The sequence below is a fragment of the Empidonax traillii genome, unplaced genomic scaffold, assembly GCF_003031625.1.
Source record: "Empidonax traillii isolate 1590-97213 ecotype Southwest subspecies unplaced genomic scaffold, ASM303162v1 scaffold31:size1920502, whole genome shotgun sequence".
NCBI classification, from domain to species: domain Eukaryota; kingdom Metazoa; phylum Chordata; class Aves; order Passeriformes; family Tyrannidae; genus Empidonax; species Empidonax traillii.
The window spans coordinates 853,479-996,556 of NW_020955224.1; the positions used below are offsets into that span (position 1 = coordinate 853,479).

Consider the following 143,078-nt stretch of genomic DNA (forward strand, 5'->3'; position numbering starts at 1 on the left):
CTAAGGGAAAGAAAAGGGTATTTGTTATGGGGTGGCTCTGTAGATCCTGAGATGTGTCTGTTGTTAGTGATGCCCATGGAGTGCTCAAAGGAGAGAAGTTGTTTGAGTTCCCCAGCTACTCTGTGTAACTCAAGGACAGCACTCGTTCCCATCCATTCTCCCTTGTCTCTTTCCACAGTTTACAACTTCCTGGTCATATTTGAGCTGCCTCCCTGTTCAGAAACAGGATACATTGCCAGTTTTTCCCTATTCTTCCCCTCATCATCCCTTGGCTCTCATCTGGCAAAGATGGACCATTTCTCTGCTGCCCATACCTCCAGGTCAGCTATAATATGTGACAAGGGAGGATAGAGCCAACTGCCCGCACAGTATTTCCATCAGGAACATTCCCCAGAGCAGGTTCCCCAGGGACCTCTGCACAGGCCTGCTGATCGCCCCAAGGCTGGAAGACTGAAGATGGGAATCTCATCTGCCTGTGAAATTAGTCCGGGGAAAAGCATCCTTGTGTTTATGAGCAGACCTCCCAGAACAGAGTTTTCGTGCAAAGCCTCAGATTGCATAAGGACTGTGCTGAAGGTCTGAGCCGGCTTGATTCAGGACACTACATCCAGCAAGATTAGAGGCAATCAAAACCTCGTAGGTGAGACAGGCAAAAGCCCAGTCAAATATGAAGTAACTCATCTGGAAGGTATATCCTGTTGTGTAGTTTAAAATTAACAGCCTTATTTTCTATTTCCATAGAAACAATAAGGTGACTTAACAATGATTTCCAGCAGAGGGGTGACATTATGAATGCAGATCCCTATATGAGCTAAGATTTGCAGGTGCAATGTTGTTTGACTTCCTAAAGTGAAACTGAAAAGTTTGAAAAGTTGATACAGCTTACAGATGGAGCAAAGGAGGACATACCTGGAAGTGAGAGCATGCATCCAGCAGAAGAATTCTCATCTGTGGTGTTAATAGGTTGTTAGAATGGGAATAATTTATTATGGAGCTTACCCTGTTAGCAACTTGTCATGGGCATAATTACAGGGGTGTAATACATATCAGTGGGGATCCTTGAACAATCTGCTGTGTGCCTTGTGTTTCACCCAAAATTCTGTAATGCTCTTCATTGCGTCGTCAAGACATGGGGATACAGGCAATTTGAAAATTAATTTCCCACTCTAAGGAGGGATTTAAATGTACACATGCAGAACCAATGTGTAGGCAGTCCTAGAGCTGAATTTTGCCTTCTCCACACAGCTGAGTGCACACAAGTGAGTACACCCTCGATGGGTATGGATGGTGTCAATAGACATCTGCTAGGAACTGGACTGAGATCCTCCAACCTTTTCATATCAATTGCTGAACAGATGGTGAGCCATCATCCTTGTTGTTTCACATACCAGACTCATGGGGGGGTGTGAGCTGGCAATTTCCTCTCCTCAGCTTGGGACCAACAGATCTGTAGAAGTCAAAACATTATCATTATTCTATTAATTTCTACTGAACCATTAAGATTGGGTTATCTCATACTAAGTACATAGACAAGACAGAGGCTAGTAAGAGTTCTTTGTCCGAAACAGTGTAGGTAAGTATAGACCCAATTTTGACATAAACCTGTAAGCTATACCTAAACAATCCTGACTTCCAGCAGGACTTCACTTTGTGCCGGTCCAAAGGCCCCATTTTGCTGAAAGGGGCATTGTTTCAGTGTGATCAGGTGGATGGGAAGTTACTGTCCCTGCTCCCAACTTCTTCTAGAAATAACTGTTCATCACACACTTCTGATCTCTTTTTAGTGACCTGCTGAAAGTGACCTACCTGTACTCATTTTGTGTCATGTTGGAACAGAGTAGGTGTGTTCAGGCAGGTGATTACTGTGTTTGTTGCAGTGCAACAGGGATCTCTGGTTCAGGCTCGGTAACTATTTAAGCTGTTTGATATCAAGTATTCATCTGATGATACCATTCAAGTCAGATGAGTACAAAAGTATATAAAAAAAATCTTGATGAACAATTTATAGCGCCAAGCTGAGCTCAGAAGTTAAAACCACAAGCATTGTCTCTGTTACACAGCAAGGCAACAGAAGCTGCAACAAACCATTCTTATATAACGAAGCAATTATGTTTTCTCAGTCTCACAAGTTTTTGAAAACACAGCTTTCTCAGGGTTTTCACTGATAACACTTTGAGGCTCTTTATGATAAATAAGCAGTCACTATTCCAAGCGTGTTTTTGATCACCAATTTTTACTGAAGAAAAATCTTATCTATGCTGATACACTCTCACATCTGAAATAGACCGAAGTAGTTGTCACTGAGGGAAGTAGCAAGTCATTAAGGGAAGATCCCTGATAGAATCAAAAACAAACAAACAAACAAAAAAACACAAAACAAAAACCCAAACCAAAACAAACAAAAAAACACACAAAGCAAAAAAATCCATTATATCTATGGAGGGAAGCAAGAAGCCTGGGTTAACTAACTTTCATGGTTAGAAGGAGAACTAAGTAATGAAGTTGTCATTGAGTTTCTACAAACCATTTTTTATCCCAATCTTAGTGAAATATTAAATTACATGAGCTCCAGCAGCAGGCTCCCCAGACAAAGCTGTACCATACATACAAATTAAAAATAAATTATAAATGGGTCTGTACAGGAAAATGTAATTCTTCCCATCAGAGCATTAAATGGACTGGGGAGGACATGTCTCTTAGGGCTTATAGACACACTTGGAGAAGGCTGCCATTTGTCTTTCTAAAGTAATAACACGTAATATTTGCAGCCAAATTATACATTAATCTTTCCAAGGCAAGAAAGGCAACTAGAACTGTTTAAACTAATGATGTGCAAAAATAAAGATGATACTTAAATCCAGATTCCAGGTACAAATGGGTATTGCGTGGGGGTTTTGATATTTGCACGTATTGTAATTTGGCAGCTCAAGCACACCTTCTGTGATATGAGCAGGGGTCCCAAAGACTGAGCCCCCTTTTGGAATGCACCAGGTCCTCAAATCCAGGGAATGCCAGGAGTGAGTGCAGAGTGCCCAAAGACTGCATGCACCAGCACCTGTTCAGGTATACAAGGGTATATTTCTGAAGGCACATTTTCCTGATCCTAATTGCTCTTTGAGGAGGAGAAGGAGCTCAGAATGTTATATAGTGCTCAGCTGTGTCCAAAACTCACAGTCCTTTGGGGCCAGATTCAGAGTCCCTGCAGCTGCTCCCTTACACATTCCCTAGAAACTCCAGGAGGCTGCTGGATGGTCAGCAATTGGTTCTTTCGTAATAGCGATTATTCACAAATGCCTGGGAGAAATAAAACCTGTGGCAGTTTCCCTGTTGCAAGCAGACAAAAGGACAAAATCATTGAATCCAAATGAAATTGCTGGCAGGATTTTCTAAGATGAATTACAGCCTTCTGCCTGTGCAAAACACCTATATATGTAGTTTCGTTCTTTGTGGGGTAATAGTTCTGAGCTCTTTAATGACCACAGATGGTAAGGACTCTCTCTGAACGTATTTTGAGTTGTAGTAACCATAATAACTGTCAGCAAAAACCCCTAAACATCTAGCTGAACTCCTGTTATAGAAATGACTCAGGAGCAAGAGCGGTGATTCAGGAGGTGAAATATTACTTCATATAGCATGTGGGTGTTCTTTCAAGGTTTCCATCCAAGGATCGCCCTTGTTTAGTTTATGACATCTGACAACATCACAGCTGTTGCTAGTTAACTGTAATACAAAGCACTGCACTAACTCAAAGGTGTAAAATCTGCCAATTCAGATGAAATACACTGGCAACACTCAAATTTCTAATTGAACCCTCAGCCTTCTCGGTGGGTACAATTTAAGTAGGCAAAGTGAGAAAAAAATTCAAGTTACATACTGAAAATAGCCTAGGTAAAATAATGTTAGTAAATATCAATGTTAGTACTATATCTATTAAAATAATCAGACTTCCACACATATCATATGTAGTCACAAAGCACCGTGTAAACATTAGTTAATCTCAATAACGAGCATTCCTGTGATATAGAAGCATAGCATCTATTCCTCTGTTTTACAGAGCTACGTAAGACTTCCAAAAAAGAGAACATACATTTAGAAGGCAGCAGCAAACAAGATGGGACCCTGGAGTCTTGGTGACCTTTGTGCATCTGGAAGAGTTTAGGACTCCTTTGTTACTCAATTTCCTCAAATAGGGAAAGCAGGTAGAAAAGTCCCTATAAGAGCAGCTCTGCAGCAAGGTGGGCTGCACTGAAGCAGCTGAAGTGTGGTTCTTACCCCAGCCATATCCCATAAACACCACAGAGTCTGTGCCTGAACAGGCATTGCTGGGAAAATCCTCTTTCCCAAGAAAAGAAGGAGCCAGGCAGTTCTGGGCTCCTGTTTGGACGTTGCTGCAGACTCCAGCTACGTGCCCCTTACAGTGTCACCTTGCAGTGTAACCCCCTGGCAGGCCACGGTTTGTCCCTGCCTGTGAACATGTCCCTGAAATAAGTGACAAATCTCTGATGTCTGGATGAGAAATCTGGCAGGTAGCTGGGGTAGAGTGGCTTGCTCCTGCTGATGAGCCACCATGTTATTTCTTTCAGACGCTAGAACATGGCCATCATTATGTTAGGGAATATCCATGAAAAAGTAGCCTCTTAATCTTACCCAAGAAAAAGGAGGTCAGGTACAAGGGCATAATTTCATGATTAGGGCTGAGCAAATAAGGCACTCAAGAAGATGGACTTAAAGAGTACTGTTACAGACCTGTACAAGGAACTGGCTTTTTCAGCTGGGAATATGCATGGAGTTAGCTGAGCCCAGTTCCTGGCTAAAGTGTTTGAGTAGGGTCTGGGAGAGAGGGAAAGGGTCGGAACTTATGGATGGCACTTCAGGGTGCAGTTTGCCATCAGACATTGATCTAACAGCTGCCAGCTAAGGAAGGGAATGTTCTTCCCTCAACCCCTGCATAGTCCCGTGGCTTTCCTTATACCAGCTCAGGCATTTATTTGGCCACATAAAAGTCAAATTCAGCTAGAAAAGCTGTCAGAGACTCCAGCTCTACAGAAGAGAAGGAGCAGAGTTTCATGGGCTCAACTTTGGGATCTGGTTCACAATGGCAACAGACTGGGAAAAGGAATGGAGCAAGACCAGCTCTGAGCTGAGATCAGTTGTGAGATAGGCTGTGATTTCAGGTCCCCTTGGGACTCTTTTCGGTTTTACTTTATTTTGCATTTGGAGGTTTTTCCCTTAATTTTTTTCTTTAATCAAAAATGCTTTATGTGACTCAAATTGTCAATTTGCTTTAATAGAAGTAAATGTCAGGTCCTGTGAGTAACTATTGACTTACCTGCAAAGGCCTTTTACATCCCCTAGCAACTGTGGTTAAAGAGAGCTATGATGGAAATATGCTTTGAAAATTCATTTTCAGGACACTGAATTCTTCGATGGAAACATGCAGCTCTTAAATGAATGTCCCTTTGTTATGCTGAGATTGCCTACAGAAATGCTAGCAGAAAATCTTCAACTACCACTGTGTTTGGAGGGTAAGGACAATTCAATTGTAATAATAACAAGGTGATTCTGAAAGAATAAATTCTCTCTGTGCAAGCTATGCCTTAAGTATAGATAATTGTTGCAGTGACATCTCCAAACAATTATTCATCACAGGAGAAATCAGTTGCCATGGACTATGGAGCTCAGTGACCCAGCAGTGGGAACATGCCAGGCATAGTTTTCTTGTTATATTTCCTACCCTGACATTTTCCTAGGAGTGAGGGATAAATGGTGCTACAGCTGAGGCTATTTGCATGTGGCTATAACAAGCAAAATGGCCTTTTGTGAATGAGCTGGATAATTCTTGGGGAAAGGGGAGAACCTAATTAAATAACTGTTACGTGTGACTGGGAACAAGACTTGAGTTATCTTGCTGCCAGGCTGCCAGCTTGAAGCAGCAGTCACTGCAACCCTTTACCTTCTGAGACCTAAGGTGTGGTTTTGGCAAAGTGAGTCTGAGCCTCGAATCAGTATAGTGACAAGCTGGGAAAAGAAAATGGAGACCTTACAGTGTGGGAAAGTGCATGAGGCAGGCATTCATTTAATTTTTTAATTGGATATATAAGTAAAAAGAAAAATACGAACTGCACCTGAATGCCAAGGTAACATGTTTCTGGAAAGAGCTTTAACTTCTGGAAAGTATAGGTGAAAGCTCTACAAATAAGGAAAGATTTCATTATGCAGTTTGGTGTAGTTATATAGTTAGTTTCTTATGAAAGCAAATCTCACCTTCTACATAAGCCTACCATTTTCTTCTTGTCTTTGGTTTTCTTATTTATTATTTTTGTACGTGTGTATGAATATTCTCCTAGTATGATTCTTGATCTCCAGGTGGTTTGTCAGCTCTCTGAATTTCAGAGGGCGGACAGAGTTGACAGGACATGGAGGTCCAAGGATAGGATCGTAGAATTGTAAAGGCTGGACAAGGCCTCTAAGATCATCAAGTCCAGCTGTTAACCTAGCACTACCACCTCTGTTCACCACGAAATCATTTCTTCAAGCACCATATCCACATGTTTCTTGTACACTACCAGGGATGGTGACTCCACCACTTCCCTGGGTAGCCTGTTCTAATGCTTGAAACCCTTCCTGTAAAGAATTTTTTCTTAGTATCCAATCTAAACCTTCTCTGGCACAATTAAGGCCATTTCCTCTCATCCTGTCACTTGTTACCCGGCAGAAGAGGTCACCCCCCACCTTGCTACAACCTCCTGTCAGGTTTTTATAGAGAGCAAAGTCTCCCCTGTGTCTCCTTTTCTCCAAGCAAAACATCCCCACCTCCCCCAGACACTCCTCTTAAGAATTGCGCTCCAGACCCTTCACCAGCCTTGTTGCCGTTCTCTGGACTCGCTCCAGCACCTCAATGTCTTTCTTGTAATGGATAGTCTAAAACTGAACATAATACTCTAGATGTGGCCTCACCGGTGCTGAGTATAGAGGAAATTCTGTTCCATTTTTGTTGATCATGGAATTCAGATATTTATCCTGGGTCTGGATTCTCTTAGATGAGTTAATTTAAAATGTATTGTGTCTGTGCAAGTATATACCAAAAATTTCATTTTCTTCAAACACCAAGAAGTGAAGGAAGAATGAATAATTGAATGAAAGAATGAGGAGCCAAACTAACTCACATCTTCATTCAAGCAAATACCCAGGTAATATAATTGAGCAAATGACTAAACTAAGCATATATCTGGGGACTAATAATCATAGATTCTCCTTTGAGTCTGCCAGGTGCATATAGCACTATATATACTTTGAATAACCAAGAGACTTGTATGACATGTACTGAAATAAAATCCAGTTGCAATCATGCTGCTTCCATCAGCTGCTGCAGCTGCAGCTTATTTACATAAAGAGAGGAAATGTTTTGAAGCTATTTCCTTTCCTACTGGAACTGAGAGGACCAGCTCTTTCTAAAACACTGAAATAGATCAGCCAGTTCAAATAAAATGAAGCAGGCCTGAAATTCTGTATTTGGACTCACACCTGACCCTGACCTTGGACCTGTCTTGATTAAGCAAGCCATTGTAAAGTCATTGACTTACACATACTTGGAGAGGAGCAGAGTTCAACACTGAGCTATTACAGTAGAATGCAGAATTGATCTTGCTATTTTCTTTATTTACAGTGATGAGCAGATTTATTTTTTTTTTCTGTAGTTCAGAGTACTACTTTGCCATGACTTTAACCTGGTGGGGATCAGAAGGCAAAATGTGAAGAGAGGATTGACCAGGCATTCACATGGGCGCTTGCCTGACCTTTGGGAGACCAGTGTTCAAGTCCCTGCCATGCCACTGATTCACTGTGTTACCCTGAGCCAAGCTGCTCAGACCCATAGCCTCAGAAGTACTTAGGCTGTTGTCTCCCAAGAACTCAGGAGTGATGGGCAGAGCCTGCTAGGTCAGTGAATGATGGGAACTGGAACTTCTTAAGGCAGTCTTCTCCAGTCTCACTCCTGCAAATGCCAGTCTTGGTGGCCTAGTTGGCAGTAGGAACCACAGGTATCTCCCTCAGCAGCTTTTGGCCCCATGCTGCAAGGCACCACACACAGAGGGTGTGCTAAGGCTGCCAGGCCAAACACAGCCACTGGCATAGACCCTGTCAGACAGGAAGGACCTCCCTGCAGAGGGAAGGACACACAGCTTGGCTGCTGCAGTGCAGCACCCCTTGACTCTCTGCACCATGGTTCCTTGTGTTATAAGTTAGTATAAGAATTTAGACAACTCAATTCTAATTAAACATTGATAAATTTACTAAGCAAGCGATAATAAAGCAAACAGCGCTGGGTGGCCTGGGGGGCAGTTGCCCCGTCCAAGACACACACTGAAAATGTAGTAAATGTTCCTTTTTACGCATTTCCAAGTCCCGAGTTTTGAATGCGGCTGCGTTGAGGCTTGAGTTCGTGGTTCATTGCTAAGTGGTCATCTGGGATTTGTCAAAGATAAAAGCTGCAGTTCTTATCAGCTGTAAATTCTACCAATACTGATACTTGTTTGTTTAGCAAGATGTCTGCAATTATTTTTACTGCTTAATTAACTTTTACTTGCTTAATTAACAGGATGTCCATGAAAGTTATCTTGTTGAATTATAACAAAAGTTCCTTATTCCCTCATACACATAATATTTTATGAACAAAGTTAACCCTTCCATTACACTTGGGGGCCTTTGGAATGGGTATAGCAATACAGAGAAGTTCTCTGTCCCCACATAGAAGTTGTAAGGTGAAGGGAATTAAAAGTCACAGGAATTAAGTCACAAGAATTAGGAGATGAAGTTAGTTGGTGACAGACAATTGCCTGAGACAGAGATCAAAATACAGCTTCCTTCTCGCTCGTCTCTCCTAATTACACAAAGGATTTTAAAGACCTTTATTATCCTCTGTATTACACTGGAATGTAATCCATAATGTTTGTCAGTAAAAAGTGACATAAAAGCCACCACAGTAACAGGCTGCTGAAGGAAAGATTGATTGATTTTATTTGTGTGTGTGTGTGTGTGTGTTAATGTTTTCATCATTTTGCAAGAAAGACAAAGACTTTCTCACATTTATTCCTGCTGATTTCCTTCTGTGTTGAATCCAGTGCTTTCCCACTCAGATATTAGTTAGACATGCTTCAGCTAAACTGGTGTCCAGAAAGAGATCAGGTTAATTTACTGCCCTGAAGATATTCATCCTCATGAACCATGATGCTGATACACGTGTTAGGCAAAGATGGACTCTGTCACTGTACAGCAGGGGCTTCTGTGTGCCCAGTCTTTTGAAAAATGAGACATCTAAAACCACCTCAAAAGTTAAGGAAATCAGGAATGGTTACCTCCTAACAAAAAGATGAACTACAAACCCTGTAAACAAAGATGTGCAGTCAATCAGCTGCTTCACACATGCACAGTACAACTGTAGGGCCACAACTAAATCTGTCTTCTCAGGGTTTTGCTGAAAAAAGCCTTCAGAGTAATAGCTACCATTATTTTTAAGCATTTATTTGTGATAGCACTCTGAAGTCAAGCAGGTCAAGCCCCATTGTCTGAGGCTTTGCTCAAACGCTCAGTAGGGAGCTGACAGTCTGAGAGGTGAGACTTTTAAGGTGGCTGAGGCAGAGAGGCAGGTCAGAGAGATACAATGATATAGCAGGAGCAACGATTGATGTTGTGGTTGTTTTCAAAGGGATGCTCTTTGCTCTTTCAGCCCATAAGAAATCCTGGAGCCAAGTGACGTCTCACGTGGCTGGCTTCTTCCTCCTCAGGCTCTTCTTTATGTGGTTATTTTCTGTGCAGCTCATTTAGGTGAGTTTATGCCCACAGCATAATCCAACTCATTTATTCAGGTAGCTTCTTATTTCATGGTCTAAACTCTAAGTAGACCCAGAGATAGGCATTTGACATGGAAATCTTAAATCTGATCCATGGAAATTTTTTCCAAGTTGGAGGCCACTGAACATATGGCTTTACAAAGAAGAAAAGCATTTTGAACAATGCTCGTTTCCTCAGCAATAAGACACTGTGTGCACAGTGCCTTCTAGTCTTTTCTGGTGATTTTTCCTCTGTGTGTGTTACTGATCACCTCTGACAATGCATATGGAAATGAAATAATTCTTCTGTTACACTTAGAAGATAAAAGAAAAAAGAAAATTTGAAGCAAAGCTTGTGCTTTCTTTTTCTCATACTTTGTAAAGACCCTGTTTTATAATAAAACAAGATGTTCTGCCCTGGCAAGTCTTCCACTTGCAGCATTTGGCTAAGCACTGTTACTGTGAGCTGGGGTATTGTGACTTGGCCAGCTGTTAGCATTGCCTCTCAATCACCCTGGGTTAATCTTCCGTCTCATTTCATTTTGTGATTATTTCTCGCTGCTCTGTACTTTGTATCATGTTTCGATAATTTGATAAATCAAAAGGATGTATTTTCATCAAATGTCCAAAGGGTTACCAAAGGGTGTGTTTTGCTTTTTTTTTTTTTTTAATTATTGTTTGGATATTTAATATTTGTTTTCCCAATTCAAACTTCTTTCTTCTTCTCTTTTACAAGATCATAGGTCTGGATATGCAAAGACTCAGATTCTTTCCCAGTTAGTTCACTGGGAGTGTGCCTGCTTATTGAATGTGGGTCTTTCTTTACCTATTACATTTTCTTCTTCTTTTTTTTTTTTTTTTTTTTTTTTTTCCCCTCCAGCCACCCCCATCCTCTCAATTTCTCTGCATCTCTATTCACTCTGATTCATTTCTCTGGTTCATGGCTACTCTTGGTGTAGCCCCTGGGAGTCAAGAGCAGTTACAGGATTTGGGACCAATGAAGCCTGGATGAAAGCACTTCACCCAACACAGCTGTATTTTGTCACACCTGCGGCAGTGACATGAGAGGTCACTATAAAAACACTAAATTGGATCCAGACTGAAAGACCTGACAGTTTTGTGGTTTTCAAAGCTCAGGTGCCTGGGAATACTTTAGTAGTTACTGTCAAGTTTGCAGAAAGATTTGAGTCCTCAAGGAGGGGTGTGTCAGCCCTTTGCAGAGCTCTGAGGCCTCTTCTGTCCCTCAGAGTGGCACAAATGTGCCACCCGGTCCCTTCCACAGAGACAAGGCAGTTGGTGAATGAGCTCTCAGGATTAATCTGGGCCAACAGCTTTAATGGAAATCGGTGTTAATTAACAAAAACTCATTCCCGTTTAGGATGAAGCAAATGCTGGTTAACTTGCAGGATTAATCACTCCAGGGGCAGACTGGCATTTTTCATTCTCTCTTGGCATGGGTAGAAACCACCTACATGTTTGTAACTTCCAGCTCACTCCAGCTGTCTGATGGCACAAAGGGGCAGATCTGTCAGTCTCTGGGGACCAACCATATGAAACTGTTTTCTTCCCTCAGTCATTTGCAGAGAGTGTGGGGAGCAGAGCTGCGTGGCTGATTTGTGCCTGGGAAAGCCAGCTGGTACTGCGATGGCTGCTTTAACAATTAGGAGAGAGTGCTATCACTGCTGTCTCTGGGGGAGTAATCCATCAAAGACCGTAAACATCTTCTCACCCAGCGCAAATGACCATCCCCACATGCACAGAGCCAAGACAACCTTCTCAGCTCACTGCAGAAGAAGCCAGGACCAGTGCAAGGAGCTACAACAAACCATAAATACCAATTCTCCTGGAAGTGCAAGGGTGGAGAGGAGAGAAATTAAAGCCTCAAACAGCTTTTCCTTTCCCTCCTGATACATTAGGGTATGCTAACCTTTACAGCATTAGTGTAAAATCCCTGTGTCCAGAAATCCTTCGGTTAGCAGTTCTCTAGCTTTTCCAGTGATGCTGTCTTTGAGATTCAGGCCCCAGCAAAGGAAGTTCTGACCCTCTTTTCCTCTTGTTCACCTCATCCCCTTTGATTGAGGTTAAATGTTATAGCTCTCCATGTCACTGCCAAGGAGAGCTGGTCTCAGTAGGTATAAGAGGGAGGGAAGATATGGGGGCAGAAGCTGAATTACCTGAGGTTGCTTCAGCCCTGATGCAACTCAATAAAAACCCCTCTCACATCTGTGAGCAGCAATGCCCAAGTGGGCAAGTTTGATGTCCATCCAGGAAAAAGAGCAGCTGGCAGCTGCGAGGGGTTGAGGGGAGCCCTGTGGGGAAGGAAGATTTGTCATTATCTGCTGACAGGTGGTAGAAAATAACTTACTTTTCAGGTATAGGGAAGTCTGGGGCATTATGTCAGCTAGTGAAGGGAACCAGCCACGCTGACAAGTCACATGGACTTCTCCTTCTAAGATTCAGGTGGATATCTGGGTGGATCTGAGGCAGTAGACAGGCACTTGGACCACAGCAAGTGTCTGTGGTGGCTTTGAGGAGGTACCACAGCTTCTGGGCAACAAGCATTGGAGGTGCCTGAGGGATGGGGACGGGGCTAGGATAGCTGGGGCTGGCAGATAGCCCTCAGTGGAGGTGTCCTGTTTTAAGACACCTGCTTCTCTAGTGAGGGTAAAGGGAGGTGTTCTGGGGTAAAACAAAAGTCAGGACTTTTCAGGTGGAAACTAAAGGAAAAGGCAAGTGAGGCACAGAGTGGCTGTTAATGCAAAAACTCATAGGAGCACCTCCACAGCAGGAGGACTAGGATTAAGGAGCTGTTTGCTGTCTTCTGTCCCTCTTTTCCACTGACTCACCCAGTACAGCCACCTGTTTTAGACCCTGAGCCTCAGCTTCCTGATCTGAGGGACTCATTATCTGGGCAGCAAGCTGAAATGACACTGCTCTCCTGTAGGGAGTGAAGGTTAATGCTGTTTAAATTTTCCCCTGCAGTGCTTGAACCCTGATCCCATCAGAGTCTTCTGGGAGGGCTTCAGGTGCAAGTTCAGCTGTATTCACTGAACAAACTATTTCCCTCCCTGCAGAGATTGTGGCTTAATCAATACAGCCTTAACAGCGACCAGCCTACAGCTGCTTTCCATGCTGCTGGCTTTGTCCAGGAGCAGAACAGATCTCTAGTATAAACTCTGTGGCCCCACTACCCGGAGAGGGGGAAAGGAAATAAAAGCCAAGCACAGACGTGGTAGTGAAGCAAGGCCTGTTGCAAAACTGAACACTGAGTGCCAGCAATGCAATCGAAAGTAGTCTGGGGCTTACTTCTGATGCAGTGGATGGTTTGGAAGAGAGTATGTAATGCCCTGTGGCCTAACCTTGGCTTCTTATCAAGGAGAGATTGATTACTGTCATAGTGGTGGTGAGCCACGGGCATCTGAGAGTCCCCACGTTAGGCTTCATGTCAGCTCTTAGCCAGTTCTAATCAGAATCTGATTTAAGGTACAAGAGTTTTTTAGGCTATTCCTAGTATCTCTCCAGTTTTATTCAACCTTTAAGTGTCCTTTTCCAAGTTACGTGTTCTTTTTAACATTTTTCTATCAGCCCAAACACAAAAGGTCTCTCAAGATGGACAGAACTATTAGGATATTTTCTAGATGTCTGAATTGCAGCCTCCTCTGTTTCATAGTAAGGGCAAGTTTCCCTCTCCTGCTCCCTACAATAGAGGGATAAATTAGACTTGCTTTTGCCCATTTGCTGGCAACTGTACTGCAAGATCTCAAGCACTTGATGTTAACTGAATTATCAAACTAGCTCTCTGTGAAGTGTAAACTGATACACTAAGGGTGTGCCTCATAATCAAGCATTTTCTAGACTACTCTTCCATTTACTGAAAGCAAGCAATTGCTAAAAAAAAAAAAAAAGCCAGACTTTGTCTTGCTGTGCAAGATGTGCATTTCAACAGCTGCAGATTTTGGAGTTAATCGGTAAAAGGGCAGACAAACTATGGGCCAGGAGATTTCTTGGCAGATTTTCAAAGTCCAATAATAACAGCTCAATCACTTGCAGGGTGGGGGAGCAGACGAGATGCAGGGGGTAAAGCCAGAAGCACTGAGCTGCTGGAAGGACTGCTGAGCTTTGCTGCACTGTGATGGCTGAGAGCAGAGAGGAGTCCAGTTTCCAGACTAGCAAGACCACAGCATCAATACATGGCGCAAAGCACTGATCAGCCACTGGAGAGGGACAGTGTTTTGTTGTATGTGTTTCTGTGCCAGTGGCAGTGTCTGAGTGGGATCAGAGCCTGTGGCGTGTGTCCAGCCCCCAGGAGGACAGAAGGTAGCTGCCCCTTTTGCCGAGGATTGCTGCCTCCTTATTGCCCTAGCTTCTCATTCCATCTTAGCATGGGCTGTGAGGCATTATCTGCATTGCTTTTATGTTCACTTTTCTGACTCTGAGAGAAATGGGGCACTTGGACTTTTGCTTCTCTCACCACCTCCAGCTGAGAGGGTGAATAGGTACCTGTGCAGGAACCAGCAGTGTGTTGCTAGCGGGGAGAGTTACTGAGTGATCCTTGGGAGAGGTTTCCTGACCCACGAACAACAGATATATCTGGAAATAGCATGGAGATGTAATAAGTAGTAGTAGTTAAATTTACTCATCAAATTAGTAGTAATAGTAATTTACTCATTCAATTGTAGTGCATGTTATATTCTTATGTATATATATGTTATTATAATCACTGTTCTGTTACGGTTAGAAGACTGTAAGTTGTAGAATGGTTCATTAATCTATCAGCATTGTAAGCTGATAAGCATGTAGCTTGCAGTTCTTAAACTAGAAAGACAAACTATTGTGCCTTGTTAAGTAAATATTTTTGTATCTTATTTTTCTAAAAAGCTTATTGTCTCACAACACGCATAAAGTAACGAAAGGAAGGACAAGGATCGAAGGGTCAGGAACTGAAATGATACAGAGTATCCAAGGTGGACATCTGGAGATGCCTGCACACTAGGCCTCAAGAACTAGGGACTGATTGGAACTATGGAGGAGAAAGCACCTGGCAACTGAGGCGAGCCTGTAGAGAAGCCAACCAGATCCAGACCTGCAAGCTTGGATCCAATAGGAGGACAGCGAGTGACAATGGGAGGGGAACTGATAAGAGAATAAAAATTACTGGTTTTGCCTACTGCGCTTGCATGCCGTGAGTGGAGCAGGGGACTCCCCGGCCGCCCAGCATGCTGTTTTGCTTATTTGCCTTTTCTACAAATCTTCAATAAATTTTTATTACTATATTTCAACTCAGTTTCATTTTACTTAGAGAGAAGCTCCTCTGCATCCCTGTGTCCTGGCACAACAGGCATGTGCTGGGCCCAGCTCAGTGGCTTGCAGCACCCACTCCCTTCAGCTGGCTCCTCTGGCTCACCAGCTGCTCTCATGCCAGGAACCCTGTCACACAGAGTCCTGAAGTCTGTGCTTCACTCTTGCACTGCTGTTTGTGTTGTCAGAAGAATCTGGGAAGACTTTTTGATGCCAAAGAGCATGTGTGCAACTCTGGATGACACTCCAGACCCTCCTTAGCTGACTCCTGTTCTCTTCCAGTGGGTCAGGAAGACTACTCTCTGTTCCTGTGTTTGATCCCTCGCTATCTCCTCTTTGCTATGTGCTGTTGGCAGGGGCTGGGAGGATGTTTTCCTAATTTTACAGCAGCAAAGCTCTAGGAGCAGATGGTTTAAGCCTATTGCCGAGTCTGCTTCCTCCCCTTGCAGCATATTTGGCACAGGGGTGGGGTATTGGAAGTTTAGTCCCTTGCTGGACTTATGTTGGGGCCAGCAACTGACATAAGGTTGGTGCTCGCTGCAGTTCCACAGCTGAGTTTGCAGGATGGGTTCAGTCCCATGGCTCGCACTGAGGGGCAGTGTGAGAGCAGGCAAAGTTACACAAATCAGGTTCTGGCTCCTGGGGACATGTTTTGTAGGGTTAGATCCCTCCTCTCTCACCCACATCACTGTCCACAGAGGATAGAGGCATAAACCAACCATTCTACAGCAGCTCAGGTGAGTGAGCAGAATTTTGAGGCACCCTGAGGTGGTCCCACTATGACAAAATTGCTCTCCAGGGTAAGCTGAGCCGTTCAACTGACAAGATGAGGAGCCTAGTTATATTAGTCTTCACTATGAACACTTCTGTTGGATGTCTTCGATGAGAAGAATCCACATGGAGAACCTTAGACTAAGCACATGTTCTCTGAAGCATCTTTCCCCAGTAGTCTTTTCCTTGTGGGTCCTCAACCACACTGCAAGCCCTTAGTTTGCCCTGCCCACAGCATCCCTGTTCACAACATTTATCTGTCCCTTCACTTCAGAGTGTTCACTCTGGCTGCTGTTTAGGGAGTGTGTCCTCCAGTTTGTACAAGCCCTCCTTGGGCACCATATCGGCATTCCTGGTGGGCCAGCGTGGAGATGGGGTAAAATGAGCACCAGACTGCACAGTACTGTAGCTCAGGTGCACTTCACAAGGCTTACAGGGGATGCATTTCAAAGAGAAATAATGTGTACATCTCTATTCAGTGAGGAGTAAGCTTCTGCAGATTTACAACCTGCAGCAACCCTAAACAACAGCTGTGCATCCTGATGGACTAAGCAGGCAGTAGAGTAGGCTGCAGAGACTTGGCCAGGCTGAGGTGATATGAGACAGGATGGAGGATCTGGATGCCAATAAAGTATTTATTTTATTCTTATTGTTGCCCAGTGAACAAGAGAAATAAGACACTTTTTTTTCTGGTTCCACAGCTAGTCTAGATGATAATGTATTTCATGACTGTCAGATTCAGGCAGTTTGTTAAAATTAGAGATGATAGATTTATGGCCCAGAAGGGATTGCTACAGCATGCAGCGGAACAGACTTCCCTCTCATTTCAGTGTTTCCTAGTCCTCTTCTACTTCTTGGTATTCTCTTCTCTAGGGAACAGGCTTTCAGGCACAACTCTAACATAAACATAGATGAACATTAGCCCAAAGGCTACTGTTTTACGCCAGACTTGACTATAGCCACTGTGACAACAGTAGTCCCCAGGTGCTGTTCCCTTCTGGCCCAGAAAGCTGCCTCAGCACCTTTCCATGTCTGTGGCCCAGGACAGAAAAACAAGTATTTGAAGGTTTGAGAGGAAAATAAGGACAGGGACAAAGATCTTCACTGTTTCTTTCAAGGAAGATAATGTCTCACAACTCTGACCTCTACAACCAAGGATTTTTCTAGAATGTCAAACTAGGATTGGAGCATCACTCCTCTAGTCTACTTCTAGCACACTTTCTTCCTTCTTGAACACAATTTGGCCTTCCTCACTTCCCCTGGCAAAATGTGTGACTCAGTATCTCATCTTCCATTGCCACAGCCCTGTTCCAGGCATTTCTGCTGTACTTGGCACTCAAATTGCTGTCTCTTTTTAATTGCAGTTCTAGTACTTGACACAGTTATTGTCCAGTGGTGTGAAATGAGGTCTCAGGCAGTAGCTATGGTGTCTGAAGTGGACATGCTGTCACATACATGTAGATCCTTTGCAGGTTACACAGCCCCAAATTGCTGTGTGTCTACTTTTTTTAAAGCAACGTTTCTACCATAATTCCATGGGCTAAGAAACTGATTAAAATGTACCGAACGGTATCATCTTTAGTGATTTGAAAAATCCCTGCAGTTGGTGGGTGGCTGTGGGGGAGGGAGTGATTGATGCAAAATGTCCCCTCTCCCCAGGAGATCTTTCTCCCCCACACCCATAATCCTACTACTTCGTACTTATATAACATTGTCATCTCCTATAGCACAAATACAATTGATTTGTCACCAGAAGGAAGCTCAGCCAGAAGTTGGACCAAGGGACAGAGGGTTAGGGGGTCCTGACTTCTGGCCCTGGCATGCAGTGGGCTCTTGGCTTTGGTTTTCCTCTCTGCAAAGGAGATCCTACTGATTTTTGCCTTGCCCACTCAGCTGACGTGAGACGACGTATATGTTGACAGAAATGTTTTGAGAATGATGGAACATACTAATTTATTAACGGAATCTTCTCCGATCCTCACATTTCTCTCAATTAACCAAAAAAATCCCTTGTGAAGGTGTAGTGTGTTGTTCAGCAAGCAAAACAAAAACCCCTGACCTTCAGACAGCTCTCCTGGGTATGCAGAGAGAGGCAGTGCTGCAGTCTTAAAGGGTGTCAGGACCAGAGCTCTGCTGGTGCTGTGCACTGCCAGGCTGTGCTGGGGCTCAGTAGCCTCCAGCACGTGGGATGGGCTTGTAAAGGATGGGTATTTTTAGGGAGAAGGAATTAGGCAATATGGACAAAATGCGTCCCAGCTGAGGGGGAACACTGAGTGATGCTTAACATGTATGTGCACGATGCATATGTGTTATTTTGGGAGAAAGCTGATCCGCCTGTCCCCTAAAACACATGGCAGCAGTGGGACATTGCTCTTGATATTCGTCAGCCCCAAATGCAATGGGGGAGAGTTTTATTCAGTCCCAAACAGCATAGATGTGCCTATACTCTTGGCTCAAGGGGGCTAAGGGAGCTGGTCAGCTCAAAGACGTTTATAAAAGGTTTTGAGTCTATGTAGCAGCAATGGGAGTGTTAAATTCCTGGCACCAGTGCCCTGCGTCTGGGATATGACCAGATAAGGAGAGGCTGCTACCCTGCCAGAGCCTGCAAGGGGCAGTAGGGGAGGGAGAGTGTGTGTAGTCACTGTGCAACAAGTCAGGAATGGGAAGGCAGAGTTAATTTTTGTCTGCTGTGCAGTTTCAGTGTAACACCACTGAATTAATCCACTGAGCTTTAATATTTAGCTCTCTGTATTTCTGTATATTAAATCTGGAAAGCAGTCCTCGAGGCAGGGTTTTTTTCTGCTCCTGCAGTGCCCAGGTTGGGCACCTGTTGTATTCAGCTAACAGACACAAGAATCATTGGGTTTAACTGGTGATCAATATGTCATTTCAAATATTGTGAGAAAGCTTACCAGGTAAGAGTATATTGGGTTTGCTGGGAACAACACAAGGAATGGAAATATTTCAAGAATCATTAAAATAAGCAGATGCTGCTGCTATGCCAGGCTTAACTTCATGGCATGAAAGAGGGACGTGCCTATGACACCAGAGCTCAGCCTTAGCAAGGGGTCAGAGGGAAGCCTTTGGTTTGTGCCTCCCAAACTCCTTCTACTACTGTTCAGCAAACTCACTTCTCAACTTGCTGACTTCCCTCTTGAATTGTTAGGGTTTCTGACTTTTAAGTACATGCTGTTTGTCTGCCCTAGTAAGGTTAGCCCATCACTGTTAGAAACACAATGTCTCTGCAACTTTAACCAGCTTTTTGGCAGAAAATGCTCTCCAGCAAGGCTCCCTGCTTCATCAGAGCCATTCCTCCTCCCAGTCCTGCACACAAGGCATGCAGTGTACATGGGCCTCGTGGTCGGACCTCTGGAAAGGCAGCAGGAGCTGCCAGTTGGCCACAGTCACGGCACTGTGAGCGTATCCTTTTCTCCGGAAGTTCTGACATGCAATTTCAGTGAGTGGCTGTGCAGCACTGTGTCACATCATCACATCCACTATGAGCTCTAGTGAGTCTGGTTTATTCCTGGCTTTAGATTCAGCAGCAGCAACCTCTTTTCTTCCTTTCCCTCCATCTCTAACGGAACCTTGGATCTGGTCTTTTTTTAATAAGACAGTATCTTCTCAAATGGCTTTTTTTGTCACATAAAAAGTGTGTGCTCAGCTGGAACTTTCACTGGATAGAAGATAAGCCATTCCTTTCTTGGTTAATGTAGCATAGATGTTTTGTAAATAGTTTCTTTCTTTTCCCCTAAAGCTTTACTCTCTAGTTAGATGTTGGATTGCCAGGATACCAAATTTACAGATACACCTGGCAGAATCAGTGAAGACAAGAAAACACCATATTGGGAGATAAAAATGAAAATGTAGAATGAAAAAAAAAAAAAGGATTAAAAATAGAAAGACATATAATTTTATTTTGAAGGCCACACTGTTTCTTTGAGCCACTGAGTTATATTAGTCTGTCTGGGGTTTTTGCTCTTTGTAAAGTCCCACTAAGCACTTTTCATGTACCTTTGGGAACTAGCACAAGCTGGGGGAAACAACTCCCAGCCCTTGCTTCACATGGAGAATCAAAAACTGGTTGCACCTTTCTGCCTACTATCCTGTAGTAGAGACAGCAAAACAAAATTCGATCGTATAAACAGGACAGAGGATAGCCTCTGGGCCTGGTACATTTTGATTAGTGTATCTCTTTGGCCAGCAAATTGGAGCAGCCAAGGTTAACAGATGTGCTTCCACGTACTGCTCCTTGGGCCAAAGGTTTGCAGGACTCACTCTCCAGGGACATGCTGGCATCTGGGTCCCCTGTGGTGCTGGGCCCAACCTGCTGCTCTTCAAAGCACAGCAAGAGCTTGTATTCCATCCCAGCATTAATTGATTCGAAGAGAAAGAAAAGAATATTGAGATACAGTTGTAGGTTTGCAAGAGGGCTGTCAGTACATCTACCCTCTTGTGCAGTGGGTGTATTGTTCGGACACATTCACACCTCTTATATCTCCAGTGCTGTTCCAGCTGAACTGTCTTAAATACTCTGTGAGCTATGCTTCCTCCACTTTCCAGATCCATACACGCTAAGTACAGCTGGGCTAACATGAAATGCTTGAACTAAGAGTAATTTCAGAAACAGGATTCGGTACTGAAACACAGCTACTTAATGCGCTTGAATTTAAAAACACAGCACTTGGGCTTTTGGCATGAGTTCAATCACCCTGAGTAACAGAAACCAGCTTTTTTCAAAGGTTTCCTGCTAATGTTGATTGAAAACTGCATCCTCCTAACACTTCAAATATTTCTACCCAAAAATATAGTAATATTTTGATTTTAATATAGAAATGGGGTTACTGTTTAGAAAATTGCGCTTGTAACAGTCTGCCCTCTAAAATCCAAAGACCTTCCACATACTTATTAAACTTTATCATAACCAAAACGTCCCAAAATGTCACACACAAAAATGTCAGCCACTGGTTTGTCACAGTCATTTTCCCTTACCAGTGGAGAACACCCAGTCCAGAGAAATCACTGGCTGGTTGTACTTCCCCAGCATTTGTGACTTGCTGTTCTTCTTCATTAGCAGATGTCAGCAAGCCATCAAACTGTCATTTTTGTGGCTTCAGATCACCAGGTTTGTACACCAAAAGAACCAGAAAGTTCCCACCTAATAAGAAATAATGTTTTGTTCACTTCAACCTAATCATTGAATGGTTTGGGTTGGAAGGGACCTTAGAGACCATCTAGTTACAACCCCTCTGACAAGGGCAGGGACACTTTCAGTACACCAGGTTGCTTAATGCCCTATCCAACGTGGCCTCATAGTCAGAGATTTGTCCTGAAATGGGCCTCAAAATATGCAGACCTGAAAAGAAGAAACGGGTGCAGTTGCTACTGCAGTCACGTTTTTAGACCTTGTAGCCTACCTGCTTCTGAATTGTGGGACCCATGAGTCGTGTCACATGCTGGAGGAAATCCTGATCAGGGACAAGGCAGTCCCACTCACTCTCGCAGCATGCACAGGCAGCAGCATCTCTGCTAAAGTCATACTCAAGCAGTATTTTTAACATGACTCAAAAGAACTGCCAGCTCCTCTGCTGCTGAAAATGGGGCTATTTTAGGCAATTAGCTGTATCCAAACGTTCCTTTCACAATTTGCACAGGCAGTAAACGGTTTAGTAGATTACCAGAAAGGATCAGATATTCCCCTAGATAAAAGCAGTGCTTACTGTGTTGGAAATGTTAACACAGATGGAAATCTTCACATTTCACAGTACCAACTGACCCCGAGGCAGAGTTGGGAGGGGTTATAACCTTGGGGCTTCCTGTTAACATTTGTTTGCCCCCATTCTGAGAAAAACTTGATTTTTCTTCTGTCTTGCCTGTTCGTGATAGTGCTTTGCATTACTATAGCTTCTTTCAGCTCTCAATCTCAGATCTTTCCCTGAAATAACATGGAGGTGGACAAGATAATCAGTAGGTGAGTGTGATCTGTTCCCATCCCAAACTCTTACTGTTGAATGTAGTTCTCGATAAAATCCATTTGACCTTCCTGGCATGTGCCTTCCTGTAAGCTATATTGTGTTGTTAACAATAACCAGTTAATATTCCCAGGATTCACAAAAATACACTTGAGGGGAGTTCCCAGGGCTGCAGTGGTGGCTCTAATACTTTGACCTAGGGCTTGGTGCTGCCATGCAGGGGGGTGCAGTGGCAGCCAGCGTCAGCTTTTTACTTGCTGTAGTCGAAGTTTTCTCTTGTTCCTGTTGGCAAAGGCCAGAGAAAGGGGCTGATGATGAGTATCTGGCATTTTTCAGGACAGGCTATTATTTAATTGGTTTTTCTAGAAGGCACAAGTGTCTGTCCATCTGCAACAGCAGCAGCAGAGCTGTCACAGCCTGTGCCGTGGGTTAGTGTATGTTTTGGGGTTTGGGAGAGCATGACTGCTGAGAGTGTGATGGCAGAGAGCAGGCCTAGGATGGCTGGCAGGCAGTTCCTGATCACATGGGCATCACATGGGCATCACATGTAATTATCATACGTGGCACTTCACTACAATGAATAACTGGTCTCTTAAACAGGTCTGGCATCAGCCATCAGGCTGCCATGGGGTGGCAGGAGATGTCTCTGATCTAGAGATTACATAGACTTTCATGTAATAAGAACAGTGCCTCAGATGGCCCTGATTCTGCAAATATTGGAGTTGCTATTGCACAAAGCATATGCTTTCACTTTAAGTCTGCAGTCAAGGAGTTTGAGCAGAGACACAGAATTAAACAAGAGTTCAACAGATTTGTTACAATTTTTAAGTCCTCTGTTTGCTTCAGAGGGCCTGGCATTCAGTATTGCAAAGCAATCTTAATGCCTCTTGCTTGATCTGTAAAGCCGGGGAATTATTCAGCTGGGGAAAAATGCAAAACATTGATTGTGTGCAATTGGCAGTTTTCCTTGACTTCTGGACAGGAGCAAGCCACAGGCCTGCCAGATTCAGTGTTTGTGTGGAGCCTGAGGGTGCTGGAGGTCATGGGTGCTGGAGGCAGCTCTCCCATCACTCAGAGCCCTTCAGGAAGGACAGGGTGGAAAAAGCTCCTTTCAGTCATAAAATCACCTTTGCAATTGGATAGCAGAGCTACACCAAGAAAAATCCTTTCTTCTGCATGGCAGGGAAGGGAGGCATAGTCTGCCTTTTATTTCTCTTGAGCATCTCTGTGAGTCAAGTTTTCCTTCTCAAGCCAATATGGAAACTTTAATGCCTGACATTAAATATTCTTTTTAAAGCTGTACTGAACTGAAAAAAAAAAAAAGTCAATTAGGGCTTCTTGCAAAGGAAATAAAAAAGTATATCTGTTAAAGTAGTGACATTTCCTTTTGATAGAAAGCTGGTGTTTCCAAGAGTCTGAGATAAAGGCTAATAGGCAGGCTAATCAAAGAACACAGGAACAAGTCCTTATGCAATACCTCTCCTGTCTGTTCAGCACAAATTCATTTGATCTTTACCATTAAGCAATGGAACTTAGCATCATGACACACACACAAAAAAAAATGACTTGGAGTACATGAGAAGAATTGTGTCCAGGTCATAAGCTTTCTGTCTAGGCTCACAGGCAGTTTTCTCCACAGTCAGGATGCATTCAGACATGGAACTTGTTTTGACCTACTGCAAAACTAGTCACTAGCCATAAATGTAGACCTCAGATCTTGAAGAGATCTCAGAACAAAAGGAGGTAGTAGTGTCTGCATCCCAAGCTCAAATTTGTCTCTAAGATGTGGGGAAGGTACTATTCTGCAGCCCAGCTCCTGATCTTACACTGTCCTTCATAGTTCTCCTTCTCTTTTTCTTTGTTTCTATTCTGTTCCTCTTTACCCTCCTCCTAGTCATCCTCTTTCTTATCTGCTGATATGCTTTTCTGTAGCATCTTACTCTTTCACTATTTCATATTGCCAATACTAAAACACTTATTTCTAAAAGTCAGAGGCGATGATTTCTTCAAAAAGCATCTGACATAGGAGGAATGCTGTGTTAGAACTCAGTTTTGTAGACAAGATTCACTAGAGGGAGAAGTGGAATCTCTTGTTTTGGTGCCAGCAGTGGTGCTTTGATTACACTCAGAGCGGGGCATCCATAGGCAGTGCATCTCGGGGAGGGGTCACGCTCAAAAGGGCAGAAAAACACTTTTTTTTTTGTAACTTCTTAAAAGCTTAGAGTTCTGCTACTTGTAAAGCAAGTTGAAAAAGCTGACTTCAGTGGGCTTTCCTCCTCAACCATGAATGAGATCTCCAAACAAGCATTTGGAAACCTCTGGAGGAGAATCAGGCAGACAAAATTCCTTCACGCAACACTGCTGTTTTCCTGAGTCCAGACAATTTCTGTTTCAGATACACAGTGGATTTTTTTTTCTAGTCGTCTTAGAGGAAACACTAATTAGCTTCAATCAAGAGTAAAGAATCCTCTGGTACTGCACGTTTCTAGACTGAAAAGACACAAGCTGGTGTTTGTGTCTTTCCCCCATGAAGAAGAAAATCTTGAGCAGGATTTGAAGCCTGGTGTGAAAAGAGGTTTTGTGACAAAGTCACTGGAAGTCGGAAAGCCATCCAGAACAGCTGAAGCCACCATGGATGGAAATGAAGGGAAATGATTGCGATTTTAGCCTCCTTTCAGAAAGCCACAACGACACCTTTCTCCCTGTGCTTTCTGGTTTTAGTTATAAAGAGGGATGGGGTGAAGCACTTCGCACAGACATCAGACTCCACCACAATGCATATCCTGAGCTTGAAAACTGAGGCATCCATCACTGAGCTTGCTGGACATTTTGCCATGTACATTAGAGTGAAGAGGATCTCACACCAGCTTGCTTTCTTTAAAACTGATATTACAAAATGATGAACAGCCTCAAATTCCATTAAGTTCAATGCCTCTGCTCAGCTACTGGCAGGATTTGGTCTCTAGGCTTATAGGTAGTTAATGTCTCTTCCTCCTTGATGGCATATCAAATGCCACATTACCCCAGGAACACAAGAATTGCTCCATTAAACAAAATGTGGAAATTATTACTTTTTTCCATGTGCTGTTAACAGGCTTCATAACAGAGTCACAGACTAGGGTGAATGGAAAGGGACAACTGCTGACCTCTGCTCAAATCTAGTCTAGCAATAGCAGGATGCTCAGGGCCTCATTCAGCTGAATTTTGAATTATCTCCAACAATAGAGATGTCACAGCCTCCCTGGACACCTGTTCCATGGCTTCATCACACTGATGACAATCCTTTTTTCCTCTAACAAAATCACAACCCCCTTACGTTCTAAATTGTCTCTATTGCCTTTCATCCTTCTGCTTTGTACACTCTCCAAAAGGTCTGGCTCCGTCTTCTCTAAACAGTCCCAATAAACAGAATGTGTGTCATGTAAGAAAAAAAGACGGGTAGAGTTGCAGAATGCATATCCAGACTGAGAATTCAGATGTTACAACTCCAGGGGAGTTAGTCTGAGCTACTGGTTCAGATGATTGGTTTACTGAGAAACAAAAACTTACAAAAATCATGTTTTATCTGAGATGCAAACATCACTCAGAGCCTTGCACAGACCAAAGAATTCAGACCAGATTTGTCACTAGGAAGAATCAGAAACTCTTCTCCAAACAAGTTTCCAAATCAGTTGTCCGATTTTCTTTTGAAAAACCCTCTAAGTACCGCAAGGCTTCGTGGTGATGGCCCTTTGTCCTTCCAGGTGGATTTGATAAGTGATGTTAAGTGCTGATGCCCTCAGGAATGCAGGTCCCCTTTAAAACTAGCTGGTGTGATGAATCAAAGCTAAAGACAGAGTAAGAGGCTGCGATTCTGTCACTTTGCTCTGACTTCATGGGCAGCTCTGGATTTGTCTCACTGCACTGCAATGGCAGCATTGTGGGATCTTGAGAGTAACATCTGTGAAACAGGAAACCCTAAAGAACTGTAAGTAGGAGGTCTCTTGGGAAATGTACTCCCAAGTATCTGAAGAGCTGTAGTAAGTCTCCACTCCTGCTGAAACTCACACTTCTGGGTGCTAGTGTCACCTTGATAGGTAACTGTGTAATACAAAATTATGAGAAAAATACATGTGCTGGGTGTTAGGCTTAAGAATCCAACAGACATGTTAAGTGTATGTTCAACTCTAGTCGGGCACACAAGACGCATGCACTTGAGTGAGTCCAGAAACACTGCAGCATCAGAACTAAGGAGGGCAGATAACTCCATAACTCCTCTTTTTTTTTTTTTTTTTTTTTTTTTTTTTTTTTTTTTTTTTTTTTTTTTTTTTTTTTTTTTTTTTTTTTTTTTTTTAGATCAGTAGCATTTGAAAACTAGAGGATGCATCAGTCTAAAGGTTTTAATTTTCCTTATAGCAGCTAAAAAGGAGCATGCCACCAACCACATAGGCACTGAAGAAAAAAATCACTGCCTATTTCAGCAGCAGGGCTAGGAAGCTTTGACCTCTGAGGTGTCAGGCGGCCAAAACAGAGATGCAGTTTGAAAGCTATGCCATATAAAAGCTGGTGGAAACCAAAGTGTTGCTATACATTTATTTGAATTTTTTATTTTTTAGCTTTGTCCTGAGAAGCATACGCTGCCATATACTGGCCTATATTAATTCCTGGGGAAGTGAATAGAAATGTGACTCATTATAACTAAGACCAGTTGCAGAGTGATTAAGCTAAACAGTATTTTCCTTTGGGAGGACCATGAGTGTTTCATGACCTAGATAATTGATTTTCAGTATGCCTTCCCTTGGCTAGGAAGTGCAAGTTCCTTGCTACCCATTCCCTGCTGGTTTTGGTCACTGAATTCTTGATGTTAGAGAAGGAGATAATGAAAGTTATCATATTCCATTTACTGCTACAGACTCTTGGTTCAGTGGGGGGCCTGAACATTTCTTCCCATCATCAGTAACGATAATGGTTCTCACAATGAGCAGCCACTGAGATAGGCATGCATAGGACAACAAATTAGCAACTACACAGTGCAGCCTGGAAAAAAGGAAGACCATAGGACTCCAGGATCTCTCCCAGAGGTCATTACTGGTCTCTGCAACTTGCTGATTCTGTTAAAGGCCCATTGTAAAGGAGGACCACAGTTTCCAAAAGCAGTTTGTGAAATGTAACTGTAAACCATGGGATCAGGCTGACTCAGCAGAGGAGACATGACCAGAAGAGACTAAGAATAGCAATTAAGGCCTCTGCCAAAGCTGACCCTGGGGCAGGTGGGCATAACTCCCTTATTCAGATAGAGCAAAAGCAGGGATGAGGCAAAATACCTGTAAACAAGAGCTGGTGGGGAAACTTGGAGCCTTCTGCTTTGAGAAATGCCAAAGCCCATTTCTCTGCAGCAACAGCAGCCACTGAAAGCAGGTCAAGGCAGGCAAGAGCTGCTTGTCCTCAGCATCACCCTCCACAGCACTGGACCATAGCCAGTAGCGTTACAGGAAGTCAGGGACACGTCCCTGTAGGTAATTGAAAGTTGATTGTATCTAAAATCGGCTGCCAGCAGCTGAACATGTGCTTAACTGTCTGCAAGTTGGCACCCGATCTCAACTCACTCCCAGGCAGGATGTGTCCACTTCTCAGCACCGATGGCATGGCCAGCTCTGGCTGCCTGCAGCCTCAACAAAGAGGTGTATCCCTGCCTACCTCTACCAAGAGGTTGCTGTGTCCAGAAACAAGATGTATTAGTGGCCTTGTACTGCCCTCGAACAGTTCTTCTCTGGGTGAAGAGAGGACTTCAGCTTTCAGCACTGCTAATCTCCTGTAAAGTTCACTTAATAGCTGGAGAGATTGCTTGAGCTTTATTGAGAGCAAACATCTTCCTCTGAAATGTGTTGCCTTTGGATGGGCTGTTGTGTTTATCAAGCAGTCACTTTCGTCATTGCTGGCCTTATTTTATGCCATATATTGTCAGTGCCCTGTATGCTTTAGCTCTGTGGTGTGCTTTATGTAGAGTTTATCTACAAACACAGTGCAAACAAAGTCAGTAGCTGGTTTGCTCTAATTAGAGCAATGCTGAAGTGTGAGTTCTTAGTGTTGACATTGTTCTCCAGGACAGGAGGAGCAGATATCAGGACTCCTGGGTTCTGCTGTCAGCTTTTCCTCTCTTTGCAATTACTTCCGAGTAAATTGTGTAAATGGGATCTTTATAATTAGAAACCTGAATAAATGCTACTGACTGAATATTTTGCATATCTGTGAATACATCAGATGCCTTTAAAAAGTGTATCTTTATTAGGACAAAGAAACCAATTATCCTTTTATTAGGATATCCTCTAACAGCCACTAGTCACAAAGGAAGACTAAAATTCCCTAACAGGAATTTACAATTTAAAAGAAGACTGTTAAGATAAAATCCATACTTAAGAGATATTTATTTTCATGAACTTGTGTGACTTTTATAGTCAGATCTGAGAAATGCTTCAGAAAGCAAACTTTATTAGATAAATGGTCAGTGCTCCTCATTATAGCATTGATAAGCAGTTCAGAGTTTTCTGAACCAGCTGATTACAGAGGAGCTGGACTGACTTTTTAGCAAGTTATGACCCGGGCAGAAATATTTAGCTCTTCCAAAGAGTGTTGAGCTCCTAGTGAAACGCAGGGCCCTATAGGCAAGAAGCATCTTGCAGATTTTTGGCAACTAAAGAAAAAGGCCAAAGCTTCTGGGACCAGATACATTTGTGTCTGAAGGCAACTGAGAATGAAAGTGAGCCTGTAAAAAGAGCAATGAGGACATGTCTGTCCAGTGTAACTGGAAACCTCCTCATCAGAGAGGCATGGGAGATGAATTACGGGGTAGTGTAGCCTCCACTGTCACCACTCATTTGTTGCACTTAATGAATAACTGGAATCAGTCACATAATGGATGCTCAAGGACCAGAAGAAACATCCTGCTGCCCACCTGGGCAGAACAGCAGAGCACCTGAACAAATATGTGGGGCCCTTGCCTGGCAAAAAGAGCCAGTGTGGGTACAAGCAAAGCAAAGTCTGTCTTCAGCTGGGCTGGGAAAGCAAGGTCTCAGTTTTCTGTGTCTATCAAAATCACATGGGATTTAGATTTTGGAGAAATTATAGGGACTAACTGAGTCAGTTAATTGACATGGTTCAATACCCAGTGCAGTTTATTGTTTTTTTAAGAGAATGCAGCATGCATCACCATTTCAAAGATGGAATTGTTTCAGAGGCTGGTGGTATCTGTATCCTATAGGAAAGGCCTATAGACCTTTGCTGCATGAATCTACTGTATGGGATAGTGGAAATGCAACTTTATTCTGTAGCTCATTAGCACAGTGCTACTGAAAGTGTCACTGCCTACTCTGACCCTTTTAGCCCTCTGGTCCTTCTTTTTTTAACCTTTAGTTATTAATTTTCAAGAACTCAAACAGGGAACCATAATGCAGACTCTCTAGTTGGCTTCCTATGCTGCCCAATATGCATTTTGGCAGCTGTGCTGGGCCAGAGGGTACCCAAACTGCTGGCACAGGTAGAGCAGGTATCCACCACCCCAGGGGTGCAGTGATCTGCCCTGGGGCCAGCACAGTGTGGTGCCCTAGTCAGGAGTCACAGCTTGGCTTCAAGCCTATGTGATGTATTTGAGATTAGAGCTTCAAATGGGGAAACTTCCATCCTTAATTAAACTCCTCCATAACACTGCAGGTTGGGACTGGCATATACAGATCTCAGAGCGTGAACCTCCCAGCTCTCTCTCCTGGTTCCTGCTCTTGAACATTTGTTTTTAGTGTTGCAGCTGGTGCTTCATTCCTTTGGCAACAAAGGTTTTTATGAGTGGTATCTGCACAGGTGGGATCCTTAACAGCCCCACTGCACCACAAGGGGGAAAGATGGTGCTTGGGACATCAGGTAGGGGAAAAAGTTTGTGGGCAGCATCCACGCAGAAAAAGTAGTGAGGTAGCTCAAGAAGTTTGCTGTAATTTTTCATGCCCAAGGCTGACCAAATGGCTGTGGGATTAGCCCAGGATTAGGGAGGCGTGCAATCTGCTTTTTCCCTGGGTGTGATTTCTTATTCTTGTTGGCAGGTAACAGAAATCAAGAATGGACCACAGCTGCTCATTCAGCAAGTGCTCATCCATCTCCAACTCACTGGGCTGAGCATTTAAAAGGAAGGACCCACAGAGAAACTGAGGTTCATCTCTTCCCCATGCTATGTCTCCTCATGGCCATCATGAATTAGGTATGGGCTTAATCTCCCATACTCAATGTTTTATGTTCCTTTTAACATTTGCAGTTAAGAGAACTCTAAACAATTCCTTTCAGCATTACGTTGCCACAACATCTGCCTGTGCTGTAGGCTCTGCTTTAATTAACCTGCCATGTGAACAAATTTCCTTCTACCCTTTTTTAATTTCCCACTCTATAATTTCATCACATAGTCATTTGTGTCTTGGTCGCCTCATAGGGACAGTAAAACAAGGATAATGGCACAGTCCTTCCTATACAAGGATAATGTCAGAGGGAATAACCTCAGAGCCTGGCAAGCACCCAGATACTAACTATGGCAAGCACTGTGGCTGCACTCAGCTCTCTGCCGCTGACTTGAGGTATGATCTTCCCCAGACTCAGGATGTGTAAAGTCATACCACTGTTTTGTTACTGCTGGATTTACGGAGAGAAGGCTAATCAGTCAAGCCTCTTGGGCACTCTGAAATGATGCTTCTCCTCCTTCAATCTCTTCTTACTTGCCTCTTCCAACATCTATTTTCCTTGGCATCTGGAAACCTGAAAAAGACAGGCTTACTTAAGGAAGCTTTCTAAAGAATGGAGGAACAAACAGAGCTGCTTCCCAGAGAACTCTGGTCTGTAATGCAAAAGAGAGTGCTGGTCTGTAATGCAAAATTGCTCAGGAGGACTGAGGAGACCAGCTCTGGGCACCGAAACTCACCTCCGTGCTCTAGGAACACTCTAAATTAATCTGAAGTGGTTGCTCGTGTCCAGTAGAGAGGTGCCATGGGAAGTTATTAAGCTACTCAAAACATTTTTTAAAACCCCCAGACAGGAAGGTAAGCCCTCTGATTTATTCCGTGGAAAGAAAAGACAATATGATGCTCAGTTCCATGTGGGGTGCATGTTCTCCCATCCCTCTCCCATTGGTGTAGTCTCACAGATGTCAGTGGGATGGTCACCTGCATAAGTGAGAGGGCACAGCTGAGCCAGAGCACTTGCTGCCCATAGCCTATTGCCTGTATGCAAACAGGGTCACACCAGCCACGTTGATTATATGCAGTGGTATGAAAAATGTGGATCATCAAAACAGACAGGATAACCTAGCACTGAACGGGTTTTTGTTACAGAACTTTCAAGCTGTCTGATATCAAAAGCCAGATAATATAAAGTCTCCCTCAGCAACAAATCCAGACTTGAGCAAGAATAGTTCTGACTCCGCTACAGACTACAAGAGATCCTGTTCCCCATATTTGTCCAACATGTTCTCACCCTTTGTGAGACACATAGCAGGGTGGAAATCTTGTAGGAAGACATCTCAAGCACATGTCAGAAATGGAGCCCAAAGCAACACAGTCTGGAAAATTTAGTGCTCAGTGTACTGTCAGCATAATCTGAGGGGAAGCATTTGGTCCTGTGACACTATCTTCCTTAGTACCAGGATTTTGACCCACTTCCCTCTGCTTTCCAGAGGAATTGAATGCAAAATGGCCCAGAAAAGAAAATATAATTCTTTGTGGTGCCCTGAAGTCACAAGCCAGGCACCTGAATGCAAGGCGTTGAGTTTCACATCCTGAGACACTCAAAACTGTCAGAGCTGGCATTTCTTGGGTCATTCTTTTCTTCTTTACTGTTTTTTCTGGGGTTTGCCTCTGGAGGTCAGAAATTGCTGGGGACACCCTTAAAGGTAAGTGAGATTGCAGGAACAGAGGCTTTAAGAAAAATACCAAATATCCTGACATTTATGATGAAGCCTGCAAGTCAAAAAATTGATTATATCCCCTTCCTCACCTATGCTCCTGTCTGCAGTGCAGTGAGCCATGGGACTTCATGGTGTCACATGTGTGATATGGTTTGGTTTTTCCTGGCAAGCGCCGCATTGTAAGCACCAGCAGCCAGTTTGGCATCTCAGCATCAGTATATGGAGATAAGCAAAACTTATGTCTAAAATAACCATGAGTTCTGCTCTGACAACAGAGAGGAAAAACAAACCATTGGTCTCACACGTCAGTGCAGCACTTGTCATCCAACAGTATGCCAAAAGTCACCAGTCTACTGAGATGGGAATAATGTTAGAAAGGGATGTAGACAGCCTGCATGGGATCACAAAAATCTTTCCCTCTTTAACTGCCCTTGCTCCTGCTGCATGCGGGCTCTGGTAAAACCCAGCAGCCAAATACTGGAGCTCTTGAAGAAACACTGGACTTACTTAAAGGGATAGTCCCCCAGGAAATTGGCCTTGCAGATGTCACTTTCTATCGGCTGCTGCCAAAGCATTCCCTGTTTTGTAACAGAACTTGGTATCCTTGGTGCTGTTTGTGTTATTGAGTGCCCCTCGCGAGCACTAACTCAGTGGTTCCCCACTGCCCTGGGACAGGTGAAGGGATGTGCTCTGGTCCTTATGTCACACTTGGGAAAACACAGAGCGAGGCAGGCCTGTGGAGATAACAGATTTGGAAAGGGATTAACATAATTTGGCAACTCTTAGCACCACAAATCAGGACGATACTTTGCCTACAGAGAAAGTTATACTGCAATAAGAAGCATCGTAACAATGTAATTCCTTCTGTGTAGACATTCCTGTTTCAAAGCAAGACACTGGTTATAGCCATACAAACTCCTGTGGACATTCTCAGAGTAAGGTTGAAAAGGTAAAGTGCCCAGAGCCTTGTGCCTGATCCTTTCAACCAGTGTTTGAGCTCATTCATGCAGAAGAGCCACCTATTCCTTTTAAAAGAGAAAGCCCACTAACCACTAAACCCCTTTTGAATAGTATTAATGTAGTATGCAGTCACAACTAAAAAAAAGAAAAAAAAAAGGTTAAACTTTGAACAGCCATTTGTTACTGTCACTTTCTTTGCTTGTTTTCATGCTAGCATGCCTGTGAACTTCTGTGTATGGTTCCTTTGACTCTCTCATGATATCTTACAGATCCCCTGCCAGTTTCTAGGCTGCAGGTTGTGGAGCAGCACTTCGGTGTTTGAACAAGCCTGCCTTTCCTTAGAAGTGAAAACAGGCCCAGCAGGAGCAAGCACTGACAAGCAGCCATTTCTCTTTTGCTCAAACCCTATAAATAAATAACATATAAACAAAAGAGTATTTTCAGAGAAACTGGACAATTTCTGGGAAGAAAAATTCCCCCCAGGATGATGGCATGCAGGAAATCCCTGAGCCACAAATCTCGTGAGGATGGGAAATATTTGGGAGATCAAGTAGTGCTTGTTTGGCCTTTCTTATGTCAGTTCCTGGCAAAGGCAGGATTAGGGTTAACCAGGCCATTGACTTGACTCAGGATGACTCTTTCCAGTCAACCCTTATTTGTGCATAATTTGTTTCCCTCTTGGAAGTCCCTGGACGGAACAGGGTGGTAGCAGGTTTGTTAAAATGGGTGAACGCCACTCCACGCTGCTCTGCTGCTCACCTGCAAAGTGGGCAAAGCCCCTGGCAGCTGTTCTGGCAGTGTGGAGTGTAACCACCCCTGGCTGCTCGTCAGATCATCCAGATGAGCTCTCCTGGGTCTGTCCCTTTTCCCCAGTGTGGGACTAAATGTGCTGATGTGCCTCTGAACCACTGGTGTTTGTGTAAAGAACTGCAAGAAGTAACCAGCAATAACAAAGGCTCCGCTGTATTTGAGCACCTGTGTATCTGACTGTGTGTTCGCAGCACCATCTAGTGCTTCACAGAGATTTTTTCTTATTCCTTCCCCAAATCCGCAGTGATGTATAGAGGGTCCATCCTTCCTCCTTGGCACCTCGCTAGTCCGGAGACTATCAGGGGGCTCACTGTGAGGGCAGTGCTGCGTTCGTACACAGCAGACGTGTCACAGCCTGGGAGATGGGCAGCACACGATCAGAGGTGTGTCAGCATCACAGGGCAGGTTTAACTGAAATGCCAGTGTGCAACTCTGAGTGACACCTGCGAGGTGCCTGAAGCCCAGCCGGGGCTGCACATCCAGCCTTAGTTGAACCTTATTTCCAGAATCTCTATAAAAATCACGACAAATACTTAGCAAGGGTTTGGAGTAACTTTAGTGCTCTCCTCTTCCTTTTTCCAAAGAAGCTGCAGAACCAATGCCCTCTGCTAGGGGATAATTACCTACCATGAGCGAGAAAAAAATCCAGCTTTAACTTCTCGAGTCGCTCTTCTTTGCTTTGGTCAGAAGCCTCATTGTTATCCCCAGAGACTGGAGAAAACAGAATCACAAGATTGTTAGGGTTGGAAGCGGCCTCTGGAGATCATCCAGTCCAACCCACCTGCTCAGGCAGAGTCACCTCCATCAGGTAACACAGGAGCGCATCCTGGTGGGTTTTGAATGTCTCCAGAGAGGCAGACTTCACGACCTCCCTGGGCAGCCTTTTCCAGTTCTCTGCCACCCTCAACATAAAGAAGTTCTTCCTCATGTTGAGGCGGAACTTCTTGTGTTTCAGTGTGCGGCCACCGCTCCTCATCCTGTTGCTGGGCACCACCGAGACGCCCGCCTGGGAGCAGCATCATGCGGCCAGTGCTCAGCTCCGGGAGAGCAGCTGAGCACAGGTTCTCCCAAGAGGCGGGGGAGCCTGCTCTGTGCGGCTGCGGGCGGAGAGGCGGAGGGAGGCGGAAGGATGCGGAGGGTCGCGGCAGGGGCCGAGATGGGGATAAGAAAGGTCTCGAACCCCGGTCCTCCCGGGGTCCGCGCGGCCCCGCGCCACGTGACGCGCCGCCGCGCCCGCCCCCCATTGATACACCGCAGGAGCCTACCAGGCAGGCCCAATCGATGCCCGAGCGGCCGATCCGCCCGACGGCCGAGGCAGGGCGGGGCGCTCGGCGCTCGGCTGTTGCTGCCGCGGGCGGGGGGCGCGGCGGGCACGCGGCGCGGGGCGGCTCCGCGGCGGCGGGAGCGGCGGTGATGGCGGAACCGGCCGAGAAGCTGTACCGGGCCGAGTATGCCAAGAGCGGCCGCGCCTCCTGCAAGAAATGCGGCGAGAGCATCGCCAAGGACTCGCTGCGCCTGGCGCTCATGGTGCAGGTACCGCGTGGCTGGGCCCGGCTGGGCTGGGCTGGGCTGGCCGCTCCAGGCGGCGGGGCCAGCCTGGGGCTCCGCATCCTCCGCTCACCGCGGCGCTCCGGAGCCGCCCGGCCACGCCGCTCGCTGGCGCGGGGGCGAGCGCAGCCTATTTTTAGCGGAGGCGCCTTTGCGCGGTGCCGTGCCCGGGGCGGGCCTGCCCGCAGCTCTCCGGCGCGGTGGGACCCGCTGCCCCCGCGCTGCAGGGGCGGCCGGAGGCGAAGCGGTGCAAAGTTCACTGTTCGGTGCCGTGGCACGACCGAGGGGGCGGCCCGGGGGCCCGCACAGAGGCGCCTTGTTGCCGCCCGGGGGCGAGGTGGGAGGCGAGCTAGCTCCGTGGCTCGGCTTTTCCGTACCACTGGAAGCGCCATCACTCGGGGCACCCGGCGTCGAGGCCGGGGAATCTCCGTTGGGTGGGCGCTTTGCGTAAGAGACAGAGGAGCTGCGACCCGAAAGGGGTGGCAGGTCTGGGGCAGCCCCATGCGAGCTCCCTTTGCAGCCCCGGTAGCACCGCAGGGTGGGCGGGCGGGCGGGCGGGCGGACCGGGTGGTCCTGCAGAGCTACTGGCACGGGGCGGGCGTGGAGCAGCCGAACGGCAATCAGCGAACTGGCTGCGAAGGCACGTCGTGCTGTCAGCCGCCCTCGCGTTGTTATTTGCCTTTTGGGGAAGAAACCGCTCGGCTTCCCTTCGGAATGAAGGGAAGGGCCCCGTCCTGCTTTATAGAGCTGGGCGCTGTGCACGGCGCCTACATCCCACCTTGCTGTGCCAGGATGGGCAGGGAATCGCCTCTCTGCTGGGGAGGCATGCGCCTCTCTCCCGTGAGGAGAGTACTTGATATCCCGTATTTCCAGCAGGGGAGATGGAGGGGGGCACCTGCAGCGTTCTGGGGATGCGGGGGGACAGTGGGCTGAGGTTGGGGGTTGTTGCTGTGAAAGATAAGCAAAGGCACGTATTTGTATCTGTGGAAGGCGAGCAAGGACATGGAGTGCGAACGCCAGAGCAAAGCCCTGCGGGTGGATGGTTCCTGTGGCTCCCTGAGGAGCAGGTTCTGGAGGACGTACCTCTTTATGCCCTGGGGAGAGGCAGTGCTTGGAAGCAGGAGAGGGGAAGGGTCCGGTCCTTTCTTGCTCGGGCTGCCGGGGCCTGGCCCCCCACCGGGGCTGCGGAATGCCGGGCAGGGCTAGGGCTGGCAGGTCTGCCGTGCTTGGAGGCCCAGCTGGCTCCCCGCAGGGGAAATACCTGCCTCTGCCTTTGTTCCCCAGAGCCTCTCTCCCCTGGGAAAAATGTGGGAACATGCGGTGCCAGGCTGCGGTGTTTGCTCGCACGTGTTCCTGCTGCTGCCTCTTCCTTTTGTCTCTCCGGCTGCCCTGAGCCGCTCGCTGGAGCTGCTCCTCCTCCCCTGCTCCAGCTGCTGCTCCTCGGTTTCCTCGTGTTTATTCCTTCCTGCCTTCCCTGGCAGCTTAAGGTGATGCGAAGTGGGCTGCCCTTCCTCAGCACAGAGGCCTGGGCATCCGCGGCGTGCCTGTGTTCTGGTTCTGTAGGGTTTGGTTTATGGAGCGATCTCCTGGGGGCAGGTGGAAGGGGACAGCAGGGACCGTGGCATTCCTCACGGAGCCGCTGCCTTTTATTAACAGCTATATCCCCAAAACTGCCAGTGTTGTACCAAACACTTGTATTTATTTCCCCCACAACCTCTTGAATTTGTTTGATCTTTTTTGCAAAGGGCTCTCTCCCCCCACTGCCAGTTTTTGTACCAGCAAAGCACTTCTCACAGCCTGCCGCTGAGCATCTACCTCTCCCGAATTTCAGCAGAGCAGGCAGGCCCCTTGCTTCCTTTCTGGGAAATCCCCTGCAGAGCAGTCTCTGTGCCGCCATCAATGCACGGAGCTCTTTTGCAAATTGTGCAGAAGAAATCAAAGGGAAGCCCAGACCGAGTCCTTAGTTGGGTCAGCTGTGACCCCTCTTTTGTTTTGGTTCCTCAAGAGCTCTGAATGGCAGTGGGATGCTCCGTGTTTGGCACAGGCCAGGCACCCAGGCACTGCAGGACCAGCACAGCTTCACCTTTTGCTTCCAGCTTTCCTTAGTTTGTTTTGGAAACTATGGTCTAAAGACAGGTGAGCTGAGAAAACTGTGTAAACAAGGCCTAGCTTGCCTGAAGGTTTCATTTTCCACATACAGGACTCATGAAATCTACAGCTCCATGTAGAGGAGATCTACTCACTGCATGCATGGTTATCTTGTACACTGAGCCAGCTCTGCCCCCTTTCATGCACCACAATGCCTTGTGCCCCCAGCACCTTTCTGTTGGGGGCAGAGCCCTGAGGAGTCCTTCAGGAAAACTCTAGACACAAGCCCAGGTGTGTCCAACTTTCAGTGCCAAAAGTGCATGTGACTTTCAGAGATGTTGAGAGCAACTGCAGGGAGGCAAATCCTGGCTTGTGGGAAGAGTCCACCTGGAAATAAAAATGTCTTCTTACAGTTTTGGTTGACGGGTAGTTGTATTTTGGGCTCCCAGCCGTCCTGGTTCTATGCTGTGGTCTTTGGAGCCCTTTCCTTTCTGCTCATGCGTGAAACTCTACTGTTGTTTTTTGGCTTGGGAATCTCCCTCCTGTTTGTGAGTGATACAGTGAAGACTTTCCTAGGTTGTTGATTTTATATCATCAGTACTAGTAATTACACAGCACTGAGTTGTTTTGTGTGTGTTATTTGGAGCCAAACCACTGTACAGTTATTTTGTCTGATGGGTAACTGGAGCGATGCCAGGCTGGTACTTAATGTGTCTGAGTCATAAGCAAGTGGAGCACTTGCATGATAAGGCTGGTGCAGGGCAGGGCTCTCTGGAGCTGCACTTCAGGGAGGATTTGGGTGATGCCTCTGTCCTGATTGCAGAATCACAGAATGGTTTGGTCTGCATGGGACCCTAAGAGCCATCTAGTTCCAATTGACCTGCCATGGGCAGGAATGCCACCCGTTAGACCAGGTTAAACCACCCTCACATAAGGAATTTCTTCCTTATATCCAATCTAAATCTACGCTTTCCATTTAAAAGCAGTTCCCCCTTGTCCTATCACTACACCCTCTGCAGCTCTCTTTAGGCCCCCCTCAGGTACTGGAAGGTGCTATAAAGTCTCCCTGGAGTCTTCTCTTCTCCAGGTTGAACAACCCAAACTCAGACTGTCTTCACAGGAGAGGTGCTCCAGCCTCCTGATCATCTCTGTGGCCTCCTATGGACCCCTTGATGCAGGATTTAGTTGGGCTTTGGTGTTTCCCCTAAATTTTGCTTCTGCCTCTTGCAGCCCACTTAGGAATTTCTTCAGGCCTCAGTCCTTGGAGCTGCCCCTCTTGTCTTGTGCCTGATGTGGGTTCTCCAGGACATGGGCAGTTTGCTTGAGAAGTAGCTCTCAAAGGGATTGTGGTGTTGCGCTGAGTGGAGTGAAATCAGCAGCGTCTTGTGCTGCAGCAGTCTCAAAGGGGCTGGTGCAGCCATGCTGAGGCCATGACCTTTGGTTTTTTTCTAGTTAAACAGATGGGCTAAGCAGCAGGAAGATGAACTGGTTAAGCTAGCTAAATGCTCCCTCCATGTCTATCCCCTTTGGGACATCTTTCCAGCAGCTTGTCTGTCTTAGTAGATTTTCTTCTTAGACTTTGTCCTAAATAGTATCCATCTCCTAATTTAAAGAAAAATAAAATTAAAAAAAAAAAGTCACTTGTGTTTGCCCAGATACTCCTTTTTATCTTGGGGTTTTGGTTTGATTTGTTTTTGTTTTTGTTTTTTTTTTTCCCCTTGATTCTAGCTGAATTGCTTCATCTTGGCCTAATCTGCTTTCTTCTTAGTCTCCCATGTTTGATGGCAAAGTCCCTCATTGGCACCACTACAGCTGCTTCTGGAAGCGGGCTCGAATCGTGTCCCACACAGACATCGATGGTTTCACTGAGCTTCGGTGGGAAGATCAGGAGAAAATCAAGAAAGCCATTGAAACTGGAGGCCCTGGAGGAGGTAAGCAGAGGCCTCGTGCTGTTTGGAGGTTCAGCTGGAACTGTGCTCCTTCTTCTCATGCTGTTATCATGGTGCTTTGATTTCTGTGTCCCTTCAGCAAGTGATGTCAGAGGAGCAGTTGAAGTGTCTCCACACTCCAGGGCTAGGACACTGGCAGTATCATCCAGCATGTTAAATCACTGAGGGGGGAAAAGGCCAAGTCAGTTGGCAGATATATTGAAAAGTATTTTTTGTAATCGTGATCGGTGTATTTTAAGTTCTCTAATATTAACAAATGCTGCTGTAGTATGTTGTTTTAATGATACCTTCACTGCAGTGTGGTTGTTATGGTGGCTCTTTGTTAACCCCATGAACTGGTGAGCCGGGGGAGCCAGTAAGAAGGATGTAAGTCCAGACTAGGCTGGACTCACTGACTCTTGGTGTAAACCAAGGATGGTGGGCAGCTTCAGGTTGAGCTTTGCTTGTGGAAATGTAGTAATAAAAAAAAATGAAAGACAGTTTGTGGTTGGGAAGAGGCGTTCTGCTTTGAAGCAGAGCTGTTTGTGACTCCTGTTCCAGTCAGTTCTTCAGTAAGATCTCATGTTACACTGCTCTCAGGAAAGAAACAGAAAGGGTCAGCTCTGTGCACCTTTGCTAGTGTTTTAAAATAATTAAATAAGCAATTCTGTGCAATTGCTACTTGGCTGTTTAAAGAACTTGGTTTTTATTTTCAAAGTGCTTTTGGGCACGGACTGCTTATCTTGCTCTGTTTTCAAGTTCTTGACAAATGAGTGGCTGGAACACAAGAGGTTTATTAATCCAGACTGCTAACAATCTGGGACAGAGAATAAGAAAATAAGGGAATGCGCATTAAAGCCGAACTCTGTATTTGCTTTGTTCTCCAGGAAAAGGAGGGGAACAGGAAGGAGGTGGCAAGGCTGAGAAGAGCCTAAATGACTTTGCTGCAGAATATGCCAAGTCTAACAGAAGTACTTGCAAAGGCTGTGAGCAGAAAATAGAAAAGGTAAAAAGCTTTTCTTAGTTCTCCATCTCTTGTCTTTTATCCCACCAGTTTTGATTCAAACGGTGGCTTTTATAATTGCTTCCTATCTGTCCTGCATATGGAAAGCACTTCCAGAGATGCATTTCTGTGTCTGAGGAGCAGCTGCGTCCTGGACAGCTGACAGTAAAGGCATTCCTCAGGCAATGGTAGCCTGGGCTTCAAACTTGCTGATCCTTCCTTTCACTTGGGTCTTAGAACAGGCTGGAAACTGTATGAGAGCAGACAAAACCAGCAATGAAGTTACTTAACGATGCAGTCTTGTAGTTGAACATGTCTTGGTGCTCTGCTTCTAAGGGTAGTTGGCAAAATGAAGTTGTGAACCTCTGATGGGTATGAATTGACCTGCCAATTGGCTAAAGCTGGCAAGGGCCAGACAGCAGTGCAGGTATGCTTTTATCTGCAGAAACACTGGTGACTGTTGTGTAGATGTTTCCTTGTTGGAGCACAAAGTACTGCAATCTAAATGCAGTTAAACCAACTACTTGTTAGACTTCTGAAAAGTAATTTGCAGTAAGATAGGGTAAGATCATATTATCATGGATGTTTGAGTGGTAGAGACATAAAGTTAATTTTTAGAATTGCCTTTATGGGCTTTGTTCGTGAGAGTTTTACTTGTTCAAGCTTACTGGGGGTTGGAGTAAATGCAACAGGATTACCCGGTTTGAGTGTGTTTTGAACAGAAAACTACCTGAAAAGGTGACTTTTTCAGCCTAAAAAGAGTATTGATGAAAGCAGAGGAAGTGTAGTGAAAGAGCTTGAACAAAAATTGCAGACTTTGATAGAAGCACTGTTGCTGTTTTACAGGTGTTTGGGAAGTGTCATGTTGCTACCATTCTGCTCTTTCCAGAATGGCCTAACAATTGCTCTTGTGTTACCTTCATCTACCTCAGGGCCAGATCCGGATTTCCAAGAAGATGGTGCATCCTGAAAAGCCGCAGCTGGGAATGATAGATAACTGGTACCACCCAGACTGCTTTGTGAGCCGCCGAGCAGAGCTGGGCTTCCTCCCGTCCTACGGGGCCACTCAGCTCCTGGGCTTCAGCATCTTGAAAGCTGAAGATAAAGAATCTCTGAAGAAGCAGCTCCCAGCTACCAAGAGTGAAGGGTATGTGGGCAGTGTAAGAAATTGCGTTGTCTAGAGGAGCCATTGCCTTCAAATACATCCATGATAATGTTGTGTGATGTTGTTAAAACAACATTGGTTGTAGGAGGTTTTGGTCCTTCCTGTGACCTTAGGCAGATGACAGCAGGCATTCCCTGTCTGTGGGAGCGTTGTTCCCCCGCCCCCCGTGTCTGCCTTGAGGAAATACAGAGACCTGCCAGCTGTGACTTGAAGGGCTGAAGTAGGGCTTTCAACCATAGAACAATGCAAGCTTAATACAAATGGGTACTGGGCTCTGCATCTCCTTGTGTGATACTGTTATCAGTGATGGTTTCTCCACTCGAACCACTTGTTAGAGAATTTATTTGACATTTCTTATCTATGAGCTGCTGATCTGTGACAGGTACTAAATCTGATAATGGTGTTTATTGGCCATGTAGTGCTCACACTTGGATGCTTTTGTTTGCAGAATCTTTTATGGTATGTGTGAAATTTCATTGCCTTGGATTGAAACTTTTAGTGGAGGCTCTTGACAGAACTTAGTGCTGGTGGATCTTTCTTTGATAATGAAGGCTTTCGTTACTTGCTCTTGAAATGACTTTGCCTAGAGTCATGCTTCATAACACAAGCCAACGTTGCATTGTCTCTGTGGAGGAAGGAACCTAAAGAGGAAGGAACTTGAGGTGTTTCTGAATCCTACATAAAAGAAAGATCATGTAGTTGGAAAACATTGGGCTTCTCTGTGCATTTTAGACTGAATTCGGCTTTGCTTTTGCAAGGACTCACCATGAAAATGTCCAGTGAGACTGATTTTGGTTCTGAGAGGCTGTGGTCATGTCAGACCTGTGCAGTGGTCATCAGTACTGGTCCTTCAGACATGCAGCGGATGGTAGTGGTGCCGGTTCAGAGCCTCGTGTGTACGTGAATGCCGTCCTTGGGCATAGGTGACAGAGGAGCCTGCATCAACTGAGCTGTGTGGTGGTAAGAGGCTGCAGCCCCCGTGCTTTATTCCTGGTTGGAAAGCAGTTGCTCCAGAAGCGTTGGGCAGTGGTGCTGGTGCTGTGGGGAGGGTCCTGCAGTGCTGCTGGAGCCCTGTCAGGTTCTGTGCTTTTGGCACCACTCGGCTAAACTAGTGGAGACCAAGAGGAGCTCCATGCATGTGTTGGGCAGTCTGCTGCCTTTCCATGCATTCCACGGGATTTTAACTCTGTGTGTGTTGCAGGGTGTAAGCAGAAGTGCAGTATTTTAATGCATCTGCAGCTTTTCAAGTAGTCCTTTGCTTTTTGTGCCAAGCTACATGTCCCACTTTGTCCTAGAACAGTGTGTGAGTTTAATGGGGTTATTTGTAGTTTTCTCCTACGTCCTCAGCAAAGCTCTAGAGATTTGACTGTGTAAGTGCTCCTCTTGTTTGCCCTGACTCTGCTTTTCTGGGCCACTTCTGGCTTGCTATGCAAAATAGGAAGGCTTTGTAAAGACTGGCCACAGAGTAGTTTGCCAAGTCACTGTGTAAATAAAAGCCTAGAATTGCAGTGGAAAAAGCTTCCACTGGTGGTGTAGGATAATGTGAACCAGGACCTTATACCAGAAAAGCAGCAGGACGTCTCATCTTTCCTGTTGTCTAAGCACTGCCTGAAACAGCCCCTCAACCCTGAAGGTGCTGGCTGGCTCTGATGCTCCACTACCTTCTGCTCTTTGGGCTATGTGCTTGAGCCAAGGGTAGTAGGGGACAATTGGAAAATCAGTTCTCAAACAAACTGAATGAGTGAGAGTGTAGATAAACAGAATGAGGTGGAGAGGTGTGGTTTGCTAACTACCTGATGATTTTTCTGATAAGAAAGCACTGAAGTTCTGGAGAAGACAAAAGAAAAACACCCCAGAGGCTTGAATGAGATGCATTTACCTCCAGTCATTCACCTTGTGCATTCAATCAGATAACAGGAATTAACAACAGAAATTACAGCATCTTGCTGAAATGATGTCACAGCATCTGTTGTAAGTGAGATTCTCAAAATGATCTTTAAAGATACTCCTAATTGTCCTGTGTCCAAATTATATCTTGACGCAGAAGTCTCTACAATTCATATATGACCCATTCAAGTTTAGGTGCTGCTTCTGCACATCCAGCCCATACTCTGAGGAGAATCTTTGGGACTGCCCTGTCAGCCCTTTCAGTAAGGCTGGCATTGTGATATGCCTATTGCAGATGAGAGAGATGAGGTGTCAAGTTAGGGCTACCAGGAATAGGTTGGAAAAATCTTTCCTTCTGAAGGGCAGAAATGGGAAGGTTTCCCGCAAGGATTTTCCCCTGGCCTAGGGCCTGTCCTGCCTAAGCACCAGCACTTTGCAGGCCTGGGGGAGGACGATCTTGTGTCCTTGCCTGCAGCTTCTCTGTGGCAGGAGTGCTCACATACTGATGTAGCAAATGCCATAGCAGGTTGTGAACTCCCTTGAACAGCTTTTCTTTGGTAGCATGTGTTTCACCCTCCTGCTCCAAGCTGTAAGACTTCCCTGTATTTTCTGCCTCTCTTGTTTGGGTGGAATTGCTGCCCAGGACAGCAGGAAGGTGTCCTTCTGGAGATGTCATGCAGCACTGGATTAACTGCAGAGGTTGCCTGAGGCAGATGGTAAATACTCAGGTCACTGACAGTCTGGCAGTGCTTTACTGTGAGGAGGTGAAAAGGGGAGTTCTTATTCCTCCCTGCGTGGGCTGCTTGCCTTACCCAGGGTTGCTGTGACTGTCCTTTTGACCCCTTCATTCTCACTGTAGGGAGGGGAATATGAAAAGTAGAGAGTGGATGGTAAGGAGGGGCTGGGCTAGAATGGGACAGTTCACCTCCCTTTTTTATCTTCTCCGCAGCTGGAATAAGTAGCTGTGTATCCTCCATGAAGGTGAAAAGTGGTGTTTGCATTGCCTGAGAAGTACCAGTCCTTCTGAACTGTTGGGCTGTAGCTGTTGGATGTTTCCAACACCCTTTCCCAGCAGGAGAAAGGGTGTACACAGTAGCACCAGGTGCTGTGAGCAGCATGCAGTGTTTGGTCCCAAGGATGGAAGATAAAATTTACGTGTGTGTCATTGAAGATGTATCTTGTAGATTGTTCTAAAATTTGCTGTTTTAGGAAGGTGCAAGATGAATTCAGCTTTGCCATTCCCCTCTCTAGGCTATATAAAGTGGTTAGTGTTTGCTTTAGCCTTGGGTGTAGCCAGGCACAAAGGAGAAGGTGACCAATAGCTTTATGCCTCTTTGCAGTTGGGATGATCCTTCCCTCTCTGTTTGTTTCCAGTTTCCTGATTACTGAACAGGTACAGTAATCACTCTATTTGGGAGAGCAACTGCTGTCCCCTTAACTCTGAGGGAAGCTGCCAAAAGCGTGAGTCGCTACTGGAATTTGGATGCTTTCCCTGGGTCACAGGGCCTCTCAGCAGAGTGATCACCTTCCAGTAGTTGGTGTGCTGGATTTGCTTCTCTTGGAGACTAGGAGGCAAGCTGCATTATGGGAGTGAGTGCTGGCTTGCTGGAGGCAGCCTAACCGTCAGCAGACGCTGCAGATACACAGGGCTGGGTACCCATCCTAAGCACTTACAGTATTAAGCCCCCTAGTTTGGGAAGGTGTAGCAGAGTGTGTTGTACTCAAGCTGGTATGTTTTTCCCAGATTGTTTTGTGTACCCCTGACTGTTCAAACTCAGGGAGGTCATTACCCTCATGGCAGGTCTCAGTGAGCACTCTGCTCTTGCCCCTGGCAGAGTCTGTAGCTGGGGAGGAGGGAGGAATTGCTTGGCCTGGGCCCTGCTCTGTGTGTGCTGGAGCCAGTCCTGCCATGTTGGTTGCTGCTTGCCTGATTTAGAACACAGTAAGGAGTTTTTTTCTCAAGCAATTGCTGGTAGCGCAGTGCAGCTGTTTTCCCACCCCGAGGCAGTGCAGAGCCCCAGCTCACTGATGGGACCTGGCAGGGGCACAGCTGGGAGATGAGCTCTTGTGCAAAACTGGCCCTCAAAGACTTGCAGAGTGCTCTGAACCACAGTTTGGTGAGAGGTTCTAATGATGGGGCTAGTGATGACCCCTGCAACTAAAATGAGCACTTGGCCCAATTTTAGGGCCAGGATGGTGGTCATCAGAATGTACAGGTCTCATGCATGAGTCTCTGGGAGAAGAGTACCTTCTTGACATCCTCCTGCAGCTTTACAGGTAATAAGCTGTCATACAGAGTTAGTCTTAAGAGTAGCAAAGTACTAGGAAGTGAACTGTTTAATGTTGTAAGTAGGAGAGCAATAGAGAATGTCAACTTTATTGCTTAACCGTCAGCCACATCTCGTAAAGTTAAAACAGATGCTTTCTTAAAAGGAAGCCTGGCTGATGTTTCAATATGATAGCAGCTCTGTCAAAATCAAGATTCAAGCTGTATTCATTCTCTGCCTCTAGTTGCAGGCTCATCCTACCTCAAGTGGGGCAGAATTTCCCTTAGTATCCTCATGGGGAGAGTACACAGTGATTTGATGTATTAATACTGATGTATTTTGAAACCATGCAGACGAAGGGGATGACTTAACTCTGGAAACACTAAAGGTCTTCCTTTGAGGTTTCTTGTTGTTCTGAAGTCTGCCAAAACCCCCCAGTTTTCATTTGGCTTCCTCTTTCCAGTCTTTCTCAGGCAGTGTTTTTTGTAACCTCTCCCTGTGAAGCTCTAGGACCCCAGCTAATAGCCATAAATTTACACACACAGAGCTCACAATAGTACGTCACAAAACCGCTATCGGCCTGGGAGCACTTTCCAAGTAAAAACTTCCACCTGTTTGATTTCAGAGGCAGGCCGAAATTCCAGTCTAAAGAGAAACTAGATGGGAAATATCTAGTTTCCCAGTGTGTTAGCTTACTAAAGTTACTTAGTTTGCTGTCCTTTATTTCAGTATGGACTGTCTAAGCTGAAATATCAAGCTGTTGATTCAGCTGAAGGACACTGTAGTCTTCTAACCTGTGCATTGCCAAACCTTAGATTTGGAGAGCTATTCAGTGATTCTCAGCTGCATCTTTAGGGTAACTATTATAGGTGTATATGAAGATGCCTGGAAATGTTGCAGTATTTGACATGCTTTTCTGTCAGACCACATGATTACCCCATAGAAAAGCTCTAAGTGTATCTGACCTGATTGAGGCGACTCACGTTGCAGAGCCAAATATGTGTCTACAATCTAGCACTGAGGAATTTGAAAAATGGGTTTGCCTGCCAAAACTGAGGCTATTCAAGCCTCTGCAGATATCGGCAGTCAGTAATCTGAGCTCTGGTAACTGCTGGACAGGCATCTAAATAACTTCCTTTCATGTGTGTGTGGTTTTGTTTTGTTTTTCTCTATTAGAAAGAGGAAAGGAGAAGAGGTAGATGGAAATGTGACTGCAAAAAAGAAACAGAAAAAAGAAAAAGAGAAAGAATCAAAGCAGGAAAAGCAGCTGAAGGTGAGTTTTAGCTGATCACATCCTAAAAACTGCCTTGTTAGAACAGTGCGGTGTTCTAACACTAACTGAAGAGCTGTAGCACCTGGAGAAGGCAGTACCTTGTGCCCAGATGGAGCAGCTACAACACAGCTGGTCCTTGTGTCCTGGCACAGGAGGTGCCCTGTCACTAAGGCTTTGCTGAAGGCAATTCACCCTACCCCTTTCTCTCGATACAGAAGGGATGTTTCTAGTCCAGGACTTGTGCTTATTGGATTTAAATAGATGAGGTTAAATGCCTTTTTTCTCAGAGAGGCTGTTTCTGTGGTCCTTCCTGTATCATCTGGCTGTGGTGGCTGGTGCTCAGAGCCCAAGCACTGCTGCACAAGAGCTTGGGAAACAATAAGTAGCTCTCTGTAAAAATTAAACAGAGATAAATTGTGCAACTCTACATTAATGAGAAATCATATCTTTTTCACCCTCTGGGGAGCTGTGTTCAGTTCTTGGATGAAAACTGTGATAGATCACAGCTTTCTACCTTTCACTTTCTAGAATATTGTGGGAAGAATTCCCGGTAGAGCTTCAGGAATTTTGTATTTATTGAAAGTTCCCAAGAAAAAAAATTAACAAGGTGCTTTTGCTGCAATTGAAGTCTTAGCGGAGCTGTAGAGGAAATGGTGTCTCCACCTTTGAACAAAAGGTGGAGCAGCACCTTAATTAAAAAAAAAAATACCTGAGACATTTTGAAGGTTTTGCTGCTCAATGCAGATGTTCAGGACAGATCAAGGTACTTTGTGGATCCACTTTGTGGATGAGCACTTCTTAGGGTTAACTTTGGCTTTATGTTTTTAACAGCATTTCATTAAGCATGATCATTAACACTGAAAATTAAACCATTTAACCCACTTATCCAGTTCTTTTAGGGTAGACTACATTTTTGACTGTAGCCAATGAATAACATTCAGAGATATTTTAGAATGCTGCTTTGCATTCCAGCTCTTTCAATTTTTGTAGAAGATCCCAAAAGGATGTGCATGCTTCTCTGCACCGCTGCGGTGACTGATCTGATAGAAATTCATCTTATGTTTAGTTATTTTAAAATAAAAACAGTGACAATCAGCATTTTTTATTTTTATTTTGATAAAAGGCTCAAATGCAGCCACATCCCTGCTATTTTTAGTATCAACTAGTTAGGTGGTATTTGTAAAGGCTGTTGAGAACTTGCTAAGTAAGGATACTGCAATTTGAAGTATGTGACTTTAAAGATGTGTTCTAGGTGTCTGGTAAAATGTGGGACTCCCTTTTGGTAAAGCTACTGGTTCTTGAAGCTCTTCACTTCACAGTCTGTGTGAGATGTTTTTAGCAAGCGTGGACTTGTCCACATACTGTAGTTTTAAGAGTGTTCTTAGGGACTTGCAGTCGATTGCTTTCTAAGCTGCTGGGTTTTGTCAACAGGAGCAGACAGAGCTGATCTGGGGCATCAAGGATGAGCTGAGGAAGGTCTGCTCCACTAATGACTTGAAAGAGCTGCTGATCGCCAACAAACAGGAGGTTCCTTCAGGGGAGAATGCCGTGAGTTGATCTGTAGTTGCTCTGCGTGTGCGCTGTGTCTTTGAATCAGTGAAGCTGACCTGACCCAATACTGCTGCAAGGTCCATGAATCTGAGGCACATTCCTATAATGCATAAGAAAGAAATTTGGTGCAAAGCCCAGTCCTTTTGTCCCAGGACCCTGGTGATATTGCTGTTAGGCTTCTTGTGGAGGGCAGTGTGGTGGTGTGTGATGCTGAATTCAGCGCCTTGGTCTCAGTGATGTGCCTTTGTTCTATGCTCAAAGCAGTCCATGTTTTGTTTGTTGGTTGGTTTGGTTTTGGGTTGTTTTCTTTTGTTTTTTGGGGGGGAGGGTGTGTTTTGTTTTTTTTTTTGTTGCTGTCTCTTTAAGCACAGGTTAGTTAAGGCGCTTCAAATTGCCTTCCTCAATTATGCATAATGAAGCAGAAACGATAAAACTTCTTTCCTGGTTTCTTTCCTAAAAACAGTCAATTTCAGTCTATGTAAGGTGTGAAAGTCTGCTCTCTTTCAGAGCCACATACTACTTTAAGTATTTGTATTTATCAAGACTCTTTGTAAGGAGTGTGGGCTGGGATGTGGGAAGTGTCTAGACTCAAAATGGTCGTGAAATACTCTCTAGGCAGGAAAACCTGGACTTGTCTGAGCCTACATTTCCACCTACCTACTCATGTGCTCAGATGCAGTAGCTCATCTCCTCCTTGGATGTTCTGGCATGGCAGCCTGATCAAGTGCTGTGTGGTAGGTATGTTCTCCTGAACCACAGAATTGTAGAATGGTTTGGGTTGGAAAGGACTCTAAAGATCATTTAGTTCCAACCCCTCTGCCGTGGTCAGGGAATGTCACTCCCTAAATCAGGTTGCTCAGAGCCCCATCTACCCTGGGCTTGAGCACTTGCACAGATGGAACATCCACAACTTCTCTGAGCAACCCGTGCCTCACCACCATTGATGAGTGAAGGATTTCTTCCTAATATCCAATCCAAACCTACACTCTTTCAGTTTAAAGCCATTCCCCTTGTCCTACCACTACAGGCCCTTGCAAAAAGTGCCTCACCAACTCTTTTGTAGACCCCATTTAGGTTCTGGAAGGTCCTATAAGGTCTTCCTGGAGCCTTGTCTTCTCCAAGCTGCACAATCCCAGCTTTCTCAGCCTGTCTTTACAGGAAAGGTGCTCCAATCCTCTGACCATTTTTGTGGCCCTCCTGTGGACTCATTTCCACAGGTCCATGTGTTCTTATGTTGGGAGCCCTAGATCTGGAGGCAGCACTCCATGTGGGGTCTCAGGAGAGTGGAGTGAAGGGAGAGAATCACCTCCCTCTACCTGGACAGGAGAGACTGTGAGCCAGGGGTGTGAGCAGATAGAGTGTGACTGGAGAAACTTTGTGTCATACCTCTAAGGCATCATATATCAATCAGTGTGGGTAAGAGTCGTGGTTTATGTTTAGTGTACGCATGACATGTGCTGGAAACGTCTGCGTGCCAACAGCCTGACAGTTATTTTTGTGTGCAGTGCAGTGTGGGGGCTTCCAGCCTCCTCCTGTCGTGACCCGTTTTGTTGTTCTCTGTTGCTTTAGATTTTGGACCGAGTAGCAGATGGGATGGCATTTGGAGCTCTGCTTCCCTGTGAGCAGTGTAAGGGACAGTTTGTGTTCAAGAGCGATGCATATTACTGCTCAGGGGACATCACTGCCTGGACCAAGTGTGTTGCTAAAACGCAGACTCCCAACAGAAAAGACTGGGTGATCCCGAAGGTGGGTGTTTACTGCCTCTTTCACATTCTGAAGCATGTTTCTTAACTGATGTTACCTCTTGTGAGGAGATTAAATAAGTAGCAGTGAGTGTTGTATGTCTGAGAGCAGAGTGTGCTGCAGTGTTGAGCAGCTGTGACAGCAAGGAAGTCCTGTCACAGCCACATCCCTCCAGGAGCAGGCAGCTGATGCATAAATAAATCATATTTTTTCCAGTAACGCTAAATTGAAAGAGATGTTGCTGATTTGATTTAAAACTCATCATTTACCCTTTTCCAGCCTTGTTTTTGCAGTCAGTAAAGTGGGGTTTTGCCTACTTTAATGGGAATCTCTTGGAAATCCTTTCAAGACTTGCAGTAAATGCCGACATTTGGCCAGCGCTCTATTTAGCCTCTAAATCTTACAATAGTTTTTGTTGGTTTTAAATTCTGCTTGTGCTTCCATCCCACAGGAGTTTCGGGAGATTCCTTACCTGAAGAAATTTAAATGTAAGAAGCAGGACAGGGTGTTCCCTCCAGATGCTGCAGCTGTGAACTCTGCGCCTCCTCCCTCCGCATCTGCTCCTTTGTCAGAGACCGTGTCTGCCCCCAGAGGTAAGTGTGTGGCTGGGCATGGGTTGGTGGAGTTTGGAATGATGCTCAGGCTGCCATTCCCCAGCCAGACAAACGTGCAACCCTGAACAGGCACACCCTTCTCTTCCTGTCCTCAAGCAGGCAGAGCTCTCCTGCTGAAAAACAGTCTCATGTGCTTCATCTTCCTAGCACAGGTGGGCCCTGGTACAGTGTGTTGCCTGGGGACATGGACTTGAGGTCCTGGTTGTTTACTCACAAGTCATGTAGGGTGTTTCTTGATGGTAAGAAAATGATGTGTTTGCAGTGAATCAGAAACTTAAAATACAAAATGTGTCCCAATGGAGACCTGCTGCAAAGTGCCTTCTTGCTTTGTTTCTTGGGGAACATCCAGGGACATGCATAATGCCAAATATTCCCCATCATTTTACATTTTAAGGGCAAGAGGCGAGTTTGATTTTTTTTCCATGTTGTTTTGGTTTTGGTTTGGTTGGTTTTTTGTTTGTTTGTTTTTAAATCACCCTTTGAGATTTGACTCCCCTTATGCAAAATAGTTGTGCTGTCTCCAGCCCACAAACTGGCAAAAGGTTAGACTCCAGGAACTCCCTGCATGATGTTGGAGGAGTTGAATGCTTTTGGTGATGTAGCCTGTCCATTAAGATCTATGCTGACTTCTTTCTTATTCAGCCTTTCTAGCTCTGGCCATAGTTTTGGGAGCAAGGCATTATTGTTATTTGGTGAAAAGGGTAGGAGTATTTCTGCACAGATAACTTTAGCCAGATCATGTTAATTTAGCATGACAAAATAACCCAGATCTTGTTTCTGATTAGGCAATTGATTCCAGCCTCAGTGCCCCCTGAAAGTAAATTCAAAAGTTTGACCAGATTTAAAAGCCAGGTTGTTTTGTTTGCTGACAACCAAACAAATCTGAGTTGAGAGGAGAGCAGAGGAAACACAACCCTCAGTTGGTCAATCAGAGTTAATAGCATTTATCTTCAGCAGTGCAAATATGCTCTTCACTGCTGAGTGTTAACACGATGTGGTGGTGCCTCAGATGGTTACCAGTTTACTCCTGATTTGTTATGGGGCTTGCATGGTACAGCCTTGTACTGGCTATAAGATCGAGACTCAAATATACTGTAATGTAGGAACACTATTCTTGTGAGATAATCCTCTCTGCAGCCCCTCAAAAACAGATTTGCTTTTGAAGAGGCAGGAGCTTTTGTATGACAGTGAGTTTCTCCCATGCTGTGCAGGCATCAAAAAAGAGGGAAGCAGAGCATAGTTTTTAGTAGCACAGTGCTGAAGCAGACTGATTTTTTTTTTTTCATTTAACAAAACAAAAAAAGGGCAAATAATATGCCTACACATTTCCCTGTGTTCCGTCCCTTCTGTTTGTTGGCAGCTGCTGGGCTTTGTTGCTTTTCCTATGTGAAGGGGAGCCTCCTCACACTTACTTAGCACAGTTGAGACCTGCTTGGCCCCGTGTCCCTCCGCCAGCTGGGCTGATTGTATGGAGTGGGGGGAATGCTGTTCCTTTGTGCTTGTTGTGTGGGGAACTCTATGCCTGTTGCTACCGTGTTGTGTTATTTCCAAACCCCTTAGACAAACCACTGACCAACATGAAGATCCTGGTTGTTGGAAAGCTGTCAAAGAACAAGGAGGAGGTGAAGAGCATTGTGGAGGACCTGGGAGGAAAGATGACCACGACAGCTAACAAGGCTACCCTGTGCATCAGCACACAGAGTGAGCAGCCCTGCCTCGGTTACTGGTAGCACTGGTAACAGAACTGAGCAGATTACAGAGGGCATGTGTCCTCAACCGTCTGGGGATCAGTGTTTGGATTAGGAGGAGTGTTTTGTGTGCACACAAGGCCTTAGTGTGCTTGGAAAACTAAAGACAGCTGTGTGCTGTTTGACTTTACTTGCCTAGCAGGTTAACCCTGTGGGTTGTGCCTTAAGGCTCTGTAGAGTCTGTGGCAGCTAGAGCAGGGATCTTTGTGCTCTGCAGACAGTGGTGCTGTGCAAGCCACCCTTGTTGGGATGAGAGGTGCTGGGGGCTGTGTCTGTGCTTGCCTTGGAGAAGCCACGGAGCTGACTGTGGGGGCCTAAGGGCAGTTGTTTTCTCTGCTGGCAAGTTAGGGTCTGTTCTTGCTCCCTGTTGGAGTTGAGGTGCAAACTGACTGCTGAGATAGATCTCCCACCTGCCAGGAGGTCCCCAAGCAGCTGTACAGCTCCAGCCCAGCTCTGGGAAGGTGAGAGCTAGACCAGTCAGGTAAAACAGGAGTATTCCTGCTCTAGTCCAAGCTGCAGATTTGAGCTGAAGAGGATTTTGCTCTCCAAAAAACATGTTGAATCCAAAATGTAGTGGAATTGCATTTTCACAATGTGTTACAGAGCCCTGAATCGTGGCCAAAGGGAGAGGCTGAGTTCTAAATCCTCAGTTGTTTTTTTTCTCCCTTTTCCTACCCTTGCCTCTGCAGAGGATGTGGAGAAAATGAGCAAGAAGATGGAAGAAGTGAAGGAGGCCAAAGTCCGTGTGGTCTCAGAGGCGTTTCTTCAGGATGTGAAATCCTCCAGCAAGGACTTCCAGGAGCTTGTGTCTCTCCATGCACTTTCACCTTGGGGTGCAGAGGTGAAAATGGAGCATGAGGAAATGGCTGTGGATGGAAAGAGCAGCAAGCCCCCAAGTATGAAGAGTGCTGGCAAGGTCAAAGAAGAACAAGGTGATGAACAAAGCAGTTGTTTCTCCACAGGCCTGTTCACCTGTTCAGTTCTGTGCGTGCACAAAGCAAACCTGAGTATGGTCTGTCCTTGCCGTCTTCTTGAGTTTTCTGCCATTTTTCTTGTAATAAATTTAAATAATTAGCCCTTACGGTAAAACTGGCTTTAAGTAAATTTTAAGCTGACTCCTAAGCTGGCTGTTGTTTTCCCTAGGTCAGTCTTGCTTCAGAGGTCTGTGCTGTATGTGCCCAGGCTTTCTTGACATCAGTCTAGTCTCTTCCTCATAAGACATCAGCTTCTCTGCCAGTTTGGGTCAATGTTGCAGCTCCCAGGGAGGTCCTGGGCATCAAGATACAGAGCCTACCGTGACCCCCAAGGGGTGTTAGCAAGTGAGAAAATACTGGGGTCCAGAGCACTGGGTCTCTACTACTTAATTGAGAACATAACATTATTCTAACAGAGGAGGAAAAATATCTACCACTAGTGGCATTGCTCACCAGTGCCATAGAGAGCTTGCATTATTACCTTCGGATCGTGAACAAAAGCATCAGGTCTGCTCCCTTATCTTTGGAACCCGTTCTCCGTATCCTCCAAAGCGGAGGTTTCTGTCATACAGCTGGGTATGTTATTGCCAGACTGTCTCACAGCAGTAGCATCTCCAGGGAATCTAAACACTCCCTATACCCTGTGAGGTTTTTTAAATCCCGTTTTGGGATTTGTGGTTACAGAATATGCCAGGTTGGAAGGGACCCACAAGGATCATTGAGTCCAACTCCTGGCCCTGCACAGGACAATCCCCAAGAATCACGCCATGTGCCCTAGAGTATCGTCCAAACACTTCTTGAACTCTGTCAGGCTTGGTCGTGTTTATCTGCTGTGCAGGTGAAAAAATGGTATGGTCCACCCCTTGGAGCCAGAAGGAGAGAAAGAGAATCTGGGGAAATCTTATTTTTCATTTACTTGGTGGGATGAGGGCTGTGGTTTGGCTGCTAAAGATAGGTAAAAAAAAGCCATCGAAGTCGTTGCACTCATATATATTGGTAATCTGATTCACTTTAGGGTGATAATTATGCAAATTGTGAAATTTAAGTGTTGATTCAAGTCAGACTGTGTTGCTCACCTAGGAAAAAAATTAACTGTCTTTCACTGCAGGACCTAGCAAGTCTGAAAAGAAAATGAAGCTAACAGTGAAGGGTGGAGCAGCAGTAGATCCTGATTCTGGTGAGTGATAACAGTGCCTGCACCACCCACGGTCTTCAGGAGTGATTGTTTGCAAAGTGTTGTTTTGGTGAAAGGATAGGGATTCCATAAAAGGAACACGAATTTTTAAACCATTTTTGTTGCTATCAAAGGAAGCATGTTGACTGACATCCGAAGCTGGATATTGCAGGACTTTTTAGTGGAGTTTTCAGAAGGAGCTTTTAAACTAAAGCATGTACTTTGTTCAGCTTCAGGAGCATCTGTCAGTAGGGTAGATAAAAGCCCAGCTGGCAGAGGCCACAGGTCTGGCATGAACATCTATCCCCAGACTTTTCAGGGAGCAACTGGTGCCACTCTTCAAACCTGTGGTGCATAGATGTTGTTCTGAGAATTCCCACTGCATCCAAGGCCAGCCTTTCCTTTTCAGTCCATTTGCTAATGTGACATCTGCAGAGCTGCACCTCTTGAGAATTCCTTCAACCACTCATGTAATGTTAGGTACTAGATTTTAGATCATCCTCTATCAAATATTACAATTTTTTCCCTTTCTGTTAGGATTGATGCTCACTCCAGTTAACCAAAGATGTGTGCTCAGAATTCATTAGAAGGAAAGCACGCGTCAGGTAGTTTTGAATGAGCATATGGTCACTGTTTTTGCAGTATTTTTGTTAAATCACACTACGTGAAACATTTGGATGAGCACAAATGCAGGAAGGAGAGCTAAAACAGTAACCTCCTCTGTGTTCTAATTTGTTTCTTCTCTGCAGGTCTGGAGGATTCTGCTCATGTCTTTGAAAAAGGTGGAAAAATTTTCAGTGCAACCCTGGGACTAGTAGATATTGTGAAAGGAACCAATTCCTATTATAAATTGCAGCTGCTAGAGGATGACAGAGAGAACAGGTGAGTCCAGATTTCCCTTGAAATACTTTTGTTCATATTTTTCCTAATACATACTGGATTTTTGACATCTCTGAAAGCCACTTATGAGTGAAATGTCTTTGAAGAGATACTTTAAGAAAGAAACCCACCACAAACCAAACAAAAAACCCCAAAACTAAAAGAACTACTCCAAACCTGCTAAACAACAAGCCACCCATGGAGAAATCTCTGCTCTTCATGGAGACATTTCTTTGGGATGTTGACAAAACCTGAGGTGGGTTTTTTTTTCTCCATATACTCCAACTTAATCTTGTCTTCTAACTGCAGAGCTGTAACCTGGGGAAACAAACCCAGATTCTGGCTGTTCTACCACAGCGTAATCCTGAATTAAGCCCTGAGGCCTTACAAAATGCATTGAAATAGTCGGGGCTGTGTTTAGCTTTTCAGTCTCATTGGGTGCATGGCGGAGCTGTCCAGTGGTTGCACTGCTGATGAGATAAAGAAATTGTGAGGTTTCTTTAATATGAAACTGCCCCTGGCAAACAACGTGACACAGAAATGCAGGGTAGCTGATGTCTGTTGTCAGTAACCCTGGTTCAGCTCCAGATTTATTGCACTTTACCATGTTCATAATAAGCTTTTTTTCCTGCCTCTTGTGTGTGATGGTTGTATCATATCTGTGGTTCAGTACACAGAGGAACCTCTGTGCCTGCATTTCGTACCTGACGTACTGGAAAGGTTGACGGATTGTATCCCCATAAATACCATGGAAGCTCACCCAAGGTGGTGATAGCAGTACAGACAAATACTTGATTTGCTTCTGTCTTCTCTAAAATACTGAACTCTGGGGCTTGAGGCTTAAAGGTTATGCATTGTCTTTGTTTTTTGAATTTATGGTCCCAGTAGTCTGAATATTTGTATTTGCAAACCATGAAGGCTGAAGAGGTGTTAGGTTCTCTTTTCCCGCTGTGCACCCTTTTATTCTTAGGGCTGTAATTCTGGTGTGTTAACAGTGGGCATTTTTCTTGCCAGTTCTTGCCATACACTGGTGACTCTTCTGTTGACTTCCAACAAATACTTATAGACAGTGTCTTCTATAAAATTAATGGTATGCAAAGGGCTGCTCACATCAGTTGTGTGGGTGTTGCAGGGTCAGTTTCATTTGGACTGAGATCTAGCACCGGAGTGTCTTATGTCAGTTCTTTTCTCACATTTCATTTCTCTAGATACTGGGTGTTCAGATCTTGGGGCCGTGTGGGCACTGTAATTGGGAGTAACAAGCTGGAGCAGATGCCGTCAAAAGAAGATGCTATTGAACACTTCCTGAATTTGTATGAAGAGAAGACTGGCAATTCTTGGCATTCAAAGAACTTCACTAAATATCCAAAAAAATTCTACCCACTGGAAATAGATTATGGACAGGTAACTGTGAAATGTCCCAGTACCACGTGGAGCATTGCTCAGCTGTCTTGCTATAGCTGTTCTGTTCTTTGCTCGCTGTTGGATCACTTACATTAGCAAACCAGAGGAACGAAGTGCAGCTATTGCATCTTCTCTGTGCTATAGGAGAGAACTGTAGATCAAGGAGTGCCATCCATTAAGAGACTGTTGGGAAACTGGGGAATTTTCTCTTATCAAGTCTGAAGTCCCTTAGTGCTCATTCTTGTTTACTCTGTAGTTTCAGGGATGTTAATCTGAACCTAATTCAGCAGTCAGCTCACATACATACTGTTTGAAAACTTGATTTTCTTTTATTTAAAATAGATACTTCTCATCTGTCTTCTGCCTCCAAAATCCTCCCAAATGCTGAAGTAACTCCTGTGCAGTGTTCTGCTTAGTGCATGTTTTGAGCAGTCTGAGAAAGAGAAATTATTTGCTGCCAGTAAGATTTGGCTATTCAGACAGCTAAGCTAAATAAGAATTCTCTTCTTTCTGCCCAGTGAGGATTTATGTGTTTATTTAAAGACATACCTGTAACTTAAACTATTTTTGGATTAAATAGTTTATTGCTGTTAGTAAACTATAAAATTACTATAATGTTTTCATGTGGCCAAATTAATGGATGTCATCTTTCAGTGCTTGAATTCTGGAAATCTGAATATTTCAGTGGCAAAGTGTCTGTTTCACTGCAATGTACAGTGTTACCCAAAGCACCTGTCAGGTGCTTTATTTATGCAATGCTCTCTCCAAGAAGGCATCTAGATGCTATTATGACTCATTGATGATTCCTGTACACATCTGTGACAATTTTTATTACCAAAACCTGGTGAAACTAGTTATTACGTCTATTTTGTCATAAGAGTAGCAAGGTAAACAGTTACTTTTCATATCAAAGTCTCTGTGCAGCAGAAAGCTTGCAGAAAAAGCAATTATTACTGTTGCTTGAGGTGAAGCAGAGATGCAAAGAGAGTTTCTATTCCCTTAGTTCTACTTTTCTGTTGATTTTTTACTGTGCTATCTCTTGAAATAACATCTGCCAAATTACTGAATAGGTGGTTTTTCAAGCCCACTTTGTTCCAAAATGTCAGAGCAATGTCCCACGCTCCCCATGAACTTCAGACTAGTCATAGTATGCATACACTAAATTGGTTTTGAGTTGTTGCCATGGCAGCCAGCCTGTTACTTTTATCCTTTGTGATTTTGCTAATTCTGATACTATTTTTACCTCCCAGGATGAAGAAGCTGTCAGGAAACTGACAGTAGGTGCTGGGACAAAGTCAAAACTTGCTAAGCCAATTCAAGATCTTATTAAGATGATCTTTGATGTGGAGAGCATGAAGAAAGCTATGGTGGAATTTGAGGTGACTACACACATTCATGTTTCTCCCTTCTAGCCATCATACTTGCACAGACAGAATTTGCAAATTCTTGGCAATCTGGGGTGTATCATACTTTCCAAAAGTCAGTGTAAGTTTTAGATTAGCCTTAAAATAAAGGCAAGAGTCCAACTGGAATTTGCCAAGCGCTGGAAGTAGTAACTTAGTTATGATACACGCAGTTCTGAAAACACAAATACATTCTTTGCCTGTTGGTGTCTTCAGTTTAACAAGCCTGTGAGAAAGTTGTCTTCCAGTCCTGGGATCACTTATGATTCCGTCTTTTTGTTTGTTTGTGGATTTTTCCAGTGACACATGCATAGTGACCACTGTTTGCTGAATGCTCTTAAAATATTAGCACAGATAACCAATTTGCTGGTGATGAGAGGTTGGAGACACAGCTTTTTTTTTCTAAGAGGTGAAGCACATTTGGGGGTGAGGGGGGTACAGAACTACTGCTGGTTTAGGATGCAATTGAGATGCAGCTCAGACTTGAGAAATGCTGCCAGTTGATACATACGCTTATTAAGTGCCTTGCCAAAGTCCAAATCCTCTTCTGAACAGGGCCAAACTTAAGATTGTTTTTGTTGTATTTCTCATTTGTTCTAATAATACTCTATTTTCATCCATCATTCTTTCTAACAAGCTTTCAGAGAGTTGTTCTCTGTCTTCATCTGTCTCTCCTTGCATAGTTTAACTGGTGTTCAGAGATCCTGCTGTTTGTTTTAATGCAGCCATTCAGACTGGATTGATTCTAAATTTCTGGTTTTCTTCAGCCAGCTTAGTTATCCTGCCCTAAGACTGCATGTTTAAGCAGCTGCTGTTTTTTCTCCGTATCAGTATTTTGTGTTTCTGCCTTTCAGAAAAGCTCTGCACTGTTTTCTACAGCTTATATGAAAGCTTTCAGATAGCTTGCCCAATGTTTTGTAGCACCTTTGGTTAATTGTGTTCTGTATCTTCAGAGGTGCTTTACATCCAAGTCTTGTATAATATTAATAATTCTTTGTAACTGTAACTGGCTAAAGACTCTGAACTGATCATCATCTTATGTCATTTGGTTTTGTAGAACTCTGTTGAAACTGTTAATTCACACCATCTGCAGATCTGTAGTAGAACTGGGACTCCAGATGGGCCTGTCTTCCTATTAGATTTATCTTCCTGTACTGATGCTGCTGAACAGCTGTGATCCATTAGAGGAAATAATATTTTTCCTAGTTAGAGGTTTCTGTGCATCGTCCAGAAATGGCTGCTTGGTTCCTTTAATCAACCTGATCTTGAATATTTTGTTCCACCCAGGCACTCTCACTCTGCCAAAACTGCAGCAACTTCTGAGTCGTTCTGTTACATGACAGTGGATTTATCTGATGCGTTTATGTTCCTGCCTCTAATTTAGCTTTCAAGAATTTTACCTGCCCAAGCATACAGGAGTTTATTACAGTTATCTGTGTCATTGCCTTACATGAAAGGGCTTATTAGAGGGCTGAGTCTGCTCTAACGCTGTGTCTTCCCTAGCCTGAGTGGAAGGCAAAACATGGCAGTCTTGGTGCACTCATCTGTGATGTGCACCTAATTCTTCTTGTTAACCTCAGTGCATCTGGTGGTAACTGCAGTGCTGCTGTTGCTTTAGACCCAGCCCCTTGGCTGCTGTATTCTTTTGACACATCTAACAATAAAGCTTTGGATGCAGTTTAGCTTTACATCAGAGCTTAGCTCTGCAGGGCTCTGACTACCTCCCATGAGTTGCAGGAGCACAAACTCCAGCCCTTTGGCATTTTATGGTCTCTGTCAGAGTTGTACTTCTAAATCACATGATTGGTGGATATTTTATAGGTGTTCGTGTTTTAGTGCTTATATATGTTAGTTTGTACATTTATATAACTTATGGTTAGTATAGGTGTCTGCAGCTATTCTGCACATCCAAATTAAATAGCCCATTTTCCTTTTATGTGTTCTGTGTGATTTTTCAGCTGATAATTAGATAATACAAGTTGGTACAGATGGTACTCAGCAAGAGCGTATTGGCCCCAAGAGTCTGGGAGCTAAAAATCTATTGCAGGTTGGGTTTTCTTAGATTATTAATTTTGGCTTTGTGCCTCCCATGTGCCGAAGACATGATCAGTTCTGAAGCCTGTCTGCCCTCTTGCAGCCCATCTTGGCTTTTCTTGGTATCTGCCATTATGTACGCTTAGCTGTTGCTAAAGGTAAAGTTCTCCTAAACCCAGTATAGACTGGGAATCTTTATGCAAAATCACTTCTTTCACACCAGTCTCTGTGGCTTAGAAGAGCCTTCCAAGTTCAGCTTGCATAAAGCTGGGTATCCTTGCTCCATGGGGAATAAATAATGTGGAACTTAGCCAGATGGTATGTGACAGTCGTGATCTCATAGGATCTTCTGTCCATGAGCTAAATCTTAAACCCACTGAGTTAAGTAAAAGCTAGTTTGACTTGCAGAGTGTATCTTAAGTACTGTCCAAAGGGTGTATGTATGATCTTTCTAAGAGACTCCATTGGGCTTGATTTTTGTTGAATGTTTTTGCATTCAGATGGTTTTTAACAATGAAGGATTTTCGAATTTCTCTCAAGATCCATCAATACACAAAGAAAACAAACATCTGAGTTGAATCAGTGGATAAATGCAGGCAACCAAGACATCGTTTTTAGCTTTGTTGGAGTTTTTTGGTTCATTTTTCATGAATGAATATGAAGCACCTTATAATTTGACCCTTGATAATTGTAAAGTTAAAAGAGGTTGTCTGGGTTGTACCTAGAGACACAGATGTCATATGAACAAGAATTCCTTCATTCAGTTTGCTTCTTTGCTGGCCTGAAATGTGCGATTACTGAAGTGATTGAGGAATGCATCTGACACCAGGTGCAGACACTTAATACCCTACTTTGGCATTGCCCTAGTCTATGTGCTTAGCTTCCTATTGCTAAGTATTCATTTTGTTGTAGGATGTTTTCTCAATAGTGTGTCCTTCTGACATAATTCCTCAGTCCACAGAGTCTAAAATGTTTCCATTCTTTGAGGGGTCAGTCCTACTAACATGGAGAGATTAGTTTCCCTAGAAACCCAAGGGAGAATGCTGCAGTGGTTTAAATGTAGTGAGATTTGGTTTTAATCATTTATATCTTCATCAGATTGACCTGCAGAAGATGCCATTGGGAAAACTGAGCAAACGACAGATCCAGAGTGCATACTCCATCCTGAATGAGGTTCAGCAGGTGAGCATGAAAGATGTTACAACAAAAGCGGAATTCAGAATTTGTTCTGGGCTCAGATTGGGGTGAATGCTGACTTGTGTATATAAAAATCTGTGCTTTCTTTCACTCTTTCTGGAGAAGAGAACGTGACTTCTGTGGGTAACCAGATAGTTCTCTTCACTGTTCTACCAGTTTGGGCAGTACTTGTGTCTTTCACTGTTTGGTAGCACAAACTTTAGGGTGAGCCAGACATGAATGGCAGTTGAGCAGGTGAAGCCAGTGTCTTGTTCTAGTAGTGAGCCGGTGTTTCTACCCCAGAGAATTCTGTTAGAGGATGAGCATAAAGGTTAAGTTGGCACAGGAAAGGGTCTGATTTGATAATGTTATTGTATTTACACATTGTGATCTGAACCATTCCGGAGTCTCTACATAGTATTGCCTGAACAACTTGCAAAAGTGTACCAGCGTATAACCCATTTTTTTGTCATAGGCACCCTGACAAAGCGTAGGTACAGAAAGCCTTGACAAGAGTATGTACCCCTTCCATACCCAGAAGACTTTATTTTGCCCTCCAGAAGCATAATCCCCGTTAGATTTTTCTCATATGGAAATTCTATGTATTTCTGTGCAAATACTGTGACTTACTACATGCAAGACAATTAAATAGAATTGCACTTTTTAGTCCTATGAGAGTTTCAGCATTAAGCACTATTTGTATTGGTGCTTCTATGTTACTCCTGTAGTATCTTTTGTGTGTTTATTGCTACAGAGACTTAGTCTTCATCAGTAATTTTCTTTGGTGCTTGTTGTCTTGTCTAGGCAGTTTCTGACAATGGTTCAGAATCCCAGATCTTGGACCTCTCCAACCGCTTCTACACTCTGATTCCTCATGACTTCGGGATGAAGAAACCACCTCTCTTAAATAACTTGGAATACATTCAGGTATTGACTGGAAACAGTATATTTTTTGCAGGCAACAGGTCTGATATCAGACGTCTTACACTGAGAATATGCGAGGTTGTAAGACTTACTATAACCTCATAAAAGCACGAGGTTAAAGTTAAAACCTGACAAACAAAAAGATATTCTGAAGAAAAACAAGTTTAACTTACTTTAACCTCATGAAAGCATGAGTTTAAATTTGTTTTTCTGAAGATAATAATTTTATGTGCATGTATCTGTGTAAATAATTATATGTATAATATATTAGAAGATAGAGATGTTATATATACAGGTGTGTGTATATTTTAACATATTTAAGTATATATATTTAAAAAGACAATGTTGTTAGATGTCACCATGTGGCCAGTAAGTGTCATATACTTTTATAATTTGGGGTATTCCAGATTTATTCTGAACATGTCGAAGGCCCAACTAACATAACAAAACCTATTTGAATTCTTCAGGCTAAAGTGCAGATGTTGGACAACTTGCTTGACATTGAGGTTGCTTACAGCCTTCTCAGAGGTGGAAATGAAGATGGAGATAAAGACCCAATTGACATCAACTATGAAAAGCTTCGAACTGATATTAAGGTAAAGGAAATAAAAGGAAACAAGTGACTGTGAATATGAACTATTGTTCCGTTAGTTTGGAGCATAACAAATCAACTAAACTGTAACTGGAGAGATATATTACCACTGAGATGGTTGGGGAATGGGCCATGGGTTGTACTAGGAAATGCTGAGAGAGCTGGACCTTTTTGACATGGAGAAAAGAAGGCTCAAGGGATATCTTATCAATGTCTATGAATACTTGATGGGGGAGGAGAGGAAAGAAGGCAGTCAGACTTTTCTCAGTGGCTCCCAGTGATGGGCACATTAGGTGTTCAGTTTTGGGGTTTTTATTTGTTTCTTTGCTCTGACAGTGGTCAAACACTGGAAAAAATTTCCCAGAGAGAATGTGAAGGCTCCATTCTTGGAGGTGTTGAAAGCCTGATTGGACTCAGCCCTTGGCTGCCTCCTCCAGCTTACTGTGCTCTGAACAGTAGAGTTGAAAATCATCTCGGTTTCAAGCAGTGCCTTCCTGTCTCAGACACTGTGACTGAGTGCTGTCTATATATCTGTACATTTCTGTAGCTGGGAATATATTTCCACCTAAACAGTAAAGGAGGCTTAAACTGAGCAGCTGCAAGCTTAGGGTGGATGCCATCATGTTATAAGAGCCTTTTAGTTTGTATGCTAATGAAACTTCTTGTTTGCCTCTCTGCAGGTTGTTGACAAGGACTCAGAAGAAGCCAAGATTATTAAACAATACGTGAAGAATACTCATGCTGCTACGCACAATGCCTATGACCTCAAAGTTGTGGATGTAAGCTGGGCTATACTGGGGTTTAACTTTGTGAAGGTGGACTCTTCTTAGTTGACTTGTTCACAGTTTCCTTTTATTTTTGAGTAGCTTGCCCAGTTTCCTTTGTTGAAGGGATGGTTTGGTAGAAAAGTTCCTATTTAACAGAACAGCAGAAGCGTAGGCAGAGATGAATCTAAGCTTAAATAGGTGTCTTTGTGTTTGTATTTTTATTTTAATTTAATTGGCCTCAAAGGAGAGGTGGAGGAGCCATCATCTGAAATTGAGCCTTAGTTCATTGAATGATTTTTCAGAAAAGCAGGGCCTCGTGAAAATGCAGAAGAAAAGGTGGGAAAGTAATCAATAAGAACCGTGTGATCAACGCTACCTATTTTTTGCTGGCACGACACAGCAAATTACAAATACTAAAACCCATCCAGATCAGTTTTCATAGCAGATTAATGTATATTTCAGATTGGATGATTTCCCTTCCCCTCCCCACCCCGATTAGTTGCATGAAGGTAACGATTGGCTTGCTTTGTTGTTCTTTTTCTCCGATCCCTTCGTGAATGGAAGATCTTCAGGATTGAGCGTGAAGGGGAGAGTCAGCGTTACAAGCCATTCAAGCAGCTTCACAATCGCCAGCTGCTGTGGCACGGCTCCCGCACCACCAACTTCGCCGGGATCCTCTCGCAGGGTCTCCGGATAGCTCCGCCTGAAGCTCCTGTGGTATGTGAAACAGCTTCTTTGGCTGCCTACATCCCTGTGCCCAGGGATGACCACAGTCAGACAACCTAAATCAGAGAGTTTCTGTGTGGGGAGGGCCTTGCGTTAATCTGTCAGCATTCACACACCAATGTGTGTCCCAAGTGAGTTACTGGCTGGTGTCCACAAAAGCTTTGCTCTCCTGGGAGCCCAGCCAGGTGGATTCAGTGGTGCCTTTGTGTTATTGTCCCAGTTTTATTTATTTATTTATTTATTTATTTATTTATTTATTTCCTGCTTGCAGACCGGCTACATGTTTGGGAAGGGCATCTATTTTGCAGACATGGTATCCAAGAGTGCCAACTACTGTCACACATCTCAAGCTGATCCCATAGGTTTAGTACTACTGGGAGAAGTTGCCCTTGGAAATATGTAAGTAACTTATGAAGAGTATTTGCCAAGTGTGCTTAATATATCCTTGTAGAAGGTGATGCTAAAATTGGAAACCTCTTCAGTGTGAAGAAAGAGCACATGGTATTTCTTTAGGAACAAGATTTGGTTTTTTCTTAAAATGAGAGCTATCTGGTGGGGGGAAAAAATCATTGTTGCTATTCTAGCTAGAATCTTGTACAAAATGACAACATCATCAAAATTAGTAAACAACACAAAGAAGGAAGGCTGTTGAGTTCCAGAAGACTAGATTAACTTTATATTAACTCACCATAAACTGAAGCCTGAAAAATTTATGATTTTTTTCACCAATATAGTTTAAGATGGATGTAAAATGCTATTGTGTGTTCTTTGTGCTGTCCAGGTATGAGCTAAAGAATGCTTCTCACATCACAAAGTTGCCCAAGGGAAAACACAGTGTGAAAGGTGAGCATTAGTAGTTGTCACTGGTAATCTATGGCAGACTTGCGTTGTGGCGCTCTGCTTAGCGAAGGGCACTGTAGTCTTTTCATAGCCGGACTTCCTTTAAAAAGTTGCATAATGTTGCTCTATAGTTGCATCACTATATGTGTATGTATTGTTTCCAGATGGAGGTTAGTACACTTGGAGTGTTAAGATTGAAGGTGCCTGAAGTTCAGGAGGAAACTTTAAATACACAGGAAAAAAAAACAGGGCGCATTCTCCAACTTCTTACTCGCTTTCCTTGTAACAATACTATGTATTTTGGAAGAAAGATGCGAGGTTTGATCGATCACAAGAATAATTGTTTAGCTTTCAAAGTGCCTTAGAAGCTTGGAGAGAAGGGAAAAGCTAAGAATAAAATTCAGATGGAACAGCTGTTCTCATTACACTTCTATCTGCAAAAAGAATATTGAACTGAAAAAGAAGATGAGAGAAAAGACTTAGCTCTTTAATTCGAGGGAAAGAAATGGTAATCATGACTGCCTTCGGTACTGAGATGGGAGACTGAAGAACAGTAACATTCAGTAATGAGTGGCTTTTCTTAAACTATTCATTTTGAGAGGCTTAAAACATCAGTTGCCTGAAATAAAATAAAATGTGATTTAGCATTACTCACATTATTATGGATGTCAAATCAGATTTGTATTGAAAAGTTTAAAGAGAGTAAGAATTGGTTTGTAATACTTGTGTAAAAATGCTGCAATGTGCATGTTTTCATTAATGTAGCTGGGATATGAGAGCTATAAATCTTTGTTTTAGCTTTGATCATACAGATTAGATAATTAAGTCGAAAGTCTAAAATTGTCACTTCTAATGTAGCAGAGCACAACTGCCATAAGTACGGTGATGCTGAATTGAATGAACAGACTGTATTCCTTGTGTTCTTTTTAAGGTACTTCTGCACTTGATTTGAAAGTACATGTGAAGTAATTTGGCTAAGTAATTTATGTGCACAGTCTGTGTTTGCCTTCTAGATTTGTAACTGATGTTTTTTCACTTTCTAGGCTTGGGCAAAACTGCACCTGATCCCACAGCCACTACTACCCTTGGTGGCGTAGAGGTTCCTCTAGGGAACGGGATCTCAACAGGAATTAATGATACCTGTCTCCTGTATAATGAGTATCCTTTGCTGTTTTGTTGGCTGCACACAGTGTCCAAGTGTTGCTGAGTTTAGCAGGACCTCGCTGAGGCAGGCCAGGAGTTTTGTTTCTTTCAGATTTACTTTGGAGAGCATTTGCGGACAATCCCTTCTGCAAGGGAGGTGATTTTACGGTTGTTGCACTTAAGTTGTCATTCTGTAAAAATAGAAACCCATACATGTAGCAATAGCTGTTACTCCAACAGAACTCAATACCTGAAGGCACTGGAGTGGCCACGCAACACTGCCGAGTTGTGTCTTGCCCAGAGATGTGCCAGGACAAGGGAATGCACCCTGTGGTTTCACATCCATCCAGTCTGGTTTCTTCCTCATGGTGCTGTGGCTGGCCAGCTTGGCCAGGAGGGTGGAGGGAGCCAGCTCTGTGCTTCAGGGAGTATGTCATCATGTCTGATGTGTTCCACAGACCCTTTGCAGGTTTTGAGTGGGTATTCATTTCAAATGAATGTGTGCTTAACATTCACAAGAGGTCATAAGAATATATGTAAGTGGTGTCTAAGGTCCCGGGTCAAACTCTTCACTGCCAGCGAAGCAGGGAAACCATTTATGCACTCGGGGTTTGTAGAAACTGTCCTCTTTCTTGGTGAGCTGTTCTCCTTCGACAGGCAGTCTTGGCAACACAACTCAGGGCAATACTGTTTTTATCTTGAGTTTTCTTAAATATATATCTGTCTTAGTCGGTCAGACAATAAACTATAATACAACTTATATTTGCTAATTGAGGTAGAATAATGTGCATTCATTTTGTTTTAACACTATGGAATCAGAGGTAAGTTTGAGGCCTAAAGCTTTGAGAAACAAATAGATTAGCTGGGACTTTGTGCGAAAAAATAAGAATGTGCAAGCACGGCCAACAATTGTAGAGCTCTTCTCTGTGATTCCAGTTTGGGTTTTTTAGTGGGAAATTAAGAGGGCATTGATGACTTTCTGCTGGAAAGTAGCAATAGAGCTGCAATCATAATTGTAAATGCCAGGTCTGTAACTGAAGATCTCATCTAGGCTATGTCACTCTGCTGTTAGGTAGCGAGAGAGATGTGTGTTACTGGCTGACAAAAAATAATCTACAAGAACTACATTCGTGTATCTAAGTCGGTTCACCTGCCTGTCACTCAGGATTCTGCTGCACCATCGTCAGTTCTCTTTGTGACTGTTAATTGCTTGTTTATAACTACAGTATAAAACATTTTCAGATTCAAAGGGTAGTCATGTTTAAAATGTTGTGATTTGAGCTGTTAGAGCTGGTTAATCACACAGGCATCTGTGTAGTAACACAAATTGAAAGGTGAAGTTCGACTGTCTTTTGATTTTTTTCTGTGTTATTAATATCAATTACTGTAATTATTCCTTAACGCTCTTCCCAGATATATTGTGTATGATGTTGCTCAGGTAAATCTGAAGTACCTGCTGAAACTGAAATTCAACTATAAAACATCGCTCTGGTGAACAGTATTTAGAAGCCCTGTTAGAGTTATACTGTAGTTACACTATAGCGTTGACTTCTGACGTGCTTATGCATTGACTTCTCTTACCAAGATATCAAGAGCTAAACTGCAGAAGAGGTTACTAAATCCCATTTAGTACAACACTTAGTGAAAGTTTTATATAAAAGTGTGGCAATACATGGACGTGAATTCTGATGGGCACGAGTACCTGGTTTTGTTTTATACCACTTCTAATTTTGGTGCTTTCAAGTGTTTCTTTTAATTGACCAAACTGGCAAAGAAAAAAGAAATTAAGCTGATGTTTTTAGCCAAACAGAGCTGGGCAACAGCAGGAGAAGGCATTTGACGATGTTTGTGGTGTTTGCTCTGTTAAGGGTTCCCCTTTGTTTAAGATACACTTTTTCAGTTTTCATTTGAATAAATGATAAATGTGCATTTATTTTGAGGTAAAAAAAAATAAAAGCTAATTTCATACTAACAGCTGTATGTTTCAAAACTTCCAAATTGTTTTGGTTTTGAGTCATGATTTAAATGTATTTTGTAGAATGTTCCTAAACGTGATATCTCTCTCAAAGATCAAATGGCAAATATTGAAATCTGTAGTCACATTTCAGAAAGTCATGGTGAAATGAAAATTTGAACTTTCTGCTGAGACTTCATTTGTCAACAGTTGGTGTGGTAAACATGGAAAATGAGCTTGTGGCTGTTTGAATTTAGTATTAGCCCAAATAAACCTCCTTTAAATACCTACCTTTAATATGATGTAAGTTGGTTGTTGTAGACATCCTAACAAAGCTGTAAGTTGAATTTGGGCTCCAGCTTCATTCATCAAGACCTGGAGTGAGGTCTGTTGGTATGCTGTAGGTAGTCTTGAAACAGCGATATAAACTGATAATTCCCATGTTTAATGTTTTTTACTTCTCACTTTCAGTAAGTCATTGAGCAATATGAGAGTACTTAACTATAGAGCAACATCAGCTCTTCAAAAATTACTGATTTCCCTGAGGGGAGAGTTGGGTAATTCCTACGAAGGGGAGAGTTCAAACTCATTCTGACAGTTGTGGCTTCAGTCTTTAATGACCTGCGTGGAAACAGCAAATGTTTCCTAAAATATCATCAGGTCCCAGTGCCTTTTGAAAAAGGAGTTCAAATCCAAAGTGGTTGCTAACAGTGCAGATCTTTCCAGGATCCCCTGAAGGAGAGGAGGATGTGGAGAGAGAGATGGAAAACAAAGGTGCTGTCAGAGAAAAAAGGAAATGTGCAAGGAGTGGGTAAGTCGTATGGCTTGAGGATAGCTTGATAGAAAAGAATTGATTGAGATTGCTGCTACTGGATTTTGAGAGGAAGTGAAGAGACTAGCCCGTGTCTTCTGGCTTTTCAGTAGCTTCACTGGCTAATCCGTGGTTTGCTTGCAAAAAAAACTTCAGACCTGTCACTTAAGTATGATTTTGTCAGTCTCTGAAGGAGAACATGAGAACTGGTTGGCTCAAAGTTCCCTTTTGCTCCAACCCAAGCATCACAAGGAATGCTTTAGGCTGTGTATGTAGCACTCAGTTATGCAGCACAAGCAAGTACATCCCAAGCTGTCTCCAACCTTGCAAGTATGGCAGGGGAAGATACAGAGGGACAGGACTTTCTGAAGAGGCAGCAGGTGCCCTTTGGGGTCTGTAGGAGAACCCTGCTATGGCTGTCCTGCAGTGAAATCTTAGTGTGAATTCACACACTGCTTCTCCTGCCAGTTTGTCCAACCACAGAGTAGGATCTGCTCTCCTGAAAGCAGGCACTGGTGCTGCTGGAACCAGCATACAAGGAAGGAGCCTGTCCCCAGGGCCAGGCTGAGAAGAGCAGCGTTAGTAACAACCACTGAAGGCATTGCTTTTGGAGTACATATACTGAGTGGAGCTGGATGAGTGGGTAGTCCCATTTCTGTCAAAAGCACTTGAAGGAGTTGTCAAGACATTAGGTCCCATTACATTCCTCTTCTTTTTTTCAGGGAAGGCATGTTTTAAGGAATGGCTTCTGATCTAAATATTAAACTACCAAAAGCAGCAATTTATAAATATTTAAGCTTTTTATCAGTATTTAGCATGGCTGGAGGATCTGTTGTACAGTGGCTCACAAACATTAAGATAGTCCATGCAGTTTATATGAATGCAGTTAATTGAAGGAAGCCAACCTAGGCTTACTGATTAGTAGTCAGTGTAAATTCTTGGTGACTTGCCTGAGCTCATGCAGGAAAGAAGATTCTGAGAAAAAAAAAGAGCATAAGTCACCCAGCCTGGTATTTTAGTCATAAACTAATTACATTCTGCCCTCACCCCCCTTCGGTTTTGAATTAGAGAGAAGTGGGGGAAAAAAACCCTAACAAATAATTTCGATATGAAAAAGACCTCTGGAAACGTCAAACTTTCTCAATACCATAAAGAGTTGTACTCATGTTCTTAAATGAGGCATGTAGTTTGTAACTACAGAGGTTTCTGCTTCAGCTTTCTTTCTGGAAGACTGTTACAGACCTCCCTCTATGAATTCTGGGGACATAATGACATAATTGTCTACTGAAGTGCTATTGTAGCCAATTTATATCCCACTCAGTGTTTTGTTTAATTTGCTTTTATATATGTGGTGAGGCCCCTAACTTACTCCATTATACTCACACTCCTTCTGTTATGCCCACAGAAAAATAGTCTCCAGTGTTGTGGAGTACATGCATCTGAACAAGAGCTTGCGTGTGCTTTTACTTTTAAATTAATGCCAGGCTGCTTCTCCAGAAATGGTCATTTTGGAGATGCAGCAGCACCGATGAGAAGAAATGCAGATGCCACGGTGAGTCGCTGTGATGAGTTTCATTTGTTCCAGTGTGAAAGTACCTTGCAGACCTGTAGGTATCGTGGGTCCCTTCCACAGAAAGTGAGATACACAGGTACAGTCTGAAGGCAAGACGGAATGGCTTCCCAACAACCAAATGGGGAAATTACTGCTTCCCCCGCCCCCTCGTCTAATTTCATGATTAATGCAGCAGGACTCAGACTCCACAAGAAGGTGCCTCAGTGACTAAAAAGCACACTCTTCTGCCAGCTGTCTGCGCTGTTCTTACTACTGCCAGGGCTTGCCTAGGGCAGATGAGAAAAATTACACCCTAGTATATGTCTCCTGACCCCAGGATGCAGCACTACCTGCTCTGTGCTGACTAGACTTTGAATGCATTGGTTAGTAGGTGATGTAACCCATGTCTTAATATCATCTACAGCAATTAAGGGGAAATCGGAGTGTGGAAGTGCTTTCTGCAGCATTTTGGCGCACGCCATTAGGAGCAGTTGTCCAACATAACCCATGGTGAAAGCAAATGGCATCAGTGAAGCCAGTTTAAAGATCTCCCTCCAGCTGTGCTAAGCAGGTGAGTCAGCAGCACCTAATGGCAGGTTGTTGGCAATGGGCTCAGGTGGTTTTGGTCACCCTGCCTGTTTGTAAGAAGAGTTGTGTCATTTCCACGTCATCCAAGTGCAAACCACAAATTTGCCAGGATGGTAGAAGGCTGCACTGAAAACATGGTGTATTTGTGTGCACACTGTCAAATGGCCCTGGTGGGGCTTTGTCCAAAAGGGTCGCGTTTGTGGGACTTTAAAACGGCATGCACGTGAAAAATTAAAAACCAGAACATAGAGATACTGCAGCATTTATAAAAGGCCAAGACATAAAAGGTCCTTTATAGCAGGAATCATAATACAGTGTTGGTTGTTGCCCTTTCAGCACAGTAAATGGCAATAGCTTCTGTTAAATATTTTCCAAATGCAGCTGTTGGAATGAAATGGAGTAATACCCAACATCATGCTGTTGAAAGCTGAATTCTACCATCACACCTGGTAATTTTAAGCTGATCAGCAGGAGGTATTTGGGGCAAGGGGAAATCTCCCTTAGCTTTTTAATCTGTTTTCTGGCTTTATCACCATCTACAAAGATGCTCTGAAAGGCATTGGGTTTTTTGGTTTCCTTTTTCCTTTCCCTTTTAGAAATTCAGGCTCTTGAGAACTGTTGCAAAATGTGATTGTGTTGTAGAAAACTTTCCATCCCTCCCCTGAAAGTCCCTTGCCTCAATGAAATCTGTAGCATCAGGGTGGCGCTGGGCAACGCTGCCTTCAGCCCAGCCAGACCTGATGACAAGGTTTACAAAGCACAGCAGTAAAAACCTTGCTGGTGATCAAGTGTCTTCTGTCAACTGTGGAAGTCTCAGTGTCGCCACTCCTGGCTGAGCATTAACATACAACCCTTGGAACAAGGCAAGCATAGCTGAAATACAGAAAAATATTACTGTTGTTAACATGTTATTGTTTAGCTGAACCTGGAAGGTCTGATCCATGTCAGGTCTTTTGGGTGGTGGAGGTGTTTTATTAAAGGGGAAAACTGTACAGGGTTTAATGTTTTGAGGTTTTTTGTGTTTGAAATAGAACAGATTATTTTTGTTGCTTTTTGTTACTATTTTCATTATTTTATGCTTACACTGCTTTGCATCTGTCTGGTGTAGTAGCTTTCTTTTGAGCTGTGCAGTATGTAAAGCTCTCATTGAAGTGTCTTAAGCCCTTTGGCGGCTAAGGGAAGGGAAGGCTGTTTTAACAGCTTTTCAGAATGACCTGAAAAAGGGGCTGAAATGCAAGCTAGGCTTTGTCTTTTCTTTTTTTTGTCTTTTCTTTTTTTTTTTAGCTCTGCTACAATGTACATGGAAAGCCCAGGGGAAATTTTTAAAGGATTTTACTAAATCTGTTTCTTCGCTTAGAAACTCACATTTTCCCTCTTGAGCACAACAGCTTTTATTTATTTATGTATTTAAAGTTGTTTAGTAACATGACCTATATCCTGCCCCTCTCAACCTGCCAGAGTGAGTTTGTTAGCAAATTAAAAACACAAATTAAACTCTATTCCTTGTCCCAAGATATAAATTTTTTTATGTTTTGTAGAATATTTGGTTTCACTTAGGTGCTTTTAAAGAGGTGCAAACAGGCGTAGCATCCATTTTACATTACACCATTGTGCTGTTGGCAATATGTTTAAGATGTGACAGAGACTTAGCCTTGACACTAAGTTGTACCGTTAATTTATTTTGAAGCTCAATTTGCATTTTCATATATTTTTTAAAAAAGGAAATTTGTTTGGTATAAGTAATAATAGGTACTATTGTCAAAGCCCAACACATCTGAAGAATCTGGTCCATTTAAGGCACTTGTGGTTCATGATAGTATCTCCATGTTTATATTTCTTGATGGATAAGCTTTAAAATTCACTCTGGTGCAGAGATCTAAGGAGGCTGCACAAAAAAACCCATTACTACTGCTCAAAGGAAGCTTTCAGGGGTGAGATAAGAAGGCAGGCCAAGACCAGGAGCTTGTTGGGCAACAGCCACCCACGCTCAGGGGTTTGTTGGCTTTCCCTGGCACTGGGTGAGAACAAGTGAGACCTTGACCTTCAGGCCTTGGGCTCAGTGAGCGTTTCAGCTGCCTCCCAGGAGGAAGAGCGACATAGACCGTGACAGCGGGGCCAGGGCTGGCTGTGCTGGGTTTGTTATCCCTTACTCCACCCAGAGCCTCAACTTTGCAGTCGTTTATGAAAAGCAGAGGCAAGGAAAATAGGCATAGTTCAGCAAAAGGTTATTAATGAAGGAAGATGGATATAACACAGGGACTGCTTAAAGATCTGTAGATAATATGGCTACTTTGGGGTGACCCTTCATGACAGCCTACCTCCCCCCACTCCCTAAACTGCCAGTCACCCATTCCCCTTCATCCTTCATCATAAAATGAACATGGAATTGTAGGTGCAAGTCCAGAGGAGGGCCACAAGAAAGTTGGTGCTGTTCAGTCTGGAGAAGAGAAGGTTGTGTGAAGACCTCGTAGCAGCCTTGCAGGGGGGCCTAAAGGGAAGCTGGAGAGATTCGTCAGAAACTCCAGTGACAGAACAATGAGTAATGGTTATAAACTGAAAGGGGAAATTTAGATTAGATATTAGGAAGAAATTATTTACTGTGAGGGTGGCGAGACACACTAGCACAAGTTACCCAGAGAAGTTGTTCCTGGAAACGTTCAAGCCAGAAATCCGGTCTAGCGGATGGTGCCCCTCTTTGCCCAGGGCAGGAGGGGCTGGGGTCAGGTGATCCTTAAGGTCCGTTCCAACTCCTTAACTACGCTGGTCCCGCCAGGCTCCAGGCGGCCCGGGGGCGACGGGGGGGCGGGGGGGGATAAAAGCACGGTTCCTGTGACAAGCGCTGTGCTCCTTTCCCCTCTTACCCCCGTCCTCTCCCCTCTCCTGCCCGCCGAGCACCGCCGGGATGGGGCCGCGGGACGAGTAGGACCCACCGCCCCTTCCCCTCACACCGCCCGCCCCGCCTCGCCCCGCTCCGCTCCGCGCGCGCGCCCGTCGTGCGCCCGGCCCCGTCTCCTCCCCCAGAATGCCCCGCGCCAGGCAGCCTTTGAAAAAGCGGCGCGGCTCGTTCAAGATGGCGGAGCTGGATCAGCTGCCCGACGAGAGTAAGTAGGGACCGGAGCCCCCGCTCCCGCCGCCCCCGCGCCCCGCCGGGACGCCCGCGCCGCGCCCCCGCCGCCCGACCGCCCTCGTCCTGTCCTCCCTCCCTCCCTTCGCGGGCGCCGTGCGAGGCCGGAGCCCGAGCCTCTCCCTGGCAACCGGGCCGGCCCGGCCCCCCTGCCGCCGCCGCCGCCGCCCCTCCCGGGCGAGGCCCCGGCCCGGGCGGCGGGCGGGGAGCTCCGTCCCGAGGGTGCGACCCCCGCTGCCCCCGGGGGTGCCGGGGCTTGGCCTCCCGCCCCGCCCGGGCGGCACCTGCCGGGCGTGCGGGGCGGGCAGCGGGAGCCGGGCGGGGCGCGGTGACAGCCCGCCCTGCCCGCGGGGGTCGGGGCACTGTGGGGGAAGGGGCGTCCTGCCCCGGGGAGGGGGTGAGCAGCCCCCTGCCCCTGCTGTCGCCCTCGGGGGCAAGGAGGGCTCGTGTGTTCATAGTCCGTGCTGGGCACAGTGCGAGCGGCTCCGCGGGCCGGGGGGTCAGGGCGTGCGTCTGGGGGTCACCGATAAATGCGCAGGGAAGAGCTCGGAGAGCCTGTGTTGTGTGTCAGCCCGTGAAAGCTGGCTGTATAGGAAGACAGTTTGTAGACATTTGTTTTCATACGTGCAGGTCTGTACATCCGCACCTCGAGTGCTGTGTCTAGTTCTGGGCCCCTCAATTCAGGAAGGATATGGAGGTGCTGGAGCAGGTCCAGAGAAGGGCAGCAAAGCTGGTGAAGCTATGAGGAGCTGCTGAGAGAGCTGGGGGTGTTTAGCCTGGAGAAGAGGAGGCTCAGGGGAGTCATTGTTCTCTCCAACTACCTGAAAGGTGGCAAGGTGGGGGTCGATCTCTTCTCCCAGGTAGCCAGCGACAGGATGGAGAGGACACAGTCACAAGCTGTGCAAGGGGAGGTTTAGGTTGGACACTACGAGAAATTTCTTCACTGAAGGGGTGATTGGACACTGCAGTGGGCTGCCCAGGAAGGTGATGGAGTCACCGTCTCTGAAGATGTATAAGGAAATACTGGACTTGGTACTTGGTGCCATGGTCTAGTTGACATGGTGATGTTCAGTCATAGGTTGAACTCGATAGTCTCAGAGGTGTTTTCCAACCTAATTTATTCTGTCACCTCCATAGGGTTTGTGTGGATGTTGTTTTCAATGAGCATGAGGATTAAATAAAAACTTAGTGTAGGTGAAAACCACATGTGTTGCTGCGTATATGAATTCATGCACAAGGCACTTAAGTGTTACAGAAGAGGAAATCATTTACTGTAAAATGTGTATATGCGCTACCTTGACATGTGCTCTTACAAACTGTCAACTCATGCCAAGCTAAAACTAGGGCATTTGTAGCTTCAATAACTGCACACAACAGGGTAGACAAATTTTTGGTGATGCTATTCTGTGGATCACCATGCAAGTTCATGAACATACCGACTTTATTCATATCCAAAGATCCTCAGAGGGAGGTGACTCAGAGTGGAAATCTCACTTCTGGCTACTCGGTGCGTGTCTTTCTTACACCTCCAACAACTGTCAGGAATAAAATTGGTTAGTGTGCCCATGTGGCTGGTGTCATTGTGTTAACAGATGTATGAAGGATCATCATAAATTAAGGATAGAACTGACACTCTCAACTTAGTGTAAATGTGGTACAGCATACAAGTCAAGGGCCAGTTGACAAGACCACAGTTAGCAGCAGTTTGTTGATTATTGAATGAAGTTTCCTTCTTTACTAGAATGAACAGTGTTTAAGTTACTGTTCCACCCGTTTTCCATTGTGCGTTTCAAGAAGTTAACATAAAGTATGAAAAATAACTTTTTTGTCTCTGCCACCTTTATATTGTCTACAGTGGCACCAGGAAGATTTGACAGGTCTGTTGCTTCACCTGTAGTAGATCCTGTAATAGTGTGACTCAGTTTCCCTTAGGATTGGGCTGTACCGGAGAGCCTTGCCAGCAGTATCACTGGTACAGTCTCTGCTCAGCAGGTGAAGCAGACAGTGTGTGCATTTGTGAATATAATAAGCTTCTGTTGTGTTGACTTGACCCTAAGGTTTGTATTTACCTAAGTTTGGTGCAAATAGGGGATGTTTTCTGTCAGATAGGGAGCTTCATGTTTTCTGTAGTGTTGTGAGCTGCTAGAAATGTGAAAGTTTCAAAGAATGTTTGCATCATGCTTCCAGTCCTATTCTATCCAGTTTTAGTGATGTGGATGTTTTCAAATTACACTATTGCCACACCTACTTCTTTCATTTCCAGTCCTATTCTTAAAATGAGGATGTAAACTTAGTCCTGACTGATTTAACACTAACTTCAATCTGCACCTTAATTTATTTGGGATAGTAACAGTAAGCATTGCAAAATTGGTTTTGAAATCTTCTATGGTGGTGTAAAAATAAGTTCCTAAAAAAGTTAGAATAGTTCATGGCTAACAGACTTTCAGATTTATGTATCATACCTGTGAATTTTCTCCAGCATAGTTTATAGTAGACCATAACTGAGTTTTCACGTAAAAGGAATTATGAGTAAACACAGTGTACTCAGCGACAAGAAAACTGAAATTTCTCTGTTATGGTGAGAACCACGCAGTTTCACTTTCAGATTGGATATCTGAGGAAGTGGAATTTGTCCCAGAGTATTTTAATAGCACCTACTTGCCCTCTTGTTAGGTTCTGTAATGCAGCTGGGCGATGACTATTCCTTAACCGAGGAAGGAGATGAATGTAATGCTCATAGTTGTCTCTGCCAGACTGCAGAGGTGATGGGTGTTGAAGTGTTCAACTTTTACTGTTGTCCCATTCTTCTCTAAAGCTGATATTCTGACCTTTTGAAATGGTAAGAGGCACACTGCCAAGTTCACGCTGGCAGCCTAAAAAATGAAGATGGCAGTACATATTTTTATATGTGTATCTTGTAGTTGAGGCCTTTTCTTAGCAGGGCTGCCAAGGAGGAGGGATGTAGTAACTCAGGATGCAACAGAGTGCTGTGAAGAAAGAACAAATCTGTGGCAAATCCTCTACCTGAAAAATTCCACAATATTAAAAGCCTCAATTGCAGGAGTACTTCCAATACTAGTAACTGGGTTCATATTTTGAAGACAAAATTTGATTCTGCAGACTCTTGGGTGGGTGCCCAACGAGTGACTAATTTTAGTCAATGTGTTTTTTTTCCCCCCCTCATCTTATCTCCTGGTAACTTTTCAGCGGAGGTAAATGGTGGGCAGCCTTACTGCTGCAAACCAGATGGCTTTTTCTCTCTGTGTCAGAAGAGGGAAACAGTTGATTGTCTTGGAGTGTACATAATGTTGCCCCGTCTCTTGCTCCTCATAATAGCAATCTTATTTGTGGATTACTTGGTTATAAAGTTCATGCAGTGGAGCTGTGGTAGGGCTCTGATAAAGCAGATGTGACTGGAAGATTGTCCTGGTCCCAATGGAGGCAGAGCTCTGCAGACACAGCACAGGCAAAGCTGCGTCGTGGTGTGTTCTTTGGCACGAGCTGGTACGAGGGAGGAGGATGCCTGAAATCGGCTCTGTAAAAGCGAGGGTGAGCTGCCATTTTTGACAGAAGTGAAAGGATTCTTAGCCAGCTCAGGGATCAGGAGCACGGGGCCAGCAGTGAACCACCAGAGCACGGTGTGTCTGCGCTGCATGTGGGCAAGCACCAATGATTGGCGGGTGAATCGGAGGAAGGAGCCAGACTGCAGAGGTGATGGGTGTCAAAGTGTTCAACTTTTGCAGTACAAATACTGCAAACAGTAGGATATTGCCAAATACCATGTATTGCTAAGACATTACTGTTTCTAGGGGTTTGTGTTTTAGGAGAGAAGGGAAGGGGGATGAGGATCTTTTTGTGTGGCCTTTTATCCCATGGGCAGGGGCTGCAGCGTAAGACCGGCACTTCATGCAAAAGTTGTTGTCTTTACCCCCAGCACAGTGTTATGCTGTGGTTCACACCCTGCCCCTACATAACCAGGTGCTCTGGCTACATTCTGATGCATTCCTGGATAGCGGCAGGAAGGATATGGCACACCCTCTTGCCGCTTTGGTTTTCCAGTCCCAAGGGGCCATGAGCCTAGCACTGCTGTGCTCTGGATGTTTGAGGCAAAACGTCAGCAGAACTGTGTGAGATCACAGCATCTGGGAGAAGGCTCCAGGTTAGTTTTGTGGCTCCTGTATAGCACCCACAACTAATACTTTACAGGATTATTTGTGCTGCATACCTTTAAAATTGTATGTTACCGTGGTATCAGCGTATTGTCCCTTATGAGAACACTGTTTCAAAAAGAGGGCTTTGGTATCATCGTTATTGTCTGCACAAGTCCTGTAGAAGGGTTTGTGTGGCTGAAAAATTTACTTCCATCCAGTTGTTAAATCAGGATTTGGAAATACACGTCAGTTTATTAGTGGAGTCATAACATGAGGGAAATACTGACTCATGCTTGAAACAAAAAGTTATTATTCATTTATTTACCTCTTCAACAAACACAAAGTTTCAGGGAAGCTTTAAAAGCTCCCCAAAGCCCTTTTTCCCTCTGATGTGTGCTTTTTGTTTTCTAAGTTTTCCCTAATAAGCTATCCTTGTAGTGCCCAATCATTTGAGATGCTTCCTCTTTTGAAATAGTTTGTGCTGTGCTTGTAGATGAATGATCTCTTGGAGGGTTAATGACTCAGTCTATAATAAAGGCTCATGTTTTTCCCTTCTTCTCTGTGAGTTTCCTCTGTCACACCATTTTTAGTGCTGTCAGTGTAGTTTAATTACATAGGTTTTTGAGGTAGTCATGCAACCAGCGATAAAATAACTGCTCACCTGTGCAAATTTAGACAAAGTAGCGTAATGATCTGGAGAGGAAAGACTTTATATTATGTAATTGCTTATCGGGATCCTAGAATTTTCTGTATTGATTTAGATATGCCCCTTTGTCCCCACACATTAGTAAAATCAGTAGCTATGGAACATCCCTGTGGCTACTTGTAACATTTATTATCAAAATTGTAATAATTGTTACAAGTTCCTTATTAAAAAATATGAAAACGTTTTCAAAAATGTAATATGTTTGTCTGTGTTCCTGTTTAGATTTTAAGATCAGCAGTTGAGAAGCCGTATTTAAGCTGCTTTGCTTCATGGTAGTACTGAAAATATAAATCAGGGCATGTGCAACTGCCCATATTGAATTGTGGTTTAACTCCTCTGTTGTTCAGTTATGGTGTTTTCAAATGAACAGCAGTAGGTACTTGCTTTTAAACTTAAACCTGACTTTAATCTTTTAAAAAGGTAAAAGCTTTTGTGCTTTTCTTCTGTGTCTCAAAGCCTTTGTCCACATCAGAAATACGTTTTGGAGGGCAAAATATCAGAGATCCGGTTAAAATCTGTTCATAAGGCTTCTAGAGCAGTTAGAGGAGGGGTTTTTTAAGTTCTCTTCATTGCAACGCTCTGTTTGTCCTCCCCTGTGCTGGGAGAAGGAGGCTGGGGCTGGAGGAAGGATTCGTGGTGACTGTGTGTGTGCTCGGAGGGAGCGGCGGTTCAGGACTGGAGGAGCTGTCCATCCTCAGGAACCCACGCTGGCTGCTGCCCATTGGTTTCTGACTAGCCAAGTGTGAAAACAGGGCCCTAATCACATGAGACCTGGCAAAGCTGGGATTATTTTAATGTTGATTTTTCTTTTTTGTCCAATTTGGTTTTACGTGGACTTCCTGAAAAACGCTTCTTGCAAGCGTTATAAAAAACATAAATATACCTGTTCCTGACTCTTACTTACTGATGAGCTTCCTGTTATCATACTATTTAATACCTCATAATCTAGCACAGTTATTTTTATTGCACCACATCTGTGGTGCACATATTTTACAGACTCGTTGGGGGGTTTATAATGGCCAGGAAAGGCCATTATAATCATCTTAGATTCTTCATTAAGCATGCTACGATACTCGTTTGGAATTTCTGTACACCAGTTCTATGCTTCCTTTTGAGCTATAGTTTTCTCTTAAAAAATATATGTGGACTTGGTGTTTAGGATTTTGAATTATAGGGAGCTCAAAATGCCCTTTCTTGGTGTAGTTAAGTAAAATCTGTTAAACTTTGCATTCATTGCTAACCTGAACTTACCCAGTGTAATTTTTTTAAAAAATAAGTCTAGTTGTGCCTTTCGTGTAGGGTGTAGAGCTGTCTGAATTATCTTCTTTGTGGATACTTGTGATCAGTGCCAGTCTTGACCTTCTTTAGAAAGAACAAGGTTAGAGTGTCTTAACTTTCTTGCAAAAAAGCATGTTTTTAGATCTTGGAATTTTTTTCTTAGATCTCTTCTGAATCCTTTCCTAATTTTTCACTTAGTCAAGTGTGAATACTGTATTCAGGTAATTAATTTTCTAACAACATAGGCCAAGCAATACTCAGTAGGGTACTGAGACAAGACTAAGCCAATTGTACAGTTTGCACTGGCACAGTGTGTCAATGTAGCCTACTGAAAACAGGCCTTCAAATTCCCGAGCCACTTCCGTGCTGAGCTGGCCGTACTTCCTCCCTACGTTGAGGGGTTTTTTACTCTCAGTATTATGAAAGTCACCTCCAAGATTGTTTGAACCAGGAGGAGCTGGAAGTAGATTTTGGTTGTAATACCCTTAAGTGATTCATAGGCCTGATTTCTTCCTTTCCACCCATTTGTTTTTCAAAGTGTTTCTGGAAATGAAATATGTGTCACTGTCATAATAGGTATTTACATTCAAGTGTGTGTGTATGTATTCTAATTTAATCTCTGTTTATAATTAAAATGCAGGTTAAAAAGGCTGCCTGTGATTATATATTTGTTATTCAGAACAGGAGTATACATGACTACTGGCATTTAATGTGAGACTGAGATATTATAAATGTAATCTTTATTTTAACTAAAATATTGGATAGTTTTAATAAACATAATAAACTGCATCACTTCACAATTTTTATAGTTTCTGAAATGCTTCTATCTGTATTAAGTATTTTTTTTTATTGTAACACAGTATTGCTTAGATTACCATCCTACTTGCTGGTTTTGTGGCCCTGGTAGTATGTACAGTACTACCAAACTAAATGGAAAAAGTAGGGAGATGTACTGTATTCCAAGCCTTTCAGGTAAAATTAAGCTTCTGGACCTCCCCATTGTCATTTTGATGTCCTAGATGTATCCTAAAGCTTTAAGCTACAGAAGTGTTGATGTTAATTTTCTGCACCTTCTTACATTAAAATAGCTTAGTTTAACTTTTGAACTTCCGTAGATCAGGAATTTCTTATTTGGACACTTGTATTCCTAAATAGATATGCCCTGGTTACATTACTTTAATTGCAGGTTAAGTGAAAACAGATGAGCAGCCCTGTTCTAGCATGTCTTTTGATGTCTGTTGAAGATTAACTATCGCATGTGGAAAACTCCTTGGCAACTAAAGCTGTTTTGGAGTGGTAATCTTGTAAAGCTATAAGGTGGCACATAACCTTCTGTGTTATCACCTCTTCACATATTGTTTCAGATGCCAGGGGTCTCATGCCCTGCTCTGCTGGCCCATCATCAGCCTCACAGGTGAAGCATCTGAGGGTTAGCAAAGCATCTTAGGCACTTCAGCTGTGAGATTGACACCACCCCCAAATAAAGCTTTGCTGCCTGTTGCTAAGGTTTTTCTTTTGCATTGTTGACACCCTGAACTGAATTGATTGAACTTGATTCACATGAGGAAGATAGTGAGAAAAAGAGGGAAATGACTGTATGTTTGGTCTTACAAATATAGTGCCTAAGATCTTTCAGAGTAGTGATCTGTTCTGGAAAGGCAGCGTTTCCTTCATTTGACAGTCCTGATGACCCTACTCCTGCCTCTTCATCCCCAATGGCATGTACTTTTCCCATGTTCTTAAACTGCATATAATTAGTTATCTCTGCACACATTTCCCACCATCCCCTATATAAATTTGGGGGACACAGTTCTTTACTGTTATTACTGTTACAGTTCAGGGCTGTTTATTCTTGGTTGATAGCAGAGTACCCATGTGCAAGCATGGTGTACAGTACTGGATTTTTAGCAGGAAATTAAATTATTAAATTAATGATACCTTTAACATACAGCTTAGTTTCAAGAGCTGAATTCACTGTGAATCAGATTACCATAGAAGCATGTTCCTATACTTGTGGCTGATAGGTCTCCAGCCCAACAAATGTGATACATCAGAAAAGAAATGTGCAAGAAGGGCAACAGTATAGCCCAAGTGTGTCACCTTCATTTTGAGGTATTACCTAGAGATATGAACATCTTGGGAGATACTTAGATGGAGGCCCTTTAAACCACCAGGGAGTCAAAACTAGTTCCATTTCATATCTTAAACTCTTCTTAATCTTTAAAAAAAAAAAAAAAAAAGAAAAGAAACTTTCTTTCTTTTTTCAGTTGAAGTTTGCTCTGTGGTTTGTTTTTTTTTAACATGTGGCATAATAAGGTAGCAGCAAACAAAATACTATGATGAAGAAATAAGGAATCTAGGGGTTATTTTTTGCTGTTGCTGCTCCTGTATTCTCTTTAACAGTCCGGCCCAACCCAAAATGCTCAGTTCTCCAGAAAGGGACAATATTTCTTCTTTTGACTCTGTGATTTTCTCTGGAAAGGATCCTCTAAGAGGCAGGTATCTCTGGCACTGTGAGGTTAGGAGCTAGATAAAGGGCAGCCACAAGAAAAGGAATTTCTGGACCTTTGAAGTCAGAAAGTTCTTGGAACAGCAGTTTCAAAGAGAAGCTGAAAGAGGGAGTGGACAAAGTGAGAAGAAAAAATGTTTGCCATACTGAAACATAACAGGAAAGGTAAAGTTGACTTGAGGGAAAAGTGTGACTCAGCACTGTCATGCAGAAATATCTTTCCCCTCTGCTAATGCAACTGTTTCAAACAGCTCGTTCTTAGAGAGAGATTTGAAAATTCCAGGGCGTGAATGGTCAGTGTAGTCAGGCCCAGGTTTGTTTTTCCTGTCCCAGAAGCTTTGCAGAGGTCCTACAGATGCAGTGCAAGGGGAACAGTGAAATTCTGATGTATTTATTGCACCATATGAACACTTTGAGCAAACTAGTGATCCTGTCTGCATTTATGAGATCTGAATCTGCTGCTTTTCTGAATAAAGTAGTACCACCAGGGGGCAACTAACTATCCATCTTCCTCCTTCTTAGCATAAACTACTCCTTTTGTGGAAATTTTGGGCATTGAAGAACTTTGAATTGGTAGAAATAATTAAAAAAGAAAAGTGTTCATTAGTTTCCTTGTCAGCTGTAAAATATCTTTGCAACTTCTACAAACAAGCAGCCAAATGAAGGTATGTAGTGTGGACATAAAACTTGTTCAGAATTTACTGTGTTAAATATAAGTGCTTAACATCCAAAGTTTTCTTGATGTGAAACTAAAGAAAAAAACAAACCATTAATATACTTTCAAGATTTATTGATAATAAACGTATAATGCTGTACTTAGTGCCATGGAAGGTGCACTGGGTTCACTTTCACAGCTGTGAAAGATATATTAAATTCCACTTTCTGCCTAAGATTTAATTAAGAATGAGTAGACTCTGCATAGGTTGTATGGCTTGAAAGAGCTGATAATTTACATTGACTTCTTGATATATTGCAGGTTCTTCAGCAAAAGCACTTGTGAGCTTGAAAGGTAAGAAATTAATGTGTTATTTACTTGTACCCAATCTGACTTTCGGGTGTACTTCATTTCTGCATTCACAAAGTGCGAGAAAATGCCCCGAAGAAAGTTTTTTGTTGAAATACAATTTGGTTTACTGCAGATATTTGTTAGTTCTCTAGGCTAATACTCCTTGGCAGTTAAAACTACATGTGTTGTGGTGTATTTAGACACCGCTTTTCTGGATGCAATTCCTGAAATGTGGTTTTTTCTTTATAAGTACTGCCAAGGTGTCAGGTTTGATGAGAAGATTGGGATAATCTTTCCTCTCTTGAGGACGAGATGCGGGAAGGATTCTTAGCAAGACCTGTACATGTGACAGAATTTACATTAGGAAGGCATTTCACAATTTCACTGTGTTCTTTGTCAGCAAGTTGTGGGCTAAATCAAAAATCTGCTGCTGCTTATATTTTTTTCTTTGAAATTGTCTTCAGGAGCATTTATACAAATTTTGAATACTTATAGTTTGCCCAATAATAGAAGCTTCTTTATGTTTTACAAGGCTTCTGTTGCATAAGGAAGAAGGTGTGGTCTGTTGAATATGGTGTAACTAATGTAGGTTTGTTGCAATAAAATTTGTTTTACTTGTTGGTCTGCAACCACTTCATACATTTCTAGAACCAGAGGGTGACTAGGTCTTGTAGAGCTTTCCCTGCTGCAGGTTTGTTACAGCCACAATACAGCTGTCTAAATGTGTGTCAACCTGACAGTGGAAGTAACTGATTCCAGCAAAGGAAGTTTCAAGAAAACTAAACATAGTCACAAGTAAAAAATGTTTTGTTCATGTTTCTCCTTTTACTGAAAACCTCCTTCAAATTTTTTTTTTAATTATTGTTCAGAACAGTTAAATGAAAATATTGAAATCTAAAATCCATTTGTAATTGAATTCAAAGATGTTGCAAGTAAGAAAAGAATATTTTATTAGTGAATGTTGTACTAGCTTTTGGATAGTGGCTTATGTTGAAACTTACACATGTATACATATATTAATGACATACTTTCTTCACAACAGAGGGAAGCTTATCAAGTTCGTGGAATGAAAAGTACAATTCTCTGCAGAAAACACACATTTGGAAAAGCAAGAATGCTGGTTCTGCAGTGGAAATGGTAAGAAGTAAAAATAGACGGCTTCAGAATTAGTAAGATACCATAATGGAGTGAATGAAATCATAGGATTGCAAAATTTGGCTGAGATTTTTAGTTTTGTAATGCCCAAGTGTTAAACTATGTCCTTCACAAGCACTCTGCACAGTTTGAATATGAGAGACAAACATATTTTATAAATGAATAATTGAACAAATTAAATTGCTGACCTTGTTTAAGATAGCTTGTAATAATTTTCTCTGTATTTTTTGTAAAGCAAGTGCTGTGTGAAGTATTTGTACTGTGTCTACCACCTTGAGCTTAGGAATCACCAATTCTGATCAACTATTTTTGCATCTCAATAAATATCTCACTTCTAATTACGGCTGAGAACTGACACGGAAAGGAAGGAGAAACATCATGATGCACTTCCATCATTGTGCCTTCTGGGGAGCAGATTTTAATAAAGGTAGAGGAATGTCAGTGAGGTGTGAGGTGTTCTCAGAAGTCTCATAGGAGGCCTTACATTAAAGAACAGCCTTGGGGTGAGGGTATTAAATGAGCCTGCAGCTTCCAAGGACATGTCTGGTGTTTGGGTTGACAGTTTTCTTCTCTCATCTTGTAATATTTTGAAATATTCTTATCCTAGTATATCACAGTCAAGCTTTTCTTGACTATTCTCAACCTCCTCTACCTTAGAAAATTATGTGATTTTGGTTTGGTTTTGCCACCAGCTTTATTGCACCTGGTTTGTCTACATGTGTAACACTGCGTGCTTGCTTTATTGCACTCTGGAGAGTATATGGAATATCATCTCAATTGCTGCTCAGATCATTCTCAACACTCCCGGTATCACCTTCTACTACAGTATTTGAGACCAACTTGCCAACTCTCACCTGGTTTTTATTGAAATTATTTTTTTTAGCTATTTGTTTATTTAAAGGGAAACATTATATTTGAAAACTATCATGCTTGCCTGCTCTGCACCTAATCAAAATATCTGAGTAGCATCTAGTAGTGCATTAAGTGATGTGACTAACATCTGTTGTATGTAGTTTGTTCTGTAATCTTCTCCCTGGTATGTATTTTGGTGGGATTCACACAGATAGATATATGCACACGTGTTGCTATGTGTTTGTGCTAGAGAACATAAGACGTACAAAGTGCAGTTCCAGAAGAGGTCAGAACTCTGAGATGGCCCTTAGTTCCTGCAGTTCGTGTCAGTTTTCAGCTGTTTCCCAGGAATGCCCATCTCCTCACAGAAACAAGCCTTACCACATGTGCTAAAGAACCAAAGTCACTAGCCATAACATTTGTATAAAAACCTTGTCAGTCTTTAGGTGTGTAGGTATTAAAAATATGGAATCAAACTCTGAATGTAACTCAGTATTCTATAGAAAGGTGGGGAAAGACTTGAGCAGAGTCTGACGTGTTAGCAATGGCCCACGTTGCTGAGATGTGATGGAGTAGTTTGAGTTCCCTGAATGCTGCAAGTTTTGCGGAGTTTGGTTGGTAGAAAAATCTTTCCAAAAATACCTGACCTATTTAGCTAACGTAGATGATACCTCTTTGCCAGGCTTGTTATTTTACTCTTGTGTGAGGCACAAAGAGTCCAGAATGATGAAACACTCTTACAATTTTGGATAGTCTATTGGAATTGAATTTGGCAGTTCCTGTTGAGAGTTGTAAAACAGTTTACTTTATCTGGATCATAATGATTTGGTTATAAACTTATTAAGTATCTTTCTTAATAGTGAAGTTTTATTTCACTTTGTTGATTTGTTTCCTACTCCTGTGAGGGGCTTATATCAGTAGTCGTATTCTTCACCTTGTTCGCCTTGCAGTTTTCATACCCCGTAAAAATTTGTAGCACTTTCACCCTCTATATTGAAAGAAGTCAAATCTGCATTTGTTCTGCCTTTACTTGTTACCTTTGTAAGTAGTTTGAAGTGCAAGGAATGCCATATTGTGCAGTTTTGGGATTCTGTAAAGGAGACACATTTCAGTGGTGGCTGTGTCCTGTGCTGAGCCACAACATCCTGGAAGGAAAAGCTGCTTCTTCTCAGCATTAATAGCCAGTCATAGGTTACTCTTTTGTCCTCACCGAAGACACAAGTTTTTTGTCATAGGGTAAAATGTTGAGGAATAACTAAATGTATTTTTTATGGCACATTTGCAATATGGTTTCTTGTTTTCACTCAGCCTTCTAATTCTCTCTGAGTTGTAACATCTTAGCCCAGAAGTTAATTTCAGTTAGCAAAATTTAAATTCTGAATTCTTTTCTGATATTTTCACATAACTTATTCAAGCTTTAGTTTCTTCAGACTTCAGCTTCCTAACATTCTGCAGCATAGGCACCTTCAGTGAGTTAAAAATACAAGAAGCTCACATCACTTTATTAGGCTCATTAGAAATCCTTACAAAAAGTTATATACAGCTAATGTTTTTACTGAAAACATATAAAAAAAATTCACTGTTTGAATAAACTGTGGTTTTGACCCAAAATTTAGAACAAACAGATGTGCTTATAACCAAAGCAAGCTTAGATACACAAGTGTTTAGACACCTAACTCTGATGGAAACAAGTGGGAGTTAAGTTCTAAATACTTCTGTGAAACTGGGCCACCAGTATAGTAATGGGTTATAGTTGGCATTGGAAAGCCTGGAGTCTTGAAATCCTTCTCTCAATCTGGAGATCTCTAACTGCTGGAGGCACTATTTATTGTGTACCATGTGCCTTAAAAAACAATAGGTGGCAAGAGAAATGACATTTTGTCTCCCTCACTGTGAATTCTGTGCGTGAACAGAGAAATCAGGTTTTTCTCCTTGTAATTCATTCTCAATTTTGATACATACAGCCCTTCAGAAATTCAAAACGGAGTCGGCTCTTCTGCGAAGAAGATGACAGACAAATAAACACAAGGTCACCCAAAAGAAATCAGAAGGTTGCGATGGTTCCACAGGTACCTACATGTATGGAGATATTTTTACCAAAGAAGGGAACAAGCCTAGCTGTCTTAGCTGAAAATTAGAGTAGATTTGCTTTTCAAGTTACTTTTTGGTTCATAAGTGTTCTTGTGAGGAAAGCTGTTGCTAGGAGTAAGCTGCAATTCAAAACAGATGAATACTTTTCTTCCTTACAACTAGTTTCCTCAGTTTGTTCATGGGAGTACCTGTTCTTTGTGATCCTGGATATAAAATGCAGAGCTAGAAAGGATTCCAGACTGGTTGCCCATCATGCTCCTGCAAAAAATCATATCCTGTAGTCAACGTAATTTTATTCACCTTCAGTTAAAAACTGACTAGGTTTCTTGCACTGACTACATCATTTAGAAGGCTACTATAGAACTGCATCCCAGCAGTTAGGAACTTGCTCTAGATTTGTAGCCTAAGTGTATTTATGGCCATCTATGCCACTATACCTTCTGGATCCTGTAATGATAACGTACTCCAGTTCAAACAGTTTGTTTTACTACTCCTCCGCTTGATTGTGTCCTCCTTGATGCAGCATGAAAGAACAGCTGTAATCTCTCTCAACCTTTATTCGCCATGTTAGACAGGGCAACATCTTAGTCTGAATGAATTGACTGTAGTACCTTTGTTGTCCAAATCACTTCTCTGTACCATCACCTTATGAGCCTGAATTCACCTCACTGAAAAAGCACTGTTTGAACGCTGGTCTTATTTGCCTCATGAACTGTGTGTGCAGTGTCGAATGGGGAAGACTTAGCACTTGCCATTTTGCTGGGTCCATTTGGCCATAGAGGAGGACCACGACATTGCTCTTCATTACCATGATTTTGTAAGAGCAGGAAGACTTGGATAATGTTCTGAACCCAGTTGGTTTGGACTTAAATGCCTAGTTCAGGAGGTCCAACGACTGCTGGATAAATAAACACTGCAGCTGCCGTAGTTCGCAGATCCTGCTGTCCCACTGGGCTTTGTTTCCTGGAATTCCAGAGGGAGAAAGGGGACCTGTACCTAGTGCAGCAGGAGCCAGCAAGGTGCCTACCTTATGCTTTATCCTACTGTTGCTGCTACTAAAGGCCAAAATACTTTTCAGCGTTTGAGGAAGAACAACAGCTGACGTTGGAATGGGGACCCAGTTAAACTAATAGTGTCAAAAAGATGTTGTTTCTTGCAAATAAATTTTTCTTTCTATTAGTTAAAACAACCATTGCTGGAACAAAATTACAGAATTATTTTTCTGTGGTCTTGTTTAAACACAGGCCTATGTATTATGCATGCAATCTAAGACAGTGTCTTTTCTGCAATCTATAAAATAGCTTCCAAATGTAGTTTAAACTGGATTGCTGGTGTCCATGCTAGTTCCTTTTGCAGTTTTTTAAAAAGCAGACATTCCACTCAAAGCTTTGGCTGCATTACATTCCTGTGCTAGCTTCATCCTCGGCTTAAGAAGAGCGAGCAAGAGTAGAAGCACCAGTGCAGATGAGGCAGTTGCTGTTGCTGGCATCTGAGCAACATCATGTATGCTCACCTGAGATAGTGTTCAGTGGTGCCTGAAGGTTTTGAAGTCTGTAGGTATTTTAGTGCCATGCTATTGTTAGCAATAATGTAATTTTCAGTGCTGGAAAATGTTTCTGTTTAAAGAGCCTTGTATAGAGATCATCGATTGTATTGATCCTGCTAAAGTTTGCTGTCTATGCTGTTTAATTGCATTGCTGACTCAATGCAGTGAGGGTTATTAGAGATCTGCAACAGAAAAATTGTCATGAAACAGTATGTGCTATTAAAATGTAGCAATTATTAATGTGCAAACTTTTATCAAGAAAATGTGTCTCAGTTATTTGAATACTGAAAAGTATTAGGCTGTGTTTAACTGTTTCCATTTTTTTTTCCCTACATAGAAGTTTAGTACGACAATGTCAACACCGGAAAAGAAAGTATCACAGAAGATTGGTTTACGGCTTCGCAACCTGCTCAAACTTCCCAAAGCTCACAAGTGGTGCATATATGAATGGTTCTATTCAAATATAGATAAGTATGTCTGCTTTATATAATTCTCTGTTATTAGTATAGAAAAAAGTCATTTTCTGCAATTGAGCAGCATAGTTCCATGTGTTGGTTAGGTTCTCCAAAGTTTATTCTAAATTATTAGTTACTGAAAATTATTTCATTGTTTTGGTGTTGGATTTTTTTAATCTTTTTATCGTGAATGATGTATTTGGGTAGTTCTTTGGAATTACCAACTTTGGAAAGTCATCTGTGGAAAGCCTTCCTTCATGGATATAATTTTCTTCTCTGTCACATCTGCCTCTACCTGATACAAGATTTTATTCATAATGTTTTTAGCGTCTGAATGCTTAGACTTCTTTGAACCATTCATTGGATCAGTGTTATACAAGGGAGATAGGAAGGTGTCCGCTTCTTCATAAGATGCTGCTTCCCTAGAAGGGGTAAATGTTGATATTGGATATTTCTTCTCCATCATCTTGTTTTTACTGTGATCACTAACAGAGCTCCAGACTATTTAGCTTTTATCTAGATATCAGCATCCTTTTTCAATCTCATGATGTATTTCCTAACCTGTTTTTACAATTTGTGCCTCAGAATCTTTGGCACTTTGTCCCTTAACGGCACTAGCACAGTGGTGTAAATTATTTAAAAGAACCATTTTAATTTATCGTAGTCATGAAAAACTAAAAATTCGGAAATGTAAAAATCATTATTGGTGAATGGAATCTTAAAATTTACACTGATTGACTAACGGATGAAACACTAGTAATTAATATTCTAAAGAATGGCTTCAGAGTTAACAACCATCATTTTCCAGAATGTACAAACAAAGTAATTACTGTTTTTCCTTCCTATTTTAATCACAATTGCTGTAGCTGTTTTCCTTAACTGGGAAGGCAGTCATAGCAACAGAAAAACATTTTGGCATATATTCATCAGAAGTGGAAAAATTACATGTGCATTTTAGTTAGTTTTAAATTCATCATCCATAGAGTTTAATTCCTTTGAAAGAAGTAGTCTTTACATGCTGCTTTTCCTCCTTATTTGGAAAAAAAAAAAACAAACCCAAACCTTGCTTATTTCTAGTAGTAATTTTAATACGTGACATTTTCAATTATGATTTTTACAACAGTCCAAGAACTTTAGTTTATTCTTAAATAATTGTCTGTGGAACTTTAGGTCTGTCAGTAGACTAGAATTTGAGTTTAGCAGGTAATTCTGAAAACCTCTTTGAGAATTATCAATGTGTGCTTGCATGGTGGGTGGACCTTGGCTGGACACCAGGTGCTCATCAAAGCTGCTCTATCACTCCCCTCCTCAGGAGGACAAGGGAGAGAAGATGTAACAGAAGGGTCATAGGTTGAGATAAGGACAGGGAGAGACCACTCACCAGTTACTGTCATGTAAAAAACAGACTTGACTTGGCAGAGTAGGATAATGAGAAATAAAACCAAATCTTAAAAACACCTTCCCAACACTCCTCCCTTCTTCTTGAGTTCTGTTCCCAGTTCTCTACTTCCTATTCTCCAGAAGCACAGGGGAACAGGGAATGGGGGTTGTGGTCAGTTGATCACATGCTGTCTCTGCTGCTCCTTCCTGCTCAGAGGGAGGAATCTTCACACTATTCTCCTATTCCAGTGTGGCATCTCCCACATGGTTCACAGTCTTTCATAAACTTCTCCAGCGTGGGTCCTTCCCACGAGCTGCAGTTCTTCACAAACTCCTGCAATGTGGGCCCTGTCCATGAGGTGCACTCCTTCGGTAATGGACTGCTGCACTCTCTGGGTCCCCCATGGGGTCACAAGTCCTGCCAGAAAACCTTCTCCAGTGTGGGCTCCTCTGCATGGGCCCACAGGTCATGCCAGGACCTGCTCTAGTGTGGTCTTCCCAGGGGTTCACAGCCTCCTTAAAGCATCCACCTGCTCCAACGTGGGGCCTTCCAGAGGCTGCAGGTCGCTCCATCGTGGATCTCCATGGGCTACAGGGGCACAACTGTCTCACCATGGTCTTCTCTGCTCCAGCACTTGGAGCACCACTTTCACTGACATTGGCTTGGTGTCTGCAGAGCTGTTTCTCTCAGATATTCTTACTCCTCTGTCCTGATGCACTTGTTCAGGGTTTTTTTCCCCTTCCTAACTGTTATCCCAGAGGTTTTACCATCATCACAGATTGGTTCAGCCTTGGCCAGTGGTGGGTCCATCTGTGAGCCAGCTGGCACTGGTCCTGTTGGATATAGGAGAAGCTTCTGGCAACTTCTCAGAGAAGCCACCCCTGCAGCCTCCCTCTACCAAAACCTTGCCACACAAACCAAATACAGCTTGTAGTACTTGTAAGATATGACCGTGGTAAGACATTGTAATATTGTTTATTGAGAGACTTCATATCTTTGAAGAAAAACTTTGATATATGTTGTTTTGAGTGATGTGATCCAGACTTAATGAAAAACTTAAAGTTTAAATCATAGAGCTGTTAGCTGATAAAATATGGCTCACCGTACAAGTCTCAGAATATTTTAATCAAATTGGTCTCGTCCAAAATTGAAATAATCAATTTAAGTGCCATGTCTACTGTAAGTTCTTGAAATATAATATCTCTACACCTATCATCTGTGGATATTGGATTATTCAAGCTGCTTCGCTAGGATTCTCTCTATGCTGCTGCAAAAGACTGTTTTCTGTAAAATTCTATTGACATCAGACACTCAGAGACTTATTGGGACATACTACAGTGAGATCATAGGTCCTTGGAAGCAGATGCACCTGCACCTCGCTTACACCACATTTTCCAGAGTTTCCAATCTTGTGGATGCTGTGGGTTTATAGTTTGCCTCCTTAGGGACAAGTGATAGTAAAAACAATCCAGTAAGATTATCTTTCTCAAAGAAGAAAAAACTCAAACAAAAGAGTTGTTTTTTATACAGATATCTTATGGTAGCAACAATAAATACAGATAAAATTAAACCCTGGTCTGTGCTTCCTTGTCTCTTTCCTAAGCCTCATAGATCATTCTTGGTGGTTTCCTTTTCACTTCATGCCACAGCTGCAGATAGATCCTTCTATTGCAAAACTATTCTCTTCCATTCTTACCCAAGTCTCCTTATCTCCATGAACTTTTCATCTCTCCTGCTGCCCCAGACACTCACTTGAAAGCAGTGTTGCTTCCAAGATCCTCTTTGTTCTGTGCTTGGGGATATTCCCTTCCAAACCCCTGCGCACTGCAGAGAGTGGAAAAAAGTGGCTTTATCTGGGATTCAGTTATTCTTTTGTTCTCTCCAGGTGAGATCTATTTCAGTTGCACGTAGTCTTTAATGATTAACCTTCTATTAGATGGGCTTATCTGTTGCTGCTCCCTTGTCTCTTCAGCCTAAGAAGGATGTGGTACTACAAAGTAAAAGGCAGTCATAAAACAGAGGCAAAGGCAGGTCATAGCATCAAAGAGAAATTCATAAGTTGTGTAGGTATGTTCTCTGAACTGTCACTTCTCTAATACTCATCCTCTGCTTCATCTTGGAGTCATAGTATGGTACAATAAAAGTCTCACCTGTGTAGCTCCAGAGAATGACAAGTTAGTTCAATTTCCTGCATTTTGGAACCCTCTGTTGAGAATCTGGGTTACAATTGAATGAATTGATGAAAAAAGGTACAGTCTTTTTATTTCTCAGTATCACATTGTTCTCCCCTTAATTCTCAGTACCTCACTATATCTTTATGGTTTCCTTCAGTGTGTTGCAGTACCCTCATCACACTGCATTGGCTTTCCTAAAGTTTCATTTGGTGCCTTTATGGATGTAACAAAGCAGGATGAATACATGTTTCCTTTTAGTAACAAGAGATAGGAGCATTTTTAAACATCAGTGATAATGCTCAGAGAGACCAATTGTCCTGGAAACTTTCTGGTTTTGTTTTCAGTTGAATTTATTTCAGGTTAAAATTGTTCTTCGAATAGGGGTGTCTTGTGTATGAAACTAATTTATACTGTTTTCAATGTATTTCTTACTATGGATATTTTTTGGAATCTCGTGACAAAAGTTTACTAAGTGTGGTTAAGATAGGACCAATTATGTTTCAACAGGCCACTATTTGAAGGAGATAATGACTTCTGTATATGCCTGAAAGAATCTTTTCCAACTTTGAAAACCAGAAAATTGACAAGAGTAGAATGGGGGAAAATCAGACGATTAATGGGAAAACCACGGAGGTAACTTTTTCTTTCTTTCTTTTCAAATCACTACATGTAGTTTTGATGTTACTGGAATTGTTCCTTTTAAAATAATTTTGCATTCAAGTAGTAAAACAAAACAATAGCTTAAGAGTAGTAAAACACTCATTTTATTGAAAGGTTTTATGAGCACCCTGCCCTCCCCCACCCCATTCCTTATAGGTTCGTGTCCAGTCCATGAAGTTCTCAGGAGCCTATACTTGAAATGTGCTCTTCCCACTCGAGGTAACTGAGCTTGTTAACAAGTTAGGATGTGTTGAAGTTGTTACAGTATCTTCTATGCTGCCCTGCTTCCTGGCATGGAAGACCAGCCGGTTTTTCACTAAGGTTTTATTCTGCCTATAACTAGCTCTTCATGGGGAAAACAAGCGTGCATTTTCATCTCAGTGATTTTATTATTATTTTTAAACCGTTTTGTAGATTCTCAGCTTTTCCTGGCTTGACTGCCAAAATAGAGAGAGGATAAAGTCACCCATAAAATAGTGTACATTGTAGAGAAGAAGTCAGAATTGACTGAATGGTATAGGTTTTGCTATAATTTAGAATTTTTTAGTTCTGAAACCCACTGATTCAGTTCAGCCTTTTCAAAGAATCTGTGCAATTTAGACTAGAGAAGAGAAGGCTAAGGGAGGATCTTATCTTTGGTACATGAATGTCTGAAGGGAAGGCATAGAGAAGACAGGGCCAGGCTATTTTCACCATTATCTGGAGACAGGACAAGAGGCAGTGGGCACAACTGAGGTGGTAGGATCTCCATCCTTAGGGGTACTCCAAGGCTTTCTGGACATGGTCCTGGGAAGCCTCCTGTAGGTGATTCTGCAGGAGGGGTTGCAGCAGATGACCTCCAGAGATCCTTCCAAACTCAGTCATCCCTGTCATTATATAAGATCAGGAGAAAAATGTATAAGTAGTGTTTCATAAATAAACCAGCCTTTTATTTCTATAAATGCAAACACTAAAGCACAGAATCAATTTCATAGATCACTGTACTGAATCAGATTATATTTTGCCTGATGAAGACCATGTCATCTTCTGTACCTATAAACAACTTGACATTAGTAAGAATTGTCAGTCACGGGAAGGCAGCAGAGCCAACTTTAAAATAGCTTCTCTTGGAAAAGATGTTCATGTCATTTGAGCTTAACTGAGATAGCTTTTCATTCTTCTATTGTCATTCTTCCCACTGAGAGGGAAATGGTGTATTTACAGGTTAAATCATCACTTACTCATTTGAGTAATTTTTAAGTAATTTTCTTTTGCCAAAAGTGGGTACCTCTGTAAAAGATCAGCTCACCTCATTCAGCAGTCTGTTGGATCATTGATAAAACTTCATAGAAACTTAGAATGGTTTGCGCTGGAAGAGATCTTAAAGATCATGTAGTTCCAATGAGGGTTGGGGGCAGGAAGTGTCATGGGAAGGGACACCTTCCACTAGATCAGATTGCTGAAAGCCACATCTGACATGACTGGGTTGAAAACTTCTGGTGTTGAGTTTTTGTTGGTTGGTTGGTTGTTTTCTTGGTTGATTGGTTTGTTTGGTTTGGTTGGGGTTTTTTTGTTTGTTTGGGGGGGGTTGTTTGTTTTATTTTGTTGTTGTTGGGTTTTACCATGGGGCAGACTTTTTTGTTTTGATTTGTGGTTTGTTTGGTTTTTTTTGCTTTACTGTCATACAGTTAGTTCTTTAAAAAGAGAGACTCATGATGAAGGAACCACAGGTCTAAATGGGCAGGAAGGTGTTTTGTCTGAATTCTGAAGTAACAGTATTTGACTGGATAAAGAGTTTAATTGTTTGTTAACCAAAACTTCATAAGTTCTTGCTTTTTAGCAACACAAAATAAGCATTCCTACTTGCTTTTTATTTCTTTACCAATTGAAAAAAACCCTACTGGGAGTCATTTTTAAGATGTCATGAGTGGGCTTTGGCCTTAGTTTTAAAAGATTTGAATTATTCTAAATCATTTTAATCATTTTTCAAGACAATTTTCATTTACCTCTAGAGCAAAGATTTTTTTCCATTATTGTGACATTAGAAATTTCTTCTGTCTGCCCTCATCATATGGAGGTAAGGTAAATACCATGTCATGTCTCCCCATGAGGGATAAAAAAAATTAGGACATTTTACATCCATATTGTTGATGGCAGAGGATAATAGTGTCTCTGTGATAGCTGTCCACATGGTTGTCCTCTTTCTTTTTTTAACTTTTGTTTTAAATATATTGTAATATTTTCTTTTGTGGGCTACTACTTTAAATGTCCTATCACACATCAGCAGTGTGTTTGATTGGCACAACCGTATTCATCATGAGAGCCTGCAAAGCTTGTAAGATTCCAGTAGACTGTGGGGAAAGATATGATCCAAGAAAAGGAAGAGATAATAGTTAGCCTTGTGTACTCTGTTTAAATTTAATTGGACTTGTGAAATAGCAGTGGATAAGAATGAAGCTCAGATATGCTTGTCCTGCCACTACATGATGATTCCTCTGTTAGTTCAAATTCTCATGACCGAAGTAAAAACTGAGAAGATCTCTCAGAAAGTCTCTACAGAAAATTGAGTGCGATTTTGATCTGTGCCATAGTTTTAGTCTTCACTTTTTCTTAGGATGGCATGAAGATGGGACAACCTTTATTAAATGCATTTGGGGAATGTGGGGTTGGAGGTTTCCTTTAAGAGGAGCCAGAAATACATTGCCAATACTTTGTACATCCCTTATCTACAGCATTTGGAACAGAGATTCGTTAAGGACACCTGAGCTAGCAGTAAAACAGTGGTTGCTGTTGTAGGGACCTTCCAAGGTCAGTGATTAGTATCAACATTTGAATTTGTATTTCTAAGAGCATGGGTCAAAGAACATCAGGTGATATCTGATGTTTCTGATGCAAGACCCTGGATATAATTAGAAGGACTAATATTAAAGTTTATGTTGCCTTTTTTTTTGCCTTTTTTGTCTTGCTGTGGTTAGCCAATGGAATTGAAAAGCTCTGACCTGCATTTTGCAACTTGATATTCACAGCCCACAGCAAGTGTTATTTCACACCTGTTCCTCCTCAGTGGTAAATATGAAGCAAATAACATTGTTAAATGAGAATATCCAAATAAGCGCTGCATAAGTCTCCAAACCACCATCCCTTTCTCTCTCTGCCACATCCCTTTCCAGATATTTTAAATTCCTGATGAGGACCAGTAGGCAATACACAATTCCAGGTAAACACATTCTGCTCTTCAGTGGTGAACTGGTGAGTGGGACACGCACCTATGGTTGCTCAATCTACAACACAGTTTGTAGGCTATACAAATACTAGTGATGACTTTTGTGGTGATTGTGATTGGAAAGCCTGGTACAGGAACCTTCAGTGCAGTGCATTACTGAGTGTACCTGACAAAAGTACCTCACAGCTTCAGTTCATCCTTGCTTATTTTTTCCATGTCTTGCTTAGGACTAGGATCTCATTGCATTAACACCAGACACTCTGGACAAAACAGATGGCCTATGCAGCTTATAACTTAGAAAACATGTGTAAGATAAAAGGCAATTGATGTCTGCATATCGTGTGAAACTGCTGACCAGTATGAGAGAAAATGGTCCCAGGATCCTGGTGGCTTAGTGCTTACAGTCTTCTTATACACACTGCAAGGTGGCTTTCTGGAACTCTCCCAGTGAAGAGTACCCAGAAGAAAACATAAGGATGTTTGTTTCAGTATGTAATAAGAGACCAGTAGAAGCAGACTTGAATAGAGGAGCTGACTGCTTGGTACTGAGTGGGAGATAACTGAGGAAGACGTTAAAGGGATTTAAATCAGAAAATAATTTGCAGTGTAGAAAGGGAAACGAGCAGAGGAGTTGACAGTCTCTTCTAAAATAACCTCGTAAAATAGGATTTCTTATTGATCAGTAATCAATATATAGCTGTATGACTTCCACAGAAAATGTTTAAATTGCATTTGACTGCAGTAAAGCAATTAACAAAGGTAGCAAATTATTTGATAAATAGCTGCTTCTGCAATTAAGCAGACCTAGAGTAGTATCTGTCTGCCTCTTTAAAATTATGTCTTTTATTGACACAAGAATGAAAAACCTTTTTTTAATATAGAATGAGAGATAGGACTGAGTCCTTAATGTCTTTATGCTTTCAGTAACTCCCTCATGCATAATTCCTATTCAATGGGTTAAAAGTGAAAATGAATACAACCAAGTAAGGGCTTTGGGAATGAGTCTTCCATCTTTTATGTTGCATTTTAAGTACAATCCTCCCCTCCCAAAATGGGGGAGGGGACTGCCAGAGGTTATCTGATTTTACCCAAGATCAAAAAAAAAAAATTGTACTTTTACTACAATCAATCTCAGAACAGGTAATCTGCATTATAGAGATTTTGGAGCTGAGTTGTACTCTGCACAGGTGCAAGGAGTTGAGACAGAGAAGTGCCCCTTTATGTGCTGAGTTTGGTGTCCTTTCATACTAAGTTAATTTAATTGAGCTAATAACCACATATGGAAAGGATCTCCTGTGTACCAGTAAGTGTTGACAACCAGAGATCTCACGGTCCGTCCTCCTCACACACACTGAGCTGGCATTCAGAGTAGATTGGGTGTGGGATCTGCTTTAGCTTTGTTGTGACAGCAGGTGGATCCCTATAAGCAGAAAAAGTCCTAAAAAGTTGTACTCTTCAGATATACTGATGCAACAGCTAGTATTCATGAGCATTATTTTTAAATAAACTCTTATTTTAGGAATGACATTTTTAGGCAGTAATACTGTCTAAACACATTCAATGAAATTCTTTTCCCTTGAACACATCACTTTAAGTTTTTTCATTTTCTCTCACTGATTTGTAAACTGTGCCTGTCAATGTGATGTGCCTTCACATATGTCTGTTTTCAGTGCTGAAGTTAAGTACAGTTTTACCTAATTGTATTATAGGTGTTCCTCTGCATTCTTTGAGGAAGAGAGGTCAGCATTAAAACAGAAACGGCAGAAAATACGACTCTTGCAGCAGCGGAAAGTTGCAGATCTTTCACAGTTCAAAGATCTTCCAGAAGAAATTCCATTACCGCTTGTGATAGGAACAAAAGTTACAGGTAATTCCTTAAAAACGAACAAGAAAGCAGCCAAGTGTTTTGCAAAGATTGTCTAGTAAGCCATAATACACTTAGTGCACATGATTAAATTTAATGTAGGACATCAAAAATTGTATGGGTTTTTTGTTAGTTCATTGAAAAGAGGCTTGTGAGGATTAACTAGTGTTAGTAAAACAGTGATACAGTTTTGAGGTACAAACTTAGTAGGGTTGATTATTTCTGCTGTTCAAATTGTGGGGTTTTTTAATGTCTGATATATCCACCAAATTTTGGAGAGAGAGAGATGCAAAATACTGAGTGGTGCCTGAGAGTTTAAAATCTGACCTAATGTAAAACATGAACTTTATTTTTCCATAAATATAAAAATACCGGTTTTGAAACCGATATACAATTGATACTGCATTGTAGTTGGACATGTATGCTGAGCATGATATTGCCTTACTGAAAAAACTTCACATAGCTGAGGAAGGAATATCGTTAAAAACATTCTTCAGGTTTTGTCTAATTTTATAAAAACTTGAATTCCTCCCTCCTGTCTGATTATGGTTGAGATGCTTTTCACATAAGCATCTCCTACTCAGGCCACTACTGTTCATTGCTTTTTTTTGTGTTCAACAACATAGCCCTTGATTCTTGCTGAAGAGCAGGAGTGCACAACACTGCCTCTCCCCACTCTCCTAGAGCTGTATCCTTGAGCTGGGTTCCACATTGTCTTTTGCTAAGTGTGCAGTCATCAGAGGAGGTGATCAGAGAGAAGTGCTATGCAAAATCATCCGGAAATTGACTTTTGCCTGCAAAATCTGTCTGTCAGAAGGTATTGGGTATTAAACAGTGGGGGTTTCTTAGACATAAGTGTAGTGCTAAGGATTAGATTTGGGAAATATTTGACCAGCAAACTTTAATTTGACAGAAATTTGTGTAACAATTCTGTTGCATACAGGTTTTTTTTATCTGGGTTTGCTTTTGCTTTTTTCCCCCCACCCCATTTAATCTGTGGGTTTTAACTATGCATATGAAGGATCACTTGCAAAAGGGGTATTAAGTTTATTTTTCTCAGTGGTGTCAGAACATTATAATGTTTGGTTTCTTGTTGTGTTTTTAAGCACGTTTGCGAGGTGTCCATGATGGTCTGTTCACGGGACAAATAGACGCTGTGGACACCCTTAATGCTACATACAGAGTGACTTTTGACAGGGCAGGTCTTGGAACTCACACAGTCCCAGACTATGAAGTTCTTGTAAGTATTAATGACACATTCTCGAAGTAGCTGTAATAAAAAAAAAAATAAATTAAAAAAATCTGCAGTGGTATGCTTTAATTAAAATGATTACACCCAGGTGGTATTGTCATAAAGTAGAAACAAGCATAACAGATGCATGGGAAATTCCAGGATAATGAGCTTCTACTGTTTATGGTTTTACAGAACAGGATAACCCTATTGATAAAAACATAATGGGTTAGGCTGGAATAATTTACTAGACCTACTATTACGTGTTATTATAATAGCCTGAGTTCAGTATAAAGAAATATATGAAGTGTAAGATCCCAGAGAAAATTCTGCGATGGAATCCTGCCAGGACTTGCAGAAAAAGTTCAAGAAAACCTGGCCCTCTTTAATTTGTCAAAGTCAGGAAAAGGCCTGTGGTAGTTGCAAGCAATTATTAGAAGCTGATTGAACTTCATTTTGAAACTTGTGCTAATGAAGCTACCTAGGAGGATGTTGTTTTGGTCAAACAATTTGTGATGATTTCCTGGCTCATAGGCTTTTGTACCAGTTTATGAGCTCTAGGAATCGTTCCTGCCAGTCTGGTCTAGACTCCCTGCTTTTAGGAGGACCTTTTGTATCTTGTATAGTGTTCAATCTGCATAGTTTAGAGTCTCTAGACCCTGTCATGGTCTGAGTTTGGAACCTCTACTGAACTCCTGTTGAGTTGTGATTTGTCTGCAACTTGCCAGTAAAATTCTGGGAAATATTCTTGCGGTTTTATTTGATGTGATGCTGGAACACTTTGAAAACTCCAACAGTGGAATAGGATTTTGAAGCTCCTGCCTAGACTAAAAGCAACACATTAATCTTTTTATGTTGTTGGGTTGAGGTGCGGATGGGCATGGCTCATCGAGATTTTGAAAGGTGTATAAAATTAATTAATCTAGCACCTGAGGTATATCCTCCATTTTCCTGTCTTCCAGAGTAATGAACCTCATGAAACCATGCCAATTGCTGCGTTTGGACAGAAACAACGGCCTTCAAGGTTCTTTATGACTCCTCCCCGATTGCCATACACACCTTCACTCCAGTCTCCAATTACAGTAAGTTACTTTTTTTGTGTAATATTAATCATTGAAGATTTTTTGACACATGTTGAAACTGTTACGTTCAGCAGTTTTTGAAATTAATTTTCTGAGGTTATTCAGCAAGATAAAAATGTTAGCAAAACCCTCTAAAACTAAGCTATTACTTTAAATGTTTTTTTTCCTGTACAGGACAGTGATCCTTTATTAGGACAATCTTCGTGGAAAAGCAAAATTTCAGGCACAGATAGTGAAACACTAGGAGGCTTTCCGGTAGAATTCCTTATTCAAGTGGTAAGTGGTATTGTCCGTTTGTATTTATTCTGACAATTCTTCTGCAGTTAAATGACCTTCTCTTGATTTATGACAGTTACAATAATATCCAAATTAACTTTTGAAGGCATGTTAATAATATTTGTTTTTATTCCCCTCTTGGCCTCTTCTTAATTTTCTCACTTGTTCATAACCTTTGAAATATGCCACTCTTCAGACTACAGGGGTCTTCAAAAGTGTGTCTTATTTTTCCCAGCTCTACCACTTGGTCTAAAAAGAAAAAAAAAAAAAAAAAAAAAAAGACATTATTTCTACCTGCAAACATTTTACTCTTTTATTTATTTAAAATACACTGGCATTGTGCAAAGAACATTCGCCCGTGTGCATTATCGTGTACTGTATAATGCAGTATTTTATGTCATGTAATGTTCTACCCTGTTGGAGAAGAAAAGCAGCACTCATTTCTCTGCAAGCAGACAAGCTATAGATAAGAAAGCACTTTTTTGTCTTCACCTGAATTAAATAATTCCTCCGTGATTTTTGTCAACACCAGTTCAGAAGAGCACAGACAAGTAATGTTAGCAAGCTGAGGTTCATTGAATATCAAAATTCATTGAAGCAAGTTACTTTCCAGGATGATGGAATAATGTAATTGCTCATGTTGGCTTAGCTTAAGTGATTGAATTCCTTAACAATGAAAGTGGTTTTGAACATGCCAAAGGAGATTGGAATGACCCATGTTTAAAATATTAAGAACTGAGAAATAATATTGCTGAATTTCTCTCAGATTTAAAGTCTATGTAATTGGTCAAAAGAATGAAGTTGTGTGTGTAGCTCACATGACACATTAATATTTGGGTCATTGAGCATAGTGAATTTTATTTGACAGAATCACCTATTAATTTGTTTTAGGGAAAACTTCTAGGAAGCTCATTTTGAAAAATGTGGCTTGGCATCTTGCTCAGCTAAGAAAATTTAACATAGACACAGTTGCTATGAGGTTATTATTTCATAAAAATTGAAATACACAAAAAATACAATTTAGCAGCATAAACAGAGACTATCTGCAGCTATCCTCCTTGAGTCACTGTGACCAGTGAAACTGGGTAAATAAGGTGTACTGAGCTTTACGATTACTTTGTGTATTTTAAGTGTGAAAATGTGATTCCTCAGTCACGTTTCATTATATATTTTACTCATTATAAGGAAATCTGAGTTTTACAAGTATAGACCTCTTGCTCGTATTACAAACGGTGGCATTTTACAAAGATACTACATTAAAATGTATTTTTGCTTGAAGGTTTTCAAAATGTTTTGAACAAAATCAGTCCACGGATTTTTGGCATTTGTTTATTTGAGCAACCTGAAACGTTATACAGCTTTTTGATAAAGAATCCCAAGGCTTAAACATTTATGGAAGGACTTGAAGCATTGTTTTTAAGCATCAGTTTTTTCTATTAGAAGTTTGAGGAGGTACTGAAATTTGATATTTGAAATACATGAGGCTGGTGAATATTAATTATTGATTGCACTGCATTCACCAGACCAGATGTATTTTTATGTTAAAGGCTACTGCTCAGGATGTTCTAACCTTTCTTATATACTGGTATCTAAAAGAAGATAAAGACCTTTATCTGATTTAATTGTGAATCAGAAAGCAAATGATAGAAAATGTTTAATTCAAGGAAAACTTTCTGGAGAACTACTGCCAGGCAGTTATTTATAAGACCACAAAGAAACAATTTTATGGGAAAAATTTTGGACAAAACAGAAAAAATGCGGCACACCTTTAATAAGGTTTCAACTCAGCCCCTTAGTTCTCTTTTACAGGTTTTGAAATTGGAAGAAAAGCAAGTGTGTCCAAAATCATATGCAGCCACTGGCAAATAAATGTTAGGGATATTGTCTTTACCGTAAGTAAATATTGGGACTTGTAACAACTATTTTAATAATTGTTCTACTCTGTCTTATTTTTTCTAAATCTTTATATTAATTCCTACATGTTTACAGTTTGGTATCAGAGACTGAGTTTCTGGGTTTTACTGTGGACAGATGTGCTAGGAGAAGATTGACTCAAAAATTAACATTTTGATATTAAGAATAAACTCAACAATAAACGAGCGTAAAATAAAAAAAAAATTCTTTCATGCTTAGTTCAATATATAATGTATCCTTAAATATTTCTTAGGCTATACGAGCAGATCAAAATCAATAGATTACATTCTTACATTCTAGTCAGCAAATTTGGAGGATGTTTCTCCCAAGTGCTCAGTTGGAGAGTTTTTTTGTGTCGGTTTTGGGATTTTTTTTCCACTTCCTGCCTCCTTCCTTTTTTTTGTCTTGGGGTAAAAAATTCGGTTTGGAAGGAAGCACTCTAGGACAAAGCAGATGTTTACAGGGTCGCTGCGTGTCCAGTAGAGGGAGTGTTTTAATGCAACACGGGCAGAACGGTGACCTGGTGTCTGCCTGATCGCTGAGGGGGAAGGAGGGATCTTCCCAGCTTAAATGCAGGAGGAACAATCTGAAAATTGATACTGGATTTTTGACTGTTTTCTGCTCATGAAAATTTTGAAAATATTCCATAGTAAGTTATCACATGCTTCACTTTGAAATGCCTGTGTTTTCTGACTAAAACATGAAATCTTTAGTACAAATCTAAACATACTGGTAGAATTGTTCCTTCATCTTTCTTAATGTGGAAGAGCATTGTACTAAAAACTTGTTTCTGGTTTAATGAGTAAATAAAGTACTCTTTACTTACAAGAGTAAACTGAACGAGTTATGCTGAAAACAGAGCTGTTATAGAAGAATTTATCAAGGAAAATAGGGATAGACAGAAAGTATTCACAGATGACGCTGGCAAATGAAAGTGGAAGTCTAATTAATAAAATGTACCTCTGAGAGAAAGTTGGTGGATATGATAGATACAGTGAAAGGTCAGAGTTTCTTGTAGAAAGAATCAGATTATCTTGATTACTGGAGTATATCTGGGAATAGGATGAGTATAATATAAAATCCAAGCTCATCAGCTGGGCAACTAGGGCTGTGCATCCTTGAGTATGTCTGGACCTCAAAGTAGAAGTTAAGCATCAAATACCTTGCAAATTTGGGGAGCAAAGAATATACTGCCTAATTTGGGAACTCAGCAACTTCATGAAGGAGAAAATGTGCTAGGCAGTTGCTGGAGGGTGACAACAGCAAAGCTTGACAAGTAACTTTTGGCAGCAGTGGCAGATGGTGAACAGTGCTTTCCTTCCTCCCAGGTGTTTTATTGGCAACATGAGCACTTGTGTGGTGTGTTAGAAACTTATTCAGAGAGATAGTCCATCTCACAAGTAACAATTTTAAACCTTTCTTGCCTTTTTCTAAATTTATTGGTTTGTCATTATCGGTTCCGTGATTGGGTTCTTTATGCAAAATTCAAAGTGCAAAAAATGCAGGTGGTGGCTCAGCACAGACATTGGGGGACAGCACAAGGACAGAAATGAGCAGCAGTAATTGGGAGGGTGACAACCAGTGCAGTATTGCCTGTGACTCTGACCGTGGCTTGTCATCGGTTCATCAGATGCATCTGGCAAAATATTTGTGGTAGAAATGCTATTTTACAGATTTAGTTTACAGATGTGCCATTTAGAATACTGATCCAGGCTTCCTGTGCTCACACCCAGGAAAGTTGACAGTGTATGGATAAAAAGATACAGAAAGGGCCACAAAAATTCAAGAGATGAAGAGCTTTGTATTGGAGTGGAGTCTGGAAAGGATTGTGTTGCAATTAGTCTAGTGGAAGAATGGTGAAGAAGAGATGCTTTTATTGTCTCTGAAAAAACAGGTATAAATATAAGGAGCGAGAGCTATATTTAGCTGAAAAACAGCTTTGGCTGTTCGGCAATCTGGAACAAATTGCTATGAAGTGAAAAAGAATGCATTTAGCATGGAAATTCCCAGAATATTCCTCAACAGCTGAAAGAGGTCCTGGAACAATTTTCTATTACAACTTGTGAGGGCAAGCTGGCTATGTTAAGACTGGACAAAAGGAGTTATATGTGAGTCAGATATATGTTGAACTAGAGGTTTCTATTTTTCTCAGTCATGTGTTTTACTACTAGGATGCAGTTTAACCCCTTTGGAATTTATGAAACCCGAAATCTTGGCTTTGTTTACATCAGTAATAAAACTGTTGCTGGTTGTAGTGGAGCGAGGATTTCTCTCAGGGCCCTCAAGTGTGAATAGTTCTAGGAATGATGTGTGTGTTTGAGAGCCCTCCCAGTGATTTCCACTTCAGCCTACTGGGTCCCAAGGGCAGGGGAAACAGGGTATTCCCATTATGAAAGAGAGGAATGGAAAGCCCAGAGTTGTTCTGTATAAAACAGACCCAGCCTCTATACCAGGTTTTACTGCAGGAGTTTACACAAAAGGCTGGTGCTCAGTAGAGGGCACAGCTGAGAACTGTGTGAAAAAAGGTGTGACAAGGTGAGTGATATTAATTGTAGTACATGGCCATAACACCCTTTGCTCTCTTTTAGGCTGAAAAAAACCCACTAAAAAATGAAAGTTCCTCAGCCTCTTGCTGACTATAAATTATATTAGATTCCTATAGGGAATTTCAGCGGATAGATTTTACCACTCATCAATTTAGGGCACTTGGAAATGCTTTAAAAATATCTAGAAAATCCATCATTTAATTCTGATTAATTTTAATTTCTGCATCTTAACTTGATGAACAACTGAGAAATAAATTTTAAATTATGAAACACATGGTTTTTTATCTGTAATTTCTATGGCATTTCAAAACTGCTTAAGGACCTATTCGTTCTAAAAATAGTTCCTTTGTTTTAGACCAGGTTATCGAAAATCCTTATGATCAAGAAGGAACACATCAAACAATTGAGAGAGATGAATACAGAAGCAGAAAAGCTGGTGAGAATGTTCTCTTTTCAATTCTTAAAACAGGATATGCTTTAACAACTGATGCCAATAGGTACAATTAGAGGTAGAGTCTAGATAAAATCTATATTTTATTGCTTTCTATAACATGAATTTTTTTCTTATTTTTTTAAAGACCAGTCAGAGAGGTCAGTAGTTACAAATATGATTCTCCTTTGAAAGCATTTGGAAACTGATTAATGTTAATATCAGGGTAGCACATGTCAGTTGACACATAAAGTAAGGAAACACTGTACTTTGAGAACGTAGGGTACAAGTTTATCTGGTAAGGCATTCATCATAATATTACTTTACAGATGTTATATGTTTATTTTCGTAGCTTTCTGGCCAAAACAATTACTCATTTCAGAGATTTTTCTATGTAAAGTTCTGAGTGCCCTTGACCGGCATTTAAAATTACAGTACCAGAGCAGCTACAGCATAATTAGCAGCAGCAGCAGAATAGTTTTTCATGCTAACTTTATCTAATCAGCAGTCAGTAAATCAAAATGATAAGAATGCCTCGTCTACCACCCATGGCTATAAATCAACTTGAAAGCAGAAGGATATCAGTCTCAACCTTCTGCCAGCGCCCGTTCAGGCTGTTGTCTCTGCAGCAAACAGGCAGAAGGCTGAAGGTTTATGAAGAGGAAGAGGAGTCCCTTCTATTTCTTGAAACCAAAAAGCTGACTTTTTTTTTCATGTAAACTATGTGAATGTTGAAGGTTTTTGATTTATTGTGGTAAGATTTCTCTTTTTGTCCCTTCAATGATTGTGTGCATTCTGTTACTCTGCTTCCTACTGCCCCATCCCCATGTCTCTGTAATTATCTTCTTTTGTGCTCTGATGAAGCCCTTTAGAACCTTGTTGCCATTTCAGTTACTACATTATTTTCTTGTGTATCAAATGTTTTCTGTTGTAATTTTGTGTATTAGTAACTAAAGCAGATGCCAAGAGAAGTAAGATTAAAACACACCATTGCAATCAGTAACTGTGATAATGACAAATTACCAACTCTTCCTAAAATAAAAAATATTTTGTTTTTTCTTAGATATTGATACTTTTCCATAGATAAGGAAATCACAGGAATGACAGTAGCACTCCTCTGACAAGAACCCAGATGTTAACACGTCTTTCAGTTACTAAGTCATACATTAACTGTATTGCTATTTTTCTTGGTCTTCTTATTCCACAAAATTGAGGGAGCAAAAAAGCAATGGGGAAGAAGGGAATCTAGAAAAAAATGTTAAATTTTATATATTTTAGGTCTGTTGTAGCCTGGATAAGGACTTAGAGATACTTTTGAAATTCTTCCCTGCTCTATTTCCTTTGTAAACCAGCAATCATAAAGCAAACTCCGTTACTATTCAAGGCTGCACTGATAAAAATAGAGGATGTGATACCTTCCTATTGGGCCATATTCTTAGTCTGTCTTCTAATCTTCTTTGTCCCTCGGCAATCCTATCTACGTTTGTGCCACTGTATATGTGTTGTTTCTCCTTTAAAATATATTTCCTTTGAACAAGAATCTTTTTCTGGCCCAAATACACTTCAACATCAACAGCATACCTGAAAGTGAATAAAATCAAATCCTTTGAGTTCATTCAGGTGTACGCTTTAATTCTCAGACTTTGATAATAATTCACACAATTGTGATTTGATAATTGTTAGAGTAAAACCCCTGTTTGGTTTAAAGTAATCCTTTTAATAAGACTTTTTTTTTTTAATGACTGTTTCAATATAGAAATAAATGGAACTGACCAAAATTAGAACTGACCAAAATTGCCATTATTATTTGGCAATAATAATAAATGTACAAGACTCATGGGATGCCTTCAGAGGGGCTATTAATGCATAAAACTGCACATTTTCTATTTCGTTGTTTTGACATCACTATACAAGTCAGGGTTGCAGGCTATAAACAAATTACCATGTACATAAAACAGTAAACATTTGGATAAACAAATACGATTAAAAAGGATGGATAGTTCATTTTTTCTCTTAATCTGCAATAAAGACGAGGTAAAGCTAATGCTGGCTGTTTCAGAGAAGCATCTAGATGTGACACAGAGGTGTTACCTGCTTCCACTGAAAGCCATCCATCTTTTGTCTGATGGTTCTACTGTTTGTCCCTGTTTGCACATCTTGGATCAGAAACAGTGCTGGTGCTGAGAAATATTCCTTTCACCATCACTAGGATAGAATGCCCTTGGCCTTTCCTGATAGGGAATTCACAACTGTCTGCAGCTTTCACAGCTAACCTGGAGTAGTCTGCTCTAGGGAAGCTGGTCACTGAAGGTCTGAAACATAAAATTTTTATCCAGTGTTCCAGAGCTACAGACAGTGTGTCAAATTTATGCTAGTTTCCAGTGAATTCTGAAATTATGGTGTTAGTTTAAAGCCCTGTTATTTGATATTCAGACTTGTAAATCCCTGGAGATTGTTTCAGTGATTGTTTAACTTTGAACTGAACTGATAACTGAAACCTTGATTTTGAGTTTTTGGCAAGGATCCTCCTGATGAAGGGTCTTGGCTTTGCAGTTTGGTTTATCCTGTACTGTAAAATCTATAGCTACAGGTTTGATTGTATGAGGTACCTGTATCTCAAACTTGTGGCTGGAAGTACATCCATCTTATCTTGCAAGAGGCCATTTTTTTGGAAGAAATTTTATAATATATTTTATGTTTTGTTTGTTTCAATTTCATAAATATCACCCAAACAACGTCAAGCTATATTCTGAAAAGAGTATAAGAAAAAAAGTACTGTATTCTGGAATTTATTCTTTTTATGGGAAATCGTGCTTACAAAATACTTATGTTACCAAGTATAAGCTCTAGTAACTCTCTCTTTTGGCAGAACTGTTAGCTGTAACAGAAGGTGTGTAGCACTGAGTCATCCTCAAGTGACCACTAACTTACTAGCCGAATGTGCCTCCCATCCTGCAGCAGAGGTGGTCGAGGCCATACTGTCCTATACTGTTCCCTTACTGACAGGCTGACAGGGTAGTTTTCTGCTGAATCAGTAGAGAGAAGTATAAATCAGTAGAGAGTATGAATCAGTAGAGAGAATACCCAGGTATTGGAGAAATAAGCAGGTCAGACCACAGTCATCTTCTGTAGCATTTACCACCATAGATTATCATAGCACTTTTAAGAAGAGAATAAAAGTGTGGTTGTCACCTACACATTTGTCACTTAGAATTATAAATAGTAATACTACATTTTAATATTTTGTATGTTAATATTTTTCTATTAAACACTGGGATTTCAAATATCTCAGTATTATTTTCCAGTGGGAATTACCTTTGGTGAGTTCCAAATCAATAAATGTTCAGTACTGCATTAACTTTAATGTGCTTTGTGTTTTCCACAGAAATCCTATTCCATGCCAATAAGCATTGAGTTTCAGAGGAGATATGCAACTATTGTTCTAGATCTAGAACAACTCAACAAAGACTTAAATAAAGTTTTGCATAAAGTTCAACAGTATTGTTATGAGGTAAGATTTTACTGGAATCTGTATGTACTTGTTGGTTTTGCTTAATCTAAGTAGAAAACAGAATTCCTTGGGAATAGGGCATAGCTGGGGGTCACTTTGAAATGACACTGTTAGTAACTGTGTTGGATTCCTTCTCTGTCTGTGCCTTTGTCTGAGCGACAGACACTTTTGCTGATACCAGCGGCCTGTTTTTAAATACACATATGTGAAATAAAAATACTGTGTATTATAAACCCGTGAAACTTCTTTGAAATAATTTCACGCATCCACCAAATGCAAAGGACATTTTTAATTCCTTATTTTTTATTCTTAATTTCTCTCTGTTATATCTATGCAGCTTGCTCCTGACCAGGGCCTCCAGCCTGCTGACCAACCCACGGATCTGAGGCGTAGGTGTGAAGAGGAAGCTCAGGAGGTCGTCAGGCAAGCAAATACCTCATCAACAGGACAACTTTGTGTTGAGAGTGAAAATTTAACTGATCTTATCTCTAGGCTTACAGCAATATTACTGCAAATCAAGGTACAGTATTTGCTGTATAGCAAAAATAGCATCTCCCATAAAATACATAGTATTAAAGCTCTGCCAGTTTCTTTGTGCTGAACTGTGAGAACTTTTTTGTTTTCTTCTCTTACAGTGTCTAGCAGAAGGAGGTGATCTGAATTCCTTTGAATTTAAATCACTAACAGATTCATTAAATGACATTAAGAGTTCAATAGACTCCTCAAATATCAGGTATAACTTTTTGAATATTTAATTCTTAATTACACATTTTGTGCCAGCATACAGTTCTTACTGTATTTTAGAGATGAACGTTTGATTATAATTCAGGGGTTTAATCTGGTAACTTTTACTTAACAGGGAGGGGTATCATCTGAAAGAGGGCTTCTTACAGGGTATGTGAAATGAGCAGTTTTCTGCTTGAACCTATCAGTAAAGTAACCTGTTTAAAAAAAAAAGTAAAAAAGTGCTAAATTGGTGCAGCAATAACTAGACTTTCTTGTTCTTCAGTCGTTAATGTCAACTAAAAAGTCATTTTAGAACACTTTCAGATTTTGAAATCCCATCGGTAATACAAGTTCTTTAAACCACAGAACAGTAAAATTTCAGTGTTCTTTTAGCATACTCAGCCTCTTGTCTGTAAATACCACAGGCTGGCACATGAGACAATTAAAGGTTCTGACCAACTTCCCTTAGCAAGATTTTAAGCCAAGAAAAAGAAGACCAGCCATATTGTGCCAGATCAAAGGCCCATCTAGTCTTGATGGGCCATTTTTCAACAGTTCTCACAAGCAGGTGCCTGAGGAGGCATTATGAAAAATAGCAAGAATGTGTTGATATTTGTCTGGAGTACACTGCAGGCTTCAGCAATTTATGACCAGCATTTTTTAAATCATTAGAATGCTGCTAAATTACATCACTTAGAAAATATACCTAAATGCTAAGTATTTTCTTATACTCTTATTACTTGTATTGCTGCATTTAGACAGAAGGCTGCACGAGTCTTTAAATTTTTAATTTTTTTCCCAAAGATAGTAGGATAGCCTTTTATTTCAAAAAAATTATTGAGAAATGCTGTTTTATAGCATTTTTCATTAGTAAAATAAAAACAAACCCCAAGCATTAGTGAAACTTCTCTATGATCAACACTGCAAATTACACGTTGGAATGGATTCAGCTAAAGGTTCATGTACCCAGCGAATAAGGTGATAGTGTTTCCATTTCATTGTACTTATTTTGGAGATTTTAGCATGTCTTCATAATATTTTTATTTCCCTAACTCTGGTCATGTTAAAGCCTTATTTAAAGTACCCAAGTCAGTAACTCTTGATTTCATGCAGCGGTTTGTGCAAATGCTGTTTTCTCATATTTCTCTGTCAGGTTGCATTTGTTTCTACTGCTCTCCAGTTCATCTGAATTTTTATATTGGCTGTGTTCACATCTTGATGTTCACTGTAGAAATATTCAGACACAACTCTTAAACATGGGGTTTGACACTTTTATTTATTTCCTTCTTCTTTTCTTCCCATAGTTGTTTTCAGAATAACGTTGAGATCCATGTTGCACATATTCAGAGTGGTCTGAGCCAGATGGGAAATTTACATGCTTTTGCAGCTAATAACACCAACAGAGACTGAAAACTTCCTCTCAAGTGTACAGCAAGTAGTTCTGGAAAACCTTCCTTTCTATAGGCTTCACCAAATACCCTAACTGCCAGAAGATAAGGGAAAAGAAAATCTCTCAGAAAGGACCCTTTTGAATCTATTGTATCCGCTTCTTAAGAAAACCAGCATTACTGGCCAGCATTACATTAGACTTCTCCATTTGTTATTCACATGCAGTAGTTTTGCTAACTGGTAATCTCTTAGTAATTGCATTTATTATAGTAAACTTGAAAACATACTTTCATATAATTTGAACTTAGTTTTTAAAAGTTCAAATTAACTCTGTGCACCTCTTGCTGTTGGGTCTCCTGGTATGTTAGAAGTGAGGAAGAGGAAATGGTTCAGTTTAGTGGCCACATGGCAGGTCTTTGTTGTGTAAAGTTACGCCTCTGTGTAGCTCTTGAGAACTGCCGGTTCAGCCCTCGGGTAGCACCGTCCCTGATCTAAGACAGCAGCAGCAGGATAGGGGCAGCAAACATAAGCTGTAAACATGAGGATGTTGGGCAGGTCTGTCGATCAGTCAGTGTCTTCTTGGAGCTCTTAATTTATCGTAACTTATAGAAGGAGTCTAATGAAGGAATATAAAAATGTAACTGGTATCTTTCCAGAAAGAAATTGGTTATGGCTTTTTCCCTCCACACAGGGCAAAAGAAGTTCTGTGGTTGGTATTTGATATAAATGACTGGTTAAACATACTGGTTTTCCAAATTTTTGTTTGTTTTGCACAACTTTTAAATTATATTACTGGTTATTCAACAATACCCAACCTATATAAATATGAAGATTTTTATAATGAAAAATAACCAGTGAGGTAAACTACGCAAATAAAAAGTGACAACCTGCCTAGGAATTGGAATTAACCTTTTGGAATGTTAATCTTGTAAAAAGTGTGTATTGGTTTGTTTAAATAGTCTTGTAAAGCTTCTGTGTAATGAATTGTTTCCAGATTTGAATTTTCAGAGATAGCTGTAGAGATGTTTTTGATTCTTTTAGATGCCTCATTAAATAAGGTCTTTTATATGTTAATGTATAAAGAATATGTAAACAGGATTATTTTCAATTTAAAAATTTTGTATAGTTTAAAGATGCTTCTGTATTCTGTGTTGGTATTGTGTCACTGCAAAACTTTAGTGCAGAGTTTATATTTAGGTAAACTTGTTCTGTTAATTAAGAGAAATGCATAAATCTTTTATTCTCAATGAAATTTGTAACTGAATAAATTGAGCTATGAGAGTTGATATATTTCACAAAAATGCAAACTTTTTTGCAGATGGTCTCAGGTCGTTTTTTTAAGAGAAGTTAATTGCTGAAAAATGTTATGAGGACAAGGTGAGTAGCTGTTTTTAAAGGTACTTTGAAACTTTACAAGAAATATTACAAAATAATGCTAAACAGTAATTTAACTGAATTACCCATGGAAACTTACCTCTCATAATGCAATCGAACATTACGGTGGTCCCTGCAATTGCTTTTGTAATTATGTTACCCATTATTTTGTGATGTTAGCATCTGTTTGGTAAAGAAGACAGAAAGGTGTCCTTTCCCACCACCCTTTTCATTTAAATAGAGAAAGGTGCCAAAGCCTAACTTAAGGTACGTAGGTTTAGTCAGACAGGAACTAATCTGATCTACAGCTAACTCGGGAAAAAGGAACCATCCCCTTGCACCCCTGTCCTTGTCTTCTGGTGCTCATAAAAAACAGCAGCGCTATCCTGCTGTTCAGGGAGCCACAGTGCTGAGGAACTGTTTCTGTTGGGTTTTTCTGCCTATGTGTCACTGAACTCACTGCCAGGGGTGATGGGTGGCGGTGCAGACACAAAGCAGCAGCAAGGACTGCCTCTTCCAACAGCAGCCTGCTGCTCCCTGTACACACCTCTGCAGTCCTCACTGATCTCTTGGGGCTCAGGTTCAGCTTATGCACCATAAGCAGGATTTCCCAGGACTAACCAGGAGGCAACTTGGCCCTGTTGATAACAAGCATCCCAAACTGAGGGAGAGAGAAGTTGTAGATGCTGGAAGATACCACTACCAAGAATGGTATTCACTCAACCTGCTTTTCATAACCACCTTAGTTCTTAGTGGACACAAAAAACATTGCATAACCAGCATGCTCCAGACTTAAGTCTGATTCCATAGGTATGAAGTTTTTTACATGTGGATTCTTCAGTGTGCTCTCCAGCATGTTTTGTGTTGATGTGGGGTTTCTTTAATTATTGCAGGGTAATAGGAAGATACACCATTTGTGATAAGCATATCTGTGTGCTTTCACATGTAATTTGTCCCACTCACGCTGGCAATGTGAATATACACAGCTCTTCTTTGAGAGGCTGCATTTCTGCTTGGGTACCAATATGTTGGGTTAAAGCTAACGTTGAATTTTGGTGACAGTAACAAATATGACTGTTTTTGCTGAATATGCCCTAAGCATAGCAAGTGTCAAGAACTCAATACAACTACTGTAACTGAAGTCTGCAGGAGCAGAACAAGTTACTTTCATTTCTTATAATCAGTAAGCTTGAATTTACCCTGAGCCTCCAAGAAATGATGGTCTCATTTTTTGTGAGTGCTTTTCTTCAGGGGTCTTCCCGACCCCCAACATGGCAGCTCCTTTTGCACCCAACTCCACTTGGGAAACAGGTGGTGTCCTGAGGTTGGTTTTTACTTCATGTTTTTTTAAGGGCAGCTGTGTTTTTTGGAGGGAGAATGTCACTTCACTTACGAGCTTGCAGTCCAGCCAGGATTCAGCTGTCCCAGATCTCACAAGTACAGGTGTGTTATGGGGTAGCACTGAGGGATTTTGTACACTGGTAACCTTATTCTAGCAGGAGCTTGATTCCTGACATGGGGTATTTCTGCCACCAGTACATGGGTAATGTTTCCTGTGCTTTCGAACCTCGTGGCATTCAGGTGCTCTTCCATAACTGTAGTCTTACAACTCGCTGTGGTAGGCTCTGGTACCACTTTGTAGGCAGGAAGAGTTGGTCTTATCCTCAGAATACATATGCAGTAATATATCCTTCCTTGATAAACTGAATTACAGGAGAGGCTTTTGTTACTACTAATTTTGGCACTTTCAGTGCAGAGCCTTTTAGCCTTTCTCATCATTGAACAGCTTCTGTGGCGTCACTAGAATTCAAAGCTGAAGCACCTTTACAAAATAGTCCTACTTTTCTGTAGTTGAAAACTGACCTTGGCTCAAGTGGCAGACTGGAGGCTTTTGTCTGAGCACTTGAGATTTGGAGTTTTATATCACTTAGTCCATAAATTTGCATTTTTGTTCAGGAATGGGGATGTTTGTTGAGAGCAGATTTAAGACAGCTACTGACAGGAAAGGTTTAAGGCAGTGTCTCTAACCTGTCCTTCAGGCCCCTAAGGTCTCTCATTGGCATCTGAACTGTAGCTGTGGCTCTCCTTGACTGGGGAAGAGAACCTGTAGCTGGGATATCTGCCACTTTTCCTACCCCATGTCAGCCAAGGTAAGACACCCTACCAGAACACACACAAGCAGAGCAAAAATGTAAACCTTTATTTTTTTTTTTTTTTGAAAAAACCCCAACAGACCATCCCACTGTTTTCTACGACCAGTCCCCACCCCTAAACACAGTGGATTTGGTTAGCTTTTTGGCTAAAGAAGGTTAAATAGAAATACAAAACACGCTATCGGAAAGCTTTTAAAGTACAGTGTAAAAAGATGTCCTCAGCTGATGGAGCCGACCCGTATCTTTCTTAAATAAATAGGTAGAATCAATTACTACCGGATAAAGTGCAACAGTGGCAGAGCAGCAGGGTGAGGTAGCGCGCTGTGTGGCTGCTGCCCGCCCGAGCAGCGCGCCCGGGACGGGGTCTGACGGGGCGGGCTGTGGGTTAACCCTCTGCCCAGGCCGGGCCGCGTCCCGCCGGGGCGGCGCTCAGAGGGCGCGGAAGGCGCCGAGCGCGTTCTCCTCCCACTCCGAGCCCGACTCGGAGTAGCCGCTGGTGTCCTCGGCGTCCGACACGGGCGAGTACTGCCCGCAGAAGGCGCGGGCCGGCGCGAAGGGGCCGGCGGCGCTCCCCGCGAACGGGGCGGGCTCAGCCCCGCCGGGTTGGCCGGGCGGGAAGCCCTCGAAGCCGGGGCAGGGGGGGAAGGGGGCGGCCGACGGCCACTCGTAGGGGGCCGCCCCGTCCTCGGCCCGGGCCGCCCCGGGGAGGGCGCGGCGGGGCCGCTCCGGGGCGCGCAGGGCGGCGAAGCGGGGTAGTGGCGGCGGCGCGGCGGGGCCCTGGCGGGGCGGTCCCCGCTGGCGGCGGGACTTGGCGCGGCGGTTCTGGAACCACACCTGGGGAGAGAGGGTGGCGGTGAGGGCGGCGGGGCGGCCCCGGCGCGGCGGGCGCGGCGTGGCCGGCGCCCCTCACCTGGATGCGGGACTCGGGGATCTGCGTGGCGTCCGCCAGCTTCTCCCGCAGGTAGATATCCGGGTACATGGTATCCTGGAAAACCAGCTCAAGGGTCTCCAGCTGCGCCGCCGTGAAGCTCGTCCGCTTCCGACGCTGCGAGGCTGCCGGCGCCCCCTCCGACGGCTCGGCCGAGGGAAGCGTCCTGAGGGCGGGCGAGGCCGGGCCGGGCCCGCCGCCCCCCGCCCACCTGCCCGCGGGGAAGGCGGGCGGCTCCGCCGGGGCCCCCCCGAAGCGCAGCGCGGCCATGGCAGCGGCGAGCAGGGGTCTGGACCGTGCCCTGCCCTTTATAGCCGGGGAGGGGGGCTCGGCGGGGGCGGGGGTTCGAGGGGGCGGCACTGCCCCTCCAGGAAGGTGAGCGCCGGGGCCTCGCCGGACTGGGGGCCTGGGGGCGTCCGCCCGGGGCTGCTCCTGCCTCTCTTAGCCCAGAGGACTCGGCGGTGGCCGGGTACCGCAGCCAGCCCTAGGCCTGCCCGACGGCGTGGGTGATGTCTGGCAGCCCTCGGCGCCCTGCATGGGATGTGGACAGCAGAAGGGAGAGGGGAGAGGGAGCTTTGCATCTCTCCTTCGTGGGTAAAACAAGTTGGTGCTGGGAGGCTGGCACCCCACATAGGACTGTCCCCCAGCTGGGTTATTTCTGATAAAACATCTGGGCTGATAGGGTTATGGAGTTTGCTCCCTCCATCTACTTTTATGGAGGTAGGTGTCCTCCAGCAGCTGTCTGCTTTGGGGAGTGATGGATCTTGTGTGGTGTGAGACATAAAGCAAACAGAAGTTATCTCTTCCAGTGGCTGCAGCTGCTCTGCTTGCAATGCTGTGCTGCCAGCTGTGCGCTGGTGTATGGCCTCCTGCTGTGCCTGCGGCTGCAAAAACATCTCTTTCTTTTTAAGATGCAAGTGAAATGCACCTGGAGAGCCAGAGCCAGACGGGGCAGAGGCAGACACGAGTGTCATCGCCTTTCCCACCCACTTGCTAATGCCTATGTACTGCTCATCACACAGTTCTGTTTCCCAGCCTGTGTACTCCAACCAGCACCAAGGCAGTTAAAAAATGGTTTGCCCTCATTTTGCTCTACATGACTGTCTCCTTAAAAAAGTGTCTTTGTATGGAAAATTGTGGTTCTATTGTTAAAAGCCACTTTTGGAAGTTTTATTCCTAAAGCCCTTGTACATTTGTGCTTTTGCACATGCAGCAATCCAGGTGCTTTCATGACAGAAGTTTCTAGATTGTTCCCAAAATCATGGCCTGTAGTCTGCAGACAGCAGTCAGAAACATGAGACTTGTACAGTGTTCTCAATTAGCAGAGTAATGAGAGGGCACAGTGGTAAGAAAGAACATGGTGAGTGGTGATCCTGAAAGCACAGACAGCATTATTTTACCTTTTTGTTAAAGAAGGGTTAAATTACTCTGCAGACTGTGCAGATTTAGAGGATGCCACAGGTGGCACCAGAAGGGAAATTACTTTATAATACATTTACATGATGAATATTTTATCCTATTTTACATCTAATTATATTTGCTGAAAAACATAGCAGAAGTTTCTTTTCTGAGTAATGAAAAATAGAGATGTGACATCCTTTAGGTTTCTGAAGGATTTGATCGTGCTTTGAATTATGCCCTTTTATAGGAACATTGACTTTAGTTTCAAGGATTTGGTTAAGGTTTATTAAGTTTGCCAGACGAAGAAAACAGGTTTTTGTGGAAATGTGTTTTTTCACACACACCTGTGTTTTTCTTTCAGCAACAGCCCAGGCTTAAGGAGCTGCTGACACCACAGGCACCCCACTGTTCACCCCCATCCTGGTGTCTTCCCCTTAGCTGAGCATGTCTCAAAGCTGTGTGTCAGTTCACACAGTGCGATCAAGGAATTAATCCAAGTTAAATTAACTGTACAGTAACGGCAGTTGTGGGGTTTTTTTAACCCAGATCTGGAATTCCTACCTGTGGGTTACCAGCAGCCCCTGGGACAGCTGTGCAAGTGAGAGTTCACTGCTAGATGGAGCAGGAGGGAAATGAGGGGATCCCATCTGGGGTGCTTCTAGGACTACCACAACCTGGATCTAATGCTGAGCTAGAAGAGAACAAAACTGAGACAGACTATCCAGGAGTGTGGTGGTTTTCAGTGTCAGACTTCCCATTAAGACGACTATCAATGTATATTGAATACATACTGAGGAAAGAGTGAGTACTGGGAGCTAATAGACCTGTTCCCAACTCATAAATCTGGAAATGGGCTGACTCTTTGATCTCTGACTGCTGTGACATCCTTCAGACCAAAAGCCGCCTCAGTTCCCTTGCTGTTTATGGTTTCACAGGTGTTCCAATGGCTGTCTTGAGACAGCAGCTGACACGCTTCCCCTGATGAGGAAATAAATGGTGAGGTTTCCCAGGCCTGAAAGCTTTCATTAGGAGATACAGATGTAACATTTATAGACTATTAAAAAAAAGTCTACTTTGTTACAGCAGAAGAAAGGTAACTTTTACACAGTAAATTTTGTTGCAATGTATGTTGTACATGAGCGCAGGGTAACCGCTCTGCGGTGTGAAATAGGAAGCCTGTGTGACTGAATTGTGGGCAAAGCAGTCAGTGCCTTTCATCCAGCCCAGGTTTACACAAACAGGCTCCACGGTATGGGGCTCACGCTCAGGCTCTGCGTTACCTGTCTGCAGACAACTGCATTTTCTAGCAGATGTACCTGTGAGGGCTGAGGCTGCTGTGAGCAGGTCAGGCTGCACACCTTTGGTGCTGACCTCTGTTTACTTCTAGCCTGCCTCCGTTTCTCTTTCTGGGCTAACACCAGCATGATGATATATTTTGGTGACGAGGACTTATTTGCTTACCAGCGGTATGTGCTGGATGCAAAGCAGAGCAATTCTGGGGCCATAGCCCAGAAAACATATTTTCTCTTTCCTGTTGCTCAGAGCATCACACAGTAATTTCCTCCATGGGATCCTCCTGGCCACTCTTCTGTATTGGCTCGGTTTAAAAGATATCTCAGATTGAGGAAAGGCAAGGGGGACAGTGATTGTAAAGCAGTATGCTGTTAGGTGGAGATCAGAGTAGGAGGATTTTGCCTCCTCCTAGACAAGTGGGGTGACAGAAAGACATCTCCTTGCTTCTTTCTGCCAGTTCTCTCCCTTCCAATGTTGGCACAATTCACGGCTCCCACAGTGTCAGCCCACTGATGTCCTAAAAGCCATGCCTGTGGAGTAATGCAGTGTGCCTTCTGCAGCAAGGAGAAAGCACTCTGTCTGGATTCAGTGGAGTTTCCTTTCCCTGAGAAGTAGTTTTGCATCCAGCTGTGTCCCTGGTAGTCTGACAAGGAAGTTTCCAGTGTCTTGTAGGTGCCAATATCTGCATGGAGTCATACGTAGGCAAGGTCTGGAAGCATTTAGGAAGACACTCAGAGTCTGCTCTCTTCCTGTTCTGCATACTTGCTTTTTTTTGTGTCCTGTCTAGATACAAAGGGGGATTTTACTTCTTCCCCCCAGATGCAGAAGGTATAAGTCCAGAAGTGGCTTGCTTTTTGAAATTATAATGGCTAAAACTGAGAGAGCTATCTCTGAGGGAAGAGCAAACTGCCTTGTGTTGCTATGCTCCTGCCTTACATGACTTGAGGAACTGGAGCTTGGGAAGCATCGCAGAATGTATGGCAAGAGTATGCAGCAGTGTGACATGTGGCCCTTAGTGCCATGATATAGTAATTGGAGTTGGATCAGGGGTTGGACTTGATGATCTTGGAGGTCTTTTCCAACCCAATCTACTCTATGATTCTATGATTCTATGACTTTGCTGACAAAACAAATGCACCCCTTTAGATAACTAACACACATGAGCAGTTCTGCTGCTCAGTCCTGCAGGGGATGGGGCATGATGGGTTTTGCCATGAAGTGGTTTGTAACTGCTAGTGCAGCCTTTGATGTGTTCAAACTCCTTTGGCTTCTCACATAACCTTGGTCCTTCTAGGACTCCTCATGGACACAGCTCTTCCATGGGATTCTGTCATCCCAGCAAAGATTATTGGAGTGGTGGTTTTTTTGTTGGTTTGGTTTGGGTTTTTTGTTTGGTTGGTTGGTTTGGTGGTGGGGTTTTTGTTTGTTTGTTTGTGTGGTTGTTGGGTTTTTGGTGTGATTTTGTTTGTTTGTTTGTTTTGTTTGTTTTGGTTTGAGTTTTTTGGGGGTTTTTTTGGTGGCTGTCTTTAACGTGAATCCTCTGGTCTCCAAACCTGAGATTGAAGTTTTCAGTAGTGTAGATTTAGCAGTGTCTTGTCAACCTGACTAAACTTGCAAAGACTTGGTATCTCGGAGATCTCATTTTCTACATCCACAGTGGAAAAGGCCAACAGGCTCAAATCTTATCACAGTATCACAGAACGGTTTGGGTTGGAAGAGACATTAAAGATCATCTAGTTCCACCCCCCCTGCAGACACCAGCAACCCCCAGCAGAGATACCTTCCACTAGACCAAGTTGCTCAGAGCTCCATCGAGCCTGGCCTTGAACACTTCCAGGGATGGGACATCCACAGCTTCTCCGGACAACTTCTGCCAGTGTCTCACCACCTTTACAATAAAGAATTTCTTCCTAATATCTAGTCTAAATCTGTCCTCTTTCCACTTAGAGCCATCCCCCTTGTCCTGTATCTACATGCCCTTGTAAAAAGTTCCTCTCCCTATATTAGGAGACTGTATTATATTAGGAGACTGACCAAAATAAAATGAATAATAGTCACACAAACCTGATTTCATTAACTTAGAGAAAGTTTAAGAAAGAACAAAATCACCCATTTGCTGTTAAGACTTAGCCTAAGTTTAAGCTGTATTGAAGAAGCAATCCCTGGATAATTATCTCACAAATAAAATTAATTGTAGACCAGAGACATTTGTATGCTTGCACACATAACTGCATTTGCTTCAGAGCTCCTGCTGGCATGAAAATGCCATATAATTTGCAACTTCTCTAGCAGGGTCCTGATAGTAGAAATTGTTAATGCGTGTTAGACTTAGGTTTTGAGGTTTTTTTCTCTATGCCTAAGATGACATCTTTGGATGAGTACTTAATTTCCCTTTGATGGCTTCTACTCATTGTGACAAAGCTCTTTACAGTATCCAAGTGCATTTAGAGATTTATCAGGTCTTCCCAATGTACAGACACCAAGATCTATATACTGAGGCTTTTAGGTAAAGTTCTGAGCTCTCACAGTGATGTCATGTGTTTAATTTATAGTTGTCATTTTTCTATCCCTCGTGGCTGTAACAAGGAAGAGCTTGAGCAGGTGGGCTGTTTATAGTCCTTGCTCTGGCATAGTTTGCAGTTGGCTTGAGATGTATTCTTGAGAGACCTGAGCTGCCTGTTCATCGTGGATGTTCAGCTGTGCCATTGAGAGACCTTCCTCGCCAGAGCCCTCTACAGACAAGAGGAATTTTGCCTTTTTGGTCAGCCCAGGAAGTGTATTCGCCCCCACCTGGGAGACAATGAGCCAGCATCTCACTTCAAGGTCAGAAGTGTGACTTGGCCACACTCCTGGCTTCCCCAGACTGTCCCAGTTCGCAGTGAGTGCTTGGATGCTGGGGCTGAGGAGTGAAAGGGAGGGCAGTGCTGTCCCTCTTTTCTGTCTGACAGTGTGACCTGTGGAGGTGCAGCCGTGGTGTCCTGAATGTGACCTGTGACGAAGGGGCTGAGCTGAACCCCTTGCAGGGCTGTTGTACCAATGGGTAAGAAATATGTGATGGATCCCCTTGCACTGGAGAACCAGAAGGATGTCAGAGCCTGCTGACATCAATCCCCAGCACAGGATGCTGCTCATGCAGCCCAGCCCTGTGCAGTGCCATCAGTTATTTCAGATCCCAGACTAAAGGGCCAGGCTTGCCCAGCAGCTCTGTGCACAGATCTTCCATGGGGTTAAAATAAATGCAATGTGACAAGTGGTTGTGCCCTCTCTGAAAGATGACTGTGCTTGGTTCAGACCTGATTCTCTCTATATATGCATGATCTGTTTTCCTTTGAAAATTAAACTGCTGTCTCTCTTTGGTTTTGGCAACAAGAAGCTAATAGTATCTTGTGACTTTAGCCCTGTGCTTAGGAGGGGGATGTGACTTGGTGGGTTAAGCCATTTCCTGAGAGGTGTGAGACAAGACTTCAAGACCTGGTGGTGCTATTCGTGTATTCTGCTCCAAGGAGTTGATAAGAGCTTCAGACACACCGAGAGCCTTGAAGAAGCAGCGGTGGGGGAGGCGTAAGAACCTGGCAAATGCATACGAAAAGATCAAGGGGCTGCATTTGCTAAATCCCAACAGGAACAGACTTGGGGCAAGATGCCCAGGTTCAGAGAGGACCCAGACACAGCAACAGGGCAAGAGCAGAGTATGTCTGATGGCTGGCACCTGGCTCCCTACCTTAGGAGGGAGAGGAAGATCAAGGATTTGGGAGTGGGAGGGAGGATTAGAGCAAATGGTAGGGGTGGGATGAGGGAAAGGGAAACAGGGAAGAAGCTGCATGGAAATAGGAGAGGCTGGCTGAAAGAGGAGCATATTTCATGTTGAATTTAGACACACTTATACCTCTACCTACCATTGGGTTTTGAGATACCCTGAGAAGGGCAGGATGTGTGCACCTGACTCACTGGTGTTTCTGCAGTGAGTGGGCAATCCCACAGCTTGCTGCAGCAGCAGGTCCTAGGCTTAAACAAATCCTTGTTGCAGTTTCTCTCTGTGCCCTCTCTGATTTTTGGAGCATGTGGTACTGTGATGGAACCAAAAGCCTCTATTTAATAGAGTTTATCATATTGATATTGCATGCTCTGAACAAGGTCATACCCCACTCTTAGAAATATTTTCCTTAATGAAGAATTTTATGAGAACTGTTGATGCAGGTGGTTGTACGTATAAAATACCTGAGTTATCTGAACTCTCAGTAATCTTTCATTAATTCACTATGCAAGCAAAGGAAAAAACTATCTCTGCAGATGAACAAAGGAAGAAAGAAGATAAGAACAGAAAAGCTAAGGAAAAAGACAGGACCCTGTTTACCTCCTTTTTATACAGCACCTACTTAGGAGAGGCAGCCTTCCAGGGTGCATCCAGTATACTCACACACAGCAGGGCGGGCAGGGGAAGGCAGGGTGATCAATAGCAGAGAGGCCACATCCTCTTCTAACATCAAAAAAAGCTCCGAACAGTTCCCTCTCTTCCCTTTTCAGGCTCCTTGGCCTCAGCAAGCAGAGTTAAGACATTGTTTTGTACCTTTTCTTGGCAGACTCCTAAACCCTTATCATCATCCTCTGCATCTGGTGAACTCTTCCTTCTAGTCCAGCTTAGCAAATGACAGTCACAAGATTCTCTGTTTCTGTCCGGCAATGTTTGGTATCTGAGTGCCTGAGCTGCAGAAATTAATGGATTTTTATGAGAATTTTATCTTTTTTTTTTTCTTTGGTAAATCTTGTGTCTGATTATTGAGGAAAGGATCCAAATGTGAAGCAAATTTTTCTCTAATGTTTCAAAACCAGAAAGCAATACATCTGAACTTTCCCAGTAAGGTCAGATGCCTGTTACAATATGAACATGGATTTGCTGTCTTTCTCTGCCCTTGGCTGCCCTGGTGCTGTTAAAACCCACAAGTCTTCCCTCTCTGAGTGATAGTGACTGGAGATTTCTTCAGCTGGCTTCTCTGTGCTTCCCTGCTGCTTCTCAGGCATGTGCCAAGGTCAGTGCTCTGGCTTTAGTCTTATCATCCATTCTAAATGTTTCCCATTCTCTTTTCTGATTAGTTTTGGAGATAGGAGGTTCTTAGTCTCTTGTGTATCATGGCATTTGAAAAAAAAAAAAATTTGGTTTGCTCTTGCATTTTTTTCTGGGCTCTTTCATTTCAAAGAATTTCAAGCCTCTGTACAGTTTGGTAGATTTTCAGGTTTAACATGTAGAAGGAAGGTGGGAAGTTCCACCTGAGCTGGGGATTTGTGGTTGATCATTAAACCAGCAGTTTCTGGTGATCATAGCTGGGGAGTACAGTGGTTACTACGCCATTTGATGAAGTAATTCTCTTCTGTGCATGAATTGACTCACATTTCTTTGCTATTTGAAATCACACTGAAGAAAAGAAAAAGAAAATGCCATGCAGCAAACTTGGTAGACATTATTTCTGTGGGTTATCCTGACTTTGTAAGCCCACATCACAATTTTCTGGTGTCTGACTCACACAGAAGCACTAAATATTTGCATAGAAAAGTATCTCCATCTTCCTCCCCCACTATCCATCCTCCTGCCTCAGCCATCCCAGATAAGCTGTCTGATATCATGCTGCATGTTGCCTCACTCCTCTCGGCAAACACACTCTCTGAGATGTCCCTGCCCTCTACCAGCACCCCCTGGGCTGCCCTGTTCAGGCAGCTCCTGCCCCCATTCAAAATGCCTCGTTCTCTCATCCCCATTTCACATGACAGCTGTTTTTCTTCCCCTATTATTCAAGCTCCGCTCCTCTGCTTTCATTTCTGGCAGGGTTATTTTTCTATTTGACTTTGGCCCTGTTTGCCATAGGCACACCCTTTGTCACCTCCATATTCTAATCCTCTCCTTTGTTGTCTAAAGGTCTTCCTCTCTTTCCTTTTATTGGTACTTTTATCTCTTTCTCCACTATCTTTCAGTCCCCTTGATTCTTACCCCTCTCTTTTGCATGTCACCAAGCTTGTCTTACACATGTTACTTGGGGGATTTAAGACTTCTCTCCTTGACAGCTTTTCTTCCCTGCCCCTGGAAGGTTCTCCATGCTACTGGACGCATGCCAAAGAGCAAATAAAGTTATTATTCCAAATGAGACAACTGCAATCCAAGATGGAGAGTGACCCCAGGTGGCAGTGATCACAGCAGCTCTCTACTGACATCTTAGCCATCCCCCATATCTTTATGAGATCATGTTTTTCTTCTTTTGCAGCCATACTTTCACATGTGGGAGGCTGTCCTAAGGTATTTGAGGTAAGAGAAGGCATAAAGGAGATGAGAGTTTGCTGTAAGGCTGAGTGATCAAAAAAGGGTGCAGCAGCATCGTAGTGTAGGTTTCTATTTACAATTCCACCACTGCTGTGTCACCACTCTTGGGCTCACTGACACTGCCTGAAGTATGGCTGTAGACAAAGTCTTCGTGACACTGGCTGGACATTGCAAAAGTGGGCATGATATCACATCAATCACAGCATCACCTCGGTGTTTCATAGTTTGTGTGTCTTAGTCAGTGCCAGCATAGCAACATTCATGGTTTTCTAGCATTTCAAAAAGGCTGTATTTCTCTCAAATCTTGCTAGGATTAGGGCAGAAGTGAGAAGATTAGGAATTTCCTTTGATTAAGCTCTCTTGGTCGAACTGTCCTTCCTCCATGTTTTGTATTTCTTATCAGGCAAGGCAGCAGGACTCCTGGCATGTACAGAGCAGTCCAGGAGGAACAGGGCACCTGCTACCACTGAAAATCCTGACAGACCAAAGACTGATCCTCCCTGCCCACAGAGCTTGATTTTAAATCTCTTCAGCCAAATGGTCATCTTTCCTCTGGCTGCATGGAGCCTGAGGGACCAGGATAATTTCTGAGGTGCAGGGAGCCACACAGTTGCCCAGGCAAGCAAACCCCTCTGTCTTGCATTCTCCTCATCTGATCAACCTGACCTCCTTCATCTCAAACAGATCTTTGCATTTCAGCTTTGCACAGCAGCAAGTTGCCATTTACAGTGAAAAACCGAGTCTCAGCTGTCCAAACATACACATCAAATGCCACTGTAACATGCCTGTGGCTCCACTGCTGAAGGGAAGGTGCATGGCATGCTGGCAGAAACACAGGGGGTTGTTCCTAGAAGATCCCTGTTCCAGGGCTAGACTGGGGCCTGTTTCCTGCTCTCCAGGCCTTTAATAATCTTGCAGCAGTGCAGCTTCACCAGATTCCTTTGGCTAACTGAAGTTTTAAAGCTGGTTTCAGGTAGGAATTTTACTTAAAACTATATGAAATATGTACGCAAAAAGAGCTGCAGAAGATCAGGTCATTCATTCCAGGTCTGACTGAACTCTTTCTCTCTCCACACTTCCCAGGGTCAGTTCTCAAGCTCTGGCTGGTGTTTTCATCAGCTGCAGAAACCATGGACCACATCACACAATAGGAGAGCCTTATTCACTTTTTCTTCATGACAAAAGGAGAGGCACTCCTGTGAAATCCTCTCTGTGGGTCTGGGCTGCTGGTTTTCTCCATGTGGGGATGTAGAAATCATGAACTGTGAAAAAAAGGAGTAACGAGGTGCACCTTGGAGCATTTTAGATAATGGCTTTTTTTTTTTATTCCTTCTGGGTGGAGTTTGGGCCATTTGGGAATTGACCATTCAACTGATCATTGATCGTGGAATAGGAAGGAGAGCACAGCATAAAGAGGACAGCAACAACCTTGGGGTGAGGCTGGGAGACTTCTTTGGTTGCTGGTGTCATTTGCTTAAGCAGAAATTATGTTACATTTTGGAAGAGGGAAGGCAGTGCTGATCATTCCTGGCTGCTGCACTGGGTAAGTGCCGATTCACTTGGCTACAAGGATGATGCATTTTTTGCAGCACAGAGGAGGCTTGTGTCCGGGTAGTTTTAATGAGAAATTGTGCCATCACACCCTTGAGACAGTAAACAAGTGTCAGACTGTGAAAAGGGCTGTACCAGTGACTCTTACCTGTGACATTTTTGGCAGGCCATCTCACCAACACCCATGGAAGGCTCTCAGATGGGTGATTGCACTGTTTCCTTGCATTTTGCAGCCTTTCCTGGTGAAGGTAGGCTAGATATCCCTGGCTTGACCTTTTAAGAGGACTTCTTCCTAGGATGGTCTGTGCCTGCAAGATGCAACAGGGCAGGTCAGGCAAAGAGTAGGACACTAACATTCCCCCATAGGATCTTTTAGGATCTCAGAAGAAACCATAGCTAAAAACCAAACAAGCCTCAGTCACAGACTCGGAGAGGAGTTGCAGTGCTTGTAAAACTGTGAAAGGTATCCCAAGAAACCCAGGACATTCACATGGAGTACATCCAGCCATAAAGTAGTATAGATAGAAAAGTACAGAGTGGGTTTAGACGTTTTGGGCTCTAGACCTCATCCAATTAGCACTGGTGAAACTTCTGCACTAAACCTTTATTCAGCAGTGTTTCAGCCTTCCCTATTTTATTGTACCCTAGTTTGCATGTCCTGTACCCCATGGGCAGTCACCTTTGAAAGAAATTGAACCAGAAATGTCCCTTGAATATTCCGTGGGGGGAAAAACAGTTCCATACAGCAGTTGCAGTGGCTGCTCCTATTCTTGTATCATGACCTCTGGTTTTGGCTGACAGCTGTGATGATGGAAAGAGAAAAGGGAGACTGGAAGAAGTCCAGGCAACACTTTGGATACTTTGGGGGAAAATACTTGATTAGTATGTGTGACTCCAGTGTGACTTCAGCTCTAGGGCCTGGCATCATTGCTAGCTGACCAGAAATGCCAGGCAGGCACAGGGAAGAAGTATATCATATATTTCACCCCCGATCTCTCTAGCAGGCAGGAGAAGTGTGTGGCTTTTTATATGCTGTAGTAACCCAGATGAGTTCACAGAGCATTGCAGTGTGCAGGGCCACCCTTGCCCACTTTCCTTAGTCCCTAATCCCGTTGTGTTAGCCACAGGGATTGCAGAGCACAGGCGAGGTTTGAGTTGCTCTGAATCGGAGTGGTGAGTCCTCATCTTCAGGTTTATGAGACTTGTTCCCAGCTGTTCTCCCTCAGGCTGCTGCAGAAGGTCCTTGGCAGCAGTTTTCCAACCTGCAAGGATTTAAAGCAATGGAGAGATTTCATCCAGGAAGTCTGTGCTGCAGCAGATGCCATCCTCAGGGACCATTATCGTCAATACCTTTGAGTTCTGGATAACTTTTCCCCAAACTTAGCTTTGTTATTTTCTTAATAGTGAACTATGGTGGAGAGCTCTCTCCCAAAAGCTCTGGAAGCTGCTGGTCCTGTCTGGAAAGGGGCTTGGGTGTGTGATGCTCCTCACCAATGATTTTTACTGCACAGCAGCTTTTACCCAGGTTCCAGCAGCATCACAGTGGCATCAGTTATAACAGTGTGCAAGCACTTGGCCTCTTTCAATCTGGACAGTCCTCTGTGAGGCACTAGGAGAGCTTCCTACAACGAGGTCGCTCCAGCTGTCAGGCACTGCTCACCTGGGCCAGATTTGATTGCTGATCCTGAGATGAGAGGCTTCACCTTGTCTTCTCCAGAGGCGGCTGCTCTTCCTGAAGAAATATTTCAAGACCATTTCTAATGGATACAGGAAAAAGAAGCAAACACATCCTCAGGCTTTTACTTCCACGCTGGCATTGCATTGCTTCCTGTGACCCTCTCTTCTCCCAGCAATGCATGGCTTTAAGGTTGCACAGGCTGGGTGGAATATATTTTAGAGCAAGACTCAATTTAGCCGTGATGTCAACTGCAGCCAACTATAAAAAGCTCAGTAATGCTCTTTGAAAGTGTAACAGCTGCTGCTTTACACAGTCCCTGGTGTATTACAAGTCCGCCCTACTTCATGTGCACACAACCAAAATAAAATACGATAGCAATCATTATATAGTTCAAGGAATTTGGGACAAAATCTCCCCAGAAACCAGGAGGAATTCAAGGTTAGACAAACTGGGTAATTTTACACAGTTTGTTAACAGAAAGGTAATTTTATCTGGCTTAGCAACATAGCCTGACTTCTGCTTCACACTTGACTATGTGCTATCAGTGATCCCGACAAAGTGACAACAGAGCAGCAAACCTTTTGGAGGTTTTGCTGGATAAACTGACGTCTTGCATGGGGTAAGTCCAGCATTATTATCCAACATATGAAACCTATTTTTTTCCTTAACTGGATGGGGCCACATTTATTTAAAAAAACACCAACCAGGCCAAATTTTCCCATAAAACGGTACTATTTAAGAAATTGTGATTTGTTAACCTAGAGCGAATAGAGAGAAGTGAATGACTGTGGAATTGTGCTAGCACTGGAGAGGGGTCTTAGCTTTCAGGGCTGTTATGGACAGCCTTGAAATGGTGGATGCTGCATTAAAGCCAATTCTTTTCCAAAATCTGAGCACTAAACATTTAGGAGTAATCCCTGCATTTCACTCTGCAGAATTCCTTCTGTTGAGGGCCTTGATACATTTTTCAGAGACGTGTCTCTGTTTTCATGGAACATGGGAAGACTGAGCAGCTTGCTTACAGTTATGTGAAAGCAAGTGAGTGGCAAAACAAGAAAGGGAGCCTGGCTCTTTGGGTTCTGCTTTCCCCCTTCCTTATAGTCACTGGTCTGATGGATGTTGAGATAACTACCAGTGGGCCATTCAGTTCCATTTTCTGCAACCACATGAAACAGCTCAAATGATAGGAATCCAGGAAGCAACAGCTACATAAAAAAGACAGGGAAAGTTCAGAAAAAATTCCATGAGTGCCCAGTTTGCTATAGTGGTTGCTTGAAATCCTGCTGGGCTGAGCCCTGGCTTGGTGGGATGTAGCATGGGGACCAGAGAGGCTGAGGGAGGACAACACCCTCCAGCCTCACAGAGCTGAACGAGCTCCAGCTCCTTTCTGCATCCTCGACAGACTAAAACAGTGCTAAATGGCTGTAGTGTTGCAGGCAGGTTGATTTTGTGTGGTTTGTAGTGCAGATCGGGCCTTTGTAGTGTGGATGAAGAACAGCCTGTTCCAAGGGACGTGTAAACTTCTCTGACATGGGTTTGAGGCAGTTGTGAGCTCACCAGTCTGTGAAGAAATGGTTGGCTGCCAAACACAGCTGTTACCAGAGGTGACAGGACAGTCAGGCAACATGAGGAACGATTTGGCATCAGACAAAGCCGTTGGGATGGAAACACGCACACCATGGGACGGGCTTGGATATATCTCTGAGCACTGACTGCACCCAGCTCCCAAGCAGGAATATTTTATCCACAAGGGAATCAGAGGCACCTAGAAATGAAAGCAAGTGGCCTCCAGTGAGACGGGAAGCTTGGGAGGGAGCCAGGGAGCAGCCCCAGTCCCCATCCTTCCCTGGCAGCTCTCTGGAAACCCCTCAGGCTCCCCTACTTTGCCAGGGCTCTTGGCTGTTCGCTGTGCTGTGGGCACAAGGAGCGTGTGCAGGATGAGGAGCTGACTGGGGGGATGATTTCTTCTACGTGCAGATACACATGCAAATACACACTGTATGGTTGTTTAAATAAAGTGACACTGAAGAAGGGTGACTTGTGTCAACACACAGAGACTAATTTACATGCTACAGTGTGTAGCAATATGCTGTCAGGTGAGAGCTGGCACAATTTTTGTGTCCAGCCATGTACACATAATGGTATTGCAGAGGGAGCCAAGTTGCTGTGGAATTAAAGATTGCGGGTTTTTAATGGCACCTAGGAAATAGGATACTGGAAATCCTTGAACATTCAATGACTTCCCAGCCAGAGGCTTTACTGGTCCTCTTAACAGTCTGCAGATTATTTGGGATTTTACTATATCCCTTGATAACTAAGAGCTCAGCTCTTTGGCTATTGAACAGTCTCTGTTCTAAGTAGGGATGGATGATACCTTTTGCAAAAGCTTTTGTCCCCCTTTGTTTGAGGCTTTGAGACAACTGAGTGGCTTCCACACTTCTAGAAGTGAGAGTGGTAAATCACTGGCCATGATCCCATTTGTTCAAAGAAGAGAAGAAAATAGCAAAAAAAAAAATCCTAGACGGGTCACAAGATGAAGGTGTCTGTCTCATACGATAGCCATGGAAACCTCAGGCTCCTGGTGTTCTGATTCCCTGGCTATGATTTTCCACAGTGACCAAGTAATTTATTTAATCCTTTCACTACCTCTTTGCAGAGTCTTGGCTCTTTGAGGTGTCAGAAGGAATCATCAAACCAACTCCTTCAACACATTAGAAGGGGAAGATCTTGTATTGTGCCACTGGGAAAAAAAAAAAGGACTTTCTTTCAAAACAAATGTTTTCCCTCTAACATATTTTACCAGTTGAGGAAAACAAGCTTTTCAAAACATAAAATTAACCAAAAATTTTGATCTTTTTGCATTGAATGTGGTGCTAAAGCAAACATCTTCATTCTTTCACATGTGGTTAGAGAAATTTCCTTCTTCAGATCTTCAGGACTTTCCAGTCCTCCTGAAGGAATTTTCTCCTAACTTGTAGATGACTGCGAACGCTGAAGGACAGGACGGGGATCCCTGGGCGAGAGGCTTTCTGCCCCTAGCTCCGGGGGGGAGAGTGCTCCCTCCCCGCCCCCGCCTTTACCCCGTGGCTGCTCATTGCCCCCCAGAGAGAGAGCCACGGCGCCGACAGCCAGGTAGTAGGGGAACAGGCAGAGAGAGCTTTATTGTTGTGGTCAAAGCTTAAATACCTTTTGGGTGGATTACAAAGTGACCACTGGGAGTTCAGGAGGTGTTACAAACCAACCAATTACAAGAAAGGGTTAACAGCCAATAGGTGAGTTTCCAGTTATCTCTTAGGCATTCCAAGGTACAGTGAGGGGTTTTGGGAACAAGAAGGGTTACACAATCACCATCTTGGACACGTGGTCAATTTAACAATATTATAAACTCCTGCATTCTTTTATATGTAGCAGAGCTACCCCAACAGATGACAGTTATAAAGATCAAAACTATTAGATATTTGGTGCATTACATTACCTGCCTCTAAGTAAGTGTTATTTTCATCAAACCAGTCATATTGGATACTCTTACTTATTTTTGTGGGATTTGGGAGTCCTATTCAGGACCAGCCCCTTCCTAACATGACCACTAAAGCTGGGGGACTGGATCAGTCTCCTAAAGGGATCAACAGTGAGGTAATTACATTTTACAGTAAAATGTAGTGAGGGGGTCAGAATGAACAGCCACTGACCTGCAAGTGACATTTCACACCACAGTGATAAGGTTCAACTGGCAAAGATTGCTACTGCCCTCTTTTTGAATAGAGGGGATTAGCAAGAACCGGCTGTCTGTCATGGATAACAGGTTACTGGGCACACTACTAGTGATGCTTGGGATTCCATCTGGCAAGGAATTTCCTTCCACAGGTTTTGATCTGGAAAGAAATGCCAGCTGCTGTTGTGAATATCAGAGCCTTGTCCCCAGCTGGAAGATATGGTTGTTTGCCACTCAAGGATTACAATGATGGGCACTCTGTGGAGGCCTGGAATACAAGCCACACGCAAAAGGAGGTATGATATTCGTGTATTTTTGATCCTAAGGGCTTGTCTATACTTGAGATATGTTTTTTTGCTGTATCTCAGCAAGGTTAAAGACACACTCTTCCTGCCTATGTTTGTGTAGCTACACCTAAATGACGGCTTTTATCACCAAAAGACCCAGCTCTTAACTCACATAATTGCATTGGTAGTGCTCCTTTAGTGGAGCCCAGCTTATACAGATTCTGCAGGCAGAAGGATGGCAGAGAATTGCTCCTTTCATCATGATAGTGTTTTATCTCAGGGAGCAGTGCCAACACTTTGAATGTTGTTAGCCTCTGCAGTTTTAGGACTGGTGTGTAGGAGTGCATCACCACTGAAACAGGCGTTCAGATACTTCTCTTCCGGGAATAGGGTTCAGGAAACTGCCTGGTGAGATGTAATCACCTTGGTTAAACTTACCCTTTGAGAACTCTTGCCCTGTTTTTCCTACACATGCCAGCCTTCCCAGACCCCATTTAACAAGAGATACCTGATGAGGTCCCCAGTGGATGACTTCATGACTGCTTTAAATGATACGTTAATATGTTGTTCCCCTCCTCATTCAAAGATTTCATTATCTTGCAGTAAAGCATGTGAAAGGAAAAGGATTCATGTCTCCTCATATTTAAGAAAATATATGACCTCTTCAGCAGCAATTCCTCTCAATCATCAGCAAGATAGAGACCAGAAGGTGTGTAAATAAACTACAGACAATTTAAGCCAAAGGGGCTGGATGAGATTATGGATGTACTAAATGTGCCAGTCTTGAACTCTGGGTTGGTGAAAAGTGAAGGTTCGGCAGCTTAAGGAGATCTTGCTGCCTTCTCCCTTTGCCATCTCTCTCATTCTCACTCCTTTCCTTGCAGCCCTTCACCCTGACAATTGTACTGACTCAGTTTACAGGGCTGGGCAGTGAACCAGGTCTGGGAATAAAGCCAGGAGAAACAGATTGAGAGAAGTATAAAAGGAAGGAGGCTACATTTAATTACAAGCCAGTATTGCCACTGAAACTCCCTCATACCAAAAGACAGCCTTCTGCAGCGATGGAGAGAAGAGCCACAGTTTTGCTAAGAGGAGCATCTATAAGCCAAGAGGAGGCAGAGTTACTAGTGCAGTCCCTACACAGACTCAGCTTTGTGACTCTGCCTTGCAACAAAAGATCTTGCACTATGTTTGTAAAAAAGGATGTTACTGCTTATCCCCTGTGAGGACCGCCTACTCACAGAGAGAGAGAATGGTAAGTCCCATCTCAGTAATTTGTTCTGCACTATCCATCAGGAAACTGGATTGAGGAGGTTTTAGCTCAAAGTTTCTGGTTTTGTTCACCAGCCTTGCTCTGATAATTTGCTCTGATAATTTGCTCTGATTTTATTAACCCTGATGAGAAGTAAAAAGAAATGAAAGAAGAAAAAGATATCAAAAGACTATTGCCAATCTGGTGGGACCTGTGTGATTCTCAGCAGTTCTGCTGTGCAGTACATTTCAGTCTCTGGTTGTTGCCACTGTGAGTAACTTCCAAAGTCCACAAATGAAGGGAAGTCAGTAGATTAAGTCCCACTGTGCAGGACCTGCCTCTCCACTAGCAGTCCACAAATCAGAAGAGGTTGAAATTGCTTGCTGGAGTGAAATTCTACTCACACAGAATAAGGGAGATAAAAATACACTTCCTGTACTGAAAAGATGTTCATTAGAGCAGAAGAGCACAGGTAGGGAAGCAAACTATCTAGTGATCTGCCTATTGCAGGAACAGCAGGATGGCTGGATCGATGTGGCTGCTCTTTAGGTTGCAGTTTGGTACTGCAGCTGAGGTATCTACAAGATGGTTTCTATCTATGTTTCCTGTTTGTGTTGCTTTCCTTACATTGCATCTAGTGGCTGTGTGGTCACAGGGTGAATCTGTTCATCTGGCTGACAACAGCAGCAAACTAACCAGGCCATAAAAATTAGTAGTTTTCAGCCAGATCAGCCAGCTGAATCAGCTCACCCTGAAGCCACTCCAACAGTAGTTCAGTGCAAGGGAAAGGGCAGGATACACAGCTGGGAGCAGTGGTGGAGTGCGACCACCGCAATTTGGCATTAGCTCACAGCTCTAACTGCAAGCTGCCCCCAAAGGGACAACCCATCCTCGCTTGCCTGCCCCTGGCAGCATGTTCTTCAAGCTGCCAGTGCTTTCCTGACCCTTTGGTGAACCAGGCCTGCTTTCCAAGCCAGCAGAGAACTAATCTGGAAAGCAAATAATTTTCTGTCTGCATGATAAGGTGAGAGGGATTGCTGAGAGGTCTGATGAGCATAAGAGCTGGCAACCAGGATGCTGACGGGAGTGTGTGGTGGGGAGCTGGGAGCAGGCCAGGGCTGCAGCCATATCTGAAACCTCATTCTTAATTTAACCCAAAGCAGGAGAAACAACTCCAAACAATATCGTACAAAAGTGAGCCACAGCTGAGCAGATGGGAACCAGCTGCATGGTCTCCATTAAAGACTGCATCTGATAATTAGATGAAGAGGGACGGGTTTAATGCATGCTTTTGAAAGGTGTGTTATCCTTCTGTTTGCTGAATTGAAGCAGTGGCATAGATAATGCCATATATTGCACACATAGCCTTGCTCTTCCCAAGAGAGAGGCAGGAGGGTCAGCGGTTTTGCTAAGAAATTCCCCTGCCTACCATTTCCTGTGCCACTGGACAGCTTGGAATCCCAAAGGTAGGTACAGCTCATTTAAAATGAAGCCAAAAGGAAAGGACACAGGAGGGAAGAAGCTGGTATGTAGCACAGGGCTGAGGAGGACATTTCTGGAGCATCAGAGGTCAGGGGCAGGCATGTGTCATTCCTGTGCCCTTTGGGGACATGCGCTAGTTGGGGTCAGGTCCTGACACAGAGGCACAACTCACTTTCTGGAGATGTTTTAAAAGAGCATCCATATGTGCTCTGAATTTACATGGATAGAAATAATTCATCTGGCTGTTGGTTCACAGTTTTTTCTGGGCAGATAGCTAAAAATGCAATTGCTAATTGCATCAATTTCCCTGTTCTCTCTTCTGTAAATCCCTTTATTAAGAGGAGTTGGTTAAACTCAGGAAATGCTCAAATTCCCAGCCGTATCTTGTTTGGCAAAGGCTTATTGATAAAAGCGCTGTAGTAGATCTCCCAGCTCATGTGCCTGGGGAAGGCGTGACTGTTTACACAGTTACGCTGCAGCAGATGCAGTCCTATCAGGCTAAGATAATTAAACCAGTATCACTTCATTTATTAGACTGAACTGTTCTTTTATGGTCACCTGCAGCTGGTATAACTGTGTCCATGCTATGGGATGTTTGCTGTCTGTCAAAATGAGAATATTTAGTGAAGATGGACTTTAGCATGTGTATGTTTCCTCAGGAGTCACTCTAGCATTCTGTCAATAAATGCCATTTCAGCAGTATTTGCTGACACAGCTAAAAAGGTATTGCCAGATCATACATCCAATTGCCTGTTACTCTACACCTCACAGAGTAAATCACAGAAATCAGTGTGAATGGCACCATAAATAACAACATAAATGCAAGGCAGCAGCACTGTTGGCTTCAAAGCAAAGACAACTATTATCCACCTGCTGTAGAGAGGCCCCAGAAGAAACCACGAGTCATTTCCAAACTTGCAGCTCTACTGCCGTCTTTCAGAGCTGTCCAACAGGACATGTAGCACATGGCACTCTTTGCTTCAGTGTGCCAGGCAACATCAGACCACGCTTTAAAGGAGACCTCCTGAAGGAACAAAAAAAATGGGATTGCAGTTATTTTCAGGCATTGACACAAACTGAATACAGGTTTTCACTCAGAAACTGCATGCAGGTTTCTACTTGGAAAATTACCTTTCTCCTTTTTTTTCCCCTTCTCTCTCAGCTTTTTAGTTTTCATAAATACATCTCTCTTAAGAGGAGAGACTGTGGGAGCTGGGTCTGTTTATCTGGATAAGACAGGACTGAGAGGGGTCCTCATTAATGCATATAAATATCTCAAAGACAGGTGCCAAGAGGTAGGTGCCACTCTTTTTGGTGGTGTTCAGCAACAGGTGGAGGAGCAATGGCCATAAACTAAAACACAAGAAGTTCACCTGACCATGAAGAAGAACTTCTTTACATTGAAGGTGGCAGAGCACCGGGAAAGGCTGCCCAGGGAGGTTGTGGAGTCTCCCTCTCTGGACACACTCAAAACCCACCTGGACATGTTCCTGTGTCACCTCATGTAGGTGCCCCTGCCTTGGCAGGGGTGTGGGACTGGATGATCTCCACAGGTCCCTTCCAATTCTAATTATTCTGTTATTCTGTGATTAGTTCCTAGAAAAACTGAAACTATTCAATTCAGAGGAGACTGTGGTGGAGGTCTTCAGGACTGGATTCAGAGTTCTCTCTTGCTTCACTGAAAAGCAGAAACATAAAATCTTGAGTTAGCTTTTTTTCCTCCACAGACATAAGACGTTTGAATAAACAAGTAGTAATGAAAAAGGACATATGAACGACTTAGAGAATTTTCTCTTTGTGAATCTTGTGCCTTTGTTGTTCCACACCTGCCAATCCCAATAGGTCCAAACCCAATTTACTGTACACCCATGAATGGCTGGAGTGTGACCCTTGAGTTTTAACATGTCCTGAACATCTAAAAGGTTGCTGAGAATATCTGCTGTCTGTCACACGTACATTAGGGTCACCGTGAGCTCTTAAACTTAAGGCAAACCAACAAGCAGACACAAAAAAAGCAGCTTGGTGGTAGATGCGGTTGAGTGGTCACCAAAATGGGCAGCACTGGCAGATGATAATGATGATTCTGTAATTCACTGTAAGTCCTGGGACAAAGATATTTTCCAGCATGCTTCCAAAAAAAAAAAAAAATCAATTTCTATGAAATGACTGAGGGGAAAACAAAAATATTTATATATACTCTTAGTCTAGATTTAATCAGACATAAGCACAAACCAGATTTGTTTTCCTTTGTGTTGCTAGCAGAGTTGGGAGTCCACTATACTGTAATGGTGCCTCTCTGGGTGGTTTTACAGTGTCAGATCAGCTCCTAACCAAACAGCTTGTATCTGTCCTGCAAGGAAAGGCAGACAGACAAAGAGGAAGCGTGTAATTAAAGTAAAAGAACTTGAACACTTTCTTCCTTCTGGTCTTGGTCTGTTCAGCGAGTACAACTCTCATGAATAGAAAATGAAGACAATAAGAAGTGGAACAGAACTGTCATATTCTGGGAAAAGGTCAATCCTGTTAATACTCACAAATGCTATTCAGTTGCCAAATGTTGGAGAATTTAATTCATCCATTAACCTGGTCACCTTCCCAAAGATACAAGTAGCCTTTCTTTCCAGACACTCCACTCCCTCCCAGCTATGGGAGCTCTGGGCTGGTACAATAGCACTGGGGCTGGGAGTGATGTTCACACCCAGTTTATTTAACACAACCATTCCTGAGAAGCTGATAACAATACTTCCACTGTGAGTGATTTGCGTTTCTGAGCCCATAGCACAGTGCCAGGCCCGGCTGCTCAGAGACGTTCATTTGAGATAATCAAATATTTAGCAGCCGTTGCTGTAGCAAACACCATGTTAGGCCACATCTTTCAAACTGGGGCTCCTTCCTCTGTGAGACACCACTGTGCAAGTGGGACTCTTCCAAAGGACAGCCAAAGCCACAGGAAGCACACGGGTTTCACCCAGGGGTGCCTGGGAGGAAGGGCTGGTGGTCTAGTACCTGCAAGAGGCAGGATCCTCACTCTTGCACCAGGAAGAGTGGAAGAGCTGTTTGTTTACATGAGGTTAATGCCCTATGAATGTTTTAATGCTTCATTGTATAACTGCAGTGAGCAGCTGGATATTTTTAATTGTCAAAACATTCAGTATCTTGAATTAAATAGTTGATTTATCCTCTATAAAGTTTCTTACTGGAGGGCACTGTTGCTGGACTAGGCTGCCTCTGTGGGACTTGTATTTCTTCCATGTTTCCCTTCCCACGTGGAACCCACTGTTCCAAGAAACAGAAGAATAATTTACTGGCTGAACTTAGAATATCCATCTTATCTGTGAATTAAGCTAAGGGCTTTCTCAAATACATAAATTATTGGGAACTTGTTATAATCATTTGGGAAATACGTCTTCATTTACAAGATTGATGAGCAATTCACTGAAGGCGTTGGAAGTTATACTGGCTGCATGGCAGGGAACAGCCAGGGCCAGCTGCTCCCTGAAGGCCAGGGAGCCAAGGGGGCTGGGACTGCAAGATCAGGGGCCATAGTTCAGGTGAGGGCCAAGGACAAGAGCTTCAGCTGAAGGAGCTCCCAAGGGCCAGGGAGCTGGTGTTGGTTCTGGCAGTGGCCTCCCAATAAAGCTGCCTGGGAGTGCTCCCCAGGACCACGGGCAGGTCCTGAGCCTTGGCAGCCAGACCTCCAGCAGAGAGGAAAATGCGCTCAGGGCCCCATGGCTGCCTGGATACGTAGCTCTGGATAAATCCTTATTTTATGCTAGGTGAGCACGGATTCTGCACTGTAACACAGATAACCATCTCTGAAAATGCAAAATTTTATCCTAGAAAAATATTTCATAATTTTTTATTAAATTATCACAGACCAGGACTTTCTGACTCCTCTCAAAATTTTGAATTTCCATTTTTTTCTAATATACCATCTCACAGCTAATCCCCTTCCTACACCTGATCAGGCACTCAGCTTGTTGCACATCACAGCATTACACCACAGTGTAACAGCAAGCTTCCATATTTATAAATCCGACTTGGAAGCACCATGAAACAGAGGAACATCAATGTAACGTGTCCATTCCATGCTCTTCAGAGCAGCTGAGCTATGGGGAAGGCAGGCTGAGAAGCCACTGAGGGCAGCTCTGTGCTGCTTGGTGGCTCTCTGACCGGAGGCAAAGCAAAGACATCTTGCTTACACTCTCCATCTGGGATCCTTCCAAGAGTTAATGCTTCCCTTCATGAAGGAACCTGCTCCACTCCTGCCAGCTCACATGCCTCTTGCACAGTATAGCAAAGCTGGCACAAGAAGAAAGGCACAGTCTCACATTTGCTAAGCATACCAAACATTTGCTATGGGAGACAGCCTGTCAGGAGATAAATCAATTTTCTGTAACTATTCCCAAAATCAGCTTGTCAGCATCCTGGATTTAGCTTGACCTCCAAACACACAAACTAAGGGCTGCCTGGTTTCAGACCAGTCTCCTACCAGGAGGCAGAAACACCTCTGGTTGTAACAATATATAAAATGAGAATTTTCTTCCATATGGGTGAAACACTGCAAATCAATAGGGATCAGTTAGACATTCAGTTTCTTTTACTCTAAGGATGCATTTTAAGGATAAAGAATTTAGAGTTTCTTAAAGCAGGAACTTTGGATTGAAGTGCCGAATTTATGCCATAAAAAATATTTATAAAGTGTTAACTCCTCAAGACAAGCAGAAAATGTGCCAGATGAAACTTTGAAAACAGATATTTCAATACAAGTGATTTTAGAAATTAATTATTAGATGTTAAAGTGAATTTGGATGCTGAAGTGACGGACTTACAAGGCAGGGTGCCGGCTTGTATGAGGAGATAAAATCATCTCTTCTGCTGTTAGTCTGGTCCATGAGGTAGCACCAAATGGTCAATAGAGAGAACTGTGTGCTCTAGAGAGCTCCAACTATCAAAAGAGGACAGTACATCCCTGTTTTCCAGTCTTTAGCAGGAAAAAAAGCAAACAATGTGGTGTTACATTTGATCCTCAATAAGAAAAAAATGCTGGTGAAGGAGCTACAAAGGATTTCCAACTAGTTGCAAAAATTCTTTTGAAGAATTAGGTGACTCATCACCTGCATCAAATTCTGCCCCATGTGTGGGCAACAGTGCCCTGTGTGGCATTCAGTCTCTCAAGAAACACTAACTGTAAATGAAGTACTTTACATTTCTTCTCCCTTTCACCTTCCAAAGGCTTCAAAGCACTTTATAAGCATGACAATAAAATCTCCTCAACATTCCTGAGAGGGAAACGGATCCAGATCTACCCTGAACGGTTGATAAACTAGGAAATGTGATGGACTTCAGGGGATAACCCTAGAAAGGGGCACAGGATTTGGTGAAGCCTGGGGACAGGAGGGACTCACACATTCCCAAACCCCTGAGTTTCAGGAGGCTGCAGAGCTGTGCTGTTCTCTTCCTTTGCACTGGCTTCATGAACCACCAGACAGGGATGCACAATTTCCCAGGCGTGCAACCTGCAAATCAGTTTGGGTGAGAAACATGACCAAAAGCACTCCATGCTAACGCAGTCCCTCTCAAAATCTTGCAAGGAGGATTGCTTGTGCTGGGAATAAACCTCCTCAGCCGTGCAGGGGAGCAACTCACTCCCCTTACACAGCATATTATAATAGTAGTATTGTGAGCGGTGTTTCATGGTCACAAGGGAGTGAGCTAATTGCAGATACAGCTCTTGGAGAAAAAATTGCCTTGTGCTCTTTTTTCCTTTCTCTGGCTCATTTCTTTCCTTTCCCGTGCGAGGCCTGAAACACGATTCCTGGAAGAGGAGGAAGAGAGGTCAGCAGCAGACCCCACACCACCCTCTTGCTGGAGCAAACGGGTTTCAGTTTGTGACATTACAGAATAACAGAACAATTAGTGTTGGAAGGGACCTGCAGGGATCATCCACTCAAAACCCCCTGCCAAGGCAGGCTGACCTAGAGCAGGTGACACTCATCCAGGTGGGTTCTGAGAGGGAGACTGCACAACCTCCCTGGGCAGCCTGTCCCAGTGCTCTGCCACCCTCAATTTAAAGAAGTTTTTCCTGTGTTGAAGTGGAACTTCTTGTGTTTTAGTTTATGGTTATGTCTCCTTGTCCTGTCTCTGGGTACCAGTGAAAAGAGCCTGGCACCATCGTCTTAGCACCTGCCTCTGTGATATTTTATGCATTAACGAGATACCCTCTCAGTCTTCTCTTGACTAAAGAGGCCCAGCTCCCTCACGAGAGATGCTGCAGACCCCTAATTATCTTTGTGGCTCATCACTGGACCCTCTCTCACAGCTCCTTGTCTTTCCTGTACTTTCAGTCTGTGAAATAACGCTGTTGAAAAACCATCATCCCTTCCACCAAGCAACCCAAAAGCGCTGACAAGGTGTCCAGCGGCGGCTCCCCCAGACACTCCTGTCACCCGGGACTTGCTGGGGGCGGAGGCCTGTGGATGGGTGCCGGCAGCTCCCCGAAGTGCCGGTGAGGGCAGTGACCCCGAGGGGAGGGGAGGGACGAGCTCCGTTCCAGCCCCGTGCCCGGGAGTATCCCGTGCCCAGGGAGCGGCCCGCGCGGGGCGGGGCCGTGGGCGGTCCCGGAAGATCCGGGTCGGAGGGGACGGGAAGTCGGGACGTGGCCGCCGCAGCAGAGCAGGAGGCGGAGGGCGGGCGGGAGGCGGCGGAGGATGGCGGCGGTGCTGAGCTCGGACCGGCTCGAGGTCTCGGTGGACGGGCTGACGCTGAGCCCCAACGCCGAGGTGCCGCCCTGCGAAGCGCGGCCGGCACAGGGCGAGCCGGCGGCGGGGCGGGGCCGGCCGGGCCCCGGTGCTCCCGGCGCGACGGAGGCCGGCGGCGAGGCGGCCGAGGAGGCGGCGCTGAGCCTGGAGCGGAGCTGGGGCTTCGCGCTGGAGGAACTGTACGGGCTGGCGCTGCGCTTCTTTAAAGGTGAGCCCCGCCCCAGCCTGGCCCCACACAGCCCCGGCACGGCCAGGGGCAACCACCGGGCCCGGGGCAGTCCCGGGCGGCATCGGCCGGGCCGGGCTGCGGGGCGCAGGGGGAGCCCCGGAGGGAGT

At 43.1% G+C, this 143,078-nt stretch overlaps 4 protein-coding genes across 5 annotated transcripts in view; 3 read left to right on the top strand and 1 right to left on the bottom strand.

The window, feature by feature from the left end:
- Positions 1-34,910: 34,910 nt before the first annotated feature.
- Positions 34,911-68,650, top strand: PARP1 (poly(ADP-ribose) polymerase 1). Its single transcript, XM_027911366.1, has 23 exons — positions 34,911-35,081; positions 38,953-39,115; positions 40,000-40,118; positions 41,048-41,262; positions 46,611-46,707; positions 48,139-48,255; positions 49,828-50,004; positions 50,453-50,594; positions 52,176-52,316; positions 53,053-53,295; positions 54,446-54,514; positions 55,261-55,393; positions 56,599-56,794; positions 58,045-58,173; positions 61,330-61,413; positions 62,212-62,334; positions 62,799-62,927; positions 63,604-63,702; positions 64,255-64,407; positions 64,688-64,815; positions 65,198-65,259; positions 66,300-66,414; positions 67,813-68,650. Exons 1-23 carry the CDS (start codon positions 34,962-34,964, stop codon positions 67,892-67,894), a joined length of 3,036 nt encoding a protein of 1,011 aa, XP_027767167.1. The 5' UTR covers positions 34,911-34,961; the 3' UTR covers positions 67,895-68,650.
- A 5,676-nt stretch (positions 68,651-74,326) lies between these two features.
- On the top strand, positions 74,327-113,867 carry LIN9 (lin-9 DREAM MuvB core complex component). 2 transcript variants are annotated; one of them, XM_027911375.1, is made up of 15 exons: positions 74,327-74,405; positions 84,049-84,081; positions 85,121-85,215; positions 88,050-88,154; positions 90,060-90,193; positions 94,240-94,365; positions 99,304-99,461; positions 100,565-100,698; positions 101,652-101,771; positions 101,946-102,047; positions 106,863-106,943; positions 110,323-110,448; positions 110,786-110,968; positions 111,084-111,181; positions 112,479-113,867. In XM_027911375.1, the coding sequence occupies exons 1-15, from the start codon at positions 74,327-74,329 to the stop codon at positions 112,582-112,584; spliced, it is 1,680 nt and encodes a 559-aa protein (XP_027767176.1). In that variant the 3' UTR covers positions 112,585-113,867. The 2 variants fall into 2 exon arrangements, with proteins under 2 accessions (XP_027767176.1, XP_027767183.1); XM_027911382.1 differs by lacking the exons at positions 74,327-74,405; positions 84,049-84,081; positions 85,121-85,215 and having other exon boundaries at positions 88,085-88,164.
- A 2,652-nt stretch (positions 113,868-116,519) lies between these two features.
- MIXL1 (Mix paired-like homeobox) lies at positions 116,520-117,288 on the bottom strand. The gene is made up of 2 exons (XM_027911444.1): positions 117,001-117,288; positions 116,520-116,924 (listed from the first exon to the last, which is right to left on the bottom strand). The coding sequence occupies exons 1-2, from the start codon at positions 117,286-117,288 to the stop codon at positions 116,520-116,522; spliced, it is 693 nt and encodes a 230-aa protein (XP_027767245.1).
- A 25,388-nt stretch (positions 117,289-142,676) lies between these two features.
- Positions 142,677-143,078, top strand: part of ACBD3 (acyl-CoA binding domain containing 3) — an 18,435-nt gene continuing 18,033 nt past the window's right edge. The window contains exon 1 of the mRNA XM_027911392.1: positions 142,677-142,950. Within this exon, the coding sequence (XP_027767193.1) occupies positions 142,692-142,950 (259 nt within the window). The 5' untranslated portion in view covers positions 142,677-142,691. The remainder of the gene's footprint in view (positions 142,951-143,078) is intronic.

Bases quoted from the DNA above. Each gene is read 5' to 3' on its own strand.
- PARP1 (XM_027911366.1), top strand. From the start codon at position 34,962: ATGGCGGAACCGGCCGAGAAGCTGTACCGGGCCGAGTATGCCAAGAGC. The intron at 62,928-63,603 runs GTAAAGGAAATA...GCCTCTCTGCAG, and splicing joins AGCTTCGAACTGATATTAAG to GTTGTTGACAAGGACTCAGA. The intron at 66,415-67,812 runs GTATCCTTTGCT...CGCTCTTCCCAG, and splicing joins ACCTGTCTCCTGTATAATGA to ATATATTGTGTATGATGTTG.
- LIN9 (XM_027911375.1), top strand. From the start codon at position 74,327: ATGCCCCGCGCCAGGCAGCCTTTGAAAAAGCGGCGCGGCTCGTTCAAG. The intron at 84,082-85,120 runs GTAAGAAATTAA...TCTTCACAACAG, and splicing joins AGCACTTGTGAGCTTGAAAG to AGGGAAGCTTATCAAGTTCG. The intron at 94,366-99,303 runs GTAACTTTTTCT...ATTGTATTATAG, and splicing joins TTAATGGGAAAACCACGGAG to GTGTTCCTCTGCATTCTTTG.
- MIXL1 (XM_027911444.1), bottom strand. From the start codon at position 117,288: ATGGCCGCGCTGCGCTTCGGGGGGGCCCCGGCGGAGCCGCCCGCCTTC. The intron at 116,925-117,000 runs GTGAGGGGCGCC...CTCTCTCCCCAG, and splicing joins TCCCCGAGTCCCGCATCCAG to GTGTGGTTCCAGAACCGCCG.